We start from the raw sequence: 144,179 nt of genomic DNA on the forward strand, positions 1-144,179 counted from the left end.
CACCCTTTTTCATATTTATACATGGCGATCATGTTTTTTCTCAACCAGACACAGCTTTTTAAGATGCTCCTCATAGGGATTCATGGTCTCCAGACCTTTGACTACCTTGATTAGCATTTGATGGCCTGGCAGTTTTTTTTGGTGTGGCTTGTTAGTGCCTGGGGGAATCCTTTGTTGAGAGGTGATTAGCTGTCCCCGATTGTTTCCTCTCTGTTGTTTTGCTGTTCATCTTCATGGTTTCCTCCCTTTTGCCAAAATTGTCCACATGCTTATGGATTTCAATGGCTTCTCTGTGTAGTCGGACATAGTGGCTGCTAGAGTGGTCCAGCATTTCTGCGTTCTCAAATAATATGCTGTGTCCAGAGAAGCCACTGAAATCCATAAGCATGTGGACAATTTTGGCAGAAGGGAGGAAACTATGAAGATGAAGGGATCTGGCTACCAGTATATAAAAAAAAAACTCTAAAATTACAACAGCAAAACAACAGAGGGGAAACGATCAGGGACAGCTAACCAACTCTCAACAAATGATTCCCCCAGGCACTACCAAGCCAGGAGCCCCCGGTGGTGCAATGGGTTAAAGCCCTGTGCCAGCAGGACTGAAGACTGACTGGTTGCAGGTTCGAATCTGGGGAGAGGTGGATGAGCTCCCTCTATCAGCTCCAGCTCCTCATGTGGGGACATGAGAGAAGCCTCGCCCAAGGATAATAAAAACATCAAATCATCCAGGCGTCCCCTGGGCAACATCCTTGCAGACGGCCAATTCTCTCACACCAGAAGCGACTTGCAGTTTCTCAAGTCACTCCTGACACGACAAAAAACAAAAACTAAAAACTAACAAGCCACACCAAAAAACTGCCAGGCCATCAAATGCTAATCAAGGTGGTCAGTCGAAACATTCACACCTAGCTCCAACAAACAAGAGTTCTTTGTCCCACCCTGGTCATTCCACAGATATATAAACCCAATTTTCCTACTTCCAACAGACCTCACTACCTCTGAGGATGCTTGCCATAGATGCAGGTGAAACGTCAGGAGAGAATGCCTCTAGAACACTGTTTCTCAACCTGGGGGTTGGGACCCCTGGAGGGGTCATGAGGGGGTGTCAGAGGGGTCACTAAAGACCACCAGAAAACACAGTATTTTCTGTTGGTCATGGAGGGTCTGTGTGGGATGTTTGGCCCAATTCAATCATTGGTAGGATTCAGAATGCTCTTTGATTGTAGGTGAACTATAAGTCCCAGCAACGATAACTCCCAAATGTCAAGGTCTATTTTCCCCAATCTCCGCCCATGTTCACATTTGGGCATATTGAGTATTTGTGCCAAGTTTGGTCCAGATCCATCATTGTTTGAGTCTACAGTGCTTTCTGGGTGTAGGTGAACTACAACTCCAAAATTCAAGGTCAACGTCCACCAAACCCTTCCAGTATGTTCTGTTGGTCATGGGAGTTCTGTGTGCCAAGTTTGGTTCAATGCCATCGTTGGTGGAATTCAGAATGCTCCTTGATTCTAGGTAAACTATAAATCCCAGCAACTGCAACTCCCAAATGACAAAATCAAGCCCGCACCCCACCAGTATTCAAATTTTGGTGTTTCGAGTATTTGTGCCAAATTTGGTCTAGTGAATAAAATACATCCTGCATATGTGATGTTTACATTACGATTCATTTGTTGTTCATTCGTTCAGTCGTCTCCGACTCTTCGTGACCTCCTGGACCAGCCCACGCCAGAGCTCCCTGTCAGCTGTCACCACCCCCAGCTCCTTCAAGGTCAGTCCAGTCACTTCAAGGATGCCATCCATCCATCTTGCCCTTGGTCGGCCCCTCTTCCTTTTGCCTTCCACTTTCCCCAGCATGATTGTCTTCTTTAGGCTTTGCTGTCTCCTCATGATGTGGCCAAAGTACTTCAACTTCGTCTCTAGTATCCTTCCTTCCAGAGAGCAGTCGGGCTTTATTTCCTGGAGGATGGACTGGTTGGATCTTCTCGCAGTCCAAGGCACTCTCAGCACTTTCCTCCAGCACCACAGCTCAAAAGCATCGATCTTCCTTCGCTCAGCCTTCCCTAAGGTCCAGCTCTCACATCCGTAGGTTACTACAGGGAATACCATGGCTTTGACTAGGCGGATCTTTGTTGCCAGTGTGGTGTCTCTACTCTTTATTATTTTATTGAGATTGGACATTGCTCTCCTCCCAAGAAGTAAGCATCTCCTGATTTCCTGGCCACAGTCTGCATCTGCAGTAATCTTTGCACCTAGAAATACGAAGTCTGTCACGGTCTCCACATTTTCTCCCTCTATTTTCCAGTTGTCAGTCATTCTTGTTGCCATAATCTTGGTTTTTTTGATGTTTAGCTGCAACCCGGCTTTTGCGCTTTCTTCTTTCACCTTGATTAGAAGGCTCCTCAGCTCCTCCTTGCTTTCGGCCATCAGAGTGGTGTCATCTGCATATCTGAGGTTGTTAATGTTCCTTCCAGCAATTTTCACCCTAGCTTTGCATTCATCCAGCCCCGCACATCGCATGATGTGTTCTGCATACAAGTTTAAAAGGTTGGGTGAGAGGATGCAGCCTTGCCGTACGCCTTTCCCAATCTTGAACCAGTCTGTTGTTCCGTGGTCAGTTCTGACTGTTGCTACTTGGTCCTTGTACAGATTCCTCAGGAGAGAGACAAGGTGGCTTGGTATGCCCATCCCACCAAGAACTTGCCACAATTTATTATGATCCACCCAGTCAAAGGCTTTAGAATAGTCAATGAAGCAGAAGTAGATGTTTTTCTGAAACTCCCTGCCTTTCTCCATTATCCAGCGGATATTGGCAATCTGGTCTCTCGTTCCTCTGCCTTTTCTAAACCCAGCTTGAACATCTGGCAACTCTCGCTCCATGTATTGCTGGAGTCTTCCTTGCAGGATCTTGAGCATTACCTTACTGGCATGAGAAATAAGGGCCACTGTACGGAAGTTTGAGCAGTCTTTCGCATTTCCCTTTTTTGGTATGGGGATATAAGTTGATTTTTTCCAGTCTGATGGCCATTCTTGTGTTTTCCATATTTGCTGGCAAATGGCATGCATCACCTTGACACCATCATCTTTTAAGATTTTAAACAGTTCAGCTGGGATCCCATCATCTCCTGCTGCCTTGTTGTTAGCAATGCTTCTTAAGGCCCATTCAACCTCACTCCTCAGGATGTCTGGCTCTAATTCATTCACCACACCGTCAAAGCTATCCTCGATATTGTTATCCTTCCTATACAGATCTTCTGTATAGTCTCGCCACCTTCTCTTGATCTCTTCAGCTTCTGTTAGGTCCCTGCCATCTTTGTTTCTTATCATACCAATTTTTGCCTGAAATTTACCTCCAATGTTTCTAATTTTCTGGAAGAGGTCTCTTGTCCTTCCTATTCTGTTGTCTTCTTCCACTTCCATGCATTGCTTATTTAAAAATAGTTCCTTATCTCTTCTGGCTAACCTCTGGAATTGCGCATTTAACTGGGCATATCTCCCCTTTTCACTGTTTCCTTTTGCTTTCTTGGGCTACTTCCAGTGTCTCAGCAGACAACCATTTTGCCTTCTTGGTTTTCTTTTTCTTTGGAACGTACTTTGTTGCCGCCTCCTGAACAATGTCGCGGACTTCTGTCCATAGTTCTTCTGGGACTCTGTTTACTAAATCTAGTCCTTCAAATCTGTTCTTCACTTCCACTGTATATTCGCTAGGAATGTTAGTGAGATCATATCTAACTGGTCTGTGTATTTTCCCTGATCTCTTTAGTTTTATTCTAAATTGGGCAATAAGAAGTTCATGATCTGAGCTACAGTCAGCCCCAGGTCTTGTTTTCACCGACTGGATAGATGTCCGCCACCTTTGGCTGCAAAGGATGTAGTCAATCTGATTTCGGTGCTGACCATCTGGTAAGGTCCATGTATAAAGCCGTCTTTTAGGTTGTTGGAAGAGAGTATTCGTTATACACAGCGAGTTTTCCTGGCAGAATTCTATCAGCCTGCGTCCCGCTTCGTTTTGTTCTCCCAGACCATGCTTGCCTGTGATCCCTGTTGTCATTTGACTTCCCACCTTGGCATTCCAGTCTCCTGTAATGAAAATAATGTCTCTTTTTGGTGTATTATCCAGTAGGTCCTGCAGATCCTCATAGAACTGATCTACTTCTGCTTCTTCAGCTGCTGTGGTTGGGGCGTATATTTGGATCACTGTGATGTTGAGAGGCTTTCCTTGCACTCGAATTGAGATCATTCTGTCATTTTTGGGTTGTATCCAAGCACTGCTTTAGCGAATTTCTTATTAATTATGAAGGCTACTCCATTTCTTCGATGTTCCTCTTGTCCGCAGTAGTAGATCTGGTGGTCATCTGATGTGAAGTGGCCCATTCCAGTCCATTTCAGTTCGCTGACCCCCAGAATGTCTATCTTTAGTCTTGACATCTCACCAATAACAACATCCAATTTGCCCTGGCTCATAGATCTTACATTCCAGGTTCCTATGGTGTGTTGATCTTTAGAGCATCGGATTCGTCGTTCACCTCCAGTACCGTCGGCCGCTAGCCTTCCTTTCGGCTTTGAGCTAGCTGCGTCATCACATCTGGGGCTAGTTGAACTTATCCTCTGCTCCTCCCCAGTAGCATTTTGGCCATCTTCCGACCTGGGAGTCCCATCTTCCAATGGCATACCGACATATCTCTGGTTGTACTGGTCCATTTAGTTTTCTTGGCAAGGATACTGGAGTGGTTTGCCATTGCCTTCCCCAGGGATCACGCTTGGTCTGACCTCTCTGCCACAACCGTCCCGTCTTGGGTGGCCCTTCACGGTTTCGCTCATGACATCATTGAGGTGCTCAAGCTCCAGCGCCCCGACAAGGCGGTGATCCTTTGCTGGAGATTCATTACGATTCATAACAGGAGCAAAATGACAGTGATGAAGTAGCAACAAAAATAGTTTTATGGTTGGGGGTCACCACAACATGAGGAACTGTATTAAGGGGTCGCGGCATTGGGAAGGTTGAGAAACACTGCTCTAGAACATGGTCATATAGCCCGAAAAAAATTATAAGAACCCAAAGCCCTTTTTGGTAAATATGCATAAGAATGTGGGGGAGGAATCCCTCAGCCTACTCCTATCTTGAGTCTAGCTCCTCATTGTGGACTGGAGACTTGATGTGACAAGAGACTTGTGCAGAGCAGGGATGAGACCCAAAACATCTGAAGGAGCACCGTTTGAGAACCACTGGTTCACATGTTTTGCTCTGAGTTGGATTACATGAGTCTACACTGCCAAAGCAGATCATCTGGATGTTCGATGTCAGTGTGGAAAGGGCCTTTGTAGCCTTCTCTGCCTGCCCACGAGGGCTGGAATCTCTCCAAACTCCCCCTGATGCCAAACTGCATGAACCGGACAGTGTGTGGCTGCAGCTCCTTCCCTTCACTTCCCTCCCTTCAGTGCTGCTGCTGCTTCTTCCGCCCACGAGCCTCCCACGCGCCACTGAGGCAGAGCAGCAGCAGCACAAGCAACGCGGAGCCATTGTAAATCCGGCGGCGTGGGAGGCAACTCCGTGCCAAAGGCTGAGCGCACAGAGAGAGGGAGGGAGGGAGAGGCGAGGAGGAGGAGGAGGAGGAAGAAGGAGAAGGGGAGGAGGAGGGAAGGAAGGAAGAGCAGAGAGAGCGATTGAGAAAGAGAGCGATTGAGAGAGAGCTTCCACGGACAGAAGAGGGGACCAAAAGCGGCGTCGGATGCCTTGCGCCCTCGGAGAGAAGAGCAAGAGGAAGGCGCCTCCTGCAGGGCGAGCCAACCCCTTGGCCCATGCCCCACCCGCGGCCTCGGAAGGGAGCCACGCAAGAAACCCGTGAGTGCCTTTGGGAGGAGGGGGAAGGGAGAGCGAGTTAGGACACCCCTCTACACGGTGGAACTGATGCAGCTCCACACCGCTTGAGCTGCCCTGGCTCCATGCAGAGGCATCATAGTTCTCTCCTCCTCTGGGGCTGATCGGCCCTCTATTCCAGCATCTGATCCCAAGTTTTCTCCTTTAAACCGGATTATGTGAGTCCACACAGCCAGATAATCTGGGATAAACAGAAAACCGAAAACCTGGGATAGAGGGCCTGTCTGGAAGAGTCCACACTGCCAGATAATCCAGTTCAATGTGGATTTTATGCAGCTGTGTAGAAGGGGCTTAAGCAACAAATGCAAGAGGAAGTCAGTTAAACAAAACTATGTGTGTATATATGTGTGTGTGTGTGTGTGTGTGTGTGTGTTTGTGAATGTATATGTGTGTGTGTGTGTGTGTGTGTGTGTATATATATATATATATATATATATATATATATATATATATATTTGTGTATGTGGGTGTGTGTGAATAATTCAGTTGGGAGAGACGACAGGGGCCATATAGTCCATCCCCCCTGCCATGCAGGAAAAGCACCATCAAAGTACCCCTGATAGATGGCCATCCAGCCTCTATTTAAAAGCTTCCACCACATTCCGAAGCAGAAAGTCCCACTGCTGAATAGACATAAATATACAGTAGATTTGTCAATATAGAAAGATGAAGATGGGGAAGCGGACCTCGGGGTAGAAAATGAGGACATCAGTAGAGAGGCCACATTTTTCCAAGCACTGATTATAAACTCATGGAACCCCCGGTAGCGCAATGGGTTTAAACCCTTGTGCCGGCAGGACTGCTGACCAAAAGGTCACAGTTCGAATCTGGGGAGCAGGGTGAGCTCCTATCTGTCAGCTTCAGCTTCCCAAGCAGGGACATGAGAGAAGCCTCCCACAGGATAGTAAAAATATCTGGGTGTCTCCTGGGCAACATCCTTGCAGACAGACATCTCACTTCTCACATCAGAAGTGACTTGCAGTTTCTCAAGTCACTCCTGACATGAAAAAAAAGTTTAATTTAGAAGCTGTTTTGGGAAGTGAAGTAGTTAGGTAGTTTTAGACTGGGCTTCATGGTCTTATACTAGGAGGTGCTTAAAAGGAAGACCACTCATGACCCCTTTTTACCCAATAATGTTTCATATGACCTGGCTATAGATGTATGTCAAATTGATGTGAACACTAAACATTTACTGTGGCTGGATGTCCATCTGTCGGGGGTGCTTTAATTGTGTTTTTCCTGCATGGCAAAGAGTTGGACTAGATGACCCATGTGGTCTCTTCCAACTCTACGATTCTGTGACAAAATCTGCATTTGCAAGGCTTGCTAAGCAGACTGATTTCCCCTTTTTGTGATGTACAACTAAAGCATCTTCTGCAGAGTCCACTGTGAACACTGCACATTTTTGCTAACAGAATACTGTTTTTTAAACTGTAGGTCCTGATCCCAAATGGGGACCCCTTAGCTCAGTGTTGGAATCACAAAAAATGGGCAACAGCGAAACATATCTGAACCATGTGCAATGTTTACAACAATGTGCAATGTTTACAGTTGGGCTGGTTGTGCAGAAAATGCTTCAGCTGTCCTCCAAAAAAGGAAAAGTCAGTGCTCTAGATTAGTGATTCTCAACCTATGGTCCTCCCAGTTGTTTTGGACTTCAACTCCCAGATATCCTAGCCATCTTACCAGGTGTTAGGAATTGTAGGAACTGAAGTCCAAGGCTGAATCTATACCGCCCTATATTCCAGGATCTAATCTCAGGTTATCTGTTTATCCCAGATTATTTGGCAGTGTAGACTCAGATAATCCAGTTCAAAGCAGATAATTGGGATCAGATCCTGGGATATAGGGCAGTGTAGATCCAGCCCAGGATACCAGGAGGACCAAAGATTGGGAAGCACTGCTCAAGGTGGTTTTGCAACTCCCATCATTCTTTATTAGCTCTCCTGGCTGCTGAGACTTGCAACTTCATGGCACCTGAAGGGCAACATTTTTCCCACTCCAGTCCAGCAGGCTCCTCCCTGTTCAGATGTGTATTTACTTTACTGTATTACTTCCAAATATGGTTTAAGGGACATGTGCCATTCTCTTAAACGGGGCCACAGAATTCTGCCCCTAAAGCCCTCCTAAAGCATTTTGGCAAGCATGATATGTAATGGTGAGAGGAAAGGCAATGGTGGGAGTGGGCTGCTGCCTTCCCCGTCTCTTACAAACTACCACCACCAAAAGCATTCCTTCTCAACCTTCTTAATACAGTTCCTCATGTTGTGGTGACCCCCAACCATAAAAATATTTTCATTGCTACTTCATAATGGTAATTTTGCTACTGTTATGAATCATCATGTAAATATCTGATATGCAGGATCTATTTTCATTCACTGGACCAAATTTGGCACAAATATCCGATACACCCAAATTTTAATACTGGTGAGGTTGGGAAGGATTGATTTTGTCATTTGGGCATTGTAGTTGCTAGGATTTATAGTTCACCTACAATCAAAGCGCATTCTGAACTCCACCAACAATTGAATTGAACCAGGCTTGGCACACGGAACTCCCATGACCAACAGAAAATACTGGAAGGGTTTGGTCGGCACTGACCTTGTGTTTAGGAGTTGTAGTTCACCTATATCCAGAGAGCACTGTGGACTCAAACAATGATGGATCTAGACCAGAGTTTGCATAAATACTCAATATGCCAAATGGGAACACTGGTGGAGTTTGGGGAAAATAGACCTTGACATTTGGAAGTTGTAGTTATTGGGATTTATAGTTCCAACGATAGAATTGGGCCAAACTTCCCACACACAACCGCCATGACTAACAGAAAACATCCTGTGTTTTCTGATAGTCTTTGGTGACCTCTCTGACACCCCCCTGGCGACCCCCCAGGGGTCTCATCCCCCAGGTTGAGAAAAAAATGACCTAAAGGTTATGTTACACACAGAGATATACACACATCCACTTGTGCTGGCTGAGCTGCTGATCTGAAGGTCGGTGTTTCGAATCTGTGGAGCAGAGTACTCTCCCAACTGTCAGCGCCAGCTTCCCATACAGGGAAATGAGAGAAGCCTCCTACAGGATGGTGATACAACCGGGCGTCCCCTGGGCAACATCTCTGCAGATGGCCAGTTCTCTCACACCAGAAGCAACTTGCAGTTTCTCAAGTTGCTTCTGACAGAATTAAAAAAACCAAAACCCTCATCTCTCCTCTTGTAATGCTTTCTTCCAGGGGGAAAAAAAAGAGGCATGGAAAGGCCATTTTGCACTGCTGAGAAGTATCCAAGGGGCATCACCTGCACCCACACCATGCCTACTCCACTACTGATATGGCAGACCTGGAGAGTTGTTTGCCACCAAAACCAGTGAGGAGGGAGGGTCAATATCTGGAAGGCTGCTGGCTCTCTGCTCCTGTTTTGCAGCTCAGGCGGGGAAAAGAAAGCAGTCAGCACAAGGGCGGATAAAGAAAGAACAAACTGTGGGTGTGTGGAGGAGTGTGGTATGTGCGCCTGTGCTGGATAGGAGGCCAGGCCAGGGATGTGGCAGGCTTTTCATTTGCAGAGAAGATCCACATTGGTGTGTGTCCACAAAGCTGATGCATTTTAATGCAAGTGGAAAGAGATGCATTGGTAGACAACAAAGTAGTTGAGAGAACTGCTTGTCAATTAAATATTGGGCTTGTTGTGTACCTCCGGGTTGTTTATTAGGTATGACGACCCTCAGATGAGCCCTTTCTTAACAAGTACATGAGCCAACAATGTGATTTGGCGGCAGAAAAAGCCAATGGGATTTTGGCCTGCATCAATAAGAGTATAGTGTCTAGGTCCAGGGAAGTCATACTACCCCTCTATTCTGCCTTGGTTAGACCAGACCTGGAATATTGTGTCCAATTCTGGGCACCACAATTGAAGAGAGAGATTGAGAAGCTGGAAAGTGTCCAGAGGAGGGCAACTAAGATGATCAAGGGTGTGGAGAACAAGCCCTATGAGGAGCGGCTTAAAGAGATGGGCATGTTTAGCCTGAAGAAGGGAAGGCTGAGAGGAGATATGATAGCCATGTATAAATATGTGAGAGGAAGTCACAGGGAGGAGGGAGCAAACTTGTTTTCTGCTTCCCTGGATACTAGGACGCGGGACAATGATTTCAAACTACAAGAAAGAAGATACCATCTGAACATTGGGAAGAACTTCCTGACTGTAAGAGCTGTTCAGCAGTGGAACTCTCTGCCCCGGAGTGTGGTGGAGGCTCTTCTTTGGAAGCTTTTAAATAGAGGCTGGATGGCCATCTGTCAGGGGTGGTTTGAATACAATATTCCTGCTTCATGGCAGGGGGTTGGACTGGATGGCTTCCAACTCTATGATTCTATTATTTTAAGTTTGCTATTGCCTTCCTCTGAGGGTGACTTTTGCCAAAGGCCATCCAATGAATATTCATGCCTGAGCAGGGATTTGAACCCTGATCTCTCACAGTCCTACTTCATTACTCAAAGCCTTGTATCCCACTATCTCTTGAGTTTCACTGGTATCATGTAAGTTGGATATCGATGTAAGTTGTTAAAGGTTTCCATACTTTACAGGTTACAGTAAAGAGAGCTGAAGACATAGAAGAGAGGAAGGGTGAAGCCTGTCTTTTGAGGGAAAGGGTTACTGTTGAAAGAGAGGGGGTCACCATGAGCTGCACTGGAAGATAGGTTGTATTCCTTTGGCAGATCCCATCCTTTTTGGTTGTTTTACTGTATTCCTAAATGGGGAGGAGGGAGGGGAAGAAGTAGTAGTAATACAGCTGTCCATCTACATTTGCAGTTTTGACTTCTCCTGATTTGATGATCCATGGATTTGATTAAAACGTTCTCTCTATCAAATAAAATCTAGCTCCACCGTGACTCTGTGACCAAAATCCACCGTGACTCTATGACCTAGGGCCCTTCCACACAGCCCTATATCCCAGAATATCAAGGCAGAAAATCCCACAATATCTGCTTTGAACTGGGCTGTTTGAGTCCACACTGCCATATATTCCAGTTCAAAGCAAATAATGTGGGATTTAATTCAGCTGTGTGGAAGGGGCCCTAGACATTTCTAAAGAGATGTGATTCTATGGTCAGTTTCCAGCAGAAGTTGATCATAGAGTCATGCTGGAAAACCACAAAATTCCTATAGAACTGTCCTGTCAAGTAGAAAAATAACAATTTCCTTTTCTGTGGTTTTACTTTCACGGGGGTCTTGTACCACTAATCCTAGTGAACATGAAGGGCTGGCTATAGTGTGGTATCAATAGCAAGACGATATTGCTATAGAGCAGGCATGGACAAACTTTGTCCTTCCAGGTGTTTTGGACTTCAACTCCCACAATTCCTAACCGCCTTGCCTACTGGCTGTTAGGAATTGTAGGAAGTCCAAAACACCCGGAGGGTCAAAGTTTGCCCATGCCTGCTATAGGGAGTTACCTGTGCAAAATGTCGTGCTGATGTTTTCAACACTTACTAAGAATAAACAAAGTATTGATCATTTGCAGAGTTGCACATCAACACAGAGAAAGAATGATGTGTGAGTTTGGGCTTTCATTGCACTGAGAAGATTGCGATGTTGCAGGATATCTTTGGAGGATGTTTATGCAGTAAGATGCACCATGATAAAGAAAACTCAACATTGTATCTATTTCCTTGATAAAGACTTAAGAGCAGAAATAGATCAGAGGAGAGGGCCCTTTAGTCCACACAATGCTGTCAGTCATGCACACAGCTGAATAAAATGCCACATTATCTGCTTTGAACTAGAATATATGGCAGTGTGGACTCAGAAAACCCAGTTCAAAGCAGATATTGTGGGATTTTCTGCATTGATATTCTGGGTTATAGGGCTGTGAGGAAGGGCCTTCTGTTGGCTCAAGGAAGCCCACAAGTAGGACATTAATACAACAGCTACTCCACCACACATTCATCAGAAATTGATATACTTATTGCAGTTCTAGGACCACCCACGATTGCGTTCTAGGACCACCCACGATAAGTGAAGTTCTGCAAAGTAGGGATGCCCCTTTCCCTTCTCTCATTACCCTCTTTACCTTCGTCTTGCTCATCGCCACCTGGGCCTCTTGCTGCCACTCAGGTCCCGTGACGCCTCCGCCACCTCCTCAATCGCAGGCCCCAAGCGGTAGCAAGAGGCCCAGGCGGCTACGAGGAGGAGCAAGAGGAAGGTAAAGAGGGCAAGGGGGCAGGTCTTCTTCCTCCTCGCCCTCTTTACCTTCCCCTTGCTCTTCCTTGACACTGCCTGGGCCTCTTGCTGCAGCTTGGACCCTGCAATGCCTCCACCACCTCCTCAGTTGCAGGGCCCAAGCGGTGGCAAGAGACCCAGGTGGTGACAAGGAGGAGGAAGAAGAAGAGGGCGAGGGGGTGGCTCTTCTTCCCTCCTCACCACTGGGGGGAAGAAGAAGCTTCGGCAAGAGGCCCAGACAGTGACGAGGTGCTTCTCTCTCTTTTTCACTCAGTGTTCCCTCATTACTTAATTTTAAAAACCGCAAAACAGCGAGTCCGTGATAAGCGAACCTCAAAGTAGCGAGGGACCACTGTACAGTGGTTTAGTGCCTCAGATATTGGCACTAACATACAGCTGTTAGAACTCCATAACCATGGATAACATACCATGATTTCCGATAAGGAATCCAGAATAAAAGACGACTCCTGCATCCATGTTCACAGTCAACAATTCAGATTTAGAATCATTTATAACCATAGTCATTATGTTTTCATAGTCTGGCAGGGAAACTCTATGTAAGTCTGCTTTGGTGTGGACAACTTGTAGGTCTCTACATGATGTTCGACTACAATTCCCATGATTATTCACTGTGCTGGCTAAGGCTGATGAAGGTTGTAATCCTACATGTTTTGGAGGGATATATGTTGCCCACCATTCTCTGGCCTTTCCACCGAGCTTTCACACAAATAAATGATGTTTGTTTTCTCCACACATTTGTGTTCTCATCCATTGTATGGGATCCCTGCAGAGAAACGTCAGCATGAATCAGCCACATAAATAGCAAACACCCCCTTATTTAGGCCAATTGAATTACTGAAATAGTCACACTTATCCTCATGTGAGGAGGCATGTATGCAGGTAAGCAACCAGTTATTTGGGGAAAGCCACACCATTTTTTTCTCCTCCCTGGCCTTTTCTCAATCTGCACAATATGTAAAAATGGACATTGTTGTGAAGCACCACTTACAAAGACAAGCTTTCACTCCCATCTCTCTGGTCTATTTTTTTCCTTCACTATGGTGAGTGCGTGTGTGAAGTAGGTTATGCCACACCTCTGCTGTTTCCACAATCTCAGTGTTTCCCCTGTTACCTCCGCAGGCTGCCGGTGATGGCCTTGTCCCTGCCACGCACCTTGGGCGAACTCCAGCTGTACCGGGTGCTGCAACGGGCCAACCTCCTCTCCTACTATGAGACCTTCATTCAGCAGGGTGGGGATGACGTGCAGCAGCTGTGTGAAGCGGGCGAGGAGGAGTTCCTGGAAATCATGGCTCTCGTCGGGATGGCAACCAAGCCGCTCCATGTCCGGCGCCTCCAGAAAGCCTTGCGGGAGTGGGCCACCAACCCAGGGCTCTTCAATCAGCCGGTGCCATCCATCCCTGTAAGCAGTATACCACTCTTCAAGATCTCCGAGTCAGGAGGGCGCAAGTCGCTTACCAATGGGCACACTAGCCCAGGAGAGATCCCCGGCAAAGCCAATGCGGAGACCCTTTCCAAGAGCCCCTCTGAGCCGAGAGAGAAGCTGTCCCCCTTGCCGATGATTCAGTGGGGCAACACAGAGTCAGAAGAGGAAGGCGGATCAACATCACCAGGCGAACATCCCTCACCTGCAGAGCATCTAGACTCGGAACTGGCCCAGGCAATATCGGAGGGTGTGGATCGCCTTCTGCGTAGCTGCCCTCGTGGTGCTGATACAGAACTGAGGACCCTCATGAAGCTGAACAAGAAGCTGGCGAAAACTGTGGGCCATATCTTCCAGATGGACAGTGGGGATCCTCGCAAGGAGGAAGAGATCCGGCGCCACAGTGCCATCTATGGGCGAGGGGAGGCCCGGCGATGTGAGGGCAAGCAGCTGACACTTCATGAGGTGAGTCAACAGGCTGGAGAGAAAGGATTTGCTCAGCGAGTGTGAACGGAGAGAGACTAGGGGTTATATTACTTTAAACTAAGGAGGAATAAAATAAAATATCCCCAGTCTGCCATCTAGGGTTGCCAGATTGAAAGAGATCTTGTATTTTTAATAGTTCTGCAGAAAAGCAAATTTTAGCAGGTATTGTTTCTGATGCTATCAGGTAAGAGGCAGTATCTGTGGAAATTTCATATTCTACACAACCCTTAAAGATACAGGAGTCCTCTCTACTTTTCACTTTGGCAACCCTATTGCCACCACAAATGTAAAATAACCAATATCAATTAAAAGTAAAGGTAAAGGTTTCCCCTTGACATTAAGTCTAGTCGTGTCCAACACTGGGGGTTGGTGCTCATCTCCATTTCTAAGCCGAAGAGCCAGCATTGTCCGTAGACACCTCTAAGGTCATGTGACCAGCATGACTTCATGGAGCACCGTTACCTTCCCACCGGAGCGATCCCTATTGATCTACTCACATTTGCATTTTTCAAACTGCTAGGTTGGCAGAAACTGGGCATAACAGTGGGAGTACACCCTGCTCCCCAGATTTGAACCACTGACCTTCTGGTCTGGAAGTTCAGCAGCTCAGTGGTTTAATCTGCTACACTACTGGGGGCTTTTAAAAAATATGAATGGTTCTGGGATAACTTCCTGTCTGGAACCGCCCTAAGTGTTGGGTTTTATGTGCTGGAAAGGGCAGCTTTTCCAACAGAAAGAACAAGAATGAATAATTCTCATTACAGTAGGGAAAATGCATTATTTAGAAAAGTATTTTACTTCTTTCAGGCATCCTCAAAATATTTTTTGCCAGGCATTCTTTTTTCCATCCTCCTCCTTTTCTGTGCAGTTTGACCTGCTATTGTCTTACATAAACTTTAACTTATTCACTTATATAGCCTGAAAGTTAATGTGATGCAGAGTGTTGGACTTGGCAGATTCAAGATGAATTCCCCACTGAGAAATAAAATTTTCAGGGTGACTATAGGTCACCTGACCTTTCTGACTGGGTTGCAGTGGGGATAAAGGTATGGAGAGGAGAGCCAAATGCAACATCTTGAAGTCATTGGAGGAAAGGAAAACATAAATGTAGTTGGATTTCAGTACAGTAGAAAAAAAGAAAAGATTTTCTAAAAGGTAAAAATAATAAGAAAAAAAAGGGAACACCTTTATTGTTGTGTATTTTCAAGTTGGAGCTCCTGCTGATGCAATGGGTTAAACCCTTGTGCCGGCAGGACTGCTGACATACAAGTCAGTGGTTCAAATCTGGGGAGAGCGGGTTGAGCTCCCTCTGTCAGCTCTAGTTCCCCAAGCAGGGACATGAAAGAAGCCTCCCACAAGGATGGTAAAACATCAAATATCCGGGTGTCCCCTGGGCAACGTCCTTGCAGACAGCCAATTCTCTCCTTGCAGATGGCCAGTTCTCACACCAGAAGTTTTTGAAGTGGCTCCTGACACACACACAAATATTCAAGTTGACTAACTCCAACAGACAGTGACTCTGGCAGGATTTGTGGAGAGGACTTTGCCATTTCCAGCCTCAAGTGTCCAAGGTCAGCCATTGGGACTTAATATCTGAGCAGGAATTTGAATCCCAACATGCAAATCACTACATTACGCTGGCTCCAGGAAGTGCAAAAGATATAGCAATGACCTCAACATGTACCTTAAAGAGTCACAGCCTGGTATCATGGTTGAAGCATTGAAATAGGATTCAAGTCCAGGGTTCAAATCCTTGCTCAGCTATGGGGAACAGATCTCACAAAAAAACCTTAGGGTCACCATAAGTTGGAAAAAACTTGAAGGCATGTAGCAGCAACAGAATAATGTTTCACAGTCGAAGCTGACTCTATGGCATTGCATTTTCTTGTAATTAACAACCAATGCAATAATATTTTTTTAAAATAAATGAAATAGTTGCCTTTATTTCTTAAGCAATCTTCTCTTTCCCGCACTGTAGCTTCATTGCCATGCTGTTCTTATGGAGCCCTGGGTGAGTGTGTATCTTTCTAACTGCTGTGACCCTCCCATCCATTCCCCCAAAGAGTCACTCTGTTCTCTCTTCCTCCAGTTGACCATCAATGAGGCTGCGGCCCAGTTCTGCCTCCGGGACAATTCATTGCTGCTGCGTCGCGTGGAACTCTTCTCGCTGTCACGTCAGGTGGCTCGAGAGAGCAGCTATCTCTCTTCCCTTAAGGGATCCAGGTGAGAAAACCAAAACCTTAAGCTCTTCCTAGTGAAACATTCTTTCTGGTGATTCATTCATATTTTAAAAAAGAAACGTTCTTGCATCTATGTTGGGAAAATGTATTTAGCCGAAAAGATCGACATTCTGTCCTCTTTTCTGCTTGCAACCACTCCAACCCTCTGTTCTTTCTAGACTAGTGGGATGGTGGCGGAACAGTTTGAGAACTTATTGGACAGCAAAAGAAATGCATCTCACAGAATTACTTTCACCTGGTATCTTGTTTGAGCCTTGAAAACTGATGTCCTAGTAAACTAGCACTGGGTTGCTGTGAGTTTTCCAGGCTGTATGGCCATGTTCCATAAGCATCCTCTTCTCAAGTTTCGCCCACACCCGTGGCAGGCATCCTCAGAGGTTGAGAGGTCAGTTGGAAACTAGGCAAGTGAGGTTTATAAACAACTAACGTTTAACAGTGGAATATGCTCCTTCAGAATATGGTGGAACCTCCTTCTCTGATTGTGTATTCCTGCATGGCAGGGAGATGGGCTGGATGGCCCTTGGAGTCTCTTCCAATAATAATAATAATAATAATAATAATAATAATAATAATAATAATAATATTGATGGGATCACAAGCCGGAAGAAGTTACAGAGAATGAACACGCCAAACTCCTCTGGGACTTCTGAATTCAGACAGACAGAGTTCTAGATCACAACACTCCTGACCTCACAATTGTGTTAAAAAACAGTATGGATCGGTGATATCGCAATCCCAGGTGACAACAGGATTGCAGAGAAATAAAGCTGATGCGATATGAGGATTTAAAGATCGAACTTTAAAGACACTGGCACAAGCCAGTGAAGGTAGTCCCAGTGGTGATCGGTGCAGTGCCTAAAGACCTTGGCCTGCACTTAAACACAATCAGCGCTGACAAAATTACCATCTGCCAGCTGCAGAAGGCCACCTTACTGGGATCTGCACGCATTATTCGCCGATACATCACACAGTCCTAGACACTTGGGAAGTGTCTGACGTGTGATCCAATTCAACAGCCAGCAGAGTGTTTGCTGTGGACTCATCTTGTTGTGTTTTAAATAACAACAACAACAACAACAACTTTATTTATATACCGCCCCATCTCCCCTAGGGGACTCAGAGCAGTTTCCACATATGCAAAATAATACAAAAACATACAACATAAAACAAAAACATAGGCATAAACTGGGTCTATGAAAGATGTCTGTCTGTACTCATTATTTCTTTAATTACTGATAATTTCTTCTTCTCTGATTCATCAAATAGCCAATTAAATTACACATCCAAGAAATTGGCTTTGCTTTCCTTTACAAACATAACAAGGAACAGTTCTATATTAAATAAACCATTTTGCACAAACTGTAGATTAGCACACTCTCCCTATTTCTTTTCCCTCCTGCTCTGCGTAAAACAAGAAGAGATGGAAACTGTTGTCAGTTTCGAATTAACCACAGTTCTGTGTTACCTCTGAATTTAGGAGGCTATAGTTTTTGAAATTACTAGTGTTTAATGTGTTTTTGAAAGCTTTCATGCCCAGAATCACTGGGTTGCTGTGAGTTTTCAGAGCTGTATGCAGGGACGTAGCCAGAGGTGGTGGTGGGGAGATTAAAAGTTCAACCCTGCCCTGAAATGTGTCAGGTTAAAAAAGAAACTTGGTTTACTCATAAATTGGTTAACCAGTTTAAATTCATGAATAAACTGGTCTTGGGAGGGGGGGGGGGGTTAGTACCCTTAAACCCAGCCTGTATGGCCATGTACTAGAAGCATGCCAGGAGAGAATGCTTCTGGAACGTTGCCATACAGCCCAGAAAACTCACAGCAGCATACTAGTGTTTAGATTCTGGTTTGTTTTAACTACCTGTGATTTGAGCAAACCAGCATTTCCCAAATTCAGTTGCAACAGGGGATTTATATTAATTCAAAAATGGAAGCTTTCAGTCTTTCTGGCCTGTTTTTGAGGCCCCATCTAGACTGCAATATAATTCAGTTTCAGAATGCAGGTTAACTGCATTGAACTGCATTGTATGGCAGTGTAGACCCATTTAATCCAGTCCAATACAATCTGCATTATATGAATCTACACTGACCATTATGATGCAGTTCAAACTACATTACATGGCAGTGTAGATGGGGCCTGAGTCTCAGGCTGGATATAAATGTAATTGGATTTCAGTGTAATTTAGTTTCAGAATGCAGATTAACTGGATCTTGAGCACATTTTAGTAATGATTTCTTATTGTGACTGAATTGGAATCCAAGAGTGGACAAAAACCAACTCTAGCAATATCAGCGTCCCCCAACTACAATGTATGTAACATCAACATGCCAATATCTCCACAGGTTTTTTGTATGGGATAAATCTGCACTTGCACATGAAATGATCTAGTTATATGTAAGACTTGTCCAAAATTGCATGGGTAATTACTCTATCTGATAACATGTTTAAATCAGTTTGGAGTTTTATCCATTTGGCTTTCATTGTGGGCAGTCTAGGAGTTATCTTCTGAACATAACACCTTGTAGTGTGCGCTGACTCTTTGGTGGTTTGTGTCCTCAGGCTGCATCCAGAGGAGGGCGGTGGTGGGCAACCCAAGCGACTCAAGCAGGAGGTATGTTTCAGAGACTTCTGGTGCTGCCATTTTCCCTGGCGATCATTGAATGTCCATAATCTATTCTGTATGGGATGTGTTTGCTTATTGCAGTCTTCCTTCATCTGCAATCCTCTTGCATGTAAACTGTCATTATCTCTGCATCTTATCCTTCCGACAAAAACCCTTTCCTCTAAATTTACAACTCCTAGAAGTCTTCCCTCTAGTACCACGCTCCAGTTCTGCTCAGAGACATGGAAGTATACAAGATTATGCTGGCTCTGGGATTGGGGGTGTTGTGATTCCCCAAGGCACATTCTTCATTACAGCACAAAAAGATGAGATTGGTGACCAACTTCTGCCTCATGTTGTTGTTCATCCTCCTGACAGGTCGTAGAGCAAAGCCGTCCAGATCTTCCCTTGGTCTGCGAACCTTTTCTTGCTCAGTACCGATCCAGCGTAGAGGAAGATACAGCCAGTTTGTCAGGGGAAAGCTTAGATGGACACCCACAAGGTGAGTCAACTGGACTCTTGATTTAAATCATCCAGCCACAGAGTGAAGTGAATCTGCTTTTCTGTGGCAGAAGAGGCTGGCAAAGGGATTTGCATCCCACAGGCTTCCACACATTCCCTTTCCCTCAGGACACCATTAGCACTCCACCTGTTTGCTTGCTTTTTGCAGACCTGAAATGTGTTTTGACTTGTTTGGGAATATACTCTCTCCCACTTGCATACACAGAGTTCTGATCTGGTTTTCATTGTGTACTTTCCGTTTTGTTCTTTTTGGAGTTCCAGTTTCTTCTCCCTTTCATGCATGCCTTTTCTGAACCTTTCAGACATACTGGATTTTAAAAAAATAATATCAAAATCTCCTCAGACTTACTGGCATTACTTAAAATGACTTTGCTCCCACAATGTTTTCTGTTGTCACTTTTTAACTCACAACAGTTCTGTGTTACTTCTGAATTTCAGAGGCGGTAGTTTTCAAACTATTATCACATTGCTTAGATTCTAGTTTGTTTTAGCTACCTGTGGTTTTAGCAAACCAGAATTTTCCAAATTCAGTTGCAACAGAGGAGTTAAATTAGTTCAAAAGTGGAAGCTTTCAGTCTTTCCGATGAGTTTCCGAGGCCCCATCTACTGCATTGAACTGCATTATATAGCAGTGTAGACTCACATAACGCAGTCCAATGCAGTTAAACTGCATTATGCATGTTAAACTGCTAAGCTGCAGTACTTGCTGACCAGAAGGTCAGTGGTTCAAATCCACGGGGTGAGGCAGGGTGAGCTCCCGTTGTTAGCCCCAGCTTCTACCAAACTAGCAGTTCGAAAACATGCAAATGTGAGTAGATCAACAGGTACTTTTTTGTGTCAGGAGTGACTTGAGAAACTGCAAGTTAGTTCTAGTGTGAGAGAATTGGCTGTCTGCAAGGACATTGCCCAGATGTTTGATGTTTTACCATCCTTGTGGGAGGCTTCTCTCATGTCCCCGCATGGAGAGCTGGAGCTGACAGAGGGAGCTCATCCACACTCTCCTTGGATTTGAACCTATGTCCTGCCTGAACAAGGGTTTAACCCATTGCACCACCGGGTGCTCCCCAATAGGTACTGCTTCGGTGGGAAGGTAACTGCGCTCCGTGCAGTCATGCTGGCCAAATGACCTAGGAAGTGTCTACAGACAACGCCGGCTCTTTAGCTTAGAAATGGAAATGAGCACCAACCCCCCCCCCCCCCCAAAGTCGTACTCCACCTTTACTATTAATCTTCATTATATAGTAGTATAGAGGGAGCTGGGAGTTATCAATTCTCAAAAATAATTTTGATAATCCGCCCAGCAGTTTCATATGTACAGGGACATAGAGCCAGAGAAACTAAAGACAAATACATTCATACAGGACCAAATGGGAGCATAGCTGTATGCTATCTGATCCTGTGTTAAATGATTCAGAAGTCACAGTGATTGGTGTCAGTTTGGAGACAAGACCAAATTTGTGGCAGTGTATTAGCTCTGTGAGGGCACAAAGCAGGGTGTACAAAATACATTCATCTGGATATTCTTTGGACTTTACTCTCACATCAGCCCTCGACTATGTAATCAGTAGTGAGGAATGCTGGGATTGTAGTCCAACAGCATAATCCCTATTCATTAAAGCTAGCCCCCTTCCATACAGATGAATAACATCCCATAGTATCTGCTTTGAATTGCAATATATGGCAGTGTGGACTCAGATAACCCAGTTCAAAGCAGATATTGTAGGATTTTCTGCCTTGATATTCTGGGTTTTATGGCTGTGTGGAAGGGTCCTTAGAATCCTATACTCAGAGATTGAGCCACGTCCTACTTAGTGGGACTTGATTCCAAACAGGCACATTTAGGATTGCAGTGTGAAATATAATTAATTACATTTGGCTGTTTCCACATAATCTGGCTATGGTTTTCAATTGGTATCTGTCATTTAGCATTGCTACAGCTCACTCTGTTTTGACAAGTGTGAAGCTCTGCCTGTCCCAGCATGAAGTAGTCCTTCCCGATGTCCTCATTTTGAGGCATCAACCAGACAAGGCGGCATACTTGATTGGGATCTCTTTGCTGGGGAGGTGCCTGAAAGCTGGTGTAATACGTCAAACTAAAAGGCAGCTCAGCTACATCCACACAGCAGTTTTTCAATTATATTTGAAAATGCCTATGACATATTTATTTATTTACTAGCCATCCCCTGCCACTTGTTGCTGTGGCCCAATCTGGTGGTCATAGGGGTTCTGTGTGGGAGGTTTGGCCCAATTCTATTGTTGGTGGGTTCAGAATGCTCTGTGATTGTAGGTGAACTACAAATCCCAAATGTCAGGATTCTATTTTCCCCAAACTCCAGCAGTGTTCACATTTGGGCATATTGAGTATTTGTGTAGAGTTTGGTCCAGATCCATCATTGTTTGAGTCCACAGTGCTCTCTGGATATAGGTGAACTACAACTCCTAGACTCAAGGTCAATGCCCACCAAACCCTTGGTCATGGAAGAACTGTGTGCCAAGTTTGGTTCAATTCCATCATTGGTGGGGTTCAGAATGCTCTTTGATTGTAGGTGGATTATAAATCCCAGCAACTACAACTCCCAAATGACAAAATCAATTTTTTTGAGTGAAGGACATACATTGGCTTGTTAGGTGTTTTTTGTCCAAATTTGGTGTCAATTCATCCACTGGTTTTTGAGTTCTGTTAATCCCACAAACGAACATTACATTTTTATTTATATAGATTTATTTACAGTATTGATATTCCGCCCTTCTCACCCTGCAGGGGACTCAGTGCGGATTACAATACACATATGCATGGCAAACATTCAATGCCATTTAGACATACAACATATATAGACAGACACAGAGGCAATTTAACATTCCAGTTTTCCAGCTTCATGAGGGTATGCTCAGTTCCAGCCATAGGGGGAGCTGCTGCTTCACCGTCCACTTTTGGCACCAAGTGCTTGGTGGAGTACTTCCCCATTCCTGCACACACTGCTGGAAGGTTTTATGGTGTCATAAATTAGTTAAATTAGCCTCCCCGCATAAAGGGGTACCTAAATTTCCTATTTGGCACGTGCAACTGTCTTTTGGGCTGCATAGGTCAACAGCAAGCTAGACTATTAATGATCGGGAGCTCACTCCAACCCAGGCTGGCTTTGAACTCATGACGTCTCGGCCAGTAGTGATTTAATGCAGCTGGCTACTCCTCTGCTCCTTGTACTGTACATGGGCGAAATTACTGCTTTTAACCAAACTCTGTTTTAGTAATTACTGCTGTAGAAGGAAAGGTGCTAGATACCATCCCCAGCTTGTGTGAATGGCTTAATGTAGGGATGGGGAAAATGTATAGCCTTCTAAATGTTGGATTGCTATAAGGCAGTATGTGAATCTATATATATAAATTTGCTAGGGGCATCCAATGAGGAAACAAAACTCAAAAACCCCCCAACGAAACTTAACCAAAATTCCCATGCCCATAACACAACCCACAAGGTACAAACATATCTACTCAAAATGAAAAACAACACAACAACACACTCACAAAACGGCAAAACAACAAAACTCAAAAAAACCCAACGAAACTTAACCAAAATTGCCATGCCCATAACACAACCCACAAGGTACAAACATATCTACTCAAAATGAAAAACAACACAACAACACACTCACAAAACGGCAAAACAACAAAACTCAAAAAAACCCAACGAAACTTAACCAAAATTGCCATGCCCATAACACAACCCACAAGGTACAAACATATCTACTCAAAATGAAAAACAACACAACTACACACTCACAAAACGGCAAAACAACAAAACTCAAAATTCCCCCAACGAAACTTAACCAAAATCCCCGTGCCCATAACACAACCCACAAGGTACAAACATACCTACTCAAAATGAAAAACAACACAACAACACACTCACAAAACGGCAAAACAACAAAACTCAGAAATCCCCCAACGAAACTTAACCAAAATCCCCGTGCCCATACCACAACCCACAAGGTACAAACATATCTACTCAAAATGAAAAACAACACAGCAACACACTCACAAAACGGCAAAAGAACAAAACTCAAAAAAACCCCAACGAAACTTAACCAAAATTCCCATGCCCATAACACAACCCACAAGGTACAAACATATCTACTCAAAATGAAAAACAACACAACAACACACTCACAAAACGGCAAAACAACTGAGCATGCGCATTGGCGCCCAGCCGCAAGTTCCCTGGCGCGCGCACATGGCCTTCCGGCCAACGTTCCCTCTGCGGAAACCATGCCCACTCCAAGCCCCGCCTCGCCGCTTCCCGCACACACACACACCCTGCCGCACACACACACGCAACCCCACGCTTCATCACTCCCCCCGCCACCGCATACACACACGCAACCCCACTCCCCCCGCCGCCACACACACACACACAACCCCATGCTCCATCACTCCCCCCACCGCTGCACACACACGCAACCCCACTCCCCCCGCCGCCGCACACACACACGCAACCCCACTCCCCCCGCCGCCGCACACACACACGCAACCCCACGCTCCATCACTCCCCCGCCCCAATCTTACCTCCTTTTACTTCACGCCACCTCCAAACCCCACCCCGCCCCTTCCCGCCCTGTCAAAATCTAGGAAAGACAGGAAGGAAGGAAAGAAGGAAGAAAGAGAAAGGGAGGTAAAGAAAAAGGGGGAAGATAGGAAAGTTACAGGAAGAAGAAAAAGAAAGAAAAGGAAAGATGGAAGGAAAGAAAAGAGAGACAGCAGAAGAGAAAGTAAAAGGGGGAAGGAAGGAAAGAGATAGAGAAAGAAGAGGAGAAGGAAAGATGGGAAGGAAGGAAGGAAGGAAGGAAGGAGGGAGGGAAAGAAGGAGAGAAAGAGGGAAGATTGGCCACAGCAACACGTGGCGGGTAAAGGTTGTTATTTCTATGATTATTATGATGCTATTATTATTCCTCTGAGACCCTTTTAGGGGGAATGGGAGAGGTGTCAGGTCCCAGAGGCAATGCACTGCATTATTGTTATTGTTATGATGGTGGTAAAATAAAAGGAAATAAAAAGTGAAAGAAGGAAGCAAACAGGGAGGGAAGAAAGGCAAAGGAAGAAAGGGGGAGGGAGTGAAGGAAAGAGAGAAGGATGAAACCAAGTAGTGAAAGAAGGAAAGAAGGAAAGAAAGAAAGAGGGAGAGAAGGAAGAAAGGAGAGAAAGGGGGAGGAAAAGGGGGAAGGAATAGGTAGGTACCTCTCTTTCATAATAGTCCAGATATCTACCTCAACTTTGATAAGTTTTACTATAGGCCACAGCAACGCGTGGCAGGGCACAGCTAGTGTCTTTATAAATACATACTTAAATAAAAAATCTTGGATTGGAAGTCTCACTAGACCTAGACAACATAACTAATGGTTAATGGTGGAGGGGAGTTATCGTCCAAAAAAATCTAGAGAGCCATAGGTTTCCTGTAGTTGTTTTAAGCACCAATAGCAACTTTTAGTAGCAAGAGAATATTGGAGAATGTTATGCCATATAGCAGAAGGAAGGAAAGTAAAACAAGGAGTAATAATGCCAATTGAAGGCAACACAATAAAAACTTCACACGAAGCAGTTATCTTCTAAGAAAGCAATATACTGCAACATGCTTTCTCAATTGTTGAAATATGAGATGTCTAATATAAGGAGCTCTGGGTGGCACGGCAGATTAAACTGCTGAGCTGCTGAACTTGCTGACCGAAAGGTTCAAGTCCGAGGAGTGGGGTGAGCTCCCATTGTTAGGCCCAGTCAACCTAGCATTTCAAAAACATGCAAATGTGAGTAGATCAATAGGTACAGCTTAGGTGGGAAGGTAAAGGTGCTCTATGCATTCATGCCGGCCACATGACCTTGGTGGTGTCTATGGACAATGCCAGCTCTTCGGCCTAGCAATGAAGATGAGCACCACGCCCCAGTGTTGGACTTAATTTCAGGGGACACCTTTACCTTTATCAATGCAAACTATCCCTAGCTGAGGTAGCCTACATGATTTCTTAAGATGGAAATTTGATGCCTGGAGTAACTAGGTAGTCTGCACATTTAGGGAATATATATTGTGCCACTAGGAAAACCAGTTTAAGTCAAGTATTTTGTCAGTTGTTGTTTCCATGTTGAGTCACACTGGTTGAGTCATATGAAAGCTTTGTTGTCAAATTGAACCCTGTCTCAGGACAAAGAGAAGGAAAGAAATGATTTCCCTCCCTTACATTCACACACACAAATTGATCTGGGGAAAGTGGAAGTGCCAACTGGAGGATCCTAGGCAATGTCATCCAAATAATTAGTTTTCTCAAGTTCTAGTATAGATATCTTTTGGGCAGCAGTTTAGCCATAATGGTTGAAAGGTCTGGAGGATATTGGGGCAGTTTGAGAAGAACCATGCTGCTGGATCAGTTCTTTTTGCCCTAAGTAATGGGAAATGCCTCCCTCTTGATCTCTTTTCTCCCCAGCCACAGGTTCCTGTCCCCGACTGACACCACCTCCCAATACTGGTACTGATGCGCTTCTTAGCCTCCCACCCCATGGGCTGTGGAGCCGCCATATCCTGCAGCAGACTCTGATGGACGAAGGACTACGGTTGGCCCGGCTGGTTTCCCATGAGCGGCTAGGACGGCTCAGCCCATGCTTGCCAGGAAAGCCCCAGGTGCCAGGTAAGGGGCTGCTTTTCTTTCTTGACTGCCATCACAGTCTGAGGGCAACACAATTCTATGATAACCAAGGGAGAGTTGCCTGTCAACACAGAAAAAGATAACATGGAGATGGGGACTCAAGGGTTGGGATTGTGAAGTGAGAAACTTGTGAAAACCAAAGTGTACCTGCAGAGGAGGGTGCATTGCAGCAGGTGGTCAGTGGTTTGCTCTTCTCCACACTCACATGTCATGGATTTCACTTTGTAGCCCCATTTCTTGAGGTTGGGTCTGCATCTCGTGATGCCAGAGCGCAGTCTGTTCAGTGCCTTCCAAGTCTCCCAGTTTTCTGTGTGCCCAGGGGGGATTTCTCATTTGGTATCAGCCATTGATTGAGATTCTGGGTTTGAGCCTGCCACTTTTGGAGTCTCGCTTGCTGAGGTGTCCCAGCGAGTGTCTCTGTAGATCTTAGAAAACAATTTCTTGATTTAAGTCATTGACGTGCTGGCTAATACCCAAACAAGGGATGAGCTGGAGATGTCACTGTCTTGGTCCTTTCACTATTGGCTGCCATTTCCCGGCAGATGTCAGCTGGTGCTAAACAGTGTAATTTCTCCAGTGGTGTAGGGCGCAGACACCCTGTGATAATGCGGCATGTCTCAATAAGAGCCACATCCACTGTTTTAGCATGGTGAGATGTGTTCCACACTAGGCATGCGTACTCAGCAGCAGAGTAGCATAGCGCAACGGCAGATGTCTTCACTGTATCTGGTTGTGATCCCCAGGTTGTGTCAGTCAGCTTTTGTATGATATTGTTTCTAGCACCCACTTTTTGCTTGATGTTCAGGCAGTGCTTCTTGTAGGTCAGGGCACAGTCCAGAGTGACTCCCAGGTATTTGGGTGTGCTGCAATGCTCCAGTGGGATTCCTTCCCAGGTGATCCTCAGAGCTCGGGATGCTTGTCTGTTCTTGAGATGAAAAGCACATGTCTGTGTTTTAGATGGGTTAGGGATCAGCTGGTTTTCTCTGTAGTAGGCAGTAAGGGCACCTAGAGCTTCGGAGAGCTTCTGTTCAACCATCTCAAAGCTCCCTCCTGGCTACTGCGGTCCACCATTTCTGGTCAGCTCTGCTCAGCATAGCTATATGGGAATTGTAGGGCTAAATAGCCGAAGAGCTGACATCCTCCATCCCTGTTGCTCGGAGAACCGCTGAGTAGCTCAACTCCCCTCAGCATTTGATCATTGTTAGAAAAAAACGGGGAAAAAACTTGATCTTTCTCTACAAGAAACACATCTGTGCATGAAGGCGGACCTGCAGGCGGATGTGGGAGGATTTCTCTCTGTTTAAAGCGATGTTGTTTTTGAAAAGGCTAGATGATTTGCATGGAACATGGGTTGGCGCCAGACTCATCAACTTACCACTCCAAGAGCTTGTAATTAATTGTTGCCGAGGAAACTGAAATCCTAGAGAAAGGCAAGGAGGCCATTGTATATGGTTCAGGGATAACCAGCTTTATAAAAATGTAGAATGCACTGTATATTTAAGCCTGACCCTGCAGAAATAGCAGGTTGTTTCCTCTGTGGCAAGGAGTCCTCGGTGGTGCAGCGGGTTAAGCTGCTGAGCTGCTGAACTTGCTGACCGAAAGGTTGGCAGTTCGAATCCAGGGAGCGGGGTGAGCTCCTGCTGTTAGCCCCAGCTTCTGCCAACTTAGCAGTTCAAAAACATGCAAATGTGAGTAGATCAATAGTTACCACTTCTACAGGAAGGTAACGGCACCCCATGCAGTCATGCCAGGCACATGACCTTGGAGGTGTCTACGGACATGCTGGCTCTTCGGCTTAGAAATGGAGATGAGCACAACCCCGCAGAGCTGGACACAACTAGACTTAATGTCAAGGAGAAACTTTTACTTACCTTCCTCTGTGGCCAAGGTTGTTTGTTTCACCATGCCCTGCCTTTGCCAATTAGCTGACCAACTTTGGAGATGCTGGGTTGTTGTAGGTTTTTTCGGGCTGTATGGCCATGGTCTAGAGGCATTCTCTCCTGACGTTTCGCCTGCATCTATGGCAAGCATCCTCAGAGGTAGTGAGGTCTGTTGGAACTAGGAAAAAGGGTTTATATATCTGTGGAATGACCAGGGTGGGACAAAGGACTCTTGTCTGCTGGAGCTAGGTGTGAATGTTTCAACTGACCACTGTCAGGCCATTATATGCTAATCAAGGGGGCCCAACACAAGACAACCAAATGAAAATGTAAACGTCAGCAGTAAAATTGAACATGTTAATATTTTCAACATTTTGAAAAATTTACATATATTATACATTTTTGAAACATCTGGAAAAATAAAAAGGGGTTGATCCTTTCACCAAAGGCTGTACTGCTTTGATATCAGCCAAACCCTACTCAAGGGGTATGTCCCAAATTATAGTGATATCAGAAAATGCCTTTTTTGTATATTTTTCTTTCTCCCATCTGAGAAAGACTATAGGTGATGAATTTGTCAAAACTAGTGGAAAGTGTTTCAGTGTCAAACCCAGGACACAGATCCAACCAGTCCATTCTCCAGGAAATAATGCCCATCTACTCACTGGAGGGAAGGAAATTAGAGGCAAAGATGGAGTACTTTGGGTTTGGCCACATAATGAGAAGACAGAAAAGCTTGGAGAAGATAATGTTGCTGGGGAAAAGGGAAGGAAAACCGAAAAGGGGCTGACCAAGGGCAAATTGGCTGACCAAGGGCAATATGGTATTCTTGAAGTGACTGGCTTGACTTTGAAGGAGCTGGGGGTGGCCACTGCCGACTGGGAGCTCTGACGTGGGATGGTCCATGAGGTCATGAAGAATCGGAAGCAAATGAATGAATAAACAACAATAACAATCCGAGAAAGACTATAAGTGATGAATTTGTCAAAACTAGTGGAAAGTATTTCTGTGTCAAACCCTGGTTTGAACCCAAACTGAAATGAGTCTTGGCTGAGGATAACATGCCGCTCTTGCACGTTTTTGCAGCCTTCTGTGCTGTCAGAATTTGCCAATGCAGCAACAGCAGTGAAAACAATTCCTCTTTCTGAACAAGATGTACAGGGAGAGTGTCCCGTGTTTTCTAGAACGGTTGTGTTCCTAGAATAGGAACAGGCATGTTCCAGGTGAAGGCTGCATTGCCACCCCTGCGATCGGGCCACTGGTTTTGATGCCGAGCCACCAAAGGTGCTGCTGAAATGGCAAGAGTGGTAAATAAACAAACAAATAATAAGCACATTTTGCTTTGGAAAAAAAGGAAGGCAATCAGCAAAACTTATCCCCTTAAGAGAAAATTTCCTTTGCTCTCTTGCTGATTACTAATGAATCAAATGAACAGTGTAAATAAACAAACACTTCCAAGGCAGCTTTGATTTTTAACAAGTGTATAAGCAGACAGGATTAAATAACATGAAAAATATGTGTGTACCACATAGAGCTGACTTCTGTTGAGCTGCCTCTGTCAGCTCCAGCTCCCCATGCCAGGAGAAGCCTCCAATAGGATGGTAAAACATCTAGGTGTCCCCCGGGCAACGTCCTTGCAGACTGCCAATTCTCTCTTGCCAGAAGTGACTTGCAGTTTCTCAAGTCACTCCTGACACACACACACACAGACCACTGGGAAAGACACATCTGTGGGCAATCCATGTTTGTTACAGCAGGGAATTGCTGGTTTAAGTTAAGCCAAGTTGAGCATTCCTTATCCAGAACTCAAAAATCCAAAACTACCCACAAGGAGTGCTGAAATCATAATGGTTCAGTGTACACACATTTTTTTCATCAACAAAATTATTAAAAATATTATGCATAACATGACCTCAGGCTATGTGTATGAAAAACATGAACACATTCTTTGTTTAGACTTGGGTCCCATCTCCAGGATATCTCATCAAAAGGAGCCCCTGGTGGCTCAGTGGGTTAAACTCTTGTACCGGCAGACTGCTGACCAAAAAGTTGGGGGTTTGAATCTGGGGTGGGGGGTGGGGTGAGCTCCCTTCTGTCAGCTCCAGCTTCTCATGTGGGGACATGAGAGAAGCCTCCCACAGGATGGTAAAACATCCCGGTGTCCCCTGGGCAACGTCCTTGAAGACTGCCAATTCTCTCACAACAGAAGCGACTTGCAGTTTCTCAAGTTGCTCCTGACACAAAGAAAAAAAATCAAAAACCAAGGCATTTTTGAACCCAGGTGGATACCTGTGGTGAAGTGTGACTTTTAATCTACAGTTATGTATAATTATAGAAAGATGTTTGAAAGGGTAAGTATTTAGAGTTGCATAACTGAGGGGGATGGTAGCCAGCTCAGCTCACTTTGAGCTGGGTTGCTATGGAAAAGGGGCAGAGCCAACTGCCACTTGGCAGGGCAGCCATTTTTAGCCTAGGTAGTTTAGATAAGTCGAGTTGACTTATTTATAATAGTAGTTAGTGTATGAGTGGAAAGGGCGAGAGAAACCCAGTGAGAATCTTTATTGCAACAGAAACATCACAAAGAAAGAATAAGCTTGTGTCTGAAGTAATCTATTAAGGAAAGAAACACAGTTTGAAGAAAAATAAGTTTGAAACCTGTTTAGTGGAAGGAAGAGTCCTCTCCTAAGAGTTGTTTAAGGAATGTTATAAATGTAACCTCTGAAGATATGTGCCTCTAAGAGTTAAGAAACATTGAAACCATCAATCTTCTACATTGCAATAAATTTGTTACAGTTTCTTCTAAAGCCCTGTCTCTGTTACAAATCCTTTCCAAGTTAAGTCACGCTACACATTGAAGAAAGACCAATTCAATATTACTAGCTGTTAGCTACGCTATCAATTTAATAAGCCCTTACAAAGTGGTGGCTCCTTTACAAAACCGTTACAAACTGGTGGCTTCGTCACAATACCCAGCTTGTAATTCTGTAAAAGAGGCAAGTTCAAACTAAGTAATTCTCCAATTCTTTCTTGATTTCTCCTTTCAGAGTTTGGGGAAACTGTTCCTGAGCGGAGCCAGCCTTCAGCGGCACAGCCTGAGGCTCGAAGGAACAGTGTTAAGGTGGAACCAGAGACCAGCCGGCCATAAGTGGCAAGTGACGCACCGCTCAGTCACCAAGCAATAACAAATGTGCCGACGCCAACAACCATCTCCAGATTGAAGAGACTCCTGCTGGGGAGAAGGGTGCAATCCTCCACATCACCACAAGGAGGCATATGCTCAACTTCCTTTGACTGAAGGAGAGTTACCATGTAGTAACACAACACACCATTAGTTAACCACTCCCAGTTCTCTTCACTGCATAGAGAGCATGCCTGTGCACCCCCTAAGCAGAAATTAAGACTATATAAATAGGGGGAATGCTCTGTTGTCAGAAGCCTGTCACCTTATTAACTCTGCAAAAAGGGGGGCTGATAGCCATGAGCTCAGGGAGGATGTATCTCCAGCTGGTTTGGCCCTATGCGGGGCTACTGGAAGGTCAGTCTCAACTACGCAGCCTTTTCCCTTAGGTGGGGTCAGGGACTGTAGGGTACACATAGCCATCTTTTTTTAAACGCACATAAATACACTTTTTACAGAAAGGCATTCAGTGGCTGAGCTACACACACCGATCTTCTTCCCATATTTCTTAACAGTCATGATTTCACTCATACATGCCTTCCTTATATGTACATAAAACACGTCATTTCCATTGCCCGTCTCTCTCTTTAGACCACCTAACAACCCAGTTCTAATGTCTGCACATTAGGTTGTGTCCGTGTGTGTTGTATATCTTATAGACAAGGCCAAGTGCAATCCTAACACATCATTATCCCACCCCTTGGTCTTGATGTTATTGGTGTTTAGTCACCGATAGTACCAATTAACATAGTACCGATTAACTGTTTGGCCCTATTTTAAATGCTTCAAAGTGTTTTGCTTCCACGACTGCTCCACAGAGTATTTTTAGAATATTGCACCTGGTTTATTAACCCCTAAATTTGAATTAACTAATTGCTACAATTTGTTTGTAGTTGGGCTGCTAGCAGTTACTTTTCTTTCCCTCCTCAGCTGCATTCTAGCAGCAGATTCGCATTTTTGGAGAATTTACAGAAATCGTAAGAGATTCAGGGATTCAAATGGACTTCAGTGGCTTTTGACCTGTAAGATAATCTAAGGAGGAAACTGAAAGACAAAGGGCTTCTTTCTTGTGTTGTCGATAGCTTTCATGGCCGGAATCACTAGGTTGCCGTGAGTTTTCCGGGTGGTATGGCCATGTTCCAGAAGCATTCTCTCCTGACGTTTCACCCACATCTGTGACAGGCATTCTCAGAGGTTGTGAGGTCTGTTGGAAACTAGGCAAGTGAGGTTTATATATCTGTGGAATGTCCAAGGTGGGAGAAAGAACTCTTATCTGTTGGAGGCAAGTGTGAATGTTGCAATTGGCCACCTTGATTAGTATTGAATGGCCTTGCAGCTTCAAAGCCTGGCTGCTTCCTGCCTAGGCGTCTTTATTGTTGAGAACCCTGAGAAACACCACCTCATTCCTCCACTATAGCCATTTCTTTCTTTCCTACCCTTGTGCTTTACTGACACATCTGGGACTTCTCCCTTTTTACTGCTTCAATGCTAGCAGAAATAGGAATGAACAACTGTGAGGTATCCAATACCCCAAAATAAGAAATGGACTCAACAGCAGCCATGCAATTTTGACTATGTACACGAAGTAAATGTTGCTTTGTGGAGCTATTGTCGTATTTACTCGCATCTAGCACGCTATCGAATGTAATGCGCAATGACCCTGAAACCAAAAAACATATTTGCTGGTGAATGTAATGTGCAATGGCAAAAAGTGCACTCTTTGTAATTTGGCCCCAAAAGGTGTGCATTACAGTTGCAGCGTGCTTAGAATTGCTTCTTTAGAAACCGAGGTGTTAGGACATTTAACTCTTCCAGTAATTGAAAAGAAAACCAGAGAAATAGGTAACCCTTCCCTCAAGGAGTCTCTCTGATTATCTTGTCTTCTTCCTGGTATGATTCTATTCTATAGAATGAATGCCTCTTGACACCAATTTGATTGTCCTGGATTAATGAAATGGAATCCTGGGAGTTGTAATTCTATGAGCTCTTTAGCCTTCTCAAAACTACAAATCCCAGGATTCCATACACAGAATAATGGCATTCTATTTTCCCTTCTACACTGACTTATATTCCACCCCGAAGTCCAGATTATCTGCTTTAAACTGGATTATATGAGTCTCCACTGCCAGATAATCTGGGATCAGATCCTAGAATATAGGGGCAGTGTGGAAGGAACCTAAGTGTTCTCAAATAGCATGGATTCTTATAATAGAGGTGCATCACGGGCAATTCCAAAGTCCTTGGATGAATCTACACTGGAATTAATGCAGCCTGACACCATGCCATGGCTCAATGCTATGGAATTATGGGGGAAGTAATTTACAGGGTCTTTAACCTTCTCTGCCAACAAATGTTGGTGTCTCACAAACTACAACTCTCAAGATTACATAGTACTGAGCCATGGCAATTAAAAGTGATGTAAAATTGCATTAGGAGCCCCCGGTAGTGCAGTGGGTTAAAGCACTGAGCTTCTGAGCTTGTTGACCGAAAGGTCACAGATTTGATTCCGGGGAGCGGCGTGAGCTTCCGCTGTCAGCCCTAGCTTCTGCCAACCTAGCAGTTCAAAAACATGCAAATGTGATTAGATCAATAGGTACCGCTCTGGCGGGAAGGTAACGGCGCTCCATGCAGTCATGCCGGCCACATGACCTTGGAGGTGTCTATGAACAACGGCGGCTCTTTGGCTTAGAAATGAAGATGAGCACCACACCCTAGAGTCAGACATGACTGGACTTAATGTCAGGGGACAACCTAACCTTAAAATTGCATTAATTCTGATGTGTATCCCAGGAGGGCTATACTGGGGTCCTAGACTTTAGTCCCCAAATCTACTTAGAGCTGCAAAAGTGAATCACAAGTGAATCTCAGAAAAACTTCCTCTGACGTACTGTAAATATGGGGACTAAATATTCTAAATGCAATCACCCGAAAAATAGGATTTACATTCTGTGATGCTTACAATTCTGTGGCTGCCTGCTCTCAGAATTCTGCAGGAGGATTTAAGGTGGAATGAAGTATATTGTGATGAGTTAAACCTATCTGATTTTGGAAACTAAGCAAGGTCAGTGCTAATTAATATTTGAAAGGAAAACCAGTTGGTGTAGGCTATATTTCAGGGGAAGGAGTTGGGGGAAAAAATCATTTTCTCAGGCAGAAATAGTTGGGCACAGTCAGGGCCTGGTGAAATGACACAGCTGCCCAAAACAAATGTTTAAACACAGGGATTACACTGTATTATGTTCTATGCCAAGTTTACTTTCATAAGATTTGTTGATTGCCAGCCTCTCTCCCTGTTCAACATGTGAATGGTGAAAAGGACAGGCACAGCAGTTAAAAAATTCAGGGAGAAAATGAAATGTTTGTCCCAATCCATACTCATAAAGCTCTGGAGATAGAAGATTAAACTATGTTTCTCTTTAAACCAGTGGTTCCCAACCTTTGGGTCCCCAGATATTTTGGCCTTCAACTCCCAAAATCCTAACAGCTGGTAAATTGCTTGGGATTACTGGAAGTTGTAGGCCAAAACACCTTGGGCTCACAGATTAAGAACCACTGGTTTACACAGTCTCCAGAATTTCCTCACACCTGGACTACCTGCCAGGCTGGGTCACCCCATCTTCTTCCATTCATAACTAAAGTTGGTCTAAACATCAGTTTTCAGAATGGGAATCAAAAGGAGCAGCAATAACTTATTCCCCAAAAAATGCCATTGCAGGAGCAGTCTGTCAGCAAATCTTTTGAATCGCACAAGTACAAAACACAGATGGGTCTCAGGAAGTCTTTAAACCTGATTGAGACAAAATAAAAAGCTCTCTCACTATCCGTTCTAGTCCCCATCCTCTCCCATAGAAAGTTGTCTTTGTACAGAAAAAAATGACCACCCTTTCCTTTGTAATGTGTACAGTAGATTATTTATTTTGTTATTTTGGAATAAAGTCTTATTTTATGGCTTATTTTACATTGCACCTTTTACCAGCTACGAGGCTGGGAACAGAGACGCTGGCAGATGGCGGAAAAGTTTGTACAGCGAGACTGCAAATAAGAAGGGTTGAGAAATGTGTTCGCTGGTGGAATATCCCATTCCGTCAAGACGAGAGAAATTGCTCCATATTCTTCAATCTGGATCTTGCAGGCCATTGTTTTGAAAATGGATTGTTCCGGAAGATAGGAGGATCTGAGCTCCATATTATCAGGAAAACATGCAGGCTGAGAGGATTAGCCCACTATATTTTTCTGCCTAAGGCAAAGTACAACATGGTGACCTTCCTTATGCAGTAGGTAGTTGAACTTTACTTTAACACGGATAAAGAGAGGGAACCCTTCCTCCACTACACCTAAGGGCAGAAGGCCAGCTTTGAAGAATGGTTTTTGACACTTCTAGCTCTAGACCAAGGGTCCTCAAACTTTTTAAACACGGGCCACAGTCCCTCAAACTGTTGGAGGGCCGATTATAATTTGCAAACAACATGAATGAATTCCTATGCACACTGCATATATCTTTTTTGTAGTGCAAAAAACACTTAAAAACAATACAATAATTAAAATTAAGAACAATTTCAACAAATATGAAATTATTAGTATTTCAATGGGAAGTGTGGACCTGCTTTTGGCTGATGAAATAGGATTGTTGTGTGCTTTCAAGTCATTTCAGACTTAGGTTGACCCTGAGCAAGGCTGGGTAAATGACCTTGGAGGGCCGCATCTGGCCCCCGGGCCATAGTTTGAGGACCCCTGCTCTAGACCCTTGATGGTTCACTTACACTTCTGAACCACCATTATCCCTTAATGAAGCCATTTCCCTCTGCCTAGAGACAGGTCCAGGACATGAAGCAACGGATTTGTGGATATTTATTTAATATAATGCTTTTTTTCTGAAGGAGATACTGTCGCAGAGTAGAGAAGAGCCAATCCACATGCTTGGCTTTTTAGAGGTTTCCAGCAGCCCAACCAATCTTCGTCTTATATTGAGAAGCAAAAGAGCACGGCGAGTCTTCAAAATCCTGAGAAAAAGTAGCTTCCAGCTAGGCTGCAAAGCTATTCAGAATTGGCACGGATCATCAAGGGAGGTCCTCTTACCCTTTGCCCAAAGTAGCAATAGCACCAAGCTGCAAAGAAGCCAGCGAGTGAATGAGAGCCTCTGTCCTGCTCCATAATAGTGAGGCTCTGCCCTGGAATAATAGGCATACTTCCCAAGCCGGTCAATGTCCTTGGGCAGAGCAAAACACTCCATGAGTCTGATCCAGCAAAGCATCCAAACTGCTTTTGAGTCAAGGGAATATCTCAAGAGGAAGGGGAGGTGAGGAAGAGAGAGAGATATGGGAGCGGTGTTCTGTACCCTGGAAGAATTTGGGAGGGACAACCCCTCCTGTACTCTGGTATCTTAATTCTTGATGGTTTGGCTTTCCATGAAAGTTCACCCAAAGTACTGAATGTTAAGCATACATGTTGGATCATGCTGGATCCTGTGAATAGTGGTTCAGATCTTGCTCAGGACGCAACAGCAGGGCCAGTTCTTCATCGGAGGGGGGTACCATCATCGTAGGTAGCCTATGGATGAAAAAAAAAAGGTAGATATAAGTCTACAGGCTGTGGACTTCATCCTGCCAGGCAGGAAAAGCACAATGAAAGCACCTCCTGAGCGGTGGGAGGCAAATAGGGTTTTGAAAGCAAGGAAGGCAAGGGGGAAAGATCTGAGCGGCAAGGGAGGTGGAAAAAAAAGGCTTTTGGGAGGCGGGGGTGGGAGGAGGAACAAGTAAGAGGAGGGAAAGCTTAGAGGAGGGAGGAGAACACCATGGAGCCCCTCAATATGCTCCACAGAGACCTAAGAGAACCACTGCTCTACTGGGATGAGGTCCAGTGAAGCACACAGGCAAGGTTATTCCATCAGATTATGTACCCCTACATTTCCCCTAGGCAGGTTGGTCAAAAGGTTCCAGAACTAAACCTATACATAGAACAGTGGTTGTTTTGGACTACAAACCAATGATAGCCCCAATGGAGAGGGGAGGAGGGCATCATGAAGTTCCTCAATATGCTTCACAGAGCCCTAAGAGAACCACTGCTCTACTGTGAGGAGGTCTAGTGAAGCACACAGGCAAGGTTATTCCATCACATTGTGTACCCTCTCATCTCCCCTAGAAAGTTTGGTCAAAAGGTTCCAGAACTAAACCAATACACAGAAAAGCCATTGTTTTGGACTACAAGCCAATGAAACCCCCATAGAGGGGGGAGGAGGGCACCCTGAGTTCCTCAATATGCTTCACAGAGCACCAAGAGAACCACTGCTCTACTGGATGAGGTCCAATGAAGCACACAGGCAAGGTTATTCCATCACATTGTGTACCCTCTCATCTCCCCTAGAAAGTTCGGCCAAACAATTCCAGAACCAAACCAATGCATAGAACAGTGATGGTTTTGGACTACAAGCCAATGAAACTCCTAAGTAACAATTAGTTCCCAAACTTTGGCTATAACACAGCCAGTTGAAAGGTGGCTTTACCTCAGTGACTTTGCATGTAGAATGTCCTAAATTCAATCCTTTCTTCTCCACATAGATTTGAGAGCCCCCTTCTTAATCCGAGACATCTCCCAATCAGTTTGAACAACAATGGTTGAACAGACCAATAGTCTGATGTTATAAGACTGCTTCCTAAATTCTTATGAAGCTTCAGAACCGACATGCCACCCCATAATTCCTCTGGCACATCATTAGTAGCCACACACTCCACGTGAATCCCTCTCTCCTTTCTTCAAATTACAGGAAAGGAGATTCCACCTGAAAATTTGGAAGAACTTCCATAAGAGCTGTTCAACAGTGAAACTCTCTGCCTCAGAGTCTGGTGGAAGCTCCTTCCTTGGAGGGTTTTAAACGGAGACTGGATGGCCATCTGTCAGATTGTGTTTTTCCTGCATGGCAGGGGATTGAAGTAGACTGCCAACATGGTCTCTTCCAACACTATGGATACTATGATTCAAGGTGTACGAAAAGTATAGGCGACAGTTTTCATGTTTTAGATGCCTCACAGAGTCCCCTAGCATCCCCCCCTCCCGCCCCCAAGATTTTAAAAATTGGCTAAAAATGCCGCGGAACAATTGTCTAACTTTTGGAGAAAAGTCACTCCACTATAGTCCTAGAAGAGGCCTTTCTCTAACCATGAAGTGAACCAAAAGCCATTTCATGTTTACAATTATCCCTCTCCTGGGGTTCAGCCAATTGAAGGTAACCAAAAATTGTTGCAATGTACCTCTTACCTATGCCTCCTTATTTTAGCAGTGTCCCCTCCATGCGCCTCTAAAGGGCCAAAATGTTTCCCATTCCTGGCAGTAAGTCAGCCCCACTGTAATACTGCAAAGGGCTGAGGAACTGCTACTTCTGCTTTCATAGAACCCAGTCAACTCTTTTCATTCCCAGGAAGATTAGCATGAAGCAACAGAGGTGCTGTATTGGATGCACCACTTCCTCCAAATTATTTTTCCTTAAAAGAAACCTAAAACCGCTCTCGATATCTAAGGCTATCATATTACAGTTTCCCAAATTTGATCATATAATTTGTAAATTGGGCAAATTACTCAAATAATTGTAATGGCATTTATTAATTTATTATTTATTGACTTCATTTAGATACCACTTTTCTCCCCCAGGGGGACTCAAAGCCATCACACGGCAAGAATTCAATGCCTTACAACATATAAAAAAACCTAGTATAAAAGCAACTGTAACATATTTAATTTTAATTTAAGTTTAATTTTAATTTATAGTTATAAATTAAAATTAAACCATATTAAATAGAGAAACAACACCATCTAGACATTTAAACGTGGAATTAAAACTTATTAATATAAATATTAAAATCCCATAATCCAGAAGCTGAAGTTTGAGGCCTTTCCAAGTGTCAATTGAACATAATCCTGTACATTTCTTGCAATGCTAACTGCCTAAAGGCCTGGTCCCACATCCATGTCTTTACTTCCTTTCCGAAGACCAAAAGGGAGGACGCTGATCTAATTTCAGTAGGGAGGAGTTTCCGCAGGTGAGGGGCCACCACTAAGAAGGCACTGTTTCTCATCCTCCCAGTCACACTTACAAAGGAGGTGGGACAGAGAGCAGGGCCTCCTCAGAGGATCTTAACCTTCGAGGTGGATCATAGAAGGAGATACGTTAGGACAGGTAAGCTGTGCCAGAACTGTTTAGAGCTTTATAGGCTAAAGCCAGCACTTTGAATTGTGCTCGGTAGCAGACTAGCAGCCAGCGGAGCTGGCATAACAGGGGAGTTGGCATAATAGGGGAATTGTATGCTCCCTGTACCCTGCTCCGGTGAGCAATCTGGCTGCCTCTCGTTGGACCAATTGAATCTTCTGAACAGTCTTCAAAAGCAACCAGGTAGAGCACACTGCAGTAATCTATTCAGGATGTGACCAGAGCGTGGAGTACTGTGGCCACGTCTGACTTTCCATGGTACGGGTGCAACTGGTGCACAAGTTTTAACTGTGCAAAAGCTCCCCTGGCCACCGTCAAAATCTGAGGTTCCATGCTCAGCGATGAATCCAGGAGAACTCCCAAGCTGCGAACTTGTCTTCATGGGGAGTGGAACCCCATCCATCACAGAGTGTAACCCTATACTCTATTCAGCCTTTTGAGTGACCACAAGTGCCTCTGTCTTGTCTGGATTCAGTTTTAATTTGTTCACCTTTATCCAGAGCATCATGGTAGCCAAGCCAGGAATGCATATTTAACACTATATTTCAACCATGCCATTTTTTATAGTTGCAGCTAATCTAAACGAACTTAGAGATATTGTCTTTTGTGAGCTGCGCTCCCATTCTTATGTATCTTGCTCCCCTAGTGTCCATACATTTTGTTGGGCCTTTCCACGCAGCAAACTATCTAAAGAACCTGACTGTGGACAAATACCATTGCCTATTTTCCAAAGCAAGGTGTAGTGTGCTTCTGTCTGAATTGCTGCGAGGGAGATTTGTGGGTATCCCATATAATACAAGACTCTGCCCATGTAACAAACAGAAAGTAGAATGCATCTCTCACATTCTACTGTCATGCGGTTTCTATGAACAGGCCTGAGCACACATAATCAACCTCCGACTTAGGAACTTATCAGCTAGTCCAGAAAAAAATTATGTGAAGTTTCTACTTGGTGATGACCTTTTCCACGTGACCTTGGCGATTGCCAAGTTTCTTTCCAAGGCAGCCAGGATGAGAAAATTCCCAATTTTAGACACAGGCTGAAACAACCTGGTACTTCTTATAGACTTATACCCATGTTTTTATCCAACATGCATTTTAAGCAGTTTTAAACTGCTGAAAAATTTACCTGGTGGTACAATGGGTTAAACCCTTGTGCCAGCAGGACTGAAGACTGACAAATTATAGGTTCGAATCTGGGGAGAGCTCCCTGTGTCAGCTCCAGCCCCCCATGTGGGGACATGAGAGAAGCCTCCCACAAAGATGGTAAAACATCAAAACATCTGGGCATCCCCTGGGCAACCTCCTTGCAGACAGCCAATTCTCTCACACCAGAAGCGACTTGCAATTTCTCAAGTCACTCCTGACACACAAAAAAACACCAAAACCCATTTGTGTGTTCAATCAACCGGATATTGTTAAAATTTTAAACCTGCATATAGATTGATGGCATTGATTTGGAACATGGAAACTCCAATTCAGTATTCTGTCCTGGAATTTACCAAAATACTCTTCTCACTCTTTCTCTTTTTCCTGATGCCTAAAATGCCTATTTTTATTCTTATTTTTTGCAGGGAAATTTGAGATAGTGGTTCCTGCACATTTTGTTACATATTTTGGATTCTGTAAGGGCTAAAGACACGTTTCTTTAAAAAAAAAACCCAAGATTTAAATATGGCCAAATGGGCACTGAGTAGCATGCACAGAACCTAGATAAAATCCAGCTAACTGGGTGGTATGATAGGGCTTCCCACTAGGACTTCTGGGAAGTAATATCACCATGTTTTTGGGGTCCTTCAGTTTTAGGCCTAGAAGAATCTTTTTAACCTTTAAAAAATTAAAATGCGAAAAGAAAGTTACATTTCAGTTTGACTCTTGGCTTTTGAAAAAGATCTCCCTGTGGCCTGAACAGTGAAGGTGGGTGAATGACGGTGACTTGCAGCCCTGCAGAGCTACCTGAGGCCTATGAATCATACTTTATGTATTCCTTTTTTGTGCACTCACACAGTCTACTCACATCATATGGTTTGGGAGCATATGAAGATCGGTTGCGTACGGTGAAGCGTGCTCATTTTGCAGAGAGATGTCTGGCATATCCACATCGGTAGGCATAGGATATGAATCCATTGGGCCGAGGGGTGACTCATTTCCCAAAGAGTATGCGTAGGTCACTTCACTAGAGGAAACAAGAAATGAGTGTAAAACATGGCTAAGTCAACACATACTGGAGAAAAGGAACAAGATAATCTAACACTATATTGCAAGTGTGCATTTTAGTAACATGTACATCTTCTTTTCCACCCAATGAATTCACGATAGTTCATCTCCTCTCCTTTTATCCTCACATAAGATTGTGACTTAAGTCAGAGCTTCTTAAAAAAATTCCACTTGTGAACCCTTTCCGCCACAGAAATGTTAACATGACTCTAGGTATATAGGTATATAAAGTAGGTATAAAAATGATTTTTTTCTACTGATACTTAACCAACATTTACCAGGATTGCTTTGTTTTCATATCAGGAGTAACTTGAGAAACTGCAAGTTGCTTCTGGTGTGAGAGAATTGGCCACCTGCAAGGATGTTGCTCAGAAGATGTTGCTCAGAGTTTAAAATTCTGTACAAAAGCAATAGCTTGTAAGAGGGTTGAACGGGACTCAACCCTCTTACAAACATCCCACAGGATGTTTTACCATCCTGTGGGAGGCTTCGCTCATGTCCCTGCATGGAAAGCTGGAGCTGACAGAGGGAGCTCACTCCATTCCCCGGGCTTGCTAAACAGGCAAATTTCCCTTTTTGTGGAGTTGAACTCAAGCATTTTCTTCAGAGTCCATTGTAAACACTGCAGGTTTTTTTTTTTTTTTTGGTTTTTAAAATTTTAAATCAATTTTATATACCGCCAGTCCTCGAAGGCTCGGAGCGGTTTACAATATACACACGTGATACACTACATATAAGATCAAGAAAAACTTTGATCAACAAAATTCAAATGCCACCCTAAATAAATAAGTTTTACAAGCTCTACGAACAGCAAGTCAATCTCGGAGAGCTCATGTTCCCACTGGCAAAGCATCCCATAGATAAGGAGCCACCACTGTGAAAGCTCTATGCCTAGTAGACGTCAGGCGAATGATCCTAAAATTGGGAACTTCAAGGAGATTCTGATTGTCTGAACAAAGCAATCTTGGGGATTGGTAGGGAGTGAGGCGGTCCCTCAAGTACTCTGGCCCCAGGGCATATAAAGCCTTAAAGGTAAGAATCAGTACTTTGAAGGTAACCCGGTGCTCAATCGGCAACCAGTGCAGTTGCTGCAAGATTGGAGTGATGTGGCACCTCACTGGCACCCCTGTGAGAAGCCAGGCAGCAGCATTTTGCACTAGTTTAAGTTTCCAGATCACCGATAAAGGCAGGCCTATGTAAAGGGCATTACAATAGTCCAACCTTAGCCTGGATCACCGTGGCCAGGTGTTAACAAATTTGTGCAATTGGGTGACATTCAGAAACCTTTGTCTGTTGCCAAATTTTTCGTGACCCCAACACTGAGCTCAGGGTACTTGATTTGTGGTTGGGACCCTCAGTTTAAGAAGCAGAGATGTACATCAGGCTGACAGAGAGCGTAAAGCTAATCCACGGTTGGATTTTGGAGTTCCACGACTCCCTGCAGACTTGAAATCCCACTTCAGGTGCAGTTTGCAGTCCAAGCAGCGTGAGATATTCAGCTCATGGGAACAGACCCTCTTCTAACCACAATCCACTTATGCTTTTATTAACTCTCTGGTTCTCTTAATTTTGCATCGGAACAGGTGAGGAAGTACAAGTGTAACTTTTAGTCTCCCTCCCTCCCACTTTCTGTCTTCATTTCCTCGACACAAACAAAAAAGAGAGTTTCTTACGAATGCAACTGGGGGCTTCCATATACTGAGTTGTCAGAGGGAGACATGTGTCTGGATGATGAAATCATCAGTGATGAGCTGCTGCAAAGACAGAGCAAGAATATGTCAAATATTTGTCAAGGGAGCAGTAAACTGTAAATCCTGTCATAAGGTAGATTGGGAATGAAATAGGAGAGGTAGAGTGATATGTACAGAACAGTCACTTACTTATTCATATCTAATCATGGCATATTTTAATAACCTCATGTTTATTACCCACTGCATGTTTATCTTTCAGGAGATCTGGAAATTGTAAATGATGCTCTTCCCTTTCACAGCTGTGCATAGTATGCTAGTCAGAGAGAAGATAAGGGAGATAAAAGCTGAAGGTCACCTAGAGGGGTTCGTGGGATGAATTGGGATCTGACTGATTCACGAATGCATCTATATGCTTGCCCACAATGCCCTGCCTCATGCACAGAGGAAAAACTGTTTAAAGCTACAGACAATGCAATCGCTGTTGCCTGGTTTGGGTCAAAAATTATTTAACCGTTTGTCACTGTTAAACATAAAAAATAAGATTAAGGCAACCAGACTGATTGATAACTGGCAAATAGAGGGAGAAAACGTGTATTTCTAGGTGCAACGATTACTGCAGACACAGACTGCAGCCAAGAAGTCAGAAGACATTTACTTCTTGGGAGGAGAGCAATGACCAGTCTCGATAAAATAGTGAAGAGTAGAGACATCACACTGGCAACCAAGATCCACATAGTTAAAGCAATGGTATTCTCCATAGTAACCTATGATGCGAGAGCTGGACCATAGGGAAGGCTGAGTGAAGGAAGATAGACACTTTTGAACTTTGGTGCTGGAGGAAAATCCTGAGAGTGCCTTGGACAGTGAGAAGATACAACCAGTCCATACTCCAAGAAATAAAGCCTGATTGCTCATTAGAAGGAAGGATAGTAGAGGCCAAGATGAAGTACTTTGTCCACTTAATGAGAAGGCAGGAAGGCTTGGAGAAGACAATTATGCTGGGGAAAATGGAAGGAAAAAGAAAGAGGGGCTGACCAAGGGCAAGATGGATGGATGGTATCCTTGAAGTGACTGCCTTGACTCTGAAAGAGCAGGGAATGGCCACAGTCAATAGGGAGCTCTGGCGTGGGCTGGTCCATGAGGTCACGAAGAGTCAGAAGTGACTGAACGAATAATGCCTTTCCCTTTCACAGCTGTGTGTAGTAGGTTCCTTCTATTTTCATCAGTTTTATACTTATGTATGCAATGCTTCTGACATGGAATAAATAAATAAACCGACTCAGACATCACAGCCATTGTTTGAGTATGAGGGCCTAAGCTAAGGTTATGTTGTGACCCATTTCAGGCAACAGCAAAATCTCCAATACAACTTGCCTGTTTAAATTACACATGTTTTGTCACTTAAATAATACTGAAAATGAGTTTCATAACATGCTCTTATAAATCATCTGATTATTTTTTGCAACTGTTGGCTTGAGAATGATGGGAAGTGGGAGCAGGTTTACTTCTTACCAAGTAAAATAAATATTGCATGTCTTAAATCCTGATCTGTATACAGCGAAAATCTTGGATTTTTCCTCTTTTAAATAAAAGCTCAGCATGCAGGGAAGGAGGGTTGGATACAGACTAGGGGCACACCTACACTGCCTTATAATCCTGATTGAATTGCATTCTAATGATCAGTGTAGACTCATATAATGCAGATTGAACCTCATTGACCTGGATGAGTCTACATTGCTATATAATACAGTTCAATGCAGTTAATCTGCATTCTGAAACTGAATTATATGGCACTATAAATGGGACCTCAGATAAGGAAAAGTTGCAGATAGAGACCCCTTTACTCTCAATGCAAACCACACAGCTGCTTTTACTAACTTCTAGTCACTGAACTTTCTTATCCCAAGCTGGTTGGCTCCCCATCCCAGTCATGTATTTATTTGTTTACAACCCACAACAGCAGCATTACCAAACAACACACAAAATGACGATTTTCATATCCCAACTCCCACAGAGATGGGGAAGGGGGTGGCATACAGATGTCAGTCACACCCTAACAATGGTTTATGTAGCCAAACCTTATGATTCACTTCTGCACACAGATGTTACCTGTAGGAGGTGACAAGTTATATAAACATCAGTGTTACATGCTGCATTCTTCTACAGAGGATGTCCTTTAATTCACTCTGTATGAAGGGGATGGGATACTGTTTCTCTCCTGTCTTTGACTACTACTGTGTTTCTTTCCCTGCTCTTGCACTTAAACATATTTCAGATCCGCTGAATTCTGGCTGAGGAAACAGTAGGATTTCTGAAGTGTTGTCAGGGAATCAGCAAAACTTGCAGAGAAGTTAATATTGGAATTCTAGAGTCAGCCTTTTGCGGTCCCAACTCCTTACAAATTGGCCAACTTTTTTTGATTAAAATGCCAAGTTCATATGAATTCTACATTGTTTTAACACTTTAGTCAATGTATTGATATGTCATGATTTTTTAAACGAATTTTAATGTAGGGCGTATTTGTATTCGTATGTTATCTTTGTCTGTGGCATGAATTATTGCCAACCTGGAAGCTGTTGTGAGTCTCCTTCTGGGTGAGAGAGAGCAGGGTAAAAATACAGTAAATAAATAAATAAATAATTTAGACTCATGTGTTTACTATATTTCAATTGTTGCTCTGTGCATTTTAATACATATATTTCATAGAAATGTGTTTTTATATTTGTATTTTATATAATGTTTATGAAGGTGTGGAGCCCCTGGTGGCGCAGTGGGTTAAACCGCTGAGCTGCTGAACTTGTTAACCGAAAGGTCACAGGTTTGAATCCGGGGAGCGGCGTGAGCTTCTGCACACAGCCCCAGCTTCTGCCAACCTAGCAGTTTGAAAACATGCAAATGTGAGTAGAACAATAGGTACCGCTCCAGTGGGAAGGTAACGGCATTCCATGCAGTCATGCTGGCCACATGACCTTGGAGGAGTCTATGGACCTTGGAGGAGTCTAAATCTTCGGCTTAGAAATGGAGATGAGCACCAACCCCCAGAGTTGGACACGGACTTAATGTCAGGAGAAAACCTTTACCTTGTTTTTCACTATGTTGAGAACTGCCTCAAGCCATTAGAAGAGGCAGGTAAAAATATAACAACAAACAACAACAACGTTTTTCCTTCTAATATGGGCCGCCCTTCAATTCTAGAGCAAATAATAGGGAAATTATATTCTTCAATCAAACTTGTATTTTCTTTATTTCAAAAGGGTAACAGAAGATCATAAAGGTATTTCATAAGCAGGCTTCATTGGACTGTTTTTACACACACTTAAGTGGAAGAATTCTCAGAAAACTGCAGACTTGGCACTTACTCATATGACGGATCAGAAGTGATTCCGAGATTCAAGTTAGAATTGCTCATGGAGTTGACTTGAGGCTGAAGTGACGGAACAGGAACAGAGGAAGGTCTGAAATGAAAGACAGATTGCATCAGCATCCATTTGTTTCGCAAGGCCTACAGGATATCAAGTTCATCACTGACCAGTGCCAACAAAACGGTGGCCATGCCAAGACACAATTTGCATTTATAATTGACAATTTAAATTCCAGATCTCAGTTCATCTCACACACTTTTTAAAATGTAGGCAGTTCACATGTTCAGCTATAGAACATGGTAAATCACTGTTAGGAAATGGTTGCTTGGCTACATGGATCCTCTGATAAAGCAGAGCTCTTCTTATATTCCAAAGCCACCAAGTTATTATCTAAAACGGATGCTCCTTTCCCATCTTCATGACCTTACTGTGCCACTGTATTTAGTGCTTATGGCAGTGCCAAAGCAGTGGTGTCTTTCAGGTGTTGCAGAGGTGCTCAGTGACCCCTATGCAACTTCCTCACCTTCCATCACATCAAACTTGGAAGTTTGTGTTGTAATGTGCCATATACAGTAATACTAGTCTGGTTTCGTGTATAAAATTATCATGATAGACTTCTGGTCAGTGATAGTCAACTGAGAGTAACGTTGACTATGACTAATTGGCAATCCCATTAAGTGTGGCTTGGTTCAACATTTACTCATAGACTTCCTGATAAGATTTAACTGTTGTAGCCCTATTGTTCTACTTTGACTCCCATTATGTCTTCTGGAATCCTGGGTTTTGTAGTTTAAAGAGGGCCCTTTGAATTCTCAGCCAGAGAATTCAAACCACAAGCATTTTAAGTTGCTACGGTACTTAAAATAGAATAATAACAAAGTAGTATGATAGGACCCTTATGTGCCACTGATTTCAATGGTTTTAAACTTAAACAGAGGGATGTCATCTCTAATTTAATTGCCATGTCTCAAGGATATGCAATGCTGGGATTTGTAGTTTGGTGAGGCATCAGCATTCTTTGGCAGCCCCCTTGATGCCACAGCATTGAATCGGGGCAGTTAAAGTGGATTTATTCTACAGCATAGATGCACCCAAGGTTTTCTTTTCTATTGCTGAAAGCTTTGGTGTTCTAACACTTTTGTTTTTTAGCATGCAGCCATTGTAATATGCACCTTTTTTGGCAAAATGATAAAACGTATACTTATTGCCACTGCGTATTATATTTGCCAGCAAATTATTTTTTTGCTTTCATGGTTTTGAAAATTGAGATGTGCATTAGATTCAGTGGTGCATTAAACTAATCTATAACCATCTCCTGTGTTTGAGAGACTGCCTGCTACCATGGAGTCGGGAACTCAACTGCATTGAGTCGCCGAAACCGCATTGAGTCGCCGAATTAGGCTGAAAAATGCGGTATAGAAATAAAGCAAATAAATAAATAAATAAACCATGGTGGAGCAATGGGTTAAACCCTTGTGCTGACTGAACTGCTGACCTGAAGGTCAGTGGTTCAAATCCGGGGAGCAGGGTGAGTTCCCGTCTGTCACTCCAGCTTCTCATGCGGGGACATGAGAGAAGTCTCCCACAGGATGGTAAAACATCCTGGGCAATATCCTTGCAGACAGCTAATTCTCTCACACCAGAAGTGACTTGCAGTTTTTCAAGTCATTCCTGACATGGAAAAAAAAAGCCCATGGAGTCAAACTGGAATCAGACCTCCAATATACAATTTCAACATCCCAAGCAAGACAAGAAGAGGCAGGAGAAGTTCCCAGTGATGTCAATAAGGCAGTTTTCCTCAGAAGAGAGAGAGAGAGAAAAACATACACACTCACAGGTCCACAGTTATCCTCAATTGGGCGGGAACGTAACTGCCTTTTTGTGGTGCCTCAGCTGTGGAAGAAAACAGACATCATATTCACCCCATCCTTGCACAAAACAAGGGCCATTTTCTGCCATCAAAAGTCTCAAGTCCTGTCCCATAAGTAGTTAGTTCATATATTTGCTCTGAGGAGATCAAATAGGCTTTTTTGCTTGACCTATCTGATGTAACAATGCTTAAACTTGGACTTGGGGAAGGAAGGAAGTTGGCCAAAGATATACCTTTCAGACCACCATGCCATATTCCGAATGGGAACAGCAGTTCACAAGACAAATTGTTTCCTCAATATTTCCAGTGAGGTTTGGAATGAGGAATGGACTCAGCTTGCCAGTCTGCCTGTGCTACACTTAGAGTATTATCATACCATGCCATTAGAGAACTGCAACGATCCTAAATTCCCACTGGCACAACAGCATTTTTAAACAATACCATCACTCTCTCTTGCTACATTGTAGGGTCACTGAAAGGGGGGTGTTACTGTAGAAATGATCTGCTAATGAACCCCTTTGCCTGTCACAAATCTGTAATCATTTCAGATGCGGATTTTTCATTGGGGTTTTCTTTTGTTAGGTTAGGTTATCTTTCCTTTAAGAATTCTCAAAGAAATCTCTGGCAGAAAACTTCTGTTTTGGCCCTCTCATAATTTCTGATTGGGGGGGGGGGTGTGTGTGCTGTTAAATCATTATACTTTATAGCACAGCCTACGTCATACTGCTGTAGTACTATGATGGAGATATATCTATCTATCTATCTATCTATCTATCTATATATATATGTTTATTCATTCAGTCGCTTCCAACTCTTCGTGACCTCATGGGCCAGTCCACGCCTGAGCTCCCTGTCAGCCATTGACACCACCCCCAGCTCCTTCAAGGTCAAGCCAGTCACTTCAAGGATACCATCCACCCATCTTGCCCTTGGTAGGCCCCTCTTCCTTTTCCCTTCCATTTTTCCCAGCATCATTATCTTCTCCAAGCTTTCCTATCTTCTCATTATGTGGCCAAAGTACTTCATCTTTGCCTCTAATACTTCGTATCCTTCCCTCCAGTGAGAAGTCAGGCTTTATTTCCTAAATTATGGACTGGTTTGATCTTCTTGCAGTCCAAGGCACTCTCAGAATTTTCCTCCAACACCAAAGTTTAAAAGGATCTATCTTCCTTCACTCAGCTTCCTTTATAGTCCAGCTTTCACATTCATAGGTTACTACGGGGAATACCATTGCGTTAACGATGCAAATCTTTGTTGCCAATGTGATGTCTTCTGATTCCCTGGTTTCAGTCTGACTGCAATAATCTCCATGCTTAGAAATACGAAGTCTGTCACCACTGCCTCCACTGTCACCACTGCCTCCACATTCAATCAATCTGGTTGCCATAATCTTGATTTTATTGATGTTAAACTGCAACCCAGCTTTTGCACTTTCTTCTTTCACATTGGTTAGAAGGCTCCTCAGCTCCTCCTCACTTTCAGCCATCATAGTGGTATCATCTGCATATTTAAGGTTGTTAATATTTCTTCCAGCAATTTTAACTCCAGCCTTGGATTCATCAAGCCCCGCACATCACATGATGTGCTCTGCATACAAGTTGAATAGGTTGGGGGAGAGTATACAGCCCTGCTGTACTCCTTTCCCAATCTTGAACCAGTCTGTTGTTCCGTGGTCAGTTCTTACTGTTGCTACTTGGTCGTTATACAGACTCCTCAGGAGACAGACAAGGTGGCTTGGTATGCCCATACCACCAAGAACTTGTCACAATTTATTATGATCTACACAGTCAAAGGCTTTAGAATAGTCAATAAAACAGAAATAGATGTTTTTCTGAAACTCCCTGCCTTTCTCCATTATCCAGCAGATATTGGCAATTTGGTCTCTTGTTCCTCTGCCTTTTCTAAACCCAGCTTGTACATCTGGCAACTCTCTCTCCATGTATTGTTGGAGTCTTCCTTGCAGGATATTGAGGATTACCTTACCAGCATGAGAAATAAGCACCACTGTATGAAAGTTTGAACATTCTTTAGCGCAGGGGTCCTCAAACTAAGGCCCAAGGGCCAAATACGGCCCTCCAAGGTCATTTACCTGGGCCTCGCTCAGGGCCAACCTAAGTCTGAAATGACTTGAAAGCACACCACCACCACCACCACCACAACAACCCTATCTCATCAGCCAAAAGCAGGCTCACACTTCCTACTGAAATACTAATAAGTTTATATTTGTTAAAATTGTTCTTCATTTTAATTATTGTATTGTTTAAAAGTGGGGTTTTTTTTTCCACTACAAATAAGATATGTGCAGTGTGCATAGGAATTCATTCATTTTTTAAATTTTATAATCCAGCCTCCAACAGTTTGAAGGACTGTGACCTCACTCTCTGTTTAAAAATTTTGAGGACCCCTGCTTTAGTGTTTCCCTTTTTTTTAGTATGGCGATATAAGTGGATTTTTTCCGATCTGATGACCATTGTTCTGTTTTCCATATTTGCTGACATATGCCATGCAACACCTTGACAGCATTATCTTTCAAGATTTTTATACACACACACACACACACATACACACACATATGTATATAGGTAAACCAAGCAGGGGGTGGTTGAAGGAGTCAGTAGTAATGCCATTTATGTGGACAAAACGTGCAAATGACACTCATTAAGTGCAAATACAGCAAAAGTCTGATAGAGATAACATCTACACTCTCAGTTACTCACCATTAAGATGCCTTCTGAAAGCTTCAGTTTTGGGCCTGTCGGGATACAGTGTCTGAATCTGCAACAGATCCAGAACGCAGTGGGCAAGAGAACGGATGGACAGTTGCTTTGCCGTGAAAGGTTGGATGTTCTCCACCTGAGTGGAACCTGAGCCAAGTGAGGAGAAAGCAAAACCAGAAGAAACCGAAACGTAAGCCCAAAGCAGAAGGCATATCTTCAATACACCAATGTACCCTAGCAATGTCCCCCTCCCCTCACAAAACTCTATCCTCACACAGAATAAACTCTGCTATGTACAGTAAGCAGCAGGGTACCTTCCTGAATATGGGTAAGGTAAGACAAACCCTCTCTACTTTTGTTGGAAATAGCAACCTTCCACTAGTTGTTTACTGTGTATATAATTCAGATTGCTTACTGTATTGTATGTGTATGTGTTGGTTTGCAGTTTTCCTTTAACTCTTTGTTGTGGGAGGGGCTACAGACCATGTGATCAGGTCTGGGCTTGTTCAGGACTCAGACTCCATTTTAGAACAGTTTTGCTTTAGACTTCAGTAGGAAAGGTATGCTAAGAGACTCTGTAGGACTTTCAGACTACACAGAGACTCTATGAGACTCTCGGAACAGAGAGATGCTTTAGATTATGGACTGTTGATTACAATAAGGATGCCTTGGGTTATCGACACAGAGAACTGGATGTATTTGTAACTGGATGTATATGCAAAGTACCTCTGTGCTCTTTTTGTTTTTTGTCGTGTCAAGAGCATCCTGTTGTGAGAGAATTGGCCGTCTGCAAGGACGTTGCCCAGGGGACGCCCGGATGATTTTGATGTTTTATCATCCTTGTGGGAGGCATCTCTCATGTCCCCGCATGAGGAGCTGGAGCTGATAGAGGGAGCTCATCTGCCTCTCCCCGGATTCGAACCTGCGACCTGTCGGTCTTCAGTCCTGCCAGCACAGGGCTTTAACCCACTGTGCCACCGGGGGCTCCATTCAGCACCTCTGTGCTGAATACATGAAATTTGCGAGTAAACCAACTGTGTTAGTTTTAAAGGAGTCTGCTTATTTTTGTCTCTTGAGAACATGATTTAAAGGCAAATATATTTTAAGGGAGAGTAGACATTTTTGGGTAACTAAAAAGAACACTTCTGAAACTCTGCTGTATGTATGTATATATGCACTGGCATATCTTTGTCCCTAACAGATCAAAGACATACCTAGGCACATCAGTTAAACAGCTGGGAAACCTGATTGCCTTGCATGAATGCCATTTCCCAAAAGTTTATGTCTCCAACAGGTCATACTTTTACTAAGAGATTATAGCATCAATTTTCCAAAGGTTGTAACTTCTAACAAGGTCATGCCTTTTCAAAGATTACAAAATGTCCAAAAGGTTATGGAGAATTCCATTTTCCAAAAACCTTTTCACTCTGGTTTTGCACTATAGGTTACACAGAAGGAATGATCAAGCGGGGAAAACTTGCCACCAATATCTTGCACAGATATATTTGGGCGTTTGGGGGGTGGGTGGGAGGGTGAGAGAACTGCTGACAAATGTTGTGTGGTTTGTATCAGAAGGAAGTCTCCTTAAGACAGTGTGGGTGGGCTGATTCAGAGCAAAAGTCTAGAACAGAGATAAAATGGCAATAGAAAAATCAACAACCCACCCTCTCTCGTGGAGATTCAGGCACCCTATGTCTACCATTATAGCTGAGAGAACAGGGAAAGAGAGCAGTTGTCTCATACAAAGTCATACCATCCTGGTAGCAGGTAACATAAGCGATGCTGATGCCACCAATCTCAGAGTCACTGAAGCGGAGCAAGAAAGTACCCACTGGAGCATTGCTCAGGCAACTGAAAACATATTGCTTGCTGATAAAACCCACGATGAGTCTGTGTGGGACAAAGAGAGGGAGGCAATAGAAAGAAATGAAAAGAATGGGTCAATATACATCATTGCAATATTTGCAGATTGATATTTACAACTGAAGAGCCAGTCTACTTTGTTTGCTGGGACTCAGGCTGCACGACCCTGGGATATGAATATACAGTACAGGAAAGTGCAATTCACTGGAATTTGCAGATACCAATAATATCTATGGTTGACTTTTTAAAAAACAGTTATTTCTCCCATGGTTGTAATATAGCAGACTATTTAAGGAGCCCCCGGTGGCGCAGTGGGTTAAACCCCTGTGCCAGCAGGACTGAAGACAGACAGGTCACAGGTTTGAATCCGGGGAGAGCGCAGATGAGCTCCCTCTGTCAGCTCTAGCTCCCCATGCGGGGACATGAGAGAAGCCTCCCACAAGGATGGTAAAAACATCAAAACATCCAGGCATCCTTTGGGCAATGTCTTTGCAGACGGCCAATTCTCTCACACCAGAAGCGACCTGCAGTTTCTCAAGTCGCTCCTGACATGACAAAAAAACAACAACAAACAAACAAACAAACAAAAAACAGACTATTTGACAAAGCAAGAATAGGTGTGTGTGTGGTTGAAAACTGCATTTACACTCTGTGATATCTGTATTTAACAACTTGGTGGACTAGCAGGATATCAATTAGCAACACAAGACAAAATCCTTCTTTTCTTGCTTTGGGAGTTTTCATTGCAATGAGCAACAGGAATCCAGGAACTATTTCTGTGATCCCATCCAGGTCCACCAGCTTTATTAAAGTAAATTAAATTAATCATGAATTTTAAACTCACTATATTTTAATCTTTGTTCTGTGTATTTTAATAGATGTATTTTGTAGAAATATATTTTAATATGTGTATTTTATGCAATGATTGTGTGTTTTTAGCTATTTTGTAACCCACCTCAAGCCACAAGGTGGATTAATAATAATAATAATAATAATCATCATCATCATCATCACCACCATCACACTGGGTGCAGGGCCTAAAGACCTTGGCTTGCACTTAAACACAATCGGTGCTGACAAAATTACCATCTGCCAGCTGCAAAAGGCCACCTTTACTGGGATCTGCACGCATTATTTGCTAATACATCACACAGTCCTAGACACTTGGGAAGTGTCCAACGTATAATCCAATGCAACAACCAGCAGAGTGTTCTTGTCTGCTGTGGACTCACCTTGTTCTGTTTCAAATAATAATAATAATAACAATAATAATAATAACAACAACAACAACAATGGTTAATCATAATCATAACTAATGTTTCTTGCAAGTGGCTCAAAATGTTGAATGCAGGGCTTCTCCTCAACCAATTGATTAGCCCTGCAGCTCTGTGAAGCAGGTTGGACTGAGAGATAGCAACTGGTACAAGGTCTCCCACTGACCATCATGCCTAAGCAGGGATCTCAATCTGAATCACTCTAGTATGCTCTAACTATTAACTACACAACAATGCCTTGGTCCAGCTGTACCCTTACCGGTCAGACCAGTATTCTTTTAGATATTTCTTGGTGAGATCAAGAACACCTTCAAACCACTGCCAAAATGTGAATCCTCTGCCAGGAAGAAGTTCCTGTAAATATCAAAATGAAATGTGAGAAGGGGGGAACCCTGTAAGCCCAGTTTCCTGGCATTCCAGTCTTCTTTACAAAAGCAACTCAATTACCTTATTGAACTGTGACCATGATACTGAGCGCTGCTGGAATTCCTCAGGACTGGCACCATTGTCACCAAAGATCTTCTGGGCCAGGAAGAAGTAGTGCTCTTTCAGCAGACCTTTAGTGGTCTGTACCTCAGCCATGAACTTCTGATTCAGAGTCTCACACATGTCATCCCAACTAACACGTTCAGCCACCACGAAAGGGATGCGATTCTGAAATGAGATAGATGGACAGAACATCACACCACGGACACAGTAGGGCTATTTTCTCTCTCTTAAATTTTTAGTATGTTCCCCAGCAACCTAACAGAAAACTGCAGGAAAAAAATAGCTATACTAAGACCAGAACTGCTAATTTCACTACCCAGTCTGACTTTACACTAAATTTAGTAAATAATAAATAATAATAATAATAATAATGTTTGTTATGTTTATTTCCTCCATGAGGAGACTCAAAAGTATCACTATTACTCTAACAATTACTTATTTAGACCATAACTCCCAGAATCCACTAAATTTAGTCAATAATAATAATAATAATAATATTAACAACAATAATAATGTTTATTCCCTTCAAAAGGAAACTCAAAGTATCAATTCACTATAACTCTAAAAATTACTTATTTAGACCATAACTCCCAGAATCCACTAAATTTAGTCAATAATAATAATAATACTCCTGATCTCACAATCGTGTTAAAAAACAAAATATGGATCATTGATGTCGCAATCCCAGGTGACAGCAGGATTTCAGAGAAACAACTAGAAAAGCTGACACAATATGAGGATTTAAAGATCGAACTGCAAAGACTCTGGCACAAGCCAGTCAAGGTGGTCCCAATGGTGATCGACACACTGGGTGCAGTGCCTAAAGACCTTGGCCTGCACTTAAACACAATCGGCGCTGACAAAATTACCACCTGCCAACTGCAAAAGGCCACCTTACTGGGATCTGCACACATTATTTGCCAATACATCACACAGTCTTAGACACTTGGGAAGTGTCCGACGTGTGATCCAATTCAACAGCCAGCAGAGTGTCTGGTGTGGACTCATCTTGTTGTGTTTCAAATAATAATAATTGTTATGTTTATTCCCTCCACAAAGAGACTCAAAGTATCAATTCACTATAACTCTAAAAATTACTTATTTAGGCCATAACTCCCAGAATCCTCTACAGTTGGAGAACCCTGAGACCTGTAATCCAAACACACAAATCAGATTATAATCTTCAGAACTACCACTGATCAAATGATACTTGAGTGCTTTTGTTCCCTTTTAAACACTTACAGCTTTCCATTTCAGCTAGGATCAATTACTTACAGCAGCTGCAAAAGCATTGTCCCACAAGATGGTGGCTTTGGCGTTATTGTCTTGATTGCCATGTACTATCACAACAATGGGCAAGGACAGGGCCTGGAATGGAAATAATACAAAAGGGAAATATTCTGTAATCACCAAATACTTTTTTTATAGCTAACTTGAAGGGGAAATCTATGTAAATCAAAAAGTCCTCTCCTCTTTCTCCTAAAGGACGGTGCGAAGACAAGTTGAGTCTTAATGAAGAAGTCTTTTTTTTTTTTTTGCCAGCCAACAAATGGTGATAATTTAGCTCAAGCTCAAAAAAACTGCTGCACCTTCCTCTGGGGTTGCAGCTTTTTATCTCTTTACAGCAGATCAAAAAAGAACATTTTAATTGGTAATAAAGTTTGTCTTTTCTCACTATTGGCCCACTTTTACTTATTGTATTTCTATTGGCTTACAGTACAAAGCAAAGCAAACAGCTGAAGTGGTTATGTTGCAAGGTCTCAAGTGCTGGGTGACTGCCAAATACCAGTCTTATTTTCTAGTCTCGAACATAAGAAATTGGGACGGGGAGCAGCCTTTCTAAAACTACATCTCCTTCAAAAGTATCACCCCAAAATACCTGTCCATTTACTGACCATGGCGTTCAATTGGCAGTCTTAGAAGCCTCACAGCAGAGGGCTGCAACAAACATCACACTGTATTTCCTGATCCCAAACAGGGGCCTTCTGCTCAGGGCCCCAACCAACTCGAATCAGCTCGTCTTTGGGGGTCAGAAAAAAGCCATCCATCCAAAGTCTTGCCCTACTGCACTCAAGAGTGCCAAAGGGATTAAGTTTGGGACTGGCTACATATTTGCTGGCGTATTTGTTAACACTTTCTCAGGCCCATTATGTAAGGAAACATGAAATGGCCTTCTCAGTGGTGGCTTGCAAGCAGTGGAACTCCTACATTTGTCTTCTCCATGATCTTATTTTGCCACTAGGCAACAATCCCATTGTATTGTAGAAAGACTTCATGGCCGGAATCACTGGGTTGTTGTAGGTTTTTTCGGGCTATATGGCCATGTTCTAGAGGCATTCTCTCCTGATGTTTCGCCTGCATCTATGGCAAGCATCCTCAGAGGTAGTGAGGATCCTCTCTACCTCTGAGGATGCTTGCCATAGATACAGGCGAAACGTCAGGAGAAAATGCCTCTAGAACATGGCCATATAGCCCAAAAAACCTACAACAACCCAACATTCCCATTGTTCAGATAAGATTTTGACAACTAACTGGGGGAATGTGGAAGGGTGTGTCATGCCCTTTTTACTGTATTTTGTCCTCACTGTTACAAAACACTGTGCATTCTTTTGAATGGTTTTAAGTTAGACCTTATTCATTTAATAGCTTTCAATAATTAAAACAATTATGAGTGATTTTAGTTGTATTTGTTTTAATCTGCTTTGTGAACCACCCCAGATGGTGTAATCTGTGATGGATACAATATAAAAGGTAAAGATAAAGGTTTCCTCTTGACAAGTCTAGTCATGTCTGACTTTGGAGAGTGGTGCTCATCATCATTTCTATGCCAAAGAACTGGCATTTTCCGTAGACACCTCCTAGGTCATGTGACCGGCATGACTGCATGGAGTGCCATTACCTTCCCACAGAAGCGGTACCTATTGATCACATTTGTATGTTTTTGAACTGCTAGGTTGGCAGAAGCTGAGGCTAACAGCGGGAGCTCACCCCACTCCCGGATTTGAACCACTGACCTTTTTAGTCAGCAAGTTCAGCAGCCCAGCAGTTTAGCCTACTGCATCACCGGGGAAGAATATATATAAAGTAAAATGAAATAAAGAGCCCTCGGTGGCGCAGTGGTTTAAAGTGCTGAGCTGCTGAACTTGTTGACCGAAAGGTCACAGGTTCGAATCCAGGGAGTGGTGTGAGCTTCCGCTGTCAGCCCCAGCTTCTGCCAACCTCACATGCAAATGTGAGTAGATCAATAGGTGCCGCTCCGGCAGGAAGGTAACGGCGCTCCATGTAGTCATGCTGGCCACATGACCTTGGAGGTGTCTACAGATAACGCCGGCTCTTCGGCTTAGAAATGGAGATGAGTACCACACCCCAGAGTCGGACACAACTGGACTTAATGTCAGGGGAAAACAAAAAAAATGAAATAAAATGAGGCATTCCAGAGAACAATTTCTTTCTGAAATCCCAACTCCTCTATTCCTATCTCCTTCAACCAGATCCCACAAGGGTTTGATTCCTTCTAGATCCTTCACATTTACATTACCTTTAATACTCTCAACATTAAAACTCAGACTCACTCATACTAGAATGTACCAGACCTTCAACTAAAGCAGATGCCTCAGAACATTATGGCTGCCAGACTATGCATTCCCATACCCCAAATTTACCTCTCTAGGATATAAAAATATGTATTTAAGGGCAGGAAAGGAGAAAGGAAGAGGTGATGAATAGCACTCGATTAAGTTTCTGAGGTCTTTGGGAAATCCCTTTTTGCCATGGCTTAGAACAATGATCCTTGGTACATAAGAAACTCCATGCCATTCAGAGAGTGATATAACTCAAGAAGAGTTGTTACCTGCAGGTGGAAGTTGGTTCTGTTGGGCCCGAGGCACAGACTGACACTGAAGAGAACAGCACACTTCTCTTCAGTCACAGATTCGGTGCTTTTGCGGTCGCAGCGCTTGATCTTCTTGAGAAGCTGAAAGAAGAGAAAGGTAATTTTTATTTTATTTTATCCACATCCCACCTATCATCAGGATAGAGTTTATTAGGAATCAGTCTCAGAAGAAATGACTACCAATATGCTGTCAGAGGCTTTCATGGTCAGAATCACTAGGTTGCTGTGAGTTTTTTGGGTTGTATGACCATGTTCCAGTAGTATTTTCTCCTGATGTTTCATCCACATATATGGCAGGCATCCTGAGAGGTTGTGAGGTCTGTTGGAAACTAGACAAAATCTGCCTACCAGTATTAAAAAAACCCTCCAAAATCAGAACAGTAAATAAAGAACAACACTAAAAAAAAAACAGGGGAATAACAGACAGCAAATAATCAGGGCCAGCTAACACCTCACAACATAGATTCCCCCAGGCAGGAAGCAGGCAGACTTTGAAGCTGCAAGGCTATTCAATGCTAATCAAGCTGGCCATTTGCAACAATCACACTTGTCTCAATCAGACAAGAGTTCTTTCTCCCACCCTGGACCTTCAACATACATATAAACCCCACTTGCCTAGTTTCCAACAGACCTCACAATCTTTGATGATGGCTGCCATAGATGAAGGAGAAACATCAGGAGAGAATGCTTCTAGAACATGGCCATACAGCCTAGAAAACCCACTGACTACCAAGTTTACCAGGAATAAATGCCACAGTAGCTGTACTCCTAGAAAGCTAGTTGAGCTTCTGTGGGAATTCAGCTCAACACTTTAGCTCTCTACTTACCCAGAACTCCCTTGAATCACAGAGCTACCATGGTTCAGTCATATCCAAACCTAGTCAGAGGCTAAGGGTACATCTATATGTGCAGTGGAATGAGGAAGGATGAAGAAAATCAGATTCCCAATTAGATTTAGACTGGATCAATCTGAATTTCTTTGCGTCCCCCCAGGGGTGAGAAAGGCGGAATATAAATACTGCTAATAAATAAATAAATAAATAAATATTATTGCCACTGTTATGTGTCTTCAAATTGTTTCTGACTAACAGCAATGCTAAGATGAGCCTATCATGGGGTTATCTTCGCAAGAGTTGTTCAGTAGGGATTACCCTTGACTTCTTCTCAGGCTTTTCCTGAAAGCCTTTTCTTTTTCCCCAAGGCTGAGAGAGTGTGACTTCCCCAAGGCCACTTACTAGGTTTCCATATCTGAGTAGGAATTTGAATGGTCATTTCTAGATTCCTAGTCCAGTGCACCAACCACAACACCACACTGACCCATTGTTTAATTTTTCCTTCAAGAAAGAGCAACAATTTCCTGAAAATGGGTTGTTGTAAGTTTTTTGGGCTGTATGGCCATGTTCCAGAAGCATTCTCTCCTGAGGTTTCGTCTGCATCTGTGGCAGGCATCCTCATAGGTTGTGAGGTTGTTGTGAGGTGACTTCACAACCTCTGAGATGCCTGCCACAGATGCAGGTGAAACCTCAGGAGAAAATGCTTCTGGAACATGGTCATACAGCCCAGAAAAAACTTACAACAACCCAGTGATTCCGGCCATGAAAGCCTTTGACAATACAATTCCCTGAAAAGCACAGGATGGACTAAGAAATGTCTCCCTGTTGGACCAACTTTCTTCCTCCTACAGTAAAGTTTGTTATTGTTTGTTGTGTCACATAGTGTTCTAAACCTATGTGTGGTATAACCTGATCTGAGGATTGCTGGCTGGAAAGGGAGTTATCTTGAAGAGTTTTAGCAAGATTAGGACTTCCTGAATGAAGTCAGAGAATGTAAATAAAGATTTCAAAAAAACTGAACATGAGGAAGAACTTCCTGACTGTGAGAGCCATTCAGCAGTGGAACTCTCTGCCCCGGAGTGTGGTGGAGGCTCCTTCTTTGGAAGCTTTTAAACAGAGGCTGGATGGCCATCTGTCAGGGGTGCTTTGAATGCAATATTCCTGCTTCTTGGTAGGGGGTTGGACTGGATGGCCCATGAGGCCTCTTCCAACTCTATGATTCTATGAAAACAGACCAAAGACAGGAGGTAAAGAGCTTTATGTAGGTTGCATCCCAGTTTGCAATCCATGCTAATCTTGCCCCCACATGAAGCTGTGCTTGCTGTCACCACAATCCATTGCTACACTTACCATATTTTTGAAGAGAGCACAGCAGGCATTGCTTGTGGCATTTGTCTCCAGAGGTGCTGTGTTGTTGACAATTTCTCCACTGCTTTCACTAAAACCCAAAGAGAAAAAAAACCCATAGATATGTACTTGAGCAACTGTGAGAAGTGGTTAATAATTGCAGATGGCTTGCAACACACACAACTTTCCTTCCCAGAATTAATGTTGAACCTCTACTCAATTTTGGTAGCTCCTGGATTAAACAGACAAATATACAGACATTGATCAAAGTCTTGCTTTGCGTGATTTGGTAGGCACAGGCCTTGCGTGGTTTTAAAATACCAAGAAGGGGATGATGCTATGGACAATAATAGATGACTGTATCAGTACTGGGGGCAAATCAGTATTCTTGAACGTAAACAAATCTTAGAATGATGACACATATTTAAATGCTTATATGGTATTACGCATCTTATTGTCAGTTTTTCTAAGAAACAATTGCAAAATGTCTGTGAGTATGGAGGTAAGTAGGAAGCTTCACCCCCTCTAATTCCTAGAATCTGACAGCAGCAGGGTTAATTTTTTCCTCACGTCATTGTTTCATGTCTTCCTTCTATTACCATTTATCACAGTCCCTCACTTGCTATATGGTATGTCATCCTCTTTTTTAGCAACTCTGACAAGAGATTCAATGTATACAACCTTGTCACAACTGTGGGAAGTGGAACTTGACACATAATTATCCAATTTTATTCATAGTTTTACAGCTGCCTGGCTACTTTTCCAGCCATAACTCAAAGATGGATTCCACCTGGTCTCTCCACTGAATCTAATTTGGTCTACAATAGTCTTTATTTTGCTCATTATCTATGGTAGTAGGAATATGGCCTATCAATTGGATGGAGAATCAATAATGAAATAAATCTACACTGCCATATAATGCAATTTGAACAAGATTATATGAGTCTACACTGCCATATAACCCAGTTCAATCCGCATTATATTGGGACATGGAACAATGGTTTCAAAATTCAGGAAAAATATGCCATCTAAATATTGGGGAAAAGTTCTTGATGGAAGTGTGGCAGTGGAATATGCTGCCTCAGAGTGTGGTGGGCCTTTTCTTCTGGAGCTTTTAAAGCAGAGGTTGGATCGCCATCTGCCAGAGGTGCTTTGATCATGTGTTTCTTGCATGGCAGAATGTGGTCGAACTGGATGGCCCTGGAGGGTGACTTCCAACTATAATTCTATGAAATATACACTGTTTTATTGCCTAGACAGAGCAAGTTTGACAACAGAAGGCAAATAAAATGATGCAAAATCGATCTATGATAGCTATCTTTCAGGATCCCGGGGTGTCCATTTGGTCAAAGGAAACACTGCCTCCTCCATGTTGGGGAGAGTGGTGGGACATGCAGCCTATGAGCTAAACGTGTCCTCCACTGTATTGTCCTGCCCCATTTTCCAAACTGTGTCAGAAAAACCTGTTCTCTGTAAGACTTTACAGAGTCAAACTTTGCTGTGATGTTGCTGCCAAAAGCACTTCCTCTTTTCTTCGATTCCTCCCCACTCTATATGGGAAATGACAGTTTTTCCTCCTTTCCAGAAACCTTGCCCTATGAAGAAGGCAGACAATCTAGGCATATCTGCAACACAGAGGACCACTTGGGGGCAAAACTTCCTTTTTAGGGAATTTTGAGACAACTAAGTGTTCAAGAGAAAGGTAAATCGTTACAGTTCACTTTGCAGTTTGTTCACTTTGCCTCATGCCCTACCCATTACAAAATGTAGATAAAAGAAAAAGAGAAATGCCAAAATGGACTGGTAATACAGCTCCACTCACCTGAAGACACCTCCAGAAGGACTAGTGGTCAATTCACGTGCCTGTTTCTCTGTCACAATGTCAGCGGTGACTATGAAGGATGTGTGTGGAGTCTTGAGCAAGAGAGGCCCCAGCAAGAAGCGGACAGTGGCTTGAAACTTGGTTTGAGTCTTCAGAACTTGAGGAGGCTGTTTGTCCACCAGGAAGGAACTGAAGGGGAGATACAAGTGGAGTCAGATGGGGATCTCTGGCCCCTTCCACACAGCTATATAAAAACTACATTATATGGCAGTGTGGACTCAGATAACCCAGTTCAAAGCAGATATTGTGGATTATCTGCCTTGATATTCTGGGTTATATGGCTGTGTGGAAAGACCCCCAGCCTCCGTGGCCAACCAACAGATCAAGAGGAGGGACAGAGTAGAAATAATTAATTGATGACTCCAAGGTAAAATATGACCCCTGCAGCAGAACCACTTGCCCTTCACTGCTTGTCAATCTAGAGCTAAGAGTGGAGTATCAAAGAAATCATAGCTGTGGCAACAGATTTGTTTTTAGTCTATCTTGAAGTGAATAGGTAAACTCTGCTCCCAAATTATCCATCTGCTCCATTATAAAAAAACAAATTTTATTGACTAATGGATGGAGAATTGAAAGTAGTCAAAATGTTGGTGACAGGAAAGGGGAATAAGGAAAAATGTGTAAAAGAGATCAAGGATATTGGCCTGTCATCTCAGAGATAAGCAGCAGCATCTTACTTCTTCAACTATGTCTTACTTAACATTTCTACTGTGACAGTATTTCTTATGGCCCTTCTACGCATGCCATAAAACTCGGAAGAGACTGGGATAAAGGGGGCGGGGGCAAAATGATGTTTTGCAAAAGTACACACTGAAATGGGTTAACAGCTGAAAAGCATGTGTTTAAAAGGTGCACTTAAAACCCGATTCTGCCCCCAAAATGTTCATATTAGCATGATTGTATATCCCTGCAGTCATGGAAAACATGTGACTTCCTTCCTATACCCTGGTGTAAACTGCTCCAGAGCATGTGCATGTTTTAAAAGCCCGAAAGAGTTGATCAGGAATGCCAAAAAATGGAGCTACGGATACATAAGTGGCCATATGGAAGCACAACTGGAAAGCAATTACAAATAGAACTCTGCAACCATTCCTTTGTTCCGATCTTTATGATATTAAACAGAGCTTGAATTTATAGTTGGATAAGGAGAGAGAATAAGAAATCAACAACCCAGCTTACCAGCTGTTAGGAACTGTGGGAGCTGAAGTCTAAAACACCTGAAGGCCCAAACGTTTGGAACCACGGATGTAGAGGGACATCTCTAGCTTTTACACAAAGCTAGACACTAGTGGTAATGGATTAGACCTGCTACTGCCACCCTGTATAAAATTCCTTAAAGACACAGACAGGAGGCAGTTAGCACTTGCTTCTTGAACTTCTCAGCTAGGCCTCCACATAGATTTGTGATTAGTCTTGAAGCTATTTGCTGGCTCACAATAATGGGTTTGAGATCCATGATTTCTGGATTCTATTTTTGAATTCCCGAATAAACTTGTAAAGATATGTAAATTTTGGAACCGATGAACCAAAAACAATCATTCTACCCCAGCTCACTTGGATGTCACTTCTCTGGGTTTCCAAATCAAGCCTCAGACCTACTTCCATTTAAAGTCCTTATAACATCTGCTCTGCATCTTAAAATGAAACGTGGCACTGTTTAATAAAGGAAGGACCATGTTTTGAGGACAAAGAAAGACATTGTATGCAATAGCTTCCTTACTTTTTGATGAAGGCATTGAATATGTTGTCCAGACGTTCTTGAAGAGAGGACTGAAGCTCACCACCAACGGCAACCAATTGTATGCGGAGCTGGAAACAAATGTTCACCAAACTTTCAAGCCTGTCAAGAAACATGCCATGTTGGAAATTATTTCCTCCCCAATCAATATATGACATCCAATCCAGGATGACACAAGCTCCAGGAATTAAGTAGATTGGCTAACGAGTTATTGCAGCCATATTTATAAGCAGGAGAGTTTGGCCTTTTAAATTTTAGAAGAGCATCTGAAGATGGCAGCAAGCAAATAGGAACTGCATCTCAAATGAAAATTTGACTGGCTGTAGACAAAAACCAGTTGCTATGCTTATCAGTGTGTAATTTTCAATTTCATTGTGTGTAGCTAAATGTTCTTGTCATAACTATTTATTCATGAAACTGGTTCCCTCCATTTTATCAGTTTGATACTAATTTCTTTATGCAATGCTTTTGACACTAAATAAATAAATGAGACTGGTAATATCCAGAAATTGTTTGCAGAGTATCATCATCATCATCATCATCATCATCATCATCATCATCAATTTATATAGTCCCATCACTATGCATAGCACTTTCCATGTTAAAACCCTCCATCAAAACAGTTCCCTGTCTTCTAGTTTATAATCTAAATAAGACAAAAGGAAAAGGGGACGAAATTATGTCCAGCAGGAACTGCCAGTTCTTCCTTCCCTCTGAGGTCAGAACAGAAGAGGTTGGGATGGAGGAAAAGCCCTTTGTTGTGTTCAACCTTCCACATAACGCAAAGTTATTACATTGAATGAGCAACCGAACACACAGAAATATTCAAAGGAATACTGTCACTAATGTCAGCAGGAAGATGACATCAGTGCAGATCCACAACATCACCATAGTGCAGATCTACAACATCACCATATGTGTAATTTTGGTTCTGCAATCTTGAACTGAATGCACAGATTGCTCACCAGTTAAAAATGTCTAACCATTTCAGCAGAGGAACTTGAGTGCCTTTGGATAGTACTCAGAATCTTCAATCCCTTCAATATGGATCTATGAGAGCTCTAAGATCTTCAGAACAAGGCAGAAAACCTTCTTGGTGTCTGCTCCTTTCTCCAGCAAGTAAAATATACTTATTTCACCAGACATTTTGAAATTAGCTTTTAATGATATGCTGTCTTTGCCAATCAAAGGGTGGGTCTCTTAATGGATGTTAATTTTTTTACTTCAGAATATTTGTTTGTAATGATAACATTTATATTTATACTTATAAAAGGCTGTTTTTGGCTTGGGATCGATTTTGTTTTTAATAAATTGTAAGATGCTTTGAACCTCACTAGTGGGAATAAGTTGGGATATAACTGTATTAAATAAACAAACAAGAAAACAACAGGACTCTAGCCAATAACTGCAGCCAAAGAGATAGCTTGGAAAATGTGACGCCATGATACACACCATTTTAGTTGTTTATTCAAGATGCACTATTTGTAGCTTTGACTGGAAAAACTCTGATGGTAACTGAAATTAGGCAACAAACTGTTATTGAATTACTCACCTCTTTTGTAGTGGACTCAAGTCCTCTTCAAAGGGAATTCCATTCCCAGCCAGCTGTTGCTGCCTCTTCCAGATCATAAGTCTTGCCAGCACAGCTTTCTGTGCCTCTTCTAATTCACTGATCGTATTCAGGAACAGAGTCTGAAGGCTTTGTAGAGACTATGAGAGAGAAAAAAGTTTTGGAAAAGAAAAATGAAAACGTGCTCCAGCATAATAAACTGGAGAGCTCAATGTAGTGAACATCATGTGGAGAGCTGAATGCATTATCTATGTGTGGTTATGAAAGACAGGTTTCCCAATCTGTAATATGATCCAGAATCCTGAAAGCAAGTTTCAGCATTTGAATGTTTGCAGGAAGTGGGTGCAGAGACACCAAAACCCATATTTAACCACATTATAGTCATACTTTTTTGCCCTACAGGCCTCTCCCGATAGCCAAAGGAAACCCTGTAGGCCTTGTTAATCTGTACTTGCCAGCAGGAGTGTGATTATTATGCAAGGAATACAAATCTATCACCACCGAGGCCCAAAAATGGGGATGCGACTATTACACAATGGCAACAACAACAACAACAACAACAACAACAATATCCTCATACCCTCAGCTGCTGCAAGAAAATCAGACAGACTACAAACAGAGGCACAACTCTGTGACCCAAATGTTTCACTGGAACTTATGTCACAAGTACCACCTACCAGCAGTAAAGAATTGATGGGATCATAAACCTGCAAATATAGTGGAAAATGAACACGCAAAAATACTGTGGGACTTTTGAATCCAGACTGACAAAGTTTTGGAACACAATACACCACATATCATGATTGTGGAAAAGAAAAAAGTTTGGATTATTGATGTCGCCATAACAGGTGACAGACAAATTGAGGAAAAACAACAGGAAAAACTCAGCTGTTATCAGGACCTCAAAATTGAACTGCAAAATCTCTGGCATAAACCAGTACAGGTGATCCCAGTGGTAATCGGCACACTGGGTGCTGTGCCAAAAGATCTCAGCCGGCATTTGGAAACAATAAATATTGACAAAATCATGATTTGTCAACTGCAAAAGGCCACCTTACTTGGATCTGCACTCATCATTCAAAAATATATCACACAGTCCTAGACGCTTGGGAACATATATATCTCGTTTGCTGTGACATACTGTCTTTTTGTGTCAGAATAATAATAATAATAATAATAATACTTTATTTATAACCCGTCCTATCTTCCCAAGGGGACTCAGGGTGGTTTCCAGCGGAAATAACATAATGGCAAACATTCAGTGCCAAAAATGGCAAGTAACAAGTAAAACAATGGGTAGACAAACTTAAATAAAGATTATAAAACAGAAACTTAAATAAACATAATATAATCCCACACACACATGTACAACATAATAAGCTCAATTATGCAATAATATACAGTACATCTGTAGAAACAAGATATTACCAATAGAAAGAGAGGTTAGCTCACGATTCAGAACAATATTTATAAGCTAACATCAGGACTAAAAATACCATACATGAAACTTTAAAACAAATATATGAATACAAAAGAGCCAAGTCCGAGGAAGTGACAGAATATCACATCAACAGGGCTACTTACATTTGTGTGCAGGTTCTCTTGCATAGGAAACTGTGGGTCCAACATCTGTAGCTGCAGAACTGAGAACCACAAAGTGAAGATTAGCATCTAAATATTTTTGGGCAAAGGTCTACTAGTTTCTATAGGGTTTACAATTGTGGAGGGTCCCAACGACACATCACCCTATTTTGCACAGTGCAGTGCTTCCAAAGTGAACTCCCAACTCAAAATCGTAGAAGGACCACCCAAGACGGATTGGAGAAATTTTCTGGAGTATATAAGAAAGACAAATAAGGAAATTTATATCAGCAGTCTACAGTGAAGAAACTCAATGGACTATCAATGGGAAGCTGACGAATAAATAATAATAAGAAAAGACAACAAAGGGATTAATTCAATGTTTATTTCCCAATTATCTGCCTAGGGAACTCCTGGAAATATTTTAACACACACTTCTTCTTTTTTTCTTTTAATCTTCTGTCTCTTCTCTTTCCCTCTTTTCCCCTTCCCCAATTCCCCATCTATGTTTCCAACTTTACTGAAAACATTGTTCTCTTTCCATGTAAGTAACTCTATTTTTGATTAATTTACTTCTTTCTATCCGCTCCATCTGAGGAGCAACATATTTCAAATAATTTTTTAAAAAAAAAAATCGTAGAAGGACGCATAGTACATCCTTGTTCTTTTTTAAGCCACAAAACAATTGGTGGTTGGGAGTGCTCTCGGGATCACGCTGGAGTGCTTAGAAAAGTAGATGTAACCCACAGGACACAAACTTCTGAACCTTGATATAAATGCTAGGTCACTATTTTCTGCCTGGCTCACAAAGGTCAGCTTGTCCCAAATGTCTGTTGTTGTCCATTCGTTCAGTCATTTCCAACTCTTCGTGACCTCATGGACTAGCCCACGCCAGAGCTCCCTGTCGGCCGTCACCACACCCAGCTCCTTCAAGGTCAAGCCAGTCACTTCAAGGATGCCATCCATCCATCTTGCCCTTGGTCGGCCCCTCTTCCTTTTTCCTTCCATTTTCCCCAGCATCATTGTATTCTCTAAGCTTTCCTTTCTTCTCGTGATGTGGCCAAAGTACTTCATGTTGGCCTCTACTATTCTTCCCTCCAATGAGCAGTTGGGCTTTATTTCCTGAAGTATGGACTGGTTGGATCTTCTGGCGTTCCAAGGCACTCTCAGCGCTTTCCTCCAACACCACAGTTCAAAAGCATCTATCTTCCTTCGCTCAACCTTCCCTATGGTCCAGCTCTCACATCCGTAGGTGACTACAGGGAATCCCAAATGTCTATGTTGGTAGAAAGGAATGGAAAACCTGGCCAAGCTGACCAGGGGGATTCTGGGAGTTCTAGAACCAAGTAACTTTTCCAAACTAGGACTTGAAGCAATTTGTTTTCCAGCTACTTTTTTCTGGCATTGTGCATGTGGTGATCACACACAGTGATGGGAGGGGAGAGTGTGCTGAGTGACATCATCCTGATTCAATGGCTCCATCAATATGGGAGTACTATTTAGCGTCACTACTTTCACAGCCCTTGACTAATGGCTATTGGAGGTGCCTCCATAAACACCAGGGGCATAAGATGAAATTTTGGATATGTTACGGGCTCCTCTGCCTCATAACCTGGACTAAATAGCTAAAGGTGATAGCAGCATATCAACCTGCAGAGTAGTACAGTAGCCCTCCTCCGCCTCCTATCCTATTTACTCTACCCAGCAACTAACTACATTCGTAAATGTTTTATAGATAGATTTTTCTGCTGAGAAAATAGAAAAATCAATACTATGCTTTCACTGCATCAATTTTCTGCATGAATGAATCAATTATGGGATCGTAGCTTTAAAATCAATCAGACCAATGATCCATTTAGCCCAGTGATGGGGAAAGCTTTTTCCTGTAAGTTTTTGAAGTATCCTATACCTCCCTCCCTGGAAGAAGGAATATTTTCACTGCTTTTCCACCTCCAGAATTTTTATTTTGTCCAGAAAATGACTTTTTTTCCAAAAAGGAAACAAACTGCAAGTTGAGTTCCTTTATCCTTCCTGTTTACAAAAAGGACTTGCCCCAGAGAATCCAGACACCCTCATGTGCCATGTGTTCAATTTTCTTGGGTTTCCTTTTTCAAAAATAGCTCCCTTGCCCCATGTGGTACAGTGTGAGGATAAGGCCATCCAGTGTATTATGGAAGTCCAATATACCACCTACCCTTCAGAAATACCAATTTCTCCTCCAGCTTAACCCCGGTGGTGCAATGGGTTAAATCCTTGTGCCAGCAGGGCTGCTGACCGAATGGTCAGTGGTTCACATCCATGGAGTGGGGTGAGCTCCTATCTGTCAGCTCCAGCTTCTCATGCAGGGACATGAGAGAAGCCTCCCATAGGATGGTAAAAAATCCAGGTGTTCCCTGGGCAACGTCCTTGTAGACAGCCAATTCTCTCACATCAGAAGCGACTTGCAGTTTCTCAAGTCGCACCTGACATGGGGGAAAAATGACAGCAGTGTGTCTCCAGGGTGTTAGACAGGAATCTTTTCTAGCCCTACCAGGAGTTGATAACCTAGAAACACAAGATCCCATCTGATCTTGGAATTTAAACAGGGGGCCCTTCCACACAGCCATAAAACCCAGAACAACAAGACAGATAACCCACAATATTTGCTTTGAACTGGAATTTCTGAGTCTACACTGCCAGATAATCCAGTTTTTACAGCTGTGTGGTGGGGGCAGAGTCAGCTATAATCAGTACTTGGATGGGAGACTACCAATGAATGCCAGGTGTTGCAAGCTATATTTCCAAGGGAGGGGCTTGGAAATACAGCTTTTTCTGGAAAAATCACCTCTGAGTATTACTTGCTTAAGAAAACTCTATGAAATGATTCCATAAGTCAACAAAGTCACACACATACACTTGGAGTTCCTTGATATGCCTGATGGCTCCCCCCACAAGAAGTCCCATCAAAGACATTGAGGGTGGTATGATCAACAGTTTTAACATTCTGATATAAAAGAAAAAAAGGTGTGTGCATGGGTAACTTTTCAGAGAGAAAAACTTTGTGGAAATATAATATTTATTGTGTTTTGTTTGCTAGATCTACTTTCAAAATTAAAATTGCTGATGAGGAGCTGCCATGATGACGACGACGACGATTTATATCCTGCCTTTTGGCAGAGACTGTGCCCTTAGGTGCCTTACTGTTTGCATTTCAAACTCCATATTTAATCATTATATCAGCACACTAATATTCAACATTCATGTGTGATATTGGCCATAGTAAGTTTCTTGATGTCATACTTGTTTCCATCTGCTGTCATGATGAATACTGTGGAATGCACAGAATTTACCAGGTTCAAAAAGTTCTGCTCTTTCCTCTTATTTTCCAGTTGTCTGTTGATGGTGTTGTGTGCCTTCAAGTCATTTCCAACGTAAGGCAACCCCAAAGTAAATCTATCATGGCTTTTTTTAACGTAATTTGTTAAGAGGGGTACTTTTTGCCTTCTGCTAAAGCTGACAGTGTGTGGCTTGTGCCCAAGGTCAAGTAGGGTTCCATATCTGAGTGAGGATTCGAATCCTAGTTTCCCAGTATCCTAGTCCAATACTCAAAGCACTGCAGCACACTGGCTCTTTTCCAGTTGTACTTGATAACAAACAATCCTACGAGTGCATCATCCCAGCCCTCCCACCCTATATCCTCACCTCTTGTACTGTTATTCATCTGCCTTGAGCTCTCCTGGAGGGCCTGGATTTCTTGCACTCTGTACTGCAGTCGCTGGAGATTGAATTCAAACATCAGCTCTTCCCGCTGGCGGTGGACATAGAGAGGCACATGCTGGAACTACAACAAGAAGAAATGGGACATGGTCACCCTGAAATTCATCTTTTACAGATTTGGGACAGGGTATGGACCAAGGGAAATCTCCAGAAAGGTATTAAAAACATTGCAGGAATTTTAAAAATCAAAGATACAATTAAGGGGTAAAGAGTAAAGAGTCTGGCTCTGGGGGGGTGGTCTAATCATGTCCGACTCCATTTCTAAGCTGAAGAGTCGGCATTGTCTGTAGACACCTCCTAGGTCATGTGGTCAGCATGATTGCATGGAGTGCCGTTACCTTCCCACAGAAACGGTACCTATTGATCTACTCATATTTGCATATTTTCAAACTGCTAGGTTGGCAGAAGCTGGGGTTAACAGCAGGAGCTCACCCCGCTCCCCAGATTCAAACTGCCAACCTTTCAGTCAGCAAGTTCAACAGCTCAGTGGTTTAACCCACTGCACCACCTGGGGGCCGTAAAGATACAATTGGAACCTTAATTATTTTTATTGGGAATGCCAAATAAACAAACAAAATCACTAAACTGCAAAGTATGGCACCATACGATAACTTCAGCACAAATGTTACATGCACAGCACTAGAAAAAGTCAGACCTTCAAACTATAGAAAAATTGATAGTAAAAGTTTTTAGAGTGGTGGAAATTGATAAATTGGAAATCACGAACAAAGAAAAAACAAAAACAAAAAAAAGCTTTACCAAAGACTGGGCACGCTATTTCTTTATTATTTTTACAAAATGTAGAAAAGTTTTTATAAAAGGCATCATAAATTAATATGTCAGACTTTATACATAACATTTTTTATTCGTAACTGGAAGATTGGAAAAAGTACTGTAGTAGGAAGAACAGAACTGTACATGTCTGTCTCCAACCCAAAGGATGTGAAGTCATTACAATGGGATGGGTGGGAGGAAGGAATGGCATAGTCATGTACAATCATTGTATAGATGTTAGGAAATATTGCATTTGTTTATGTGTATTGCATTTGTATTGCTGTTTCTTTTGATAAATATGCTCATTTTAAAATTAAAACGAATGAAAAAAGAACAGGATTGGGAGTATCATGAGACTGACTGTGGATGGACTCCACTGCTCACGAGTTATTGTAGCATTAGAAGGCTAGGGTGAGGCCTCGGATCTTGATTAATTCTGCCTCTGAGAACAACAGCTGGAAGACCTCTTACCTTTTCCTGTACAGCTGCACGTTCTCCTCTTAAGATTCTTTTTACTGTCTCCACCAACTTCAGTGGCTCTCTTCGGTATCTGTTCTATAATTATTAGACAGAACACAAATACTGTTAAAACTTGTTACTAAACCTTTTTATACTGGAGTGGAACGTTTTTAAGACCAAACCAAAGGGTGCTGCGTTTTGTGTAGTTCAGCAGGTTTAAAATGATTTTAATGATTTTATTGCTTTTGATTGTGCGTTTTAATATGTCCCATATTTAATTCTATTTTAATGTTTATACACATTAGGTCTTAATGTATACAATGTATACATTAAGACCTAATGTGTATAAACATTAAAATAGAATTAAATATGGGACATATTAAAACACACAATCAAAATCATTAAAATCATTTTGTATACAACGTATACAATGTATACATTAGGTCTTAATATATGCATTTTAATTGTTTCTATTTTGAGTCTCCTTGAGAGAAAGTGGGATACAAATACTATAAATAAACAAACAAACGAACTCCAATATTTGGATAATTCACCTCCAGAAAGCAGTCTGGCTTTGAAGCTGCAAAGCCATTCAATGCTAACCAAGGCAACCAATGACAATATAGCCCGAAAAAACCTACAACAACCCAACCAATGACAATGTTTACACTTGCTTCAAGAAGAGAAGAGTTCTTTCTCCTACCCTTGACATTCCACAGATATATAAACCTCACTAGCCTAGTTTCTAACAGACCTCACAACCGATGAGGATGCCTGCCATAGATGCCAGCAAAACGTCTGGAGAGAATGCTTCTGGAACATGGCCATACAACCCGGAAAACTTATAGCAACCCAGTGATTCCAGCCATGAAAGCCTTCGACAAAACAACAGAATAATTTTCAAGTGTGTACTCATACCAGAATGATAAAAAACCATACAAAAGGAGAAAAAACATGAATGAAACCATAAAGATCTTTACAAAATTGTATTTGAAACTGCAAGAGTACAAACATTTGTGAGAATGTTTGTACTCTTGCAGTGCCATAGATGTGGGCAAAACATCAGGAGAGAATGCTTCTAGAACATGGCCATACAGCCCGGAAAGCCCACAGCAACCCAGTGATTATAGCCATGAAAGTCTTTGACAACACACCTCCAAACTGATTGAAATGGCATGTTGAGGACTGCACGACAATAGTAGGAAGAACCACATCATCCATTCATTCTCACACCCATCTGTCCTCTGCCATCGACCTCCGTCCTGCTTCAATGTAGTACAGTCCTATCACTTCAGGATTCTGCCAACACATTCTACCACATGCAAAGACCTGGACAACATTTGCAAAACAGAATTATATCATCCTGATTCCACTTTATGTGCCATGGCAACATTCTGTGAAATCCTGGGATTGGCAATTGAAGGCAGGTCCTATTGGACTTCAACCGAAGGAATCCCTCCCCTAATGCCCTGACCAAACTACAAAGCCCAGGAGTCTATAGGGGGGCAGTTAGAATGGAATCACTGGACTATAGTTGTGCATTAGGAATGGAACCCAGGTGTATCTATTTCTCTCTCTCTAGAGCTTCAACTTAAGTAAAGGCCATGCCTGAACGTGAACGTCTACATTTCTTCAACATCTCTCCCTGAACTTAGTGAAACAAGACCAAGTCTAAGTGAGCTCTGTCTATAAGCCACCTTGTTATTCATCATGTTAGTTAGCAAGAGTCCCCACTTCTTAAACATAAGAGATGGGTTGCTCAATGGTTGCAATTGTGCTAATATCAAAGAGAGGAGAAAAGTGGATTATTTTTTACTATAGTTCCCAGAAACACCACGGCTGAAGGATTATAGGAGACATAGTTTAAAGTATCTTCCAGAGAGTACAGGTGAAGATAAGCTGCACTGCGTCTTTCTTAACAAATTTTAATACATTGACAAGGGCCTTCCCAATGTTGAAGAAGATCTAAGACAGTCACTTCCCATGCTCCCAACAAAACAGGCAGGAAGTTGGTGGATCAGCACTGAGCAGTATTTTCAGTGGTATAGCTGAAGATGCTGTTGACAGCTGCCTCCACTTCAACAGATGTTGCTCCTTTACAAACCTCAAGGTTAGCTGTAACTTGAAGCATTGGGCCAGGAGAACCATTTTCATTGGCCAGGTCTTGTAACAGCTTCACCATGGCAGTCAGTAGTCTTGCAGCCTGAACAGCACAGAAAGAGTCTGATGTGTTGTTGATGAATTCCCTGGGAAAACCAGTTGTGAGATATGGGGGGAGAGGAGAAAGGAAAAATGAAATGTAGGGCAACAGTCATACCCTATCTCAGCTTTTTTTTCTTTTCAAAACCATACAAACTGATTGACATTGTCCAACACATCATCAAACATCAAATAAAGTGCTAGGAGCAGAATAATTTTGTCAGAGATGTAACTACTTCTGGAGCAAAGATTCCTAACTAGCGTAGTGTCCCATTAAATCACAATGGCACCCTGCACCCTTTCCTAGTTAAATATTCGGAAAGGGGAAAATGTGGACCATCAATTTAACTACATCAATCTCTGACAGGGACCATTTTACATAAAACTACAAGCCAGAAACCTTTGGTTACCAAAGGTAACTAAAGCAATATATGTAACTCTTTCACTCCAGCTTTGTTTTTTTGCTTGCACAAATGAGTAAAACATGTTAGAAGACAATAATATATTGTGACACTCAAATGAAAGATATTGGTTTGCTCACAGGGCCCTTTCACACTGCCCCGATATTCCAGGATTTGATCCCAGATTATCTGTTTATCCCAGATTATCTGGCAGTGGCGACTCATGCATTCCAGTTTAAAGCAGATAATCCGGGATCAGATGCTGGGATAAAGGGCAGTGTGGAAGGGTCCCTAGATAGGCTATAATGCATTGTTACAAGCTTACAAACATTGCTTGTTTAGGAGCAACCCCCACCCCCCCAAAAAAACAAAACCTTGGTCTTATATGTCCAATTTTGGGCACCACAACTGAAGGCAGATATTGACAAGATGGAATGTATCCCGATGGGATTTTGGCCTGCATAAATGCATAAAATCTAGTGTCTGGATCCAGGGAAGTCATGCTACCACTGTATTCTGCCTTGATCAGACCACACCTGGAATCACACTGTGCCCAAATCTGGGCACTGCAATTGAAGGGAGATGTTGACAAGTTGGAAGGTGTCCAGAGGAGGGCAACTAAAATGATCAAGGGTCTGGGGAACAAGCCCTATGAGGGGTGGCTTAAAGAGCTGGGCATGTTTAGCCTTCAGAAGAGAAGGCTGAGAGGAGACATGATGAGGGCCATGTATAAATATGTCAGGGGAAGTCATAGGGAGGAGGGAACAAGCTTGTTTTCTGCTGCCCTGAGACTAGGACGTGAAACAATGGCTTCAAGCTACAGGAAGGGCGATTCCACCTGAACATGAGGAAGAACTTCTGGACTGAGAGCTGTTCAGCAGTAGAACTCTCTGACTGAGGATGTGGTGGAGGCTCCTTCTTTGGAGGCTTTTAAGCAAGGCTGGATGGCCATCTGTTGGGATGCTTTGAATACAATTTTCCTGCTTCTTGGCAGGGACTGGACTGGATGGCCCATGAGGTCTCTTCCAACTCAATGATTCTATGATTCTGTATATTTCACTAAGATATAATTTATTAGTATTATTATCCAAAAGGGGTACCAGTTTGGCTGCATGCAATAAGACACTCCTAATTCACAATGTCAATGTAAACTAAGAATCCAAGGTCCCCATTTGTGTGAACATAGTTATTTTCTGAGTTGATAATGGCGTATTAAATTATTGCACTATTATGATGAAACTAGACAGCATGAACCTTGGTTACCAAATCAATCCATAATTTGTCAGCCTCTCTACTGTATTTTGGATTTTTTTCTTTTAGCACTGAATCACTCTGAATGACACTTCCATGCAGGTTTTCAAAAATAAGCAAACAATGCAATTCTACTTCTAACAGACACAATTACAAGGGACAATGAAGCTGTGCTTTTTTCCCCCTTTTTTTCTTTTTTGAAGGTCTCATCTCCATATATCTCAGCCCATCTGCTAGAGAGAGCAACAGAACCAGGAAGGACAAGCCTACAGATTATTTATTTGATTATACTATCACCCAACTTCTAGCTCCTTCAAAGAGAATTACTTGATTTCTAAGAGATTGTCTGAAACATGATGACAGTATAGACACAACACTGTGTCTCAACTTCTTCCCACACAAAGTTATCCAGAGTTTAGCAATAAAATGACACATTAGAGACTGGATAGGCCCTACGATGATATGCCTTCATCAGTCTGCATTAATGTTCCGTGTGATAAAAGAAAATTGACATGAAAGGGGTTAATGGTGATAATAATGTGGAAAACAGCTGTCATTTGGAAATTTGGGGCAAGAGTCCCAAATTTCATAGACTTACCATGGCTGAGCTTCCAACCAGTCCCCCAGAAAGCAGCGTAGGTCATGAGGAAACTCTTCAAAGAGGCCATTGAACCGCTCTGGAGGCATGTCAGAGACAAGGCTCCACAAGGACATCTTGGAATTGGTCATTCAGCACAGTAGTCCCGTTCGCTGCTGCAATAGAACATATACAGAAGGTTACAACACCTACTGGCCAATGGGCCATCTGGGACTGTCCTCTTTACTGCTGAAGAAAGGCCTCTTTAACATCCACAAATCAGATGATCTACAATGTTCTTTAAATGGATAACTGACATACCGAAAGCTACCCTATACTACTATCAGAGTTTTACCCTAAGTAAGTTGTTTTAGGGTAGATGTAAAAGCCTTTTAAAATGTGAATTCCATAAGAGAGACAAACAAGAATTAACAATTTAATAAGAAGTAAAAAAAAGATAACAAGCAAAGGTTACAATGCAATACAATATAATACTAATCTATATATATAAATTTTAATGTTCAAAACCACTGGATGAATTGACATCAAATTTGGACACAATACACCTATCAGGCCAACAAGTGACCATCACTCATAAAAACACTGAAAAACACAGTGAAAGAGACTTAAAAAGCCAAAAAATACATTATAACGCATGCACAAAACCATATATATACCCACATAAACATACATAAAACACATATACACAGACTGGGCCACAGCAACACGTGGCAGGGGACAGCTAGTAATCTATATAAATAAATATATAATGTTTGTTTGTGGGATTAACATAGCTCAAAAACCACTGGATGAACTGACACCAAATTTGGACACAAGACACCTATCAGGCCAACAAGTGACCATCACTCATAAAAGCACTGGAAAACACAGCAGAAGAGACTTTAAAAACAAAAAAAACCCAAAAAATACATTTCAACGCATGTGCAAAACCATATATATATATATATATATACACACATACACACAAACACACACACACATATATATACACACATATACACAAATATATACAAACACAAAACACATATACACAAAGTGGGCCACAGCAACATGTGGCAGGGGGCAGCTAGTAATACAATATAATAATTATATATTTCATATTACATGAAATATTACTAATAATTTTACAGTATGTTGGTAGAGTACAATATGGGAATATATGGTACTAATATTGTGCGATGGTAATAATATAATATATTGTATTTATGGCACATATAAGTAAGCCACTCTGAGTCCCCTTCAGGGTGAGAAGGGCAGCATATAAATGTTGTAAATAAATGAATAATAAAGCTTATTAGTGAGTGCACTGTAGCATTACATATAGTGATGAACTTCTTTCTACATGGAAACTCTCAAAGCAAGAACTAACAACTCCCAGTCCTAAACTAATATACTTCTTTAGGTTATACAAGGGTCAATCCAAAAGTAATGTACAACATTATTTAAAATCCAAGTTTTGTTCTATATCTTCGCTATTTGCGGACGAAACAGAAAAATCCTTCCTGCTTCTGTTCAGATTTAATTCAACCTGCTCCCGCATACGAGTCCTCAAAGATAGCTGCTGCTCTTGAAATCTGTCAGAATCAATGTGTTATAATTGAATTCCTGATTTGTAAGAATGAGACAGTGGGGAACTGAAGAGACTGAAAAAGGTATATGGAGATGACACTGTTGATCACAGTACTATTAGTCTCTGGGCAGGCAGGTTATAAAACTATAATAATAAAACTTTATTTATAGACCACCCTCTCTCCCTAAAGGGATTCAGGGTGATTAATTCCCCATGTTATCTGGTAAAAAGGGGCATTCAGGATGCTCCATGAAGGTGAAAAATAAAATTTGGATTTTTTACAAAATGTTGTGGATTCCTTTGGAATGACCCTCTTAATTCCCAAAATCTCCCAGACAACATGGACAGCTCCATGTTAAAAGTTTCTGTTTTTTATCTCCACTCCAACAGCAGACCACCTATGTAGCACAATTTGAAAAATTAGCTGTTCCTGGTTTGAAAGAATTATTTCCCATTTAATTATATGGTACTTACTTTGAAAGTATTTGTTATATTCCATGAATGTCATTTTTGTGGCTGCCACAAACTATGCTGAATTGAGTGTGACTTGATGAGATATTCATTGAAAAACTGGAGCAAAATGTGCTGCAGGATGTCCTGCAGCTGTTTTGATGTTTTTATGTTAAAACCAATTAGGAAATGACATTTATAACTAGGGAAATCCTAAACCACCCTTTCAAAATATTTCCCCATGGAAAATATTTCTGCTTCCTGACCCTTCCCGCCCCCAAAAAACCCCACCCCTTCTCATGTAGTCATGCTCCAAAACTCATTTCATTGTGTATCAGGCTAGACAAGCCCAAGCCCAGTTTTGTTTTCTGTGGTTAGCCTAGATAAAAGTAATGTATATAGTCCTCCAGATATTGTTGGGCTACAACTCTCACAATTTTTTTTTTTTTTTACTATTGGCTCGCATACCCTCAAGTTTCAGAGGCAGTTCAGCAACACAGCAAAGACTCAGTCATGTCTTAGACTAGCAGTTGTTCCATACTATTTCAGGCAGGATCTGTTGTTGTTACCTTGCACTTGAAGATGTCAAAAATTAAGCATGAAATTTGCCTCAAGCCTAGCACCTTCTGTTCTACCACTAAGATACCGTAATTTGCCAAAAGCTCAGATATGTATAATTGCCACAAGGCTGGCAAGGCCAATTTATTTTCTTCACTCATCCTATGGAGACCAAACTATACAATACAGGCCACCAAAACCTGTGCTAAGGAAACTAATAAACCAAATCTGAATTGATTCAGGAGGAGTTCAAACTACAAGAGAGGAGATTCCATCTGAACATGAGGAAGAACTTCCTGACTGTGAGAGCCGTTCAGCAGTGGAACTCTCTGCCCCGGGGTGTGGTGGAGGCTCTTTCTTTGGAAGCTTTTAAACAGAGGCTGGATGGCCATCTACCAGGGGTGATTTGAATGCAATATTCCTGCTTCTTGGCAGGGGGTTGGACTGGATGGCCCATGAGGTCTCTTCCAGCTCTTTGATTCTATGATTCTATGAGTTCACTTTCATGTACCCTAAAACTAATTGCCACATAGTGTGTTCTCTATTCATAGCCCAAAGATGTCACTGGTTTAGATGTTTTACAAAAAAAAATATGAACAACTAATTGAGGTCCACTGGGAAGTGTCAGTCACAATAACCCAGCTAAGCTTCCAGTTTCAGAGTCAGTACAACCCTGAACATCAAATGCTATCGGTTCCGGAGAGGGTTGTGGTCTTCATCTCTCTGTTTATTTGTTTCCTGGAAGGAGTTGGCTGATCTTTGTTGGAAGCAGAATATTTGGACTCAAAAGATAAACCCTCAGTGTTATTCATCAGATTGGTTGTTAAGTTTTAAAACATTTATCTATACTATAAGGCCCTTTCTACACAGCTGAATAAAATCTCAGATTATCTGCTTTGAACTGGAATATATGGCAGTATGGACTCAGCTATCCCAGTTCAAAGCAGGTATTGTGGGATTTTCTGCCTTGATATTCTGGGTTATATGGCTATGTGGAAGGGTTCTTAAGAGTTCTTAAGAAAGGAGGAGAAATTCAGTACTCCATGTGTTTATATTAATTGCTTGCCTGTCATGACATGCATAATTTTAGTTTCTATTAACAATTGAACTATTGCATTTCCATTCCTTCTTTTTCTAATTCTCTCAGTTCCACACTCTTCATGTTGCCAGAAAAACTGCCCTACTCAGTGATCACATAAACTTTTTTTAATTGTTGCCATTAAAATACTATTTGCTACTGTAATTGTAGTGTATTTAGGAGGGGCCACTGATAACAAGGTCAGTGTTCAATGACCTTCTGCTAAACCAGATCAGCCAGGATAGAAAACAAAGTATTACGGGTTGAAGACAAAGTACAGAGGTTTATTACAGTTTGGCCAAAAGCAATGAAAGTACCAAATCACTGTTCAAAATGTACACGCATGTCTTCATATTCAAACTTCCCATGCCTCCTCCTAATTGGCTGGGATTGGATTGGAAATTCTCTGACATCACAGATAGGAAGATTCCCATGGTGGGAAGAGGAACTTCTGATTCAGTTCTTGTGGGTTTTTTCGGGCTATATGGCCATGTTCTAGAGGCATTTCTCCTGACGTTTCGCCTGCATCTATGGCAGGAGAAATGCCTCTAGAACATGGCCATATAGCCCGAAAAAACCCACAAGAACTGAGTGATTCCGGCCATGAAAGCCTTCGACAATACATTGAACTTCTGATTACTGGTTGGTTTAAAGCAGTGATTCCCAAAGTGGGCATTACCAATCTGGGGGGGGGGGGTAATGGCCGCAGGTGCATTTGGGGGCAATGAATAACTGTAAGGGGGCAGTGAAAGCATAAAAGAAAGAAGAGAAGATTTAGAAAAAATAATTTCCAGGGGGCAGGCCAAATAAGTTTGGGGACCACTGGTTTAAAGGTCTCATCCATTATAGAGACACTCTCTTGGAGGGCACAAAACTGAAGAAGGTGATGTGGGTATGAAGACGACTTCTTGATTGATTTAAGTGTCCAGTTCAGTGAAGACAAAGGTGCAAGACACAGGAAACAAAAGGTGATGATCTTGGCTGACCTGAAGCTTGGTTGCCCTTTTAGAAGGCTAATATATTCATGTTTGTTTTAGCCTTCTTTTCCATGAGAACTATAAACCTCTAGTCCTATGTGAACAGGTAAATAGTATATACACAGACCTTGTGATAAAGGTATTACCTGTCTCACATATAAACATAAACATATTATCTAGCTTTGGAGAGCACTGGGGTGGGAGAGATCTTTCAAATTGTTTGGCAATCTCTGTTCTCAGATGCTTATGTAAATGGCGCATTGGGGGAACGGATGCCTTTACAATACATTTGATACAATTTTATAAATTTAAGAATTGATACAGTATAGAATCAATACAAGCTACACAGAAAATATCATTTAATACATTTATTAAAGGGTTTAGGCTTTAGTATAGTTTGGGGCCCAGCTGCTGCTGGGTCCTCCTGGCGCCTCCAGGGCTTTGATATTGCAGAACTTTGAAAGATCAGAAAAGGTTTTAAAAATAAAGGAAAAGTCATATTTTCCATGAAGTCTCATTCATGTCTATAAATAATTGGGGCGGGGGGAGTGTGCTATGGCTCAACAACATAGTCAGATACCTATCCAACATTTCTTAATGCACATTCTTGGCCAAATAACAAATATTAGGCCACAAAACAATACCAAGCTGAATGCACTTAAGTGCTCATTAAACTTTTCACTGGACTGCATCCAATATCCTGGTCAAAATTTCTCAACAAGCCATACTTCCAAGTCAACTTTGGCTTATTTATATACAGAGTGGTGATAAATGCCTGCTGATCATTACTTTTGCAACCCAGTTTGTTTACTATGACCTCTGAACCTGAACACTGATCTCTTCTCCAGCAGGCCAGAGAAAAAGCTTGTTGTTCTCAGAGCATTTCTCCGGTTCACTGAGAGAGAAACAAATCAAGAGTGCCAGCTCCACACTAGACAAAATACACATGGAAAATGTATGGTTTAGTTGTTACTGTCTGAAGCCGGGAAAAGGGAGGGGGGGCACAGGGGAGGGGGTGGCACAGGGGAGGGGGGTATCAGCCAGTATGCTCTAGCATTCATTCTTAAACCAGAATTTCCTTACAGTTCACTCTGTTGTAACACCTTGAAACCATCCTGCGTATTTTTAGATGATGTAGTTGAATCTTATTTCATTCTCAGTGACATCTTCCACCATCCTTGTGTACAGCAAACTAGTTTGAAAGTACATGACGAGGCACTGTGCTAGTTATGAGGCCCCGAAACAGAATGCCTTCAAATTTAGAATTGCACCACATAAGCAAAATCCATTGTAAAAAATATTTTGACAGGAAGATGGGCACACCTAAGCACAATGGTAAGTCCAACATTGTTTCTAATGTATTTGGGAGACATCCTAGCGAGCAACCAAATGCTTTCCAAGTCCTTCACCTTACTCTTCTTAGTACTTAAAGGTAAAGGTTTCACCTGACATTAAGTCTAGTTGTGTCTGACTCTATGAGGTGGTGCTCATTCCCTTTCTGAGCCAAAGAGCTCATAGACACCTCCAAGGTAATGTGGCAAGTATGACTGCATGGAGTGCCATTAACTTCCCGCAGAAGCAGTACCTATTGATCTGCTCACATTTGCATGTTTTCAAACTGCTAAGTTGGAGAAGCTGGAACTAACAGCAGGAGCTCACCCTGCTCTCTGGATCTGAACCACCAACCTTTCGGTCAGCAAGTTCAGCAGGTCAATAGTTTAACTTCCTGCATCACCAGGGGGCCCACAGAAATACTTGCTTTGCTTCAATGAGCCACTCCTCCTCTTTTGTTAGTACTTAAAGTGCTTCATGCATACATAGTCAACTAAATTATCAGTCATCCTGAGATGAATATCTGACAGAAGACTGTATATCTAAATAAAATATGGCACGTTTGCTCCCACAGCGGATTTGTTCATCAAAATATGTGTATCTGTATACATTCATTCTCCACACCAAGTCCATTCAAGGGAATTAAAACAGTAATTTCTCCAGATGGAACTGAGCAAAGCATACAGTAGTCACCTTGGGCAAAATGCCAGAGCTAAAACTGGTGGATATCTCTGTTGCTTCCTATTTACGGACACATTGGATTTCTCAACATAAATAATAAGAAAAGGGAGATTATTGGTGCCAAATTCTACTGAGGACATTTCACAGTACTAACATTATAGGATATAGACACAGGATTTTCTTGATTTACCTCTCCCACCCCTCTAACTATTTTTGCTTCTTGCTTTCTGGGCAAGAAGACTCCTGCATTACTCTGTGTGTGTGTGTGTGTGTGTACGTACAGGAAAGAACTAGGACAAATCCACATTTCTGCAAAATCTCAAGAAGATTACACTGTGGAAAAAGTTCAAAGTAAAAACTTTCCTATATACCCATGCATATGGAGATGTGAATGTTTAAAGATCTGCCACTATGAAATAAATAAATCTCACAATATCTGCTTTGAACTGGGTTATGTGAGTCCCCACTTCCATATTTTCCAGTTTATTTATTTATTTACTTCATTTATAACCCAACTTTCTCACCCCGCAGGAGACTCAAAGCAGAAAATGTGGGATTTTATTCAGCTGTGTGGTTAGGCCCTCGGTAATTGTTCCCAAATCCAGGCATCCAAATATTGAACTACTCCAGTACCAATCATCCATGAACAATGGTGATTAAGAGTGGAACTAATAGATGTTGGAGTTGAGCCCCAGGCAGAAGGTTAAAAGGAAAGATAATGTGAGATGTTATTGTTCTAACTCAGGAAAGCAGATCAGGTCAGCAAAAGTATCACTAGGTTGGAAGGACAAGAAATTTTCCCTGTACTTCCATATTCCCAATGTGCATGAGGGGAACAATGAAGCTGTGTTTGTGTGCCTGTCCCTTTCCTGATGTTGTCATCTGTAGTTCGTTTTCCTATCACTTACAATGAGCAAATGTGTTACACAGCAGGAAATAAAACTCAACTAAATGGGCTGAGAAGCTCACACCTTGGCAACCCTATCTATGCTTGTAAACATTTTTTGCTTTCCAGCCTGTGTAACATACCACAAAGCTTTGCATCCAGCCACATTACTGTTCTGCCAGTCCTAACCAAGCAACCTTGTGCTTTTTGGTTCAAAGCCTGAGATTTCTCTTGGGATTGTCTACTGTTATAAAAAGGCACTGCAATATATTTTGGGTAGCTGATAGTAGGCTCTAGAGAACTAGACATGTTAGCCAAGTCATAGAAAAACAAAACAAAAAAGCACCTGCTCATTCTGGGTTCTAGAGAGAGTTGTAGATTCAGGAAAGAGGTTTAGGGAAGGACCACCATTACAGACCTTGGTTGGAACAGCCTCTGCAGAGGTTTGGGATGGAACTAGATTTGACAGTAGTTTCACTACATTTTAAAGATGTAGATGAACCAAACCTCTCTAGGTCAATAGGTTTTAAAATGAGACAGATTTAGATCTCTACTAGGTATTATGTGAGACATTCCCTGTGCTGCAAGAGGTAGTGCTAGAGATGGAAAAGTCTCCTTCTCTCATATTCCCAAAATGAGCCCAGCTTGTGTGCAGGTCAACCTAAATTTGAAAGCAGGACTCCTCATCCATGAAGTTCCTAGATTCCAATATCTCAGAATCACCTAACCTTTCAAACTTTACTTGGGTCTGCTAAGCAGAAGCAAATGCTCCAACTGTCTTGATTTATCCTTTGTCATACCATTTTTTAAACTGCTTTTGAAATGTTCCAGTTCTCTCTCCTCCTCCCATTTCCCCTGAGTTGAAAGTGCCAACATAACAAAAGCAAACCACTGCAGCCTCTTCTAGCTTGCCTGTTCTTCCTCAAGAATAACTTTTGCTTTCTCAACTGCATTCTGTTGCTGTCTGTCTGCACATATGAAAGGTTAGAGCAGTGTTTCTCAACCTTCCTAATGCCACAACCCCTTAATACAGGTCCTCATGTTGTGGTGACCCCCAACCATAACATTTTTTTCGTTGCTACTTCATAACTGTAATTTTGCTACTGTTATGAATCGTAATGTAAATATCTGATATGCAGGATGTATTTTCAGTCACTGGACCAAATTTAGCACAAATACCTGATATGCCCAAAGTTGAATACTGGTGGGACCGGGGGTGGGGAGTTGATTTTGTCATTTGCAAGTTGTAATTGCTGGGATTTATAGTTCACCTACAATCAAAGAGCATTCTGAACTCACCAATGATGGAATTGAATCAAACTTTACACACACAACTTCCATGACCAACAGAAAATACTGAAAGGGTTTGTTGGACATTGGCCATGAGTTTTGGAGTTGTAGTTCACCTACATCCAGAGAGCACTGTGGACTCAAACAATGATGGATCTGGGCCAAACTTGGCACAAATCCTCATTATGCCCAAATGTGAACACTGGTGGAGTTTGGGGGAAATAGATCTTGACATTTGGGAGTTGTAGTTGCTGGGATTTATAGTTTACGTACAATCAAAGAGCATTTGGAACCCCACCAACGATAGAATTAGGCAAAATTTCCCACACAGGACCCCCATGTTAAGAAATGCTGAGTTAGAGCATATGAAGAAGCATAGTTTTGGTATGACATTGGCTAGGAGAAGAGGGGAGTTCTTTTCCTTCCTCCTTTCTCCATGGTGCAAATACAATGCCAGGACAAAAATTACCCTGGTATTTGGACACTTCCCCCCTGAGGTGTTTGACAAGATTAACTTTTTTGGATTACTGTTGACAGAATTCCAGAGCCAGTATGGTCCCTAGAGGTTTCTTGGATTTATAGTGCAACTAATCAGAGGTTCTGGACATAACACAGCTAAATTTATACCAGAGACCGAAAAGAAATGGATCGAAGAAAGAAGATTATTGTGCAAAGCATCACAGAATTGTTCATGTGAGTATAACTGCTGCTTGCCTGCGCAGCTAGCCAGTGGCCTGTTTACTGAATCACAATCTCTGTCTGAGAGTGTACTCAAAAACATCACCTCCTTAGGGAAATTGGCTTTAAAACATGCTCAATATATTTTACACCCCAATATATATGGGTTGCAGATTTTTTAAAAATATAGTAAATAAAGAGAGGGACATTTTCAAAGGACTTTTGAGAAGGCAAGGCAATATATCGCTTTTCTATAAAAAAAAAAATGCCTGGAAACACTGATTGTGGGTGGAGTCATTTTGAACACTAGCTAACTCTGTGTCTCAGCTCTGACCATAAAGCCTGACCATTCCAGCCTCAAGGACTTGCAGTGGTCTTCGTTTCTGAAACCATTTCACTTTGGGGGGGGGGGGGGGGGAGCGGCGGCACCATTTTGTTGATCCACTTTTTAAAGAAGTTCCTTTACTAATAATATAATATAGTATATTGTATATACATATAATATTTATAATATTATAATGTAATACAATATAATACTAGTAATAATAATTCAATATTATAATTATATATTTACATTACATGTAATATTACTAATAATATTACAATATAATTGTATAGTGCAATGTAGTAATATATACTGATATTGTACTATGCTAATAATATAACATATTGTATGAAAATATATATTGTAAGCTGCTCTGAATCCCCTTCGGGGATTCCTGTAATCAAAGCGCCCTTTTCTTCACTTTTCCATTAAAATGGAGAACCTCAGTGTTTGCATACCACCATTCAGAACACTAGTCCTAACTATCACCCTTCTGCATGGCAAGGAGCTCTGTTGCTCTTTGGCAACTCTTTGGCACCTGATGAAAAGTCCTGGGAAGTAGGAAGAATGTTAAAATCCACTCTTGGGTTGATATTGCAGCGGAAAATCAAACACTCATGAGCACTTTCCTGATTCCACCACAGTTCGAAAGAACCCCACAGCAAATGAAGGGGTTGAAGTAGGGAAGCTTTTGAGTTGATGACCTACTGGAAGGAAAGGGTCCAGCAACTCCTGTCTCTATTGCATCCTCACCCCACTCCCCTCTATTCCTCTGCTCAAACTGGCAGCCTCCCCTAACTAACTCTCACCTTTCAGTCCCCAAACTCACAATGGCGGACCTTCTTACAAAGGACATTTAATATGATGCCAAGTTTTAAACTTTGTGTTTTTAAAATACATTTCAACTGTACCCTTGGTTTGCTTATGATACGATAAATAAATTAAGTCCCCAGACTAAAAGATGGTGTCTCTAACATCTAGTTTCGTTTAGGGGCACACAAGCCACCAGCTAGTTAAATTAACAATGGAAAGTTGTTACTTGTTGTTGTGTGCCTTCAGGTTGTTTCCCACCTATGGTGACGCAAAAGGAAATTCATCATAGGTTTTTGTTGACAATAATTGTTCTGAGAGTTTTTGTCCTTATCTTCACATTTGAACAAATGTGACAAATGGTTTACCACCAACTAAATCATCATCTTATGACAAGGACGGTTTTAAATGGTTATTTTAATATTTTGATAAATGTTTTTTAATGTTTATGTATTGTATGTGAATTTGTGTCCTGGCATTGAATGTTTGCCGTATATATGCTGTGCTCTGCCCTGAGTCCCCTTCGGGGTGAGAAGGGCGGAATATAAATGCTTTAAACAAATAAATAAATAAATAAATAAATATTTTATTTGCACACATAGAGTAAATGGGAAAACCCACAGCTTATTGCTATTGACACAAAAGTATGAGCAAGCTTCCAGCCTACAACTGAAAATCTTTCATGGCTTTCAGAGTTTTAGGATTGTTAAAATTATCTTGCATACGTGCCTTTCTACTTGTTCCCCAAACAAACCATCCCAAGAGATTCATACTGAACTTTTGCTCAAACTAATTGAGCAGACTTGAGAATTTGGCCTCTCTCCTTGCTATTTTTAGAATGCTTTAACAAAATATTTAGACTAACATTACATTACTGCTACTACTACTGTGTGTTACCATGACACAATCACAATAATGTTAATACGTCGAGGAATGCCAAAGAAGAAGAGAGCATCAATACACTGATTCTATCAAAGGCTAGAGCTGCCCTCCCTAACCTGGTATGTTCCCTAACATCTGGAAGCTGTCACATAAGGGGAGCTAAGCTGGGACAGTGGTTTGGAAATGTGGAGACCTCTGTTCAAAATTTATGTTGAGCCATGAATCTCACTGTATGCTTCCCTTCCATTTCAAACAGGCCTTGCAGGAGAAAACCACATGGTTGAATCATATTCTGTTACTAACTGCCTTCAAGTCCACATGGACTTATAGTGACCATATGAGTAAGAGACCTCTAATCCTCAACAGCCCTGTTCAGGTCTTGCAGACTCAGGGCATCTGTGGCTTTCTGGATTGAGTCCATCAATATGGAATACAGTCTTATTTTTTCACTGTCCTCTATCTTACATCAGACACAGTGAAGATATCCGCCCTTGCGCTATGCTACTCTGCTGCTGAGTATGCATGCCCAGTGTGGAACACATCTCACCACACTAAAACAGTATATGTGGCTCTTAATGAGACATACCGCATTATCACGGGGTGTCTGCGCCCTATACCACTGGAGAAATTACACTGCTTAGCCGGTATTGCACCACCTGACATCCGCCGGGAAGTAGCAGCCAATAGTGAAAGGACCAAGGCAGAGACATCTCCAGCTCATCCCTTGTTTGGGCATCAGCCAGCACGTCAATGACTTAAATCAAGAAATAGTTTTCTAAGATCTACAGAGACACCCACTGGAACACCTCTGCAAGCGAGAGTCCAAAAGTGGCAGGCTCAAACCCAGAACCTCAATCAATGGCTGATACCCAATGAGAGACTCCCCCCTGGGCACACAGAAGACTGGGTGACTTGGAAGGCGCTGAACAGACTCCACTCTGGCACCATGAGATGCAGAGCCAACCTTAAGAAATGGGGCCACAAAGTGGAATCCACAACATGCGAGTGTGGAGAAGAGCAAACTACAGACCACCTGATGCAATGCAACCTGAGCCCTGCTACATGCACAATGGAGGACCTTCTTGCGGCAACACCAGAAGCACTCCAAGTGGCCAGATACTGGTCAAAGGACATTTAATCAACTACCAAGTTTGCAAACTCTGTGTCTTTTGTATGTTTGTTCTGTCAAAAATGCAATACAACTGTTCGGTTGCCTGACACGATAAATAAATCTTACTAAACATTATTGTCTTTTCTGGTGAGTCAAGTCTTCTCATGATATGATCAAGGTACAACTGTTTCAGTTTAGTGATCTTGGTTTCCAGGGAGAGTGCAAACTGGATTTGCTCTAGGGCCCATTAATCTATTTTCTTAATGGTCCATGGCATCTGTAGGTCTCTTCTCCAGCACCACATCTCAAATGAGTTGAGTTTCTTCCTAATGACTTATTTCACTCTCCGATTTTCAAAACCATACATAGAAATGGGGAACACAATGGAATTAATCATCGTAATACAGTGATCATGGCTTGTGTTAATGTCATAGAAGGAGAGGCTACTTAGAGGTTTGCACTCCAAGGATGGTCCTGAATAACAGAGTAAAATATAACACCGTTTTCTGTCTCTTTCTGTTCTTCAGTAGTTTCCTGGTCAATAGTTCATTTTTTTGGCTGGTATTTCATAAGATGTAGCTAAGGATAGTTATGAGATACCAGCCAAAAAAATAATAATGAACTATTGACGGCGCTCCATGCAGTCATGCCAGCCACATGACCTTGGACGTTTCTATGGACAACGCTGGCTCTTTGGCTTAGAAATGGAGATGAGCACCACACCCCAGAGTCAGACATGACTGGACTTAATGTCAGGTGACTACCTTTACCTTTAAGGATAGCTATATCTGACTAAAAACTGGAGCAGTCTCCATGCCTTGTAGTAGTGATAAAGAAAAAGAGAAACGGACAAGTGTCACTTGCCATGCAATCAAGTAACAATCAACATTTTCCCAAACCCCCTCTTCTATGCAATCATGAAAAGTACAGAAGTACTGTCTGGGTTTCACTCTGGCAAATGGAGCGAAGGATGATTAAATGTGTATATCTTCAAATTGCTTCATAGACCCCCAGCATCACCACTACCAACTGCTGCCAGCTTCTAATTAATATTTTCAAAAGTCTAAATATAGTGATTTCGGCTACGACCAAATATAGAAAAGTCAGTGCCTGGTGAGCCTTTGCTAAACCAGATCGGTCCAGACAGAGTACAGGTACTCCAGGTTGAAAGCAAAGCTAAAGGTTTGTTACTAGTTAGCCAAAAAGGATGCAAATACAAGCAATTTGCTTCAAAATGTACAAGCATAAGCATACAGAGAAACATGCAGACATCTTATACCGTTCTGGCAGCTATTCAGACTTCCCATTTCCTCCCGTGATTGACTGAAAAGAGAGGGAGGCTAGAATCTGTGCTGGGATTGGCCGGAGGTTCCCTTGATGGAACAGCCTGCAGGAGGAAATTCCCATGGCAGAAAAAAGATAGCTGGTAGTTAGTCAGCTTGAAGGACCAATCCATAGCAGGAACGCCCCCCGGGAGGGCATGACCCTGGAGGAAATGGTGATGTAGATATGCTGATGACCTTTTGATTAATCAAAGTGTCCACTTCAATGTGAGACAAAGGGTGAAAGACCCAAAAGAAAATAATTCTAGACAATCAAAGGCTTGACTGCCCATTCAGAAGGTTAATGAATTCATGTTGGCCGAGCCCTCTCTTCCACCATGTGGAAGTCTCTCAGTCTCAAGTTGAGTGAACAGACACCGGCTTGAGCTCATCCTGATGAGAAAGAGGATCATCTGTCTCCACACACTCACATGGAGGTTTTGACATTTATCTGGCTTGGGAAATAGCTGGAGGGACTCTGGCCATGATCTCCTTTCCCAAGAGTTTATGCAAACTGAGAGCATGGAAAGGTAGCTGTCTTCAAGATACATTTTGATACAGTTTATACATTTAAGAATTGACACAATACATACAAGTTACACATAAATTATCAAGTTGACACTCTTTATTAAAGGGTTAGGTTTGATAGAGTCTTAAGGGTACAGCTACCGCTAGGTCCATCTTGTAGTCTCTAGCAGCTTTGGCATTTGGCAACTTTGGAGCCGCAGAAAATGTTTTAAAAATAAAGACTCATATATTTTACTTGGAGTCTCTTTATGACTTATAAATTGTTGGGGGCGGGGGTGCTGTGGCTTGACAACACAATGATAAACCATACCACTGGGTTTCGGTGGTGAAATGCCAAGGGCCATTGCAATAAGCAGGATATGGTTGCTTTTAAAAACCTTGTGCTTTGCTCACAAAATGCAGCAGCCAAGTGGGGAAACCCCTAAAAGGGCAAACACTTCCTGCTTTTTAAAAAATAAGGTTTTTTGCAGTTTGCTGCTGAAAGTCAGTCACACAATTTGTATCTAAATTACAGTGGCATGCCAACAAGAGTGGAAAGATGCTTCTTCCAGAATTGACCCTTGACCCCTCCAAAAACTCCCCAACCTGGGTGTACTCAGAATGATAGAACCATCCAAACTTGGAAAGGATGTCACCAAATTTTCCCTTTGTTATATATACAGGGGATCTGTGGATGAGAGTATTGACATGTGCCTTTGTCTGAAGAGACAACTGACCATCTTGATCTGTTCTAAAGACCTCTTCACACATCTGCCAGAGGCTGGCGGCAATGCTCCTCTTCGCAACAAGGCATGAGGAATCCGGCGACCCTTGCCTTGCCTCGCCTTGCCTACTGGGAGGGCGATCACATGGGGGAAGTGTTGAGCATGTGCAGCGCACATATCTGGCAACATGGGAAGCCTCCTGTGTTGCCTGGGTGGGAGCGGCATGCCGGTTCTACCCCTCTGCACCCACAGAGCTTGCACGATATTGTGTGGTTTCAAGTTGTTTCTGATTTTGGACACTTAGGTATATATTTCTGCCTAGTATAGCAGCTAACCATTAACTAGACTGGGAAGACCCAGATTCAAATCTTCACTTAGCCATGAAGCTTACCGAGTAAATTTACGCCCATCAGTATCTCCAGCCTAATCTACCTCACAGGGTTGTCATGAATATACAAAGAAAGAGGCAGATTTATGCCATGTTATGCTTCTTGTATGTGGGCCCCCAGGTGAAAAGCGGGTTAAACCACTGAACTGCTGACCAAAAGTTGGCGGTTCGAATCCAGGAGGGGAGTGAGCTCTCATTGTTAGGCCCAGCTTCTGCCAACCTAGCAGTTCAAAAACATGCAAATGTGAGTAGATCAATAGGTACTGCTCCTGCAGAAGGGTAACAATGCTCCATGCTGACCACATGACTTTGGGTGTGTCTATGGACAACACCGGCTCTTCAGCTTAGAAATGGAGGTGAGCACCACCCTCCGGAGTCAGACACATCTAGTCAGGGGAAACCTTTACTTTTACCTATGCTTCTTGGAAGAAAAGCAGTATATCAATATAACCAAGAAATGAACAAACTAAGAATAATACTTGATGCATCTGACTGATTCAAGAGTCCAAACGTGTTGCTACAAGAAATGTATTTGTCTGGGAGCCAGCATGGTATAGTGCATGGTTTAGTGTAGTAACCGCTGGTAAACTGGCTGGGATTTCTGGGAGTCGTAGGCCAAAACACCTGGGGACCCACAGGTTGAGAACCACTGGTATAGTAGTTTGAGCATTGGAACATAACTCTGAAAACCAGAGTTTGAATCCCTACTAAGGTAGCCTCCCCTCAAAGTTTGCCAAGAAAGCCTTAAGGCAGAAATGACTTGAAGACATCTGGCAACAAAGAATTACAGGGCTGATGCTTCCATAAGAACAGAAAACAAAACTATCCCTGTGATAGTATTCTGATTTTATTATTTTGTTGCTTTTTTAAAAAGAGGACGTTGCTAAATCATCTCTTTTAAGGTTTCTGAGAAAGTATAAAACTACTTTAGACAATTAATAAAGCTGAGAGAACAAGAGGAACCACATAAATCTGCAGATAAAAGTCTTCCCACAATATGAAAACTGTCAAAGTAACAGGCAAGAATATTCTTTGGATTTTAAAGGATGGCCTCTTGGGATTTATCGCAAGTCCACAACCTGAGAATGTCAAGTTTTACTAATTTTTCATTAAACTTCAGACTACTCTGACAGAAAGGTTACTGGAATGTCAAAAGTGAGACAAACAATTGTTTGGCTTTTTCACATGTCTGAAACAGTGTCAGCAACCCATCATGGATACCACATGTTGCTCATCAAATGCTAGTAATTCCCCTACATACAAGGAAAGTCCCTGCCTGTTTCCTGGAAAAAAAATTAACAACTAGAGGACAACAACCTTTTCCAAGGGAAAGAAGAAGTGATTCTTGCATTTAAGATTCTCTGAATAGTTCTGATTAAAAACAAAGGAAAACAAAGGAAAACAAAAACCTTCACATACGAAGCCAATATGTGCATGAATGTGTGTGTGTTGGTGTGCCTTCATGTCATTTATAGTCATACAGTGATCCTATGATTTCCACATGGTTTTTTCATGTAAGAAGGATTTGAAGGGCCCTTCTACACTGCCATATAATCCAGATCAAATCCAGATCCACATTATCTGCTTTGAACTGGTTTATCTGAGTCAAAGTAGATAATCTTGATTTTATATGGCAGTGTAAAAGGGGCCAGAGTTGATTTGCCAAGTCATTGCTCCGAAATACAGCCCACAACTCCTGGCATGTGTTGGACACCTTCCATCCAAGTACTAACCAGAGCTGACACATCTTAGTTTCCAAGATCAAGTAAGATCTGGAGATCTAGGGTATTTAGACCAGATACACAGGGCCTACTTTTTTTTCTATTCATTTTGGGGCTTAATCCTCAAGTGTGCTCAGACATCTATGGTAAGTAAACATCATCTGCTGGATCACTCTCTAATACATATGTATTGACATGCTCAAAGAACTCTAAACCAGGAGTAGGCAATGTGTGGTGCTCAAAAAGAAGGGTCCTCCAGCTACTATTGGACTATAACTTGCTTCAGCCTAAACCCGTGGTGCGGGGTCATGGCAACAGCAGTTCAATAACATCTGGGGGAAAACAGTTTCTCATCCCTGCTCTAAAGCGTTAGTCAGACAGGACTTTTCAGAAATATAGGATAGGAGAGAAATGTGAAGGAAGACCACAAGACAATGGCTATGGTGTCCAAGATGAATCCTCCAGTACTACTTTCTACAGTCATCTCTCCAAGAATCACTGGAAGCACTGAAAAAACAAGGTCTTCAAGCCTTGTTCCAGAGAAAGATACCATGGTTGGATTTTTATTTTATGTCTTGCTTCTCTTAATTTCTACTTCAGTTATGGAATGCTCTTCTTTGCCAAATTTTCCTAATTGAACCAACTGGTATGCATTATAGAAGAGTTCTAAATTAGGTAAAGCTAATCCTCCCCATGACAGGTAGTCGTATTTAGAACAAATAATAAATCTTAAGCATTTTCCCAATCTATTAACTTATCCAAGATTTTTTGGCATTTTGAGAACTTTTTCTTTTCTATTGATATAGAATTTTTTAAAAGTAGAAATAGAAATGTGGGTAAAATGTGAGCTTTGACTAGCAAATCTGCCCAATTCAGCCAAATCATGATTTATATGCCTATTTTATATGCCAATATATCAGGGATCACATAAACATTTATTGGACGAAAGGCAGCCGCAGCTTCAAAAGGTTTAAGAAGCTGTGCTGTAGGTAAGATTATCCAGTGCACTGTGTAACAGATGTTTTCCTTGTGCAATAAAACCTGACAGCAGTAGAACAGAATAAGTAAATCTTGAACCAATCTTGAGTAAATATTGCTCACTATCTTCCCACAGAAAACAGAGGAAATCTTAGCTCAGACAGTCATAGAAAGAAAAGAAAAAAAGAAGATGCCTTTCAAGTTTCTCATTTTTCTCCAATTTAGGCTGGATCTACACTGCTATATAATCCAGATAATCAAAGCAAATAATTCAGTTTATCTGCTTTGAACTGGATTATATAAGTCTACACTGCCATATGATCCAATTCAAAACAGATAATCTGGATTTTATATGGCAGTGTAGAAGGGGCCTAAAAGCTTATTTTAAGTGGGAAAAGGTGGAATAGAAATGAAGAATATAATTATCATCTACTGCAGTACAATGGCCAAATTAAAAAAAAAAACACTTTGAACACATACCCAGTCTATCCGTCATGCAGTATTTCATGAATGGTGGGGGGAATTCTCACAGACCTTCCAGATCCCCAATTAAGGAGGGCAGAAATCCAGCAGAATTAGCCAGTAGTCTTTAATTTACCGTATTTTGGTAAATTACCATATTTACCATATTTTGAAGTTATATGTTCCTGCACTCAGCAAGATATTGTCCAGAGTCACGGGTTTCAGCAGACAACATCTTATAGAAATTCAGAGGAGAAATTTCAAATCATACTACATTCAAAGAGGTGGAAAGCTAAGTGTGATAAACACTTCTCTTTCATTTTTTTTTTAAAAATTATCATCAATCAGTGCAGGAAATACATGCAGTTTCCCATGGAATTAAATCAAAACAAATTTTCAAATATCCTCCGTCATGCTGATTAGGAAGTTTGGAAACTACTGCTAACGAGATTAATTTGTTTCTGTAGAAAATGGGTTTCATTAGGGTTTATATATATTGAAAATGACTTGAAGACACATAACAACATGATACTTTAATAAAGATTAACATTTTGATGTTTTTAAAATTTATATTAGGTAAAGGTTTCCCCCTGACATTAAGTTCAGTCGTGTCTGCCTCTGGCGGGTGGTGTTCATCTCCATTTCTAAGACGAAGAGCCGGTGTTGTCCTTAGACACCTCCAAGGTCATGGGGCTGACATGACTGCATGGAATGCTGTTATCTTCTCGCCAAAGCGGTACCTAATAATCTACTCACATTTGCATGTTTTCGAACTGCTAGGTTGACAGAAGCTGTGACTAACAGCAGGAGCTCACGCCACTCCCTGGATTTGAACCTGTGGCCTTTTGATCAGGAAGTTCAGCAGCTCAGCAGTTTAACCCACTGCACCACCAGGTTCTTAACTCAGTTCTTAACTCTTAAATTTAATAGTTTTATACATTTGTTTGTATAGTTTATAGTTTGTGTTGTTTTTAAGCAAGTTGTTAAAGTAAAAAGTTGTCTATAGGACCAAGCCTTTGGGCAATAAGCAGTATAAGGAATGATCAGGGATTATCTATATAAATAAAAATGTAATATTCGTTTGTGGGATTAACATAACTCAAAAACCACTGGATGAATTGACACCAAATTTGGACACAATACACGTATCAGGCCAACGAGTGACTGTCACTCATAAAAACACTGAAAAACACAGCAGAAGAGACTTAAAAAGTAAAAAAAGCATTACAATGCATGTGCAAAACCATATATATGTGTGTGTGTGTGTGTGCAAACATATATATACACAAATATATACACACATATATATACACACATACACACACAAAACACATATACACAGACTGGGCCACAGCAACGCGTGGCAGGGGGTGGCTAGTTTGTATTGATATGTTTTTAATTCCATGTTTGAATGTTAAATGATGTCGTGTTTTATGATTTATTTGATAATTGTATGTTGTTATCGTTATGTTAGTTTTCTATATGTGAGGCAATAAAGTTTGCCATAATTATGTTGGAAATCGCTTTGAGTCCCCTGCTGGGGTGAGAAATGCTGTATACAAGTGAAGTAAATAAATAAATAAATAATTCGACTTGAGTCACATTACTGGAAGGCAAAATACAGATGAATACAACATATTTTTGGAAATGTATGAAGCTCATGCAATTGTATAAGCTTAGCAAATGACCTGCAAGAGAAGCCAAATAATGGACATGCTAAAGGAATATTATTCTTTCTCATGCCTCCACGCTATAAGATTAAGAACTACTTTTATAGTCAGAAATCTCTTTTAAACAGTTGTCAGAATTAATGAATGCCTTTGTTTTCAGCCTATATGCCAGTGTTTATCAACCTGGGGGCCGGGACCCCTGGGGGGGGGGGCGGTCACAAGGGTCACCAAAGACCATCAATGTGTGGAAAGAAAATGCCCATGAATCCAGCACTGCAGGAGTTTGCCTTCCCTAATTCTTCTAATATTTGATAGCTTTAGTATGCTCAGAAATGGAAGTTTTGTCTTTTTTGTAGCAATTTTGTGCATTCTCTGCTGGTCATGCGGGTTCTGTGTGGGAAGTTTGGCCCAATTCTATAGTTGGTGGAGTTCACAATGCATTTTGATTGTAGGTGAACTATAAATCCCAGCAACTACAACTCTGAAATCTCAAGATCTATTTTCCCCAAACTCCACCAGTGTTGACATTTGGACATATTGAGTATTTGTGTCAAGTTTGGTCCAGATCCATCATTGTTTGGGTCCACAGTGCTCTCTGGATCAAAAGTGAACTACAACTCCAAAACTCAAGGTTAATGCCCATCAAACTCTTCCAGTATTTTCTGTTGGTCATGGGAGTTCTGTGTGCCAAGTTTGGTTCAATTCCATCATTGTTCAGAATGCTCTTTGAGTGTAGGTGAGCTATAAATCCCAGCAAGTACAACTCCCAAGTAACAAAATCAATCCCCTCCCAATCCCACTAGTATCCAAATGTTGGCATCCTGGGTATTTGTGCCAAATTTGGTCCGGTGAATGAAAATACATCCTTCATATCAGATATTATTTACGTTATGATTCATAATAGTAGTAAAATTACAGTTATGAAGTAGCAACGAGAATAATTTTATGGTTGGGGGTCACCACAACATGAGAAACTGTATTAAGGAATCGTGGCATTAGGAAGATTGAGAGACATTGCTATATGCAAACAGCAGGATTTGTTCATTTCGAACTTCAGTTATCACCTTGCTTATCAAAAGTCATTAGTCCAAAAACACTTACTGTCTACCATCATGATTGTCTAAAAACTCCATAAGTTCCAAGGATTAAAAAAGAATAAGATGCTGCAATTTGAATTATGTAAATGTTCCCATTACACTGAGGCCAATTTTTAAAAATCATAGCTTTTAACAACTTGAATACGATCAATAAAGACAACTAACTACAGTTGGGAAAAAATACTAGCCCTTCTAATTTATTCCCCCTCCCCCTCCATTCGCTCACTTTCTGATAAATTTCATTTTTCTAAATAATTACACTAGTGATTAAGGGACTCCTTGCAAAAGCCTTGTCATGGCAGCTAGGAAGTATCACACAAAGCAATCAACAAATCAAAACTAAATACAATACTGCAAATCAAGGAAGAATGTCCCATTGAAACTTGTAGACTTAACAGCATATATATTGTCATAATATGAAATTGGCAAGCGAATTTAAAATATGTTAGACATTGATTTCTGTTAAATTTGCTAATTAATAACAGATGGGTTTAAAAAATTCTCACTTGTTTTATTTCTCACAAAGGAATATGAAAACAATGAAAAAATAAAGATTCCATGTTACTTCAGTGGCTTTGTTCTCAATGTGTAGTGGAAGGTCTCCAGAAGGCCTCCTGAGAACCTTTTGGATCCTTCCAGCGATGGTAGCCAAACTAAGACAAGAGTACACTAATTCAGTTCCAAAGCAATAGTATGGTAAGCTTTTGTGCAGCCAGCAGACACTCCCCAAACCTTCCTCCAGAAACGATTGCATTCACTCTGGGCACTTCCTGAGATTTTAGACAGGACTAAAATCTATGCCAAAGCAGGTTTTTAACTCCCCCCTTTGGTGTGGATTTCAGTCCCCACGCAGCCCAAAACACTCAGGCTTTCGGGGGGGGGGGGGTGGCTACATGCCATCCCAATTAAGATCAAAGCAAAGCCCTGCAAAAGTAAAGTAAAAAGTACATGGGCACCATAAGTTCCTTAAGTTAGTACCAGGAGAAGGGGGATGAGGAGAAAAATCCGTCCTCACCCCTCACCCTGCCCGCATCAGCTGGCACATTATTTCTTCATGCCCGGAGGGCACGAGGAGGGAACTTATCGTAGCCAGATACTTTTTACTTTACATTTAGAGGGAAATTTGGGGATTGGGCAGAGGGGGGCATGTACCCTCTTTGTCTTTTGGGATTGGGCCTGGGAATCATGTGACATGGTTCCAGTATCCCGTCCCCACAGGGCCCATACCTGGTAAGAACTGGATCTTACCTTAAGATCTGGATCTTACCAGGCATTTAATTAATTCAGAAAAAACAAAAGAAAAGTTGTTTTGTTCTGAATAATTGTAGTTTTACCTCCAGTAAAACCATGACAGTTCCCAGGATATGGTCCTGTCTGGATGGCCTCTCATGTCCCTTCTACACTGCCATTTAAAATCCAGATTATCTACTTTGAACGGATTATATGGCAATGTAGACACATATAATCCACTTCAAAGAAGATATTGTGGATTATCTGCTTTGATGATCTGTATAATATATTGTTGGAGGTGTCTACGGACAACGCTGGCTCTTCGGCTTAGAAATGGAGATGAGCACCATACCCCAGAGTCAGACATGACTGGACTTAATGTCAGTGGACTACCTCTACCTTTACCTTTATAATATATTGCAATGTAAATGCAAACAGGAATGCAGCTAGTCATCTAGAACCCTGTATTTTCCCTGTTAGGATAAAGCCAGGGTGGTTTGAGTGTTGGACTACGACTCTGGAATTTAAGGTTCAAATCTCAACTCAGCCATGGAAACCCACTGGGTAACTATGAGCAAATCACATTGTCTCAGCCTCAAAGGACAACAAAAGCAAGTCTCCTCTGAACAAATCTAGCCAAGAAAATTCAGTGATAAAGTTTGTCTTAGGGTCATCATAACTTGTAAATGACTTGAAGGAACACAACACATTTTCCCTATTGCCGTTCTTTACCCAATAAAGATGGGATTTGTGTTGAGTGTTCCTGTGAAATTGCGTACCCTCCAATTGTTCTCCTTTGGCAGGCATAGCCTTGATTCATCCTCTATTATTCCCCTTTTGCAGCGGCTTGTAGGATGTCTCAGTCTCTCTCCTCCTCCTATTTCTCCCACTGTCCCCAATATTATTGTTGTTTTTGTATGCTGTCAGTTTGTTTCTGACTTAAGGAGATCCTCGGATGAACCTATCATAAGGTTTCCATGGAATGATTTATTCCCAAGGCAAAGATTCAGATTCTGTTCATTCAGAGCCCCAGTCCAAAACTCAAAGAACTACATCACACTGGCTCTCTGCCTTTATCTTCAGTTGACTTCCATTGTTGTAAACCAAATTTCAACATGCAGAAGTGCACTGCACTCAATTAATTTAGCAGGAAGATAAGGAGAAGCCAGAATTTTGCTTTTCCTAATGGGCTCAGGCAAAAGCAACAATTTGCAGTCTTTCATAGCTTGGGTGTACTTCTTCCTTGGTAGCCTTTGCTGTCTTGAACACACTCTGATGTTGCTTGGCCTCACTTTCATGTGTGAACTGTTATGTCACAGTTGCCAGGCATTTTGTGTATGATCTGGTGAAGAACTATTGTAGATTAGGAGAAAGATGAAGATATGGTTAGGAAAGTCCCACTCTTCTACATTTCTTCTCCTGCTGTGATACAGTCACTGTCTCATCTACATATTTCTGCTGCTGAAGGACATTATAGCCAACCTCCAAGATATTTTCCTCTTCTCAGAATCATTTGGAAGAAACCCTGTTAATATGGCTTAGGTCTGTGAGGGGAAGATCCCTTCATGTAAAACAAGGCATAGCCACTAGGCACATGTGGACTTCTTATTATCCCAAGGCAAATATTCCATGTACTTCATAGTACTCCCCACATTGAAAATGTGACCAACTAGGACAGTGTTTCTTAACCTTCCTAATGCCACAACCTCTTCTTACCATTCCTTATGTTATGGTGACCCCCAACCATAACATTGTTTTCGTTGCTACTTCATAACTGTAATTTTGCTACTGTTATGAATCGTAATGTAAATATCTGATATGCAGGATGTATTTTCATTCACTGGATCTAATTTGGCACAAATACCTGATATGCCCAAATTTGAATACTGGTGGGGGGGGGGGGGGGTTATTGATTTTGTCACTTGGGAATTGTAGTTGCTGGGATTTATAGCTCACCTACAATCAAAGAGCATTCTGAACTCCACCAATGATGGAATTGAACCAAACTTGGAACACAGAACTCCATGACCAACAGAAAATACTGGAAGAGTTTGATGGGCATTAACCTTGAGTTTTGGAGTTGTAGTTAACCTACATCCAAAGAGCACTGTGGACTCAAACAATGATGGATCTGGACCAAACTCTATGCAAATACTCAATATGCCCAAATGTGAACACTGGTGGAGTTTGGGGGAAAATAGACTTTGACATTTGGGAGTTGTAGAGGTTGGGATTTATAGTTCACCTACAATCAAAGAGCATTCGGAACCCCACCAACACTAGAATTGGGCCAAACTTCCCACACAGAACCCCCACTGCCAACAGAAAAGACTGTGTCTTCTGACTGTCTTTGGTAACCACTCTGCCACCCCTTCATGACCCCCCCCCCCCCCAGGGTCGTGACCCTCAGGTTGAGAAATGCTGAACTAGGATTAGCAGATTGGAAGTGAGGAAAGAAGATGAGCAGGGTTAGTGACAGAGAATCACCCTATTTCTGAGACACTGCAGGCTATTAATTGTCAAAGACGATCATTAACAAAATCTAGATTGGAGAGGGGGCATCTCTGGCCCTCTAGCTACTTTTCAACAGCCATAGCCAGAAAGTAAATGGCAATCCATGAGAAGTGTTTTTCCCCCCCGCTGTGAATATCACAGTAGGAAACATCACTAGGCAGGGCAACCAGGATGCACTTTTTCTTTCTTCAAGTAGTTTTGGGCTCTGGCCAGGTATTGCATCAAGACAGGGGAATCCTAAAAGCTCATTACAACAGCCATTATTATCACATTTTTCTCTCCTAAAATCCCCATCCACCATGCAGGGAGAAGTGAAACTTCACTCCTTAGTACTATCCTTCTCTACTTTCACTCCTCTGATGCAGCAAGTAAGTATGTTGGGAGGGGAGTGAGCAAGAGAGAAGCTAAGTGTCAAACAGAGATGGAGCAGTAACTCTACGTACCACTTCCATCCCAATTTCTTTTATTGCGTCAGAAGCAACTTGAGAAACTGCAAGTCGCTTCTGGTGTGAGAGAATTGGCAATCTGCAGAGGCTATATGCGGCCTGGATGTATTACCATCCTGTGGGAGACTTCTCTCATATCCCTGCATATGAAGCTGGAGCTGACAGATGGGCGCTCACCCCGTCTCGTGTATTTGAACCATCAACCTTCAGGTCAGCAGTTTAGCCAGCACAAGGGTTTAACGCATTGTGCCATCAAAACTAACATCTGGCTGAAGCTACATGAGGGAAATACCCAATCCTGACTCAAGAATGCTATTGAAGTGTCCTTTTATACCATATGATTAATACTACGATTCCCATAAAATCCCAGGATTTGCAATTTAGGAAGGACCCTTTAGAAACCCACACACTGCATATGGTGCCTCTGATCAAACTACAGCCCACCGGGATTACACTGCATGCATTGGAAATGCTATGTAGTAATTGTATAGAGAGCCTTAAGTCCAGGTTGTTGGACTTTGTGAGAGTCTTTGTGAGAGTATGGATATCTAAGTTTTCCTGAGTACCTGTATGTCACCATTTTTAGCTACATTACAAATGTTATAAGGTGTTTTTTTCTTTCCAAACTGGATAAATATTTATTCTTTTGACTCACTTTAACTTCAAACAGTTGGTTTGCGTATGATGGCTAGTAAGTTTCCCAATTTTGTCTGCCTATAAGGTTGGAGCCCTGTTTACACTGCCATATAATTATGAAATTGCATTATATGGTAGTGTAGATGGTACCCAGATCTTCTTAGCTTCAGCAGTAGAAAGATATTACTTACTTTCAGAACCATTCTGTGGCCCTATCACATGTGGTCCACTTTTTAAGTCTGTCAGAAACAAACCATGGAAATAAAATGATTTGGTCTCCATAAAGACTATTGTGGGCATCCCCATCAAGCAGAAGTGTTTTGGAAAGCCCGCCATGTTCCCTACTCAAGGACTCTATAAATTGCAAAGTGTTCAAACAGAGCATTCCATATCTCAAAATTGCTTTATTTTATTTTCCAACTAATAAACAATATCCTGTGCTCCTTTGATATTCAGTTCTCTTTGTGCTATTTTTCTTTTGGCAAGCATCCCCCCTTAGGGACTTTACTCTAAATTTGTTGTGATCTACTTCTGGAAAACTTGAAGTTCTCTTGAACACGATTATTGCTCCCTTAGCAGCAGTTTGGCTTCATTCATATTGACCCTAATCATCACTAACAAGATGAGGGGCATTCCATGAGAGGAATCAGGTGGTTCTGTTGATTCTCAGGGCCCTTCCAGACAGGCCCTATACCCCAGGATCTGATCCCAGGTTTTCTGCTTTCTGGATTATATGTGTCCACACTGCCAGATAATCTGGGATAAACAGAAAACCTTGGATCAGATCCTGGGGTATAGGATCTGTCTGAAAGAGACCCCAGTTTATAATGTTATTTTTTTTAATTCTCAACAGATCCAAGCAGAAGCAGATTTGCTTTGGATGCAAATATTGCTGGTTAACATACAGCATACCTGACAGCACATCATATTGATTAAACGACCTCCAGTATTTTTTGCCTGTCATGGGGACTCTGTGTGCCAAGTTTGGTCCAATTCCATCTTCGGTGGAATTCCAAGTGCTCATTGTTTGCAGGTGGACTATAAATCTCAGTACCTACAACTCCAAAATGTCCAGGCCAATTCCCCTCAAAAACCCACCAGTGTTCAAATTTGGGCATATTGGATATGCATGTCAAGTTTGGTCCAGATCCATCATTGTTTGGGTTCATAGTGCGCTCCTTTAAAATTCCTCCAAAGACCTCCAATAGTTTTTGTTGGTCATGGGAGTTCTGAGTGTCAAGTTAGTTTCAGGTCCATTGTTGGTGGAGTTCAGCATACTCCTAGATTGCAGGTGAACTCTATATCACAGTACCTACATCTCCTATAAATTATGGTGAATTCTCCCCAAAACTCTCTAGTATGTTTAGTTCTTGATCAATTCCTCTGTTTGCTGTGTGCCATAGCAAAAAATAGGAAAGGGTTAAAGGAGAGTTAGTGGGTGGGGTCATGCAAACTCCACACCAATTGAGAGTGAAAGAAACACTGGGATGTCTGTGGTGGAGGAAACACATAAAACCTAGGATGGAATTGTCCCCGTATGAAAGCATTCACTTGGGCTGTGGGCAGTATGGTATTGGCAGTGGTTGGCCGCTCTTGTACATCTTCACAGTGCTCTCTATAACCCGCAATATCATTGGAGGGAGGGCCTTTGGTGGCTCCTGGCTGGTGGCAGCTACAGCTGTTTGTGGAGGCAGGAGTTTGTCTGTTTAAGTGGGCACCACAGCCACACACACACACACACATACGTATTTTCACTTTTATTATGTAGATAGATATTTATCTAGCTAGCTAGATAGATAGATGCATTGGAGGGAGGGCCTTTGGTGGCAATTACAAATCATCTCACTAAACAGTGTGAAAGCCTTTAAAAGACATAAAAAGCTAAAAATAATTAAATAAGAAGGCAACAAAATAAGAAGTCACCCTACCTACACATTAAAAGTTTTCTTAAACAAAGAGGTTCTGGTGAAAGGAGAGCAGGGAAGGGGCCAGCCTAGCACCCATGGAAGGGAATGCCACCATGGAGAGGGCAGACTGTTCCCAACTTCCGAAGCTTCGAAAGTTCAAAGAAAGTAATTAAAAACTACAAATCTTTATTTGAGGGGGGGGGGGGGTTACTAAGGTTCGACAATGTAATGAGCAGCGAGGAGTAATAGAATTTGTGGACTGGCAACAGCTGGAAGACCATGCATGCCACATGCCCATTTTCAACCTTCTTAATCCCAGATGCCTACATCTTTCTCCAGATAAGTAACTGGTTCCCAACCTGTGGTCTATAGACCACCAGTGGTCTGCAAGAATGAAAATATGGTCCATGGCCTCACCATTACTACACTGCTGCCTCAAAACCATGCAGCAATGAGAGCGACTGGTCTTGCGAAACCTTCTTATAGTGCCGCAGCAATTGGGATATTGGGAAGAGGAGAGCATGACCATCCATGAAAGATTACACCTAGCACATTAGCTCTAGATTATTAAATATGGTTTTCAGTGGGTGAGCAGATGACGACTACTGGATGGCATATGTTCTGTATCAGAAACTAGACCTGATGTGGTCTATCCAATGCCATTTTCTGAATCAGCACTCCAGATAACCAAACCAAATCTAAAATTGACCAAAAACTGATTTGTAATCCTTTTGATACTAATGTTGGAGAGTGGTCCCTGGTCAAGATGGTCCCTGGTCAAGTGGTCACTGGTTTTAAAAAGGTTGGGAACCACTGAGATAAGTAAATATGAAAGTTGGCATCCTGCTTCTTCCCCAGTTCTACAGAGGAAAGTCTTTTAGCAACTGCTGCTTTTTTGGTCTTCCAATAACTACCTACACTTGTCAGTTATTTCTGCTTCTGCCCAAATTCCTTCTCTTCAGGCATGGTGGGAATGAGCTGTTTTCCCTCCCTGTCTCTCTTTCTGCTTTTCTTAAAAAGGAAAGAAATATAACCGTGATGAGGCAATTGGTATCACACATCTTAGGACAAATTGTGTGTGGCTCTCAATCGGAATTTGGAGAAATCATTGAAGACTACAACTTCCTGAATCTTCCAGCCAGGATGCCCAGGTGCTTTGGACTTCAATTATGCAAATTACTGAGCATTGGGTGTGCTGTTTGGGGATTATGAGAATTGAAGTCCAAGAACATCAGGAGAACCAAAGGTTGAAAACCAATGCTTCACAGAATGAAAACCAAAAAGTTGGGTACTTACAAAGGTATTCACATAAAAGATCAACCAACAGAAGTGGCTCTCATTGTCCTGGGATTTACAGCCAACACGTATGCTATAGAGAAAGGACAAGATTTAAAAATCTCTGCAGCCACACCCTGGTAAAGCTACTACAGCTTCCTGCCAGTTTCCTCTTTTATCTTTTAAGGGTGGTTATCATCAATATTTTGCTTTCATCAGCAGAAAAAGGCACTGCCTCTTCTCTTTTCTTCTAACAGTGGCTCTGAAATTTTGCTTAATGCCTTTCAGATCTCCTTAAGAGGAGAGGATTTTCACTTCAAAGACCCAGACTAAGATCCAATTCTTGGAAAAAAACATTTAATAAAAATGTTAGTCATAACACATTACCTTTTATAGTAATAAGATGATAACATGGCTGTTTTAAATATCTAATAGAATTACTTTTACCACTTTTCCTTCCTTAAATACACACTTGTTACTTTAGAGCAATAATCAAGACTATTTTCAGGGGATTGTGTTTTTTATCAATTTTTTATCATTTTTAATAGTAATGGTTATAAAAGCAGCCAAAAAGGCATATGTTATGATGGCCGAAACTGAAGACAGTGAGTAACAGTATTGAACTGCTGTCATCTTGTCAGCTCAACTATGATCAAAATTGCTCATCTTTGCAACGGGAGGCAGCCGGTGTTGTCTTGTGGGATCAGAAATTTGGATCTTCGGAGGAAGCCTGTTGCATGTCCCAGGTTTGGGGATTTTCAGTATCCTGACCTGTTTCTTGAATTCTTGGAACCCTGGAACCTTGTATCTCTGGACTATTGAATACAGTATAGATTCTTGATCACTGAGTTTACTCATTGAACTTTGGCATTTGACTACTGGATTGGACCTTTTTGACTACGATGTTTTCTAGAACCTGCATCAGCGTTTGCTATCACTCTTTGTTTTATATTCTGTAACTGAGTGCTACCTTTATGTTTTATCTTTTGGACTATGAAAACAGCCAGATAGTAAGTGCTGCTTTAATTAAACAGTTTGACACAAGCTGAGTGTTTGTTTTGGTTCACCTCTGCCTACATACTAGCAGAACCCTGGAAACGTGACACCATGGCAAAGAGTACCACTGCTAAACAGTGGTACTCTTTGCCAACTGTGTTCAGCAGTCTTCAACTGTGAGACTGCTGAACAGGTCTCACAGTTAGGAAGTTCTTCCTCATGTTTGGGGGGAATCTCCTTTCCTGAGGAGAAAACGATCCTACTCAGGCTTCAGCCCCCCCCCCCCCCAAATTCTCATGGTGGTTCGCGAAAAGGCCTTACTGGTGCATTATTTAAACTGTTATGTTTATTCATATCATGATCTGATCACCATACTCAATATATCCCATATGCATGGGGGTATTGGGGTAATGATACAAAAGGTTTGCTAGGGTAGACCCTCTTTCACTCAGACTTAGCCCCCCCCCCCCCGAAACTCAGCCCCCCCGAATCCCCCCTGAAAAAAAATTCAGCCCCCCCCGAAACGAAATCCTGACTACGGGCCTGATCCTACTGCTTCCACACTATGACTTCCCGTCATATATTTATACATGGCCATCATGTCTCCTCTCAGCCTTCTCTTCTGCAGGCTAAACATGGTCAGCTATCTAGACCCTTGATCATTTTAGTTGCCCTCTTCTGGACATGTTCCAGCTTGTTGACATCTCCCTTAAGTTGTGGTGCCCAGAATTGGAAACAGTATTCCAGGTGTGGTCTGACCAAGGCAGAATAGAGGGGTAGCATTGCATTGTATAGGAATGTAATGGTGAAAAAGTTGGTCCTGGCTATTCTATCAGCCCCAAAGCACATTGAGTGCTTAGCTATGCTGAGCCTGAAGAGTGTGAGAAAGACAGAGACTATCTAGATCTCTCCACATTGATAAAAAGTTTTACTCAGAAAGAAAAGATTGAGAATGTTGAAAATTTCAAATTTAAAACTCTTCTCTGAAGGACTTAGTTCTAGCTATTTAAACCACTGGATTCAGTCCCACCAGTCTCAAAGTCTTTCATAGCACTTTAATGATTGTTCCCATGTGATATCAGGTTGAAGAGATGCTGGAGGCAGGATGTCCCAAATAGGCAAAATCAGAAAGGTTAAAAAATAACACTATTAGAGGGACAGGTAGACTCAAACTACTCATCTATGAGCTTCTCCAGATGAGAAAAAGATTTTGTTTCTGTAGAAACTATTTTTATTCTGAAGTTTCATCTGATGTTTAATCATCACAAAATATTTTCTAGGAACTCCCAGAATTATCAAGGACTTCCCACTTCTCAGAACAGCTTTAACTAATCCTTGATTTTCTAAAGTGAAATGCTTTCTGCTTAGCAGTTTGTACGCATAATGTTAAGGAACCAGTTAATCTTCAAGAAGCAAATTCAACAAAGATCATGTGGGGCAAAATGGAATGTTTGCACAAAATCAAATGACCTTAATGTTTAACTAGTATAACTTTGCCAAAACACTATTTGATTATAACTCCTGAATAATAAAAAAGAAGGCTCTATGGAAATGGCTGAAAATCGATGTCAGAGTCTAGATGTGAACGCAAGCACAGGAAAATGAGGAAACCTGGGCATATAGCAAGAAGGAATTTGGGTACAAAGCCAGAACAGGAGAACTGCCTAAAAACTTTGCATGCACACATTCACATTCACTAAATATAATATGAATAATCCTCCTTATTTGTTAGACTATGTTTACTGAATAGCATATATTGTACAACTATGTGGCTGATGGATAATCATAGTTAAAGACCTCTTTATAATGCCACAAAAACCTGCCTCCCCTGTGACATTACTAGGTATCATCCTTTGATCTCATGTTCTGGCTGTGAAGACTCATGGCCTGGGATGTGCCTGATCTAACAACCTTAACTATAGTAGTCTTCTTCACCCTGGCTTTAGGCAGTAGTTCCAAAAGTCATTTCCAGGGCTCCATGCATTCATCCTCCTTGATGGTGGACAACAAAACCAGACTATGGTTCCAAGTTACAATTTCCACTAGGGTTATTTCCTACTTAAATCGGCTCTCAGGTACAGCTACCTCCTCTAAGCTACAATACCTTGTCCTCCTGATGTCTTTATCAAGGGTGCTTTGCAGGTATCCTAAAATCTCAAGTTTTCAGGTTGTTTATTTCTCCCCTATTTCTATTCTTAGCATTTCCAGGGCTGCACTTCTTATTGTGTATTTTGTCCTTTTGTTTCAAATTCGACTTCCTTCAGTTTCAGTTATGGATTATCTAGATCCGGCACAGTCTTGTTTAGACTGGGACATGGGACTGAGACAGCCTTGGTCGCCTTGGTAGATGATCTTTCCCGGGAGCTCGACAGGGGGAGTGTGTCCCTGTTAGCTCTGCTGGACATCTTGACTCACTGTGGACTCAAACAATGATGGATCTGGACCAAACTCTACACGAATACTCAATATGCCCAAATGTGAACACTGGTGGAGTTTGGGGAAAATAGCAGCTTGACATTTGGGAGTTGCAGTTGCTGGGATTTATAGTTCACCTAGAATCACAGAGCATTCTGAACTCCACCAACGATAGAATTGGGCCAAACCTCCCACACAGAACCCCCATGACCACCAGAGTGGGCCACAGCAATGCGTGGCAGGGGATGGCTAGTCATGCATAAATATGGGTAATACTATGCCCTAAATAATTCTGGCTTTGGTATTTAATGCTTATATACACTTGAGGTTACTTCATGGCTACCCTCCAATGTTTAGTCTTCTTTAGATTTCTTGACCTCACTCTCTATTGCAATTAATGGCTGGGTCCAAGTATAGTGAATCTTTAACTATTTCACATTTTAAGTGCAGAAATACAATCAAGACAGGCAGAAGAGATAAGTAATAGTTTTTAAAAAGAACTAAATATGGTTTGCAGAGTAAACACAATTTTGTACTTTTTTGAAAGACCACTACTTTGTTGATAAGAGCAGTGAGTAGGACAACAAAATATGGGTGAATGCAGTGGGAAGCGTGTTGGTTGGGGCTTGATGAGTCTGTATATAAACATCTCCCTTCACCCTGTATTCAGGAAGCCATGCTCTTTTACTTGTGTAAAAAGAGCTTCTAACCTATTCAAAAGCATGCATCTGAACCTTTTTGTAGGAATAGGACTACTAATTGACCACTAGGGACAAAATCTAACTTTCTCTTGTGGACTGATTGAATCCTACCATGTCTGAAGTTAAACTCTGAATCTGTGTTTTTAGAATATAATTCTGCTAATGGAAGCTGCCTCTTCCTGCAAGATAAATCTCAATATGATGTTTTGATCTCACATTTCCTTTGGCTACAGATAGCCCCATGGTGATAATTAGTAATGTTATTTTCAGTTTCAGTCAGTACATGTTCACTTTGGATTCTATGTATAACACATTTCTAGCCTTTATGGCTGAAATGTTAGGATTACCAATGTATGGGAAATGCCCCCAACCTGAATCACAAGACAGAGTGGTTGTGCCAAACAAGGTTTCAGAAAATAGCAAAAGAGCTGCAGTGGCACAATGGATTAAACCCTTGTGATGGCTGAACTGCTGACCTGAAGGTCTGCAGTTCAAATCCATAAGAAGAGGTGAACTCCTGCCTGTCAGCTCCAGCTTCCTATGAGGGGACATGGGAGAAGCCTCTCACAGAATGGTAATGCATCCGGCCATCCCCTGGGCAACGTCTCTGCAGACAGCCAATTCTCTCATACCAGAAGTGACTTGCAGTTTGTCAAGTCACTTCTGACACAATTTTAAAAAAAGCAAACAGCACACCAATATGAGCTCCATGTTTTACCACACCAACACATGGCAAGAAGGAGTTGTGCAAGACAAGAAAAAATAAAACAACCTCCCCAACATTTGTGTTTAATTCTACATCACCTGCAGAGTTCAGACTTTTTTTACACAGAACAAGCACACGAGGTAACATCGTGTTCAATGCAAATAACAGAGTTAGACAAATACAAGGTTTTGCCACAGACTTCATTATATAAACATAAAAAGTATTTCATAATGCGCCAGTAGAACGAGTATCAGAATACAATTGCAGCAGTGCCAAGGTTGCTTTTAGCTTCCATTACTTTCCTTTCTGGAACCTGTTTCTACAAACCAAAAGAGAAGTTCAATATTCTTCCCAATTCACCACCCTACTTTTAAAAGAGTGTGCTGTGGCTCCTAGCTGGGCCACACCTAGTCTCTCAATAAACAACAGAACAGACCTCATAACCTCTGAGGATGCCTGCCATAGATGCAGGCAAAATGTCAGGGGAGAATGCTTCTGGAACATGGCCATTCAGCCCAAAAAACTTACAGCAACCCAGTGATTCCAGCCATGAAAACCTTCGACAAAACAACAGAATAATTTTCAAGTGTGTACTCATACTAGAAAGATAAAAAAGCATACAAAAGGAGAACAAAAACATAAATGAAACCATAAATATCTTTACAAAATTGTATTTGAGACTGCAAGAGTATGGACATTCCTGAGAGTTTTAATTCTGTTTGGAATACATTGCAATGGCAGCATAAAGAAAGCTAAAGTAAAACTTTAAAACTATATCAAATAATGCAAGAAGCAGAATTTGCCAAATCTAAAGGCATGAGGCTTGTCTGGGAGTTAGATCTGGGTATAAAAATAATGGGAAAACCACGAGAGAACAAATCAGCAAACATCACCCTAAAATCAATATTTACCCAGATCAGAGAAAATTATTTCAAATATTCATAAATTGTTTAATTGTCCACTCATACTCTTGGAGATCAGTGCCAAAGCTATGTTAGCAATGCTGTTGCAAAATTAGTGATAAGAACCATATGTGGCTAATGTTCAAAATGTAATAATAATAATAATAAACAATGTATGGATCGTTGATGTTGCAATCCCAGGCGACAGCAGGATTGAAGAGAAACAACTAGAAAAGCTGACACGATACAAAGATTTAAAGATGGAACTGCAAAGATTCTGGCCCAAGCCAGTCAAGGTAGTTCCAGTGGGTGCAGTGCCTAAAGACCTTGGCCTGCACATAAAAATAATTATCAGCACTGACAAGATTACCATCTGCCAGCTGCAAAAGGCCACCCTACTGGGATCTGCACACATTATTCGCTGATACATCACACAGTCCTAGACACTTGGGAAGTGTCCGACGTGTGATCCTATACAACAGCCAGCAGAGTGATCTTGTTTGCTGTGGATTCATCTTGTTGTGTTTCAAATAATAATAACAACAACAACTTTATTTTTGTACCTTGCCTCCATCTCCCCGGAGTTTAGATTCTGGGGGATGGATTAGGATGGTTAAATAAGTTAAATGTTGAGCTAAACAGTCTACTATTATTAATTTCTGTATTGGAAAGTGAAAATAAAAATATGTAAAATAAAGATTTCGTAATACCTAATTTAAGTCCTACAAGGCTAGAAATGTGGTTAACATATAAAGTAATGGTAGCAAGAGGGGACATAAAAGATGTTGATTTTGGAAAAAACAAGTATTGGAAGTCATTATTAATATATAAACAACATGTAATTATTTGGAAGATGATCCATAATTATATAATTATGTTGATTTAACAGTGGTAAGGTTAATAACTTCATGATTTGGGGAAAGGAGAAGGAGGAAAAGGAGGAGGAGGAGGAGGAGGAAAAGGAGGAGGAAGAGGAGGAGGAGGAGGAGGAAAGAAGAAGAAACTTTATTTTTCTACCCCGCCTCCATCTCCCCGAAGGGACACTCGGGGCGGCTTACTGTTAGCTGTTGTCACAAAGGGTGCACCCAAACCTTTCACTATGCCCAGGGAACATACAATTAAAAGCAAAGCAAAAACAAAATACAATTTAAAAAGCATAAAACAATATAACAATAATAGACAAGCATCAAGCAACAAAAGAACTAATTTGAAAAAGAGTAATTGGTTCAATGAGGTGGATGAAAATGTAGAAGAAGCGATAGAAGGGAAGGATAGGTAAAAAAAGAAAAATAAATTATGATATTTGTTTAAGAAGAAATAATTATTTTCTGTATCAGGATTTACATTATTGTATAAAGTAAAAAAGAAAGAAAAAGAAATTGGCATAATACACTCCAACAAACTCTCATTGGAAGAGTGAAAGTTTTTCCTCAATGGACAGAATGAGGGAGTGTCAGTGTAAAGTATCAAGGCACTACTGAGCCAGTACATGGTCTGGAGGAAGGCTGTTTAGGATACCTATATTACTTGGCATTAATTGTTTTTACAAAGTAATACTTTTTACAGAAAAATGGCAACTTATTGCCACTTCTTAGTTGTAAGTTTTGTTACATGAGCCTACTTTAAAAATTAATATTAATGTCAGTCACTGTATTACTAAAAAAAACCAACAATATTGACAATCTCACTCTCACCCCATTACCCCAAGGCTCTAAGTGGGATGACAAATATTGGACTCTGTTTCAGTTGCTTTTTCAAACTAACCAGGCCCTTCCAGAGACTTAGTTTATTGACAGCTATAAAGCAGGTGACAAATCAGCATTTATAAGGCCATTTCCAGATTCCCTGTCATTTCTAGGAAACAGAAAGTGCATTCAGACTCTTTCGCAATACATCCTGTGAGATTCTCCATCTCCACTGCAACACAGGAAAGCTCGCTCATCCTCTCCACATTCCCCAATAGACCATGGATTGTTTAAATATGTGCTTTTCTGTCATTTTTAACAAATATAACTGTTTTGGATTGCGGTTCTATAGGAGCAATGTCTACTGGATTCAGGGAAACTTGCTTCTGCAAAGATTTATTTTGACAGAACTACCTGGAAAGTTAACATTTCCTCTTTACTATTTTTATACATAATATAATGCAATGGGATGCTCAACACTCAAACAAGAGTGTTATCAAAAGGATTAAAATTAATATCCCTCCTTTCCCATAGAAATTATATTCACACATCTTGAAACTATGGCATTCCTGAAAGAGGAACAGCCTCAGTTTAAAATTTACCAACAAAGGAGAATCTGCAACTTTCAAGACTATCCATTCCAATATCAAATAATTCCTACTAAAGAAACATCCTCCTAATATTTAATTGTAATTCCCTTTCCTTGCTTTGGACACAGCTCTTTGAAGCAATTTGGCATATTAATCCCAACTAGCTTCACATTCAGTGACTGGCATCCTGTTGGTTAATCCCAATTAGAGTAATCCCATTCAAGCAATTGTTGAATAATGACTTGGATGGATTACTCCAACTGATTCAACAGGCTTAGTTTAAGGTAAAGGTTTTCCTCTTGACATTAAGTCTAGTCGTGACCAACTTGGGCGGGGGGGGGGGGGGGTGCTCATCTCCATTTCTAAGCCAAAGCGCCCGGCATTGTCCATAGGTGCCTCCAAGGTCATGTGGCTGCCATGACTGTATGGAGTGCCGTTCCCTTCCTGCAAAAGCAGTACCTATTGATCTACTCACATTTGTATGTTTTTGAACTTCTAGGTTGGCAGAAGCTGGAGCTAACAGCAGAAGCTCACCCCACTCCCCAGATTCAAACCACCAACCTTTCAGTCAGCAAGTTCAGCAGCTGAGCTGTTTAACCTGCTGCACCACCAGGCTTATTCTAGTCAAAACTAATGACAGGAATTGGGCCATTATTTTTACTGTACTTCTTACAATAATTGTTGCTACTAAGGTAGATTATCATCATTAGTAAACTAGTCAGACTTCATATTTTTGAAATCTCTAATGACTCATTTGGTTTGGGTTTATTACCGCTAGGGCTTGGGTTCATGCTAGGATTTTAACTCTGTCCTTTAAACTGTCAGTATTAATTTAGTTATGTTTGTGTTTTAAATGTGCTTCTATGTATTTCAAATATGGATGCCACTGTGTTTGGAAACATTATTTCGTACTTGCTCTGGATTTTCCTGAACCTACAAATTCTACAAATATATAATTTTGAAAACCTTGCGAACTCTGGTCAAGGTTCACTTGCCTCAGCATTTTTCTTGTGAAAAGATCTGTATTAAGAAGTTATATATGGAGGGATATATAACTGCTTAATTTATGTGGATAATACTTTAACTGAAAAATACATGGTTAAATGAACTTGAAGTCAATATTTTCATTAGGACATGGGGTTGTTAATAAGTACTTTCTGGTGGCCAGTGCTTCATGTCATGGATCTCACTTGTCCCTTTTACTGTTTTGAAAATTTGGTAATACTGGCATGCATATGCTTGTGCACACGTGCACACAACAGAGTTATAAACATTTTCCTTGGCAACCTGTAAGTTGCTTCCATGACAAAGCCGCCTTTGTTTCTGCTTATCAGGTATTCCCTGAGAGGTACTCTACTTATTGCACTCTTGTTGCCAAAGTGGACTTTAAAATAGCATATTCTGGTCAAGGCTGCCGACTTCCTCAAAATCCCTGGCTTCAAATTCATTTCCTTATAGAAATGCTCCTCCATCTAGTATTCATAAACAAATTAAAAATGCAGTTACTGACACCCCAATACAAAATTTATTTATTTATTTATTTATTGAAAACATTTATATTCCGCCCTTCTCACCCCGAAGGGGACTCAGGGCATATATATGGCAAACATTCAATGCCGGGACACAAATTCTGATATACATACATAAACATTAAAAACATTTATCAAAATATTAAAATACACCATTTAAAACCGCCCCAGTCATCCACGTCAAATCTAATAGGCCTGGTAATCTTTCCTATTGCTGCTTTATTGCCCTGCCCCAAAAGTTTGGTCCCACAGCCAAGTTTTTACCATCCTTCTAAAGGACAGGAGAGAGGGGGCCAACCTGATCTCACCAAGAAGGGAGTTCCATAGCTGGGGAGCAATCACTGAGAAGGCCCTGTCTCTCATCCCCACCAATCGTGCCTGTGGCGGGATGGAAAGCAGGGCCTCCCTGGAGGTTCTTAATCTTTGTGATAGTTCATAGGGAGAGATGTGCCTGGACAGGTAATTTGGGCCAGAGCTGTTTAAGGCTTTATAGGCCAAAGCCAGCACTTTGAATTGTGCCTGGTAGCAAACTGGCAGCCAGTGGAGCTGGCGTAACATGGGAGTTGTATGGTAATAATAATGATAATGATAATATTATTATTAATAATAATCTTTATTTATACCCCACCAAAGGGGACTCGGGGCAGCTTACATGAGGTCAAGCCTGATAATGCAATTACAATATAATGAATGCAAAACAGCAAAAATAACAATGCAATAAAATAAGGCAATAACGTAAGTGAACATAAGAACAAAATAGAGAAGTTATTAAAGCTGTGTAGCTGTGGTTATCCCATATAAACATGTTTTTCTAATATCCCCCATATAGACATGTTTTTCTAATATCAGTCTTGCTCATGCTTATTGCTCGTGAGTGCCTGCTAGCAGGGGAGGAATGATATTGAAACTAACTGAGCCCATTTGATTGGGTTGAATTTCTTTGTGTTATATGCCTTACCGTGTCAATGGCTGCAGTGTCTCACATTGCTTGACTATTCAGGAAAAACGTAATATTGAAGATATTTCCCATAATACAACTACTCTTAGAAGAATCATTAACACTTCCATTCCAGAATCTGGATCTACCAATGCAGGAATAAATATGTCAGAGTGTGATCCAGTGCATGCTTGCTAAACCATGACTCCCACTGAATTTAAGGGGACCTGCCTACAGCTAAGGCAAAGACTTCTAAACGAGCTTGTGAAGAAACCACCATAGGGTTGTCATAAGTCAGAAACCACCTGAAAATACACAAAACAGCAACAACAATTGCAACAGTGTGCACAGAATCTGTGCCTCAGTCTTTTAGGTGGCACAAGACGACCTGTTTACTTATGAGTTTTTGACAAACCAGTTACAACTAAAAACTTCATGGAACTGTCCAACAATCATGAAGTATACAATATAAAATTAATGGAATCGATGCACAATATTTTACATTATTATTTTTAATATAAATGCAGAGGAGGAAGAGGAATTATACTGGAAAGATTTGCCTAAATGGGTACAGAGGCAGGTAGCAATAGGTTGGGGATAATGCTTCCAGCAGAGAGTGAGATCTTGAAAATAATAATAATAATAATAATAATAATAATAATAATAATCTTTATTTATACCCCGCCACCATCTCCCCAATGAGGACTCGGAGCGGCTGACATGGGGCCAAGCCCAGACAACATATTACAACAAGATAAAACCAAATCATAAACAATAAACAACATCGGGTTGTTGTAGGTTTTTCCGGGCTATATGGCCATGCTCTGGAGGCAATTTTTCTCCTGACGTTTCGCCTGCATCTATGGCAAGCATCCTCAGAGGTAGTGAGGTCTGCCTCCAGAACATGGCCATATAGCCCGGAAAAACCTACAACAACCCAGTGATTCTGGCCATGAAAGCCTTCGACAATACAATAAACAACATCATCAGAATTACATAAAAGAAAGGAAAGAAAAAAATTATAAACACAATCATACAGTAACATTCCAATAAACACAATCACAGTAACAATGGGCGGGCCACATGTACAGGATAAAACGATTAAAAAACTCTAATGAGATAAAAATAGGAGCAAGTTATTTGCAGGGAAAATCTTTCCTGTCTAGACTCTTTCATTTGCCATTATCTTAGATGCCTGCTGATGCCCAGGTAAGGTCTTTTGTAATGATAAATATTAGAAGTAGTCATTGTTTGTTTGGGTTTTTATGAATGGCCCCATTAGAAAATGTATAACGTGAGTGAATAGCAACTCCCATAATTATGGCTCAACTCACCCCAAATGCTGCAAGAATTCAAAGTGGGTCATGTTGGATATGCATGTCAAGTCTGGTCAAGATCCAATGTTGGTTGGATTGAAGTGAACTATAACTCCCAAAATTCAAGGTCAATTCCCACCAAACCCTGACAGTATTTGGTCTCCACAGTATTCAAAGTTAGCCATGTTGGGTGTGCATGCCAAGTGTGGTCCAGATTTCTAAGCACTCGACTGAAGTTTTATGTTACTGCAATGTGAAAAATATGTGGACTGAAAAAAATAATAATTTACACCCGAATTTTGCCATGGTTGGGTATATCTTCAGCATACTTTTAATTGGAAGAATGGGCAGATGGTACCCAATCTGGTGTGGAGGAGGGGAGAGTATCCCATGCAGAAATTGCCACCAACTAATATGTTCATGTCCTGTTTGGGATCACTGCAGTGTTCTGTAAACAGACTTGCTAACACAGCAACATTTCTGGAATTCCCCCTAAAATAAGCAGATGTGCATGTATACATGATAACAGGATAAAGAAAGCATGCTCATCAGCTGGGACTCTCATCCGCAATAGCAGCGGTATTTGAAACTGAAATTATAAATGATAATTTATCCGGAAACTGGCCCCTTGAAATGTTTATCACTTGCATCTCTATAAAATATACCCAATGTTATAACTGAGAACCAGCGTGGTGTGGTTGTTTGGGCAAAAAAAAAGGGGGGGGGCAGCAAAAGCTACACACCCTCTAAACAAAGCTTGTCAGGGAAAAAAAGTGATAGGGTGCCCTTAGGGCAGTGGTTCCCAACCTTATTTTGATCAGGGACCACTTGACCAGGGACCACTCTCAAACATTAGTTCCAAAAGGGCTACAAATCAGTTTTTAGTCAACTTTAGATTTGGTTTAGTCATTTGGAGTGCTGATTCAGAAAATTGCATTGGATAGACCACATCAACTCTAGTTTCTGATACAGTACATATGCCATCCAGTAGTTGCCATCTGCTCATCCACAGAAAACCATATTTAATAATCTAGGACCACAGACTTTACTTTAGGTCTTCTGGCCCACCAGTGGGCCGCAGCCCACAAGTTGGGAACCACTGCAATAGAGTCACCATAAATCGGAAACACATAACAGCAATGTTGCTGTTTCTTTCCAAAAGGTACTGCAGGGCTTTTTTTACATTGTGATTCAGCTTCTCTTTCCACTCTAGAAAGCTTCCGTTTATGTTTTCAGACTCAGCCTTTCCTTTTCCACCAAGTACTTCAGCACGGAAACCCCTTCAGCCCCAGCTGATTTCATCTGACCCCACACTGTATACAAGTTGCACCCAACACCAGCTGTATTGCTTCATATCTCTCCTACCAACCACATCTGATTCAATCAATGACATCCTTTGAAGGATGGGCAAACTTCAGCCCTCCAGGTGATTTGGATTTCAACTCCCACAGCTCCTAACAGCCAGGAATTGTGGGAGCTGAAGTCCAAAACACCTGGAAGGTCAAAGTTTGCCCATTCCTGATCTAGACTGTAGATTTAATGCAGCCTGACACCACTTTAGCTGCCATGGCTCAATGCTATGGAATCCTGGGAATCGTAGTGAGGCAGCAGCACTTTTGGGCAGAGAAGGCAAAAGAGGGTTGCTGTGAGTTTTCCAGGCTGTATGGCCATGTTCCAGAAGCATTCTCTCCTGACGTTTCGCCCATATCTGCGGCAGGCATATTCAGAGATTGTGAGGTCAAAAGACTTGTAAAACTACAAGTCTCAGGAACCCATAGCACTGAGTTAAAGTGCTGTCAAGCTGCATTCCTGCTACAGTGTAGATCGGTGGTTCTCAACCTGGGGTCCCCAGATGTTTTTGGTCTTCAACTCCCAGAAATCCTAACAGCTGGTAATCTGGCTGGGATTTCTGGGAGTTGTAGGCAAAAAACATCTGGGGACTTCAGGTTGAGAACCACTGGTGTAGATGCATCTATAGAAATTACAGATTTGGAAATAAGCAAACAATGTAACTCATGAAACAAAAGAAGCCTGGACACTGTAGCTCCAGAGCACTTTCATTGATGGCTCAATGTTATGGAATAACAGAAGTTTCCAAGGTATTGTAGATTTTTCGGGCTATATGGCCATGTTCTAGAGGCATTCTCTCCTGATGTTTCACCTGCATCTATGTCAAGCATCCTCAGAGGTTGTGAGCTGTTTGAGGGGGAAAGCAAAACAATAATGTAACTAGCGTAATAACTATAGATGCATCTACACTGTAGCAGGAATGCAGCTTGACAGCACTTTAACTCAGTGCTATGGAATCCTGAGAGTCTTTTGACCCCACAACCTCTGAAGATGCCTGCCACAGATGCAGGCGAAACGTCAGGAGAGAATGCCTCTAGAACATGGCCATATAGCCCAAAAAACCTACATCAAACCAGTGATTCCAGCCATGAAAGCCTTCGACAATACATAGCTTCCAAGGTCTTTAGCTTTCTGCAACTCCTGTGATGTCACAGCAATTCAAGCATTAATTCGACAATGTAGACACATCCCAAGCTGTCTCTGTACCTTTAAGGAGCCGGTGATCCCTTCGCTCTCCTGCCTCCTTCTGTTTCTGAACTCCTTGGGGTTTAATCCTGCCAAGGAGCTGCCCGCTTCTGAGTCGATTCCCGGTCGCGACTGGGGCGGAGAAGAGAGGGCGAATGGTTGAAAGGAAGAGAGAAACACTCGCAAGCGTCACAGAGCCACTGACTCACAAGTGAAAGTGTTTCTTTGATGAAGCAATTCTGATGTACGTCTAATCCAGGAAGAGGGAAGGGCCAGCCCTGGGCCGGCCTAGGCATTCGCAGAGCCGAGTCTTTGCCTTGGACTCCCCCGCTTTCCGCTTAATTCTCAGCATCACCTGGAAACCCCAGGACTGCCTTTTCCCAAAAGCCGGCGGGGCATTTTGTGTTTTGTTCCCTTCTCACTGGAAAAGTCTATTGTTCAGGAATTGTAAAATCATTCCAGACAGGAAACCATCAGGGTCAGCTTTATTTATTTATGTATTGTGTCAGGAACAACCAGAACATTTGTATTACATTTTAAACAAAACAAACAGACAAAACACAAAGTTTGCAAGCTTGCTAGTTGATTAAATGTCCTTTGACCAGTACCTGGCCACTTGGAGTGCCTCTGGTGTTGCTGCAAGGAGGTCCTCCATTGTGCATGTGGCAGGGCTCAGGTTGCATTGCAGCAAGTGGTCAGTGGTTTGCTCTTCTCCGCACTCGCATGTCGAGGATTCCACTTTGTAGCCCCATTTCTGAAGGTTGGCTCTGCATCTTGTGGTTACAGAGCGCAGTCTGTTCAGCGCCTTCCAAGTTACCCAGTCTTCTGTGTGCCCAGGGGGGAGTCTCTCATTTGGTATCAGCCATTGGTTGAGGTTCTGGGTTTGAGCCTGCCACTTTTGGACTCTCGCTTGCTGAGGTGTTCCAGCGAGTGTCTCTGTAGATCTTAGAAAACTATTTCTTCATTGAAGTCATTGACATGCTGGCTGATACCCAAACAAGGGATGAGCTGGAGATGTCACTGCCTTGGTCCTTTCACTATTGGCTGCTACTTCCCGGTGGATGTCAGGTGGTGTAGTTTCTCCAGTGGTGTAGGGCGCAGACACACCGTAATAATGCTGCGTGTCTCATTAAGAGCCACATCCACTGTTTTTGCATGGTGAGATGTGTTCCACACTGGGCATGCATACTCAGCAGCAGAGTAGCATAGCGCAAGGGCAGATGTCTTCACTGTGTTTGGTTGTGATCCCCAGGTTGTGCAGTCAGCTTTCGTATGATATTGTTTCTAGCGCCCACTTTTTGCTTGATATTCAGGCAGTGCTTCTTGTGGGTCAGAGCACGGTCCAGAGTGATTCCCAGGTATTTGGGTGCACTGCAATGCTCCAGTGGGATTCCTTCCCAGGTAATCCTCAGAGCTTGGGATGCTTGTCTGTTCTTAAGGTGAAAAGCCCATGTCTGTGTTTTAGATGGATTAGGGATCCGCTGGTTTTCCTTGTAACAGGCGGTAAGGGCACCTAGAGCTTTGGAGAGCTTCTGTTCAACCATCTCAAAGCTCCCTGCTTGAGCGGTAATGGCACGATCATCAGCATAGATGAAACTCTCTGTCCCTTCTGGCAGTGGCTGGTCATTTGTGCAAATGTTGAACATGGATGGAGCAAGCACACTCCCCTGAGGCAGGCCGTTCTTTTGTTTCCGCCATCTGCTTCTTTGGCCCTGGAACTCAACAAAATAGCTCCTGTTTTGTACCAGGTTTCCTATGAGGTGGGTGAGATCACAGGGTCAGCTAACACCTCCTAACAAAGGATTCCCCCAGGCAGGAAGCAGGAATTTCTGAATGATGGTAACCCCCCAAGATGAATCTATATCTCAAGGGTTTTCCTGGCAAGACCTTTGCCCCCCCCCCGAGGCTGAGAGCGTGTGACTTGCCCAAGGTGACCAAGTGGGCTTCCTAGCTGAACAGAATTCGAACCCTGGTCTCCAGAGCCCAAGGCAAGATCTACATTGCCCTATATCCCAGGATCTGATCCTAGATTATCTGCTTTGAACTGCATTATATAACCTGGGATAAGAAAATAATCTGGGATCAGATCCTGGAATATAGGGTAGTGTAGATCCAGCCCAAGGGAGCATCTACACTGGAGAATTAATGCAGCTTGACACCACTTTGCCATGGCTCAATGTTGTAGCTTTATAACCTTCCTAATGCCATGACTCCTTAATACAGTTCCTCATGTGGTGGTGACCCCCAACCATAAAATTATTTTCGTCGCTACTTCATAACAGTAATTTTGCTACTGTTAATAAATCATAATGTAAATATCTGATGTGCAGGATTATATTTTAATTAATTGGACCAAATTTGGCACAAATACTCGATAAACCCAAATCTGAAAACTGGTGGGGTTTGGAGGGGGGGGGGGGGGTTGATTTTGTGTAAGTGTAACATGCACAGATATCTATAACAACAAATACAAAAACTTCAGATTGCAAATCACAATTTCTATATTACAGGAAATTCTTCATTAAACGTAATGTGAGAACATTAACACGATTAATTAGTAACTGTTTATAAATGAAATAATGGTTATCAATATTTTGTCAACACAATGAAACTTAAGCTTCCAAGATAACAATTACTATATACCAAGAGATTCTTCATAAGTACATGATGTCAGAAATAGTAACTGAAATATTGTTAAATGCAATATAATGAGATTTCAGCTTCCAAAATAACGATTTCTATTTATTTATTTATTTGGGGGATTGATTTTGTCATTTGGGAGTTGCAGCTGCTGGAACTTATAGTTCACTTACAATCAAAGAGCATTCTGAGCTCCACCAATGATGAAGTTGAACCAAACTTGTCACACAGAACTCCTACGACAAACAGAAAATGCTGGAAGGGTTTGGTGGGCATTGACTTTGAGTTATGGAGGTGTAGTTCACCTACATTCAGAGAGCACTATGGACTCCAACAATGATGGATCTGGACCAAACTTGACACAAATCCTCAATATGACCAAATGTGAGCACTGGTGGAGTTTGGGGGAAATAGACTTTGCCATTTGGGAGTTGTAGTTGCTGGGATTTATAGTTCACCTACAATCAAAGAGCATTCTGAACTCCACCAACAATAGAATTGGACCAAACTTCCCACACAGAACTCCCATGACCAACAGAAAATACTGTGCTTTCTGATGGTTTTTGGCAACCCCTCTGACACTTCACCCATGACCTCCCCCCCCCCCCCGATAGAGAATCACTGCTTTACACGTAATTTTGATTTTTCTGCCGAACAATGCCACTTCCTGTTGGAAATAGCAACCTTCTACAAATCTCCTATACTAGTTATTTGTTATGTATATAATTCAGATTGCTTACTATATTGTATAATGTGTGTGTTGGTATACAGTTTTTTCTCTTAACTATGTTGTTTGAGGTTGTGGGAGGTGCTGCAGACCATGTGATCAGATCTGGGACTATTCAGACTGAGACTCCATTTTAGAAGTCAGTGCATTAGACATAAGACAGAGAAGAGACTGCAACAGAATGTCTTAAAGATCTCACTGTTTAAACTTTCAACTGATAAAATGTACCTGTATGCTGAATACATTAAGTTTGTAAGTAAACCAACTATGTTATTTTTAATGAAAACTACCTATTTTTGTCTCTTAATAGCATTATTTAAAAGCAAATATATTTTATGGATAGTAGTTATTTTGGGGCAATTTTTTTTTGTTATGTCAAGAGCGACTTGAGAAACTGCAAGTCACTTCTGGTGTGAGAGAATTGGCCGTTTGCAAGGACATTGCCCAGGGGATGGCCGGATGTTTTTGATGTCTCACCATCCTTGTAGGAGGCTTCTCTCATGTCCCCGCATGAGGAGCTGGAGCTGATAGAGGGAGCTCATCCACCTCTCCCCGGATTTGAACCTGCTACCTGTTGGGCTTCAGTCCTGCTGACACAAGGGTTTAACCCACTGCGCCACCGGGGGCTCTGAAAAAACACTTCTGAAGATATGCTATATATTTTGTGCATTGGCATATTCATTGTTCCTAACAGTTCAAAACATTAACCAGGTATATCAGTCTAATAACTGAGAAACCTAATTTCCCTTGCATTAATACTAGTTGATATTTACAATTAAAAAGAAGACTGACTCAAAAGAGTTTTAACTCTTCTCAGGAAGATCATACTTTACAAAAAGGTTATGATTTTACAAATGACAGTGAATCCCAGTAAATCTCCAAAAGGTCACACTTCCAAAAGGCTTTGGAGATTCTGGTTTTCCAAAAGGTTATGATCTCAAAGATCATCTTTTTTCCCAAACCTGCCTCACCAAACTACACATCCTAGGACTCCACAGCAACGAGCCATGGTCGTTAAAGCAGTGTCAAACGGCATTAATTCTACAGTGTGGATGTGCAGAGAAGTCAGCCATAGCAGAGCACTTGATGAACCAATCAGGATACAGCATATTATTTGAGAATACAGAAATGATGGACAACTCTAACAACTACCATGTCAGACTACACAGAGATGCCATTGAAATCCACAAGCATGAAGAACAATACTCAAAAATGGGAATTCCAGACAAGAAACAATCAGGGCCAGCTAACATCTCCCAACAAAGGATTCACCCAGGCAGGAAGCGGCCAAGCTTTGAAGCTGCAAGGTAATTCAATGTTAATCAAGGTGATCAACTGCAACATTCATACTTGCCTCAAGCAGACAAGAGTTCTTTCTCCTACAATGGACATTCAACAAATAAGTATAAACCTCACTTGCCTAGTTTCCAACAAACCTCTCAACCTCTGAGGATGCCTGCCATAGATATGGATGAAACATCAGGAGAGAATGCTTCTGGAACATGGCCATACAGCCTGGAAAACTCACAGCAACACACAACAAAGACTGGCACCAATAGCAATGAAATAAAAAAATTATAGCTTCGGTATTCCTTAACTAAAATGTTGGGACTAGAAGTTGCTCCATATTTCCAAGTGTGGAATACTTGGAGATACGTAATGAGATCTTTTGGAGATAAGATCCAAATCTAAACACAAACGTCAGTCATGTTTCGCATACGTATTTTGCCTGAAGGTAATTTTACGCCATAATAATATTGTGCGTGAGCCATCAGAAAGCAAATGTATCACTACCTCAACCACCTGTGTGTACAATTTGGGAAGTTTAACCCGTACATATACAGAGAGTTCCACATTTTAATTTAGGCTTGCAGTATGTCATTCTCTGAGAGTCCGACATCAGTTTCTAATAACAATTGCACAATGATGTGGGTGTGTGTGTCATAAGATAATGTGGATTTCCTGTCTGTAACGAAAGATGGAATAATTGTGTTTCAACATTTCTTTTCATGGAAGTATGAACAAAGCAGGCATTGGCAGAATGCAGGACAAAAGCATAACATCAGAAATCACATCACCCAGTTGGTGTTGGAAATCACAGAGATGTATGTGCATATTAAAGTTTGGTTTTGTGATAAATTATAGAGTCCAATATATAATTTCTTCAGTTATCATCCTATTTTGTTCAGCATGATGTTAGTGGAAATATAGACAATTGGCATATGTGTTATTTGTTATAGTTATGGTGGGCCCTTGCCATATGCAGGGGCCTGGTTCTGGGGCATCCTATGTATGCCAAAATCTATGGATGCTCAAGATCCATTATATACAGTGGCAGAGTAAAAAGATATCCCTTATTTAAAACTCAGAAAAAAGCCTGGGGACCTGGAATGGATGGCCCACGAGGTCTCTTCCAACTCTATGATTCTATGATTCTATGATACAGCAGGGTATACCTACATATAAGCATAGTGCTTGGCATGTAGCAAAATCAATATTTCCTTTTGGGAATTCACTCCCTCCCCCCAAAAATTGTTGGGAATAGAATCATAGAATCATAGAGTTGAAGAGACCTCCTGGGCCATCCAGTCCTACTCCTGCCAAGAAGCAGGAAAATCACATTCAAAGCACCCTGACAGATGGCCATCCAGCATCTGTTTAAAAGCCTCCAAAGAAGGAGCCTCCATCACACTCCGGGGCAGAGAGTTCCACTGCTGCACCTCTCAGGAAGTTCTTCTTAATGTTTCATGGTTGGTTCCATCCTTGGATGCAGAACCCAGAGATGAGGATCCAACCAGTGGTATCTCTCTTTTTCTCTAATGAACTCAAGGCAGTATACATGGTTCCCTCCCTCCCCACTTTATATTTGTAATAAACACACCTTTGGCTGGTGCTGGAAAGATAATAATAGCATAGATTCACAGAGTTGGAAGAAACTACAAAGCCACCATATATATTAATGAATGTATAGTCAAAGCACTCTCAATAGATGGCCATTCAGTCACTGGTGAAAATAAGGAAACTCCAGCACACATTCTGCAGCAACATATTCCACCATTAAACAGCTATTACTGTCAAGAAGTTCTTTCTTAAGGTTTACATCAAGTATATTTTCCTTTTATTTGAATCCATTGCCTAGGGCAGTGTTTCTCAACCTTCCTAATGCTTCACCCCCTTAATACATTTCCTCATGTTGTGGTGACCTCCAACCATAAAATTATTTTCATTGCTACTTCATAACTGTTATTTTCCTACTGTTATGAATTGTAATGTAAATATCTGATATGCAGGATGTATTTTCATTCACTGGACCAACGTTTGCACAAATACACAATATGCTCAAATTTGAATACTGGTGGGTTTGGGGGGGGGGGTTGCTTTTGTCATTTGGGAGCTGTAGTTACTGGGATTTATAGTTAGCTTACAATCAAAGAGCATTCTGAACTCCACGAATGATGAAACAATAGAATTGAACAAAACTTGGCACACAGAACTCCCACGAGCAAGAGAAAATATTGGAAGGGTTTGGTGGGCATTGACCTTGAGTTTTGGATTTGTAGTTCACCTACATCCAGAGAGCACTGTGGACTCAAACAATGATGGATATGGACCAAATTTGACACAAATACTCAATATGCCTGAATGTGAACAACTTCCTACACAGAACCCCCATGACCAACAGAAAATTTTGTGTTTTTAATGGTCTTTTACGACCCCTCTGACACCCCCTCGGGACCCCAGATCCCCAGGTTGAAGAAATGCTGGCCTAGGGTACATCAATACTCTTGGAATAATACGGTTTGTCATCAGTTGAGCTGCTATGACTCAATGCTATGGAATTCTGGGAGCTGTAGTTTGGTGCGGTAGCAGATGTCTTTGGCAGAGAAGAGTAAAGACCTTGTAAAATGACAACTCCCATGAATTTGCAGCATTTCAACATGGCACTTAACGTGGAATCAAAGTGCATAAATTTTATAGTGTAGGCACAGTATGGATCTTACTTTCAAGCAAGTGTGCTTAGGATTCTCTCTCCCCCCCCCCTATTATTATTCATTTGTAATTTACTTTTCTTTGTTAATCTTTAGTTACATGTTGTGTGGCCTGACCAAATAGAAGTGAAGGAATATCATATGTCCAAGCACATTGTTGAGGTGGTAGTGATGGGTTAGAAGTGAAGAGAGTGTGTTTTGTACCACACGCCAGTGGATTGTAGAATTCTGTGTGTGTGAGAGAGGGGGGGGGGAGAGGGAGGGAGAGAGATTGATTTTGAAATAACTTAAAATAAACGGGAGTAGAGAAAAGTTCTATGGATACCGAGAACTGTAAAAAAAAAAAGACAAATAAATGCGACCAAGAGCAAATCACATCTGAACTTCTCTAAAAGCCAAGGTGCCTAAATGATACTGTCATACTTTTGTCATGACTCGTTAGGAAACACAATAATGCTTAGTAGGGTTACAGTAGGAAAAAAGAAAAACCACATTTTAGATGATTGGATTCAATCCAGGAAATCACAGATGCCCTGAATCTGTAAGCCATGAGCAGATCTGCTGATGACTGGGTAACATGACAGTCTCTCATTCATGGGGTTGCCATAAGTTTAAAATGTCTTGACAGCAGTAAAAAACAATAACAGTTGTTGCTATTGAGAATTGGAGAAGTCAATAGTTAATAGCTTCATTCCTTCTGCAATCTGGAGTAAAACTTTTAACTACTTAAAAAAAACAATTTAGAACTGGATATATCTATCTCTTTCTCCTTGGTTCACTCATGACAATTTGCAACAAGATATGGTCTTTAAAAAGTAATTATAAAATCAATAAGCAACATTTTTACAAAAAAATAAAATTTAAACCAGTGAAGCAAAGCCTGGTTATCAAATTGTAAAAAATGTTTAATAGGGTTTGTCAAAAATCAATCCAAAACATCATGCCAGCTGGTCAAATATCCCTTGGACATACACAAATTTGCTCTTCTTATCTGTCACTCGGCTGTCTGCCATTTAGCTTCCAGGCAAAATACAAAGAGATGGTTATTGCTATTAAAGCAATTGGTTGGGTCAAAGTTACCTACAGAATATAATTTGCTTGTACAATCAGCACTGTATACTCAGGTCCTCTGGGAGACATCTCTTTTAGTTAATCAAAAGTAAATCAACCATTGCCCAGAGGACATTTTCCTTGGCTGCGGAATGACCTGCCAGAAGATATTTTTTCAATTTGAGACACCGAGTTTAAATCAGCAGTACAGACCAATCTCTTCTGGAAAGTCTATCCAGGTTATTTTTAAATTATAACTTTTGCTGATCTGAAGGTCGGTAGTTCGAATCCACGAAATGGGGTGAGCTCCCATCTGTCAGCTCCAGCTTCGGAAAGTATCAAACCCAACACAAGCATCATTGCAAAGAGCATAACAAGTATAACAAAAACTAAAGCAATAGTACAGTTCTGTTGTTAAGTTTCCCTCAGCAATATGTTTTCTTTTATATTTCACAACGTATTTTCCGGTTTAAACTTCATCATGGATTTGCTAACTTCCTCCTTACTAGTTAGGTCCAAATGTGTGGCAAAGATAAGACTAATTTCTACACTGGGGTATAGAGGCAAAAAGAGTCAATGTTAATGACCTAGGATTAAAATATGTTTTAACTTGTAATTCATCATATGGGAGTGTTTATTTAATATGTTCACAAATCCAAGTAGGATTATGGTTTTAATCCAACATCTCTATGAGAGGCACAGAGCCGCATAGGACATGCATCCTTAACCCCTTCTACACTACCATACACAATCCAGATTATCTGCTTTGAACTGGATTATATTGCAGTGTAGACTCATATAATCCAGTGCAGAACAGAATGTGAATTATCTGCTTTGATAATCCGGATTATATGACAGTGTAGAAGGGACCTATGTCCTTCTGAGTGGGAGACTACTGGGAATAATGTGGTGGGCGTAAGAGAGGAAGGAAAAAGGAGGAGGGGCCAACCAAGGGCAAGATGGATGGATGGTGTATCCTTGAAATGACTGGCTTGACCTTGAAGGAGCTGGGGGTGGTGACGGTCAACTGGGAGCTCTGGCGTGGGATGGTTGGAAAGCGACTAAACCAGGGGTCCTCAAACTAAGGCCTGAGGGCTGGATACAAGTCATTTACCCGGCCCTTGCTCAGGATCAACCTAAGTCTGAAACGACTTGAAAGCACACAACAACAACAACAATCCTACCATCAACCAAAAGCAGGCCCACACTTCCCCTTGGAATACTAATAAGTTTTTATTTGTTAAAATTATTCTTCATTTTAATTATTGTATTGTTTTAAGCGTTTTTTGCATTACAAATAAGATATGTGCAGTGTGCATAGGAATTCATTCATGCTTTTTTCAAATTATAATCCGGCCCTCCAACAGTTTGAGGGACTTTTATCTGGCCCTCTTTTTAAAAAGTTTGAGGACCCTTGGACTAAACGAATAAACAACAAGAGAGAGATCGAGGGGGAGTGAGTGAGTGAAAAACAAGATTTTATTTGGAACTGGATGAACAAACTTGTATGCAGAGCTTAGGCGTTGTTTCTGGATTCTAACATCCAGAATTCTCCAGCCAGTGGAATATCTGATGTCTGTGGGAAAGTGGGAGTAATTTTTTAAAAATTGGTCAAACTTACTTACCTTGTCCATGTTTTTCCTGTCGGGTCTGTCAACAGAAACAAATAAAATGGATTCACATAGTGAGGAATGAATGGTACCACGGATATGACTATTAATACATTATGTGGGGATGAGGAGTGGAACAAATTGCGAGCGCCAGTTTCAAGTTGCTTCTAGTGCCACTATGCACACAAAGAACAAGCTTGTTTCTCCTGCCCTGGAGACTAGGACATGAGACAATGGCTTCAAACTACAGGAAAGGAGATTCCATCTGAACATGAGGAAGAACTTTCTAACTATGAGAGCTGTTCAGCAGTGGAACTCTCTGCCCCGGATTGCAATGGAGGCTCCTTCTTTGGAGGCTTTTAAACAGAGGCTGGAGGGCCATCTGTCGGGGGTGCTTTGAAGACGATTTTCCTGCTTTTTGGCAGGGGGTTAGACACTGAGAACTGGGAAGCCCTGGCCCTTGAGCGCTCCAATTGGTGATCAGCTGTGACCAGCAGTGCTGCAGAATTTGAAGAGGCATTAATGGAGGCCAAAAGAGAGAAACGTGCCAAGAGGAAGGCGCACCAAGCCAACCCCGACTGGGACCGCCTTCCACCTGGAAACCGATGCCCTCACTGTGGGAGAAGATGCAGATCAAGAATAGGACCCACCGCCATGATACTACACTTGGAGGACCATCATCCTCGGACTACGACGGATCGCCTAAGTAAGTAAGGACTGGATGGCCCACGAGGTCTCTTCCGATTCTATGAAGAGGCATGCCTCAATTCTCTGCATTTATTTTATTGACATATATTTGGAGTTCATCTTTTCAAAATAATTCCCTGAGTCCCCTTCTATACTGCCATATAATCCAGATTATCAAATCAAATAATCCTCATTATCTGATTTGAACTGGATTATATGAGTCTACACTGCCATATAATCTAGTTCAAAGCAGATAATCTGGATTTTATATAGCAGTGTAGAAGGGGCTTGAGAAGCCGGTTTCCTGTTTTGAAAGTTGGAAGAGTTCAACATTGGCAGACAGGTTCTTACTCATTTGAATTGCTGAACATTGCAGAGGGGAATCAAATTACTTTCCCCTTCAATTACCATTACAAGCACAATGCGTATTATTTAGTAGAAGTGTCCTCCATGGATTCAGTAGAGTGGTTTGTGCCCACAAATTAGATTGCTAGCAGCTTTTATTATTCTCAATGGCAATTGCTGTCTTAAGATTTCTTAACACTTTTCTCTCTACACTTTTCACTGAAAATGCCTAAAGAGGCTCATCTATATTGAGCCTTGGTGGTTAAATTTTTCTGAATCATTTCAGGGGATTCAGTTCTCACCGCAACTAGCTCACACTCCACTCCCCCCTGTTGTGGTTCCATGTTGGCTAATGAGATAGGTTAGGAACAATACAGATGTTTTAACATCCTGTGGGAGGTTTCTCTCATGTCTCTGCATGAGAAGCTGAAGCTGACAGATGGGAGCTCACGCCGCTCCCCAGATTAGAACCGACCTTTTGGTCAGCAGGCCTGCCAGAACAAGGTTTAACATTGTGCCACCGTTGCCATTGCTGCCATGGGAGGTGGTGTTGAGACAATAGAAAGTGAGAGGAATCTGCTCCTAAGAAGGGAAATTCACTCCTGAAAGAGTTATCATAGGGAAAAGGGAATTCCACTGAAGCTTTATCACCAATCTTTGTTTCCACAGCAAACTGAATTGTTCAAAATCCAATTGTCACAGGGACAGAAAGTGAAGTGAAATTTTCTAAACAGGGGCATAGGCAGCAAAACAAACACCACAGGGGTGTTCGTCCTTCCCTATGCTATCCAAAGCTTTTATTATTTATTTGGCTGGAGTTACACTTCCAAAATTTACCTGTTCAGACTTACAAACAAATTCAACTTGAGAACAAACCTACAGAACCTATCTTGTTCGTAACTTGGAGACTGCCTGTACTTAAAATGGCCTATCAAACTTATTATCAGCTACATCAGGTATGGGCAAACTTGGGCCCTCCAGGTGTTTTGGACTTCAACTCCCACGATTCCTAACAGCTGACAGGCTGTTAGGAATCGTGGGAGTTGAAGTCCAAAACACCTGGAGGGCCCAAGTTTGCCCATGTCTGAGCTACATGGACCAGAGCGGAAACAAAAGCAAAAACTAAGCAGAGCAAGTGAAAAGCCACCTGAGAGAAAACCAAAGGAAAGATGAACATGTATTTCAGAGAAGGAAAGGAGGAGGTTTTTCTTCCCCTCAGAGAAAAAAAGAAAATGGCAAATTTACCTCAGGAAGGAAAGGCGGAGGTTGATTTACCTCAGCAAGGAAAGGAAAAAGGCTAATTTACCTCAAGAAGGAAAGGAAGAAGGCCAATTTATTTCAAGGAGGAAAGGAAGAAGGCAAATTTATCTTGGGAAAGAAAGGAAGAAGGCAAATTTATCTTGGGAAGGAAAGGAAGAAGCCAAATTTACCTAATGGAAGAAAGGAAGAAGGCCAATTTATCTCAAGGAGGAAAGGTCAGAGGGAAATTTATCTCAGGAAGGAAAGGAAGAAGGCAAATTTATCTCAGGAAGGAAAGGAAGAAGGCAAATTTATCTTGGGAAAGAAAGGAAGAAGGCAAATTTATTTTGGGAAGGAAAGAAGCCAAATTTACCTAATGGAAGAAAGGAAGAAGCCAAATTTATTTTGGGAAGGAAAGGAAGAAGACTAATTTACCTCAAGAAGGAAAGGAAGAAGACTGGTTTATCTCAAGGAGGAAAGGACAGAGGCAAATTTATCTCAGGAAGGCAAGGAAGAAGGCAAGTTTACCTCACAGAAGAAAGAGAGAAGCCAAATTTATCTCAGGAAGGCAAGGAAGAAGGCAAATTTATCTCAGGAAGGGAAGGAAGAAGGCAAATTTACCTCACAGAAGAAAGGAAGAAGGCAAATTTATCTCGGGAAGGAAAGGAAGAAAGCAAATTTATCTCAGGGAAGAAAGGAAGAAGGCAAATTTAGCACAGGGAAGAAGGAAAGGTGGCAAAGGACGGAGGCAAATTTACCTCAGGGAAGTGTACCACTGTTTCGTGATACAGACCCCTTCTGCATAGCTGTATAAAATTCACATTGAACTGGATGATGTGGCAGTGTGGACTCAGATTACCCAGTTCAAAGCTGATATTTTGGATTATCTGCCTTGCTATTCTGAGATCTAAGGCTGTGTGGAAGGGCTCCCAGAGAGGCGGCTCTGCGCTCCTCACTTCCTGCACCCATGTTTCAGATTACGGACTCACAGAAAGCAGAAGTCTCAAAGAAGATTTCCACACACTAGTAAGTTAATGTGGGAGCAGGAAGTTCACAAAATGCTTGTGTGTTGCTTATTGCAATATTTTATGGACTGGCTTTCATCATAGCTACTGGGGGCGGGGGGCTAACAAATTAGTATTTTGATTCAATAATGCGACAGTATAAAAACAGCAGCAGGCTGAGCAAATAAAAGTAATGAGGGGGAAAGGGCTTCATGGACCACTGAAGACAGTTCCCTGTTCAGTGAAGGGTCTTCAGCTAAATCAGGCATGGGCAAACTTTGGGCGTCCAGGCGTTTTGGACTTCAACTCCCATAATTCCTAAAAACCAATAGGCTGTTAGGAATTATGGGAGTTGAAGTCCAAAACACCTGGACGGCCAAAGTTTGCCCATGTCTGGGCTAAAGTATCATTGACATCTAACCAACCAGCCTCTTTAAAGATTTCCAGAGGAGCTCTTTCCAACCTCTGTAGACAATTGGTTCTATTACCAAACTGCTCTTATTGTCAAGAGTTTCCTTTTAATTTTCCATCAAAATTTATCCTCCTGTATCTTAAACATATTAGACCTGTATCCAGCTTGTAGGACAGCAAAGAACGTGCCTTCACCTTCATCTTTACAGAAGCCCTTGAAGTGTTTAAAGGTTTGGTTTTTTTTTTTGTCGTGTCAGGAGCAACTTGAGAAACTGCAAGTCGCTTCTAGTGTGAGAGAATTGGCTGTCTGCAGAGGACGCCCGGATGATTTGATGTTTTATCAACCTTGTAGGAGGCTTCTCTCATGTCCCCGCATGAGGAGCTGGAGCTGATAGAGGGAGCTCATCCGCCTCTCCCCGGATTCAAACCTGCGACCTGTCGGTCTTCAGTCCTGCTGACACAGGGGTTTAACCCACTGTACCACCAGTGTGATGATGTCATTCCTCATCTTCTTTTCAGTCCTTCAAGCTCTAAGCACATGCTTTCTTCTCCATATTGCTTATCATAGAATCTTAGAGTTGGCAGAGACCTCGTGGACCATCCAGTCCAACCCTCTGCCAAGAAGTAGGAAAATTGCATTTAAAGCATCCCTGACAGATGGCCATCCAGCCTCTGTTTAAAAGCTTCCAAAGAAGGAGCCTCTACCACACTCTGGGGCGGAGAGTTCCACAGCTGAACGGCTCTCACAGTCAGGAAGTTCTTCCTTATGTTCAGATGGAATCTCCTTTCCTGGAGTTTGAAGCTATTGTTCCGCAGCAGAAAACAAGTTTGCTCCCTCCTCCCTACGACTTTCTCTCACATACCTATACATGGCTATCATGTCTCCTCTCAGCCTTCTTCAGGCTAAACATGCCCAGTTCCTTAAGCTGCTCCTCATAGGGCTTGTTCTCCAGACCCTTGATCATTTCAGTCACCCTCCTCTGGACACATTCCAGCTTCTGAATATCTCTCTTCAATTGTGGTGCCCAGAATTGGACACAATATTCCAGCTGTGGTCTGACCAAAGCAGAATAGAGGGGTAGCATGACTTCCCTGGATCTAGACACTATACTCCTATGGATGCAGGCCAAAATCCCATTGGCTTTTTTTGCTGCCGCATCACATTGTTGGCTCATGTTTAACTTGTTGTCCACGAGGACCCCCAAGATCTATTGCAGTTGTGGTCTAACCTTATCATCCTTGCTGCCCCTCTCTAACCTGGTTCCAACTTTTATATAACTTTTTTTCAGATGATATACCTAAGGGCCCCTTCCACACAGCAGAATAAAATCCCACATTTTCTGCTTTGAACTGGAATATATGGCAACGTGGACTCAGATAGCCCAGTTCAAAGCAGATATTGTGGGATTTTCTGCCTTGGTATTCTGGATTATATGACTGTGTGAAAGGGTCCTAAGACTGAATATAGTCCAGGCCCTGAGTTACAAACATCTGGCTTACAGATGACTCACAGTTAAGAATGATGTGATACAACAAGAACGGGTGTGAGACAAAAAAATGGGTGTGAGACAACAGGAAATGAAATAAATCTACCTCTCAAAAGGGGAATTCACCTCTGAAAGAGTTGTCATGGGGAAAAGGTGTCTCCACTGAAGCATGAGTTCCAATCCTTGTTTCCACAGCAACCCTTTTTTCTTTCTTTCCAAAATCCAATTATCACATGGGCAGAAAGTGAGACGAAATCTTCTGAGCAGGGGCACAGACAGCAAAACAAACATCACAGGGATGTTCACCCTTCCCTATAGTATTCAAAGCTAATATGTATTGTATATTTGGCTGGAGTTACACTTAAAAATTGTACTTGTTCTGACTAACATACAATTCCACTTAAGAACAAACCTACAGAAACTATCCTGGGCTGCTGTGAGTTTTTCAGTCTGTATGGAAAGCATTGTCTCCTGAAGTTTCACCCAAATCTATGGCAGGCAGAGTGAACTTGTCTGCTGTGGACTCATCTTGTTCTATTTCAAATATTATTATTATTATTATTATTATTATTATTATTATTATTATTATTACAAACACAAGATGAGTCTACAGCAAACAAGATCACTCTGCTGGCTGTTGGATCACATGTCAGACATTTCCCAAGTGTCTAGGACTGATATATCGGTGAATAATGTGTGCAGATCCCAGTAAGGTGGCCTTTTGCAGCTGGCAGATGTTTATTTTGACAGCACCAGTTGTGTTTAAGTGCAGGCCAAGGTCTTTAGGCACTGCACCCAGTGTGCTGATCACCACTGGGACCACCTTTACTGGCTTTTGCCAGAGTTTTACAGTTCGATCTTCAAATCCTCATATTGTGTCAGCTTTTCCAGTTGTTTCTCTTCAATCCTGCTGGCACCTGGGATTGCAACATTGACAATCCATTCCTTTGTTTTTTAACACGATTGTGAGGTCAGGAGTATTGTGCTCCAAAACTCTGTCCATCTGAATTTTCAAGTCCCAGAGTAGTTTGATGTGTTCATTTTCTATAACTTTTTCAGGCTTGTGATCCTACCAGTTCTTTGTCACAGGCAGATGTTATTTATGGCACAAGTTCCAATGAATCATCTGAACATCATCATCATCATCATCATCATCATCATCATCATCATCATTATTATATAACTCATCTTTCTTTCGAACTAGGATGTTGAAAACAGATATGATCAAAGAGGACAAAAGAACAGTTACATTTGCATATAAGTTTCTTATACTAACTTTAATGTATATTTGCACATTTAGAAATCATTATTGATCTGTAAATAGAACTCTAATACATTTCAGTGTTCAGTACTTGGAAAAACTAGCCTGTATGGAATCTGAACTTATACTGGTTACTATAAGGCAACTTCAAGGTCCCTCTTGGCCTCTCTTTGTAGTGTGCTCTTCAGAATGAGTCTTGGAACTGATGTTAGAGCGAGAGCACTTTGAAATAAAGGACTATCTTCTGCAACTAGGACACATGATCATCCCATCCTCCAGATATTTAGGATCCAGATCATACCAATTTGGAGGTAAGAACCAACCATTTGAATTTTGGCCAAAATGGACCAAAAACACTTATTTTTTGTCAGAACTGTTGAATTAATTGATCCTCCCTGATGATACAAACTTTTAGCTTGAAAGGCCATAACTAGTCTTTGAAATTGGTACAGATGGGAAGCTATTAATGTGCTGTAAAATTGGAAATTTAGCATTCCTTCAGTGTAATTTAATAAGCTACTATTTCTAAACACGTCAGACATTTCTTCACAAAGAATGCAGTACAGTAGCAGTATTTAAGGAATCAATCTAACTCATTCATTGCTCTCCAGGAAATTTTGCTAATGTTTAATCATCTTTAAAAAGATGCTCAAGGGATATTGGTGTCACTTGTCCATCTAGGCATAGTGCCCAACCTAGGGATTCTCTTATAAATTGCTCCTGAACTCTGAAATAATGGAGGCACAGCACACATAGGTTGTACATATCCCCAAAGAACACAGCAGACTCATAAGTTCAGCAAGTTCACAATGTTTAGCTATGGTGAAATTTCATGATCTATGGTAATTCAACACATTATGTCTGATTACCTCCATCTCCTTAGGATTCATTTGGGAGATACAAGTATGTTTCATAAGCAAACTCATAGGTTCAACAGGTTCAAACTACAGCTCCTGGGTGTCAACTGGTGCAGACCGCATAGAATATCATGTTCATTTAGCTTCTGGTTGGCATCCAGGTCCAATTTAAAGTGCTGGTTTTAACCTGTAAAGTTTAAACAACTTCTCCAAATAATGCCATGTATATTGTTGACAGCGTTCATAGCTGGAATCACTGGGTTGTTGTAAGTTTTTTGGGCCGTATGGCCATATTCCAGAAGCATTCTCTCTTTATGTTTTGCCTGCGTCTACGGCAGGCATCCTCAGGGGTTGTGACATCACAACCTCTGAGGAACCCTGCCATAGATGCAAGCGAAACTCAGAAGAGATTGCTTCAAGAACATGACCATACATCCCGAAAAACAACAACCCAATGCCATATGAATTAACATCAAACAAAATGGGAAAGTCTGGCTGGATCTACTCTGCCCTATATCCCAGGATCTGATTCCAGATTATCTGCTTATTCTAGATTATCTGGCAGTGTAGACTCATATAATCCAGTTCAAAGCAGATAATCCTGTGATACAGGGCAGTGTAGATCCAGTGTCAGCTGCACCTAAAGTCAAAAAGGAGTTGCAAGAACCTCTCAGCATCATCTCCTGAAAGCTTACTATCAGAAAAACTAGAATAACCTTAAACTGATAAACAGAGATATAATTCTATTCCAGAAAGGAAGTCCAGAAAAATAACTTGGTTAACTGTATCAAAAACATTTAAGCAGACTAGGGACTCATCTACACTGATCATTTATTGTGGCTTCAAAGTTACTAAAAACTGCAGCAGCCACAAAATTCATGCTGCTAATGCACACCTCAGCTCAGATTAAAGGGTATATAGTGCATTAAAGGCTGGAGCTACACTTCCATATAGTGCAATTTCAGGATACAGATTAACTACATTGAATTGGATTATATGAGTCTGCCATATGACCCAGTACAAAGCAGTTAATCTGTATTCTGAAACAGATACCTTTTAAAAAATTAGACATCAGTTGATAGTTAAGATCCAAAAATGAATTTTCTGTGTTCTACCCAGGCTATTTGCTCATGGAGTTGTAATCTGAGTGGCAATGCTTTTGGAAATGCTAGGGATTGAACTTGAAACCAGAAATGCTGGAGACTGAACTTGAGAGTACATAATACTGGCCAAAGTCAAGGAAGAATGAGTCAAGTTAGGTTTAAAGCTGAACTTTAAGAAAACAAAAATTATGACAACAGATGATGTATATAACTTCAAAGTAGATAATAAAGATAATGAGCCCAACTACATGCACCATTTGAGGTGGTGCAGGAGTGAATGGACCACATGATACATGCAGCCAATTCACCCTAACACCAGGCAAGGCCACTTAAACAGCTGCAAGCAAACATATCACTGTGATTAAAATAACGTTATTTTAGCAACTTTTCACTTGTGCTGTAACATACAAGAATTGGTCACCAATCTGTTATGCAGTTTTAGGGTGGAAGTGAAGAATTGTGACTCTCAGCCTCCAAGACTGACAAGGCTGAAGCACTAGGATATTTTACTTTGCATAGACAAGCATAAGAGAGTCAGCATGGTGCAATAGTTAGAGTAGGCACCCTCAAACTGCGGCCTTCCAGCTGTTTGGGCCTCCAACTCCCAGAAGCCCTAACAAGCTTGCTCAATTGTCAGGAATTCTGGGAGCTGAAGGTCCAAACAACTGGAGAGCCACAGTTTGAGGATGTCTGGGTTAGAGTGTTGAATTAGATGGGAAAAAAATCCAAATTTTCTTGGTATGGTTATGGAAGCAAAATGCTGATGATACATCTCAGGGAACATGTGAGAAAAATAATGGAAAATCCAATAATTAGTGGGGAAAATAAGAGATTGCTCTGTAAATAATGTTTCGTTAAAATGTCATAGAACTTGAAATAAGGTAAGGCCGAAAAGAGGAATACTGCAGCTCAGTATGCTCATTGAGTCTATCATAATTTCTTCCCTTACCTATGAAGAGTTAATTAGATTCCATAAGAAGTGTTATATACAAAAAAGTAATGTTAAGACAAGGCAGGAGGCCTAGGACCCACCTATATGGTCACCTAAATCCAGTGCCTGTTTGAATTGCTGGTTGGACCGGCCACAGATTCTGCCACTGTGTTTTTTACTTCTCTGTTCCCAAACCACGACAGTGCAGGAGCGATGCTGACTTCCTGGTTGGGCCAAATGCAATTGAGACCTGCTGGATGGTCTTGCAACTTCTGTTGCCATAGTGGTGGCCATAGAGGACCAGAGTCCCTGGCTATTGCCTGGTGCCTTTGCTAAATGTTAGCAAAGGCCCCTGCATGACTTGAAGTAAGTTGATCCCCTCCTCTCTCCAAGTCCCAAAGGCAGCTTTGCTGCAAGGCACATGAGCTCTCCAGTGCTTGTGGCTGCTGACCTAATGACAAAAGACACAAAAGGTAAACATCACCCCCCTTTCCAAACATCATGAAGCTTAGGGAAAATGGGATGGTGGCACTGCTCTGTGTGAACAGTAGGACCACTTCTGAATTGGAATTTGCCTGGCTGTTCACACACAATGTGAAGTGTGTGGTTTCTCCAGACCTCTAATGATGTTATAGACTATTCCCCAACTTCACTTCACTTCACTTCACTTTATTTCTTAATTAGTCGCTCTCCACCAAGATGCTCCGAGCGACTTACAATTTAAAATAGCATTTACACAATATAAAAACATTCAACATGAAAACATTGAACAGTGACTATTTTGGCAACTGCTGCTAACATGAGATAAAACTGGATTAATCCACTTTATCCCATATTTGTCGTTGGAAGTCCCTAGAGGTCTAGACACAGAGAAGCGACTTCTGGTTCAATTCGGGGCTTGTGACTCATATAAACATGTTCCTAATTGTCCATGAACTTCAACCCAATTTATCCTAAGGGGAAAGGATGCATCAAATTACAGTAGGAACTGGAATATAAACTGCAACACCTCACTTTCTGTCCCTGTACTAACTGGATTTTGAAAAATTTAGCCTGTTGTGGAAACAAGGATTGGAGATAAAGCTTCAGTGGAGACACCTTTTCCCCATGATAACTCTTTCAAGAGATAATTCCCTTCTGATGGGTAGATGTCTCTCCCTTTCTGTTGCCTTAGCTCCATCCTTAACTATGAGTCATTTGTAAGTCAGATGTCTGTAACTCGGGACTGCCTGTACTTGCATATACATAATGTGATGTGTTGGTGATGGAGCCCAAATCTAAGTCTGAAATTTATTTATGTTTTATATATAATGAATACCAGTGATGGTGAAACTTTTAAGAGTCTGGGAGCTCAAACCAGGATGGGGCAGGGGGGAGTTGGCCACTTGTGGGGAGTGAGGAGGCGAGCCGGGGGCTAGTGAATGAGCAGGATGGATGAACAAGAAAGTGAGCAAGGGGCGGGCAGACGGGGCCAGGCAATAGGTTTGTCATCACTGCCTAATACACATAACTTGAAGGCAATTTTATATTCAATAGCTTAACTAATATGCATGAAATATGTTTGTGTACATTAAATCATCAGAATGCAAAGATGTCACTATCTCAGTCGCCAATGTGACTAATTTTGGATTTTGAAGTATTTTGAATTTGGGATTTCTAGACAAGAGATCCTCAACTTGTATCAGAAACTAAAATGAAAGCAGTGATGCAAAAATTGTGATCAAGATAGCTTGCAAAAATGTTGCTGTTTCAAGGCAATGTAGCACATAGTACAGGTTGCCAGTTGGTCTCAGCAAGGACCTCATCAGACGGCCGTTTGTAATGTGGGTGTAGCGGGAGAAATAGTGGGGCAGCGTAAGTAACTGTCTAGCTGAGTTCCCTACCGTCGGGTGTACTGTGGATTCTGCTGCCACAATGTTGCTGGCACCAAACACCATGACATCTTGCCAAAAAAGTAGCCCTGCATCTTGTGATGGGCTCCAAGGAGCTCCATGCTGGCAGAGGAGAGAAGAGGAGAGAAGACGCTTCTCTCCCTGCATGTGATGAGGTCGTAATACTAGGTAGTTTGTTATTTCACATCTCCATTTTATGGCTACTATAGGTCTTTCTTTTCTTTTCCCCCCTTGTGGAATTAATCTAAAGGGATGCTTGCAATTTAGCTATTGCTGCTGTTTGCCTATTAAAACCAAATCCTATTAAACACCCTTGACAGGGTCATGTCATTAAGTGATGATAAACTGTTGTATCTGTTCCCTGGGACATAGTACGGAAAAAATGGCTGTCTGACCACCCTCTTTCACAAGAATTCCCACTCAAAACAGAATCACATACTTGATTTCTTTTTCATGTAAATTTTTGGTGGAATAATGACAATTGATGAATTGAGGTAATTAAATGAAGGAGAACTGATTTTAGGATGGGAGATTAATTGGGAGTAAACCAAAGAACAGATTTGGATGAGTACTGTGCAAATTAATTGAAGACATTATTGGAAGGGGAATTAATATGCTTTCCATATGTGAATTTTAAATTCTAATAATTATTTCCACACTTGCATCTCTGTATAAACATTAGCACATTCAAATGTGCACAATTTATGTACTTTTTCCTCTTTTGTGCTCTTTGGATTGATGCATATGTTGGTTTTTTAGTTATCTATAGTCATGTTATGTAAAGACTAGAGTACATGGAAATGTATTTCCTATGAGACTGGCACTGTATAGCCATCTTTAAACTTAAGGATTTAAAATTTTGTTTTAATTTGAGGGCTTTTAGTATTTTTATGTTTTCAACTATATTTGGACTAAGTAATTGAATCCCATTTGTCAGAGAAAAGCAGAATAAATAAAATGAAAGAAATATTGTAAATATTCGCATGAATCAGCCTTTGAGTTCAACAGACTGTGTAATGAGAAGATGGAATCTAAACTATTAAAGGACACAGTACTCAGTCTTGCTTACAAGAGAGCTTAACATTATTTAATAATAGATCCCCCCATTTGGCATAGACTCCACATTTCTCTTGTAACTGAGATTCAAAGTGGCTTATGAAGCAGCTGAAGCAGATAAAGACAAAGTGCTATAATCCTAAAACATGATCAGAATATTAAAATACTATTGTATTATAAGTGCTATAGGACACATTTCATAGTCAGAAAACAGGTAAAACAGCAAGATCATGTCCCATCCCAAACATCAATATGGCTACAGATTTTGTTGTGGAGCATGAACTAATAAATCCACATAGGAAGCCCAAAGACATTTTTGTTTCAAAAGGTCTATGCGTAAAAGACCCAATTCCACCCAAACCAGCATTTCTTAACCTGGGGGTCGAGGCTGGGAGTTGTGAGGGGTATCAAAGGGGTTGCTATAGGCCATCAGAAAACACAGTAGTTTCTGTTGGTCATGGGGGTTCTATGTGGGAAGTTCGGCCCAATTCTATCGTTGATGGGATTCAGAATGCTCTTTGATTGTAGGTGAACTATAAATCCCAGCAACTACAACTTCCAAATGTCAAAGTCTATTTCCGCCTAAATCCACCAGTGTTCAAATTTGGGTATTCGTGCCAAGTTTAGTCCAGATTTATTATTGTTTGAGTCCACAGTGCTCTCTGGATGTAGGTGAACTACTTCTCAAGGTCAATGCCCACCAAACCCTTCTAGTATTTTCTGTTGGTCACGGGAGTTCTGTGTGCCAAGTTTGGTTCAATTCTATCGTTGGTAGAGTTCAGAATGCTCTTTGATTGTAGGCTAACAATAAATCCCAGCAACTACAACTCCCAAATGACAAAAGCAACCCCACCAGTATCCAAATTTGGGCGTACCGGGTATTTGTGCCAAATTTGGCCCAGTGAATAAAAATACATCCTGCATACCAGATAATTGAAATTGTGATTCATAACAGTAGCAAAATTGCAGTTATGAAATAACAGTGAA

General features: G+C 41.7%; 2 protein-coding genes across 5 annotated transcripts; one reads left to right on the forward strand and one right to left on the reverse strand.

Annotated features, from left to right (window-relative positions):
- Positions 1-5,446: 5,446 nt before the first annotated feature.
- NAB2 (NGFI-A binding protein 2) lies at positions 5,447-35,077 on the forward strand. The gene is made up of 7 exons (XM_060763015.2): positions 5,447-5,842; positions 13,231-13,996; positions 16,107-16,240; positions 18,815-18,866; positions 19,236-19,359; positions 25,848-26,048; positions 30,991-35,077. Exons 1-7 carry the CDS (start codon positions 5,730-5,732, stop codon positions 31,089-31,091), a joined length of 1,491 nt encoding a protein of 496 aa, XP_060618998.1. The 5' UTR covers positions 5,447-5,729; the 3' UTR covers positions 31,092-35,077.
- Positions 35,078-35,955: 878 nt separating this feature from the next.
- Positions 35,956-121,212, reverse strand: STAT6 (signal transducer and activator of transcription 6). 4 transcript variants are annotated; one of them, XM_067464237.1, is made up of 22 exons: positions 120,925-121,211; positions 106,613-106,685; positions 77,086-77,240; positions 74,741-74,882; positions 72,649-72,732; positions 71,329-71,467; positions 67,651-67,709; positions 66,049-66,206; positions 64,479-64,598; positions 62,699-62,887; positions 60,880-60,967; positions 58,655-58,777; positions 56,080-56,172; positions 54,763-54,969; positions 54,575-54,669; positions 52,932-53,068; positions 51,179-51,325; positions 48,427-48,484; positions 46,589-46,684; positions 43,212-43,292; positions 41,339-41,497; positions 35,956-36,671 (listed from the first exon to the last, which is right to left on the reverse strand). In XM_067464237.1, exons 3-22 carry the CDS (start codon positions 77,214-77,216, stop codon positions 36,575-36,577), a joined length of 2,403 nt encoding a protein of 800 aa, XP_067320338.1. In that variant the 5' UTR covers positions 77,217-77,240; positions 106,613-106,685; positions 120,925-121,211; the 3' UTR covers positions 35,956-36,574. The 4 variants fall into 4 exon arrangements, with proteins under 4 accessions (XP_067320338.1, XP_067320340.1, XP_067320339.1 ...); XM_067464239.1 differs by lacking the exon at positions 106,613-106,685 and having other exon boundaries at positions 43,212-43,289; positions 120,925-121,212; XM_067464238.1 differs by lacking the exon at positions 106,613-106,685 and having other exon boundaries at positions 77,086-77,237.
- Between the last annotated feature and the right edge of the window lie 22,967 nt (positions 121,213-144,179).

This window comes from Anolis sagrei, chromosome 2, assembly GCF_037176765.1.
Source record: "Anolis sagrei isolate rAnoSag1 chromosome 2, rAnoSag1.mat, whole genome shotgun sequence".
Lineage (NCBI taxonomy): Eukaryota > Metazoa > Chordata > Lepidosauria > Squamata > Dactyloidae > Anolis > Anolis sagrei.

Excerpts from the sequence above, each read along its gene's own strand:
- NAB2 (XM_060763015.2), top strand. The coding sequence starts at position 5,730 with ATGCCTTGCGCCCTCGGAGAGAAGAGCAAGAGGAAGGCGCCTCCTGCA. Across the intron at positions 13,997-16,106 it reads AGCAGCTGACACTTCATGAG|TTGACCATCAATGAGGCTGC; the intron begins GTGAGTCAACAG and ends CTCTTCCTCCAG. Across the intron at positions 18,867-19,235 it reads CCAAGCGACTCAAGCAGGAG|GTCGTAGAGCAAAGCCGTCC; the intron begins GTATGTTTCAGA and ends TCCTCCTGACAG.
- STAT6 (XM_067464238.1), bottom strand. The coding sequence starts at position 77,216 with ATGACCAATTCCAAGATGTCCTTGTGGAGCCTTGTCTCTGACATGCCT. Across the intron at positions 54,970-56,079 it reads ACAATGCTTTTGCAGCTGCT|AATCGCATCCCTTTCGTGGT; the intron begins GTAAGTAATTGA and ends ATCTCATTTCAG. Across the intron at positions 48,485-51,178 it reads TTTCAGAAGGCATCTTAATG|CTGAGGCACCACAAAAAGGC; the intron begins GTGAGTAACTGA and ends TTTCTTCCACAG.